The following is a 121,896-nucleotide window of genomic DNA, read 5'->3' as shown; positions in this document are numbered from 1 at the left end:
GATTTCCTTCTCCTTTGGCTGATTTTTTAATTTTCCTCTTGTTTTTGCAGTACTGGTCCTTTCCTTCAAGGTTGAGGGCAGCACTGAGAGAACAGTGCAAATCTGCTGACATCATCCCCTAAGATCCAGTCAGCGAGGTTGAGAGGGAAGGGAGCGAGAGAGAAATAGAGAGACAAGAAGGATAGGAGGGAGGGAGGGAGGGAGGTAAAATGGATGTGGGCATCAAGAGAATATACTGCAGCTCCTTCTCAGAATCTACATGCACACATACTGTATATATTCACATGAACTGGATTATGTGGCTCATAAACACACGCCCACAACTGCACCATCACTGTTGCACCACAGAGAGACACAAGCAAATACTCCCACCTCACACTCTTTCTCTTGCCTGTCCGTCTCTCTTCTGTCTCATACACAAACTCCGACACACACACACACACACACACACACACACACACACACACACACACACACACACACACATAGGCAGACACGTGCTGCAGAGGGGATGTGAGTGTTGGGTCGCTGAGCATTCAGGTCCCCCCTCCCCTTCTTCTTCTTTCTCACTCTCTCGCTCCCTCTCCCTGTTCACCTTGTCTCTTCCGGCTGCATGGTTTATTGTTGCGTCAGAGCCAAAGAGAGCCAGCGAGAAGCATGCCGGGGGAGAGCTCTCCCAGATCTGTACCCAGCGAAAAACATCCAGAGCAGGGAGCTGAGGAGACAGGGCTCCCTGGACCAGGTAGGACATCTGGGGTTTGGGATGGAGATGGGAGATAGAGTAAATTAAGCAGATAGATGCGGACATAATTAGTGGAGAGATGATAGTATAGAACAAGTGTTGAATAGATTGTAGCCGGGGGGGGTTGTTTTCAGGATTAAAGCCTGCTATATATATATATATATATATAAGGGCTACCGGACTAGTTGAAGTGTAATGGACTGCCATGTGGCTCTCATTTCTGTCTGTTGACATGTGCATTTTGAGTAAGATGTTATTCAGATGCATGTTAGCCTCAAGCTGGAGATATGATATAAACAGCCTCCTTAAAGCCTAAAGCCTGCATCCATATTAACTAACAATCTGTCGCCTAAATTACTGACTTCCAAAAGCTTTGTGCCATTTCTAATTCTCCAGCCCCCATCCTCATAGGAACCCTCGCCCAATCTCCCCTCCCTAACGCTCACTGTGCCTCATCCCGCTGCCCCATCTTTAGCTCTGGCGCCACCCCATCTGCATCCAGTAAGCTTAGAGTTGCTCCTCCCTCCGCCCAGCCACAGCAGCGACATGACACAGCATGTCATGTCCCTGTGTGTCTTAGTACAGCACTTTGTAGGAGAGCACAAGCACAAGAGCATCTGTCACAAATCGTGTCTTTTATCGCTTTTGCTGTTAAGGTTGTAACATAATGCAAATTGAGAATAGGGAGAGAGAGAGAGAGAGATAGAGAGAGAGAGAGAGAGAGAGAGATAGGAGAAGTTCATTTTGTGGAAGTGCAGATGAGGGATTGTGAGGGTGCATTTTTTATTTGTCTCTTTGATTAGAGTCAGGCAACAATGGTTGGGTGGGAGTCTTGGTTTTGAGATGGATTTATTTTTCATGAGAACAGTATACTCTTGAAAACAGTTAAAATTGATGACCTAAATGGCTAATATGGAAACTCCTTGCCTCTCTGCTAGATACAAGGGTTTGCTATTTTGGAAGTATTCCAGCTTTGACATCATTATTGCCCTGATCTTTTTTTAGGCTTGGAATTATTTTAAGGTTTCTTGGCCTGAATCTTTGGAGGAGAGGGAGGAGAGAGAATTGTCGGATGCTCTAGTTACAACTTGTTCTTTTGGCACATACTTGATGAAAGAGCAGAGATCAGTAGATTGATGACTCAAGAGGTGAGATCTTGTGGAGGAAACAAAGAGGGGCATATAGGACGATTCCTTAGGGCCAAATCTGAGCTGTAGATATGATGGAGGCAGCCCTTACCGAAAGGCCTGTGCCTGCGCTGCAGCCTCTGTGACGCAGCTTTGGTCTGCTCAGCTTGCTGCGGCCTACTCCTCTTACGGCAAGCCGGTTGCCCAATTATGCTGCATTCCTCCCAGAGAAGACTTGCAGGCTGGGCCAGGAAGGGGGCAGACATGTGCAGACTACGGCAGTGAATCTGCAGCTAGGAAATCAAGCCGGACAGTAATAATTGCAGAAAAAATGTAACCAGCTCATTTAGCATCCTAGCAAAACAGTAGCTCCAACGATGCGCAGTACTACATGCGACTCCAAACCCAAGCATATAAAGGAGAACGATGCAGTGTTTATGAATATGTCCAATATTTAGATATGTATATCCAATAAACCATGTGTACTGTACCCATTAAATATTAGACTTTGCTCCAGATGTAAGTGTAGAGCAGCAGCTTTTTGCATGCTTTTTACATGCTTAACTGTGCATCTTTGTGATTACTGGAATGTTTTAGTCTTTGTCGCTGTGTTGTCGACTCAGCTCACACACAAACACACCCTGAGCATATTATTGGCGAATGATCAGTCAGAACTGCTAAGTGCTGATGATTGCATCTGCCACCAAGCACAGGCAGGGCAGGAGAGCAGCGAGGGAGAAGATACACTGTGCAGGGGGAAAAAAGAACGTGGAGGCAAGAGAAAGGAGCTTAGTGTCACCACTAAAAGTGAAACATAGTAGAGGCAGAGACATATAGCAGGGCTACAGAGAGGATACAATAACAGTCAAGAGAGGAATAAGAAACCAGAGGGTGTGTACAACAGATAGTCAATTAGAATGTGATGTCTCGCTTCCTGTGTGTGTGTGTGTGAGGGAGTGCACTCCCTCACACACACACACACACAAACACTCGTGTTAGTGGCTGGCACCGAGCTGAGCCACTTGTGTGTTATAATGGCCAATCAGCATGTAGATTGAGGTCACCGTGGCAACGGCCCAGTTAATAGAGCAAATGAAGGTTCTGTTCCCTCTTGCGCTACAGAGAAAGTGGTTAACATGGCATTTATCCTATGTTTTATGGTAAACAATCCAAGATAGCAAATTAATTAAGTGGAACTAAAAAAGGGAATTCCAGTATTTAAATCCATTTTCATTATTAGTTTTCCCTTTCTTTCTCATGCTCAAGAGGCTCCACTCACCCCTGACCCCATTTCTATGGTTCCTCCTGTCAGTTTGTTTCAGTGGTCTCTCTCCCTGAGGACGGTTTTGAATACGATCACATGTTCAGATGGACAGGAGGATAGATCACACAGCAGTTCAATGAAAGTTCTCTTTGCTTCTGGCTAATTGTGCAAAGCTGCATGTTGACACAGAAAGAGAAAGAGAGACAGAAAAAGGTAGAGATGTAGCGTAAGATACTGAAGTATTTGTACAAAAGCCTTGATTTCCACCTTCATGTTTTGAGTCCAGCTTGATGGTGAAACAAAACAGGCTGGAACAATCGGTTTCAGGAAGAGAATGTTTTAAATCTTGGTAAATGTTTTGGTTTTCAAAGCTATATAATAGCTTAAATTATCTCACTTCTTTGTTAATTTCCTACTAAGGTTCAAATTTAGTACACAGCTACCAAAAAGAATGTTTCATTCAAATTCAAAATGTTTTTTTCTTCTTCTAATTTTCAGACATAACCAGAGATCGTTCTATTGACTCCAGCCCTAGTGACAGTGGCTCTTCCCCTAGTGACAGTGGTTCTAGCCCTTCTCCCAGTACTCCTCAGAGGCTACTCCCAGCATGCACCTCTCCATTTGGACCACGGCTATTTCATGCCACACCAAGCTCTTCTGGAACTCCAAGACCACAACCTGAAGGCTCTGACTATCGCAACACAACCAGACTGTCTGGAAAGTTAGGTGGTCATGGACCATGTGGCCGCCATGTTCCTGTTATGATGGAGAGAATCAAGGTGTGTTTTTTGAATGAGCATTTTTTCCATTTTCACAAAATTTATCGAATTAGTATTTCAAGATAACCTTTTGTATGTACATATGATGTGTTTATTTCTAGGTCCTGACTGGTTCTGAGGTGGAGAGTGATTATCAAGAGCCACATACCATTGATGCAAGGGTGGTGATGGGTCAAGAGATACTGCTCAAAGCAACAGAGATCCAGAAAAGGAAACCCCTGGTTGAGCCAAGTGGTCAGGCTATCCCTTTGCCAGCTATTCCATGTTTTTTAGGTACTCAGCCACATGCAAAAGAGACAGAGCTGGAAACCAGCAAAGAGGAACACCAGTTCAAAATATATCAAAAAAAGCAGGATCAGCAAAAATACCTTGTGCAGACCCCGACCACGCTCCCTTCCATTTTTCATAACCCTCCATTCCCTTCCTCCTCCTCCTCCTCCTCCCCAGAGGCAATCCCAGATGCGAGTTTGAAAGACATAAAGGAAGAGAGTCAACCCCTTTCACAAGATGAAGTGCCTTCCCTTTCTGAGCTGGCCTGTCCAATTGCTTTGTCCTTCTCGGAGCCAACCTATGCTGTTGACCCACTACGAGTGGGTGTGCCCACATCTCTTGACCCCGACCTATACTATACCGCTCCTTCCACCCCGATCAAGATGACCAACCGCTCTCTGCACCTTAAGCATCATTCATATCCGGGTTCTCCAGCCTGCCCGCTCTCCCCTGGCACTCCCTCAGATAGTGAGGATCTCTGCTCCCCTCTTACCTCTCCCTCTGGCTCTTATATCACAGCAGAAGGAGGCAGCTGGAACTCCTCTTACACATCGTCCACCTCCCCCTCCACTTCTCCCAACCTGCTCCTCCCAGAAGAAGCACAGGAAGCCCCTGCTTGCTTCGTGGGCTCCTTATCAGAGATTGGAGATGAAGTTGGGGAGGAAAAGGGGCGAGCAGGTGTAGAGGAGGAAAGAGTAGTAGACTTCTGCCTGTACCGGCCAGCGGATTTTGTCATGAATTCACGGATGGGTATAACAGGGACAGTGATCCTTGAGGAGGAAGAGGCTTTGAAAGAGGAAAAGATCAAGATTTCAAGAGAAAGTTGTCGTCCATGCTGGGTGACTGCCGATACATCCCCTCTCAGGAGCAGCAGCAGCCGTAGCAGTGACTCCCAGGAAGATGGGGGGGAGTCTGAGAGCTCACTCTGCCAACTGGAACAGGCTAATGCAGGAAGAGCAGAGTACTCTAGACCCATGCAGACGGGCCTAAAATTGCACCTGGAAGCATGCATGCCGGGGGAACATTATGGACAAATGGATGACCTCCCAGAACAACCCTCCACTGCTTTGACTCCTGACACAGAGAACATGACTATGGCCTCATCTAGCCTTAGCCCAGACTCACCTGTCAGCCCCATGGATGCCTTCTGTCCTCCAGTCTTTGGAAGGTTTGGCCCTGGTTCTTTCATGTTTACCCAGGCAGCCAGTGCTGATGATATACCAGATGAGGAGAGGATGATCCCTGCATCCCTCATCTCCTTTCCCCTACACACCAGCCTTATCTTTAAAGCAGATTCAATGGAAATCACCCTCTTCCCCACAGAAGACGAGAATGATATAGGAGAAGGTAATGACAGAACTGAAGGAAAGGATGTTAATGCTTATGCAGCAGGAGAGGAGGAGGCAGATGTCGAAGATGACGATGATGATGAAGAGGATGATTATGACTATGACGATGAAGGTGTTGAGAATAATGAAGATGATGTCAGTGACAACCATGGGGCTGATGAGGAAGCTAAGGTGGAGGTAAATGTGGTAGGAGAGGCGGAAGAAAAGAAAGAAAAAGATCAGGAAGAGAATGATGACAAGTGTAATCCTACAACAGTGGAAGATCCTGCAGAAGAGGACAACTCAGCATCGTTCCTTCATTCACTATCAGAGACATCTATCAATGACGGGTTGGACGAATCTTTCTGTTTCCAAGACGATACAGATGACTCGATAGATTCTGCCTCCTATAATGGGGAGGAGGACGAACGTCTGTACAGCACAGAGAGGCATGCCCAATCCCTAGAACCAATGGATCCACTTGATTTATCTGAAGTCCAAAGAGAAACGGAACAGGGGTCTACCACTGGAACAGGTCATATTGAACCTGTGCAAACACAGCTGAGCACAGACAAACATGTGGATATAGAACCCAAACCTCTGGAGGAACCTATACCCCTTGAACAGCGGTCTGCCACTGAACTGAAGTCTACCAGAACAGGTCAGACGACACCTTCGCACACATACAGCATAGAAAAACCACTGGATACCCAGAAAATGTCTGGCACTTCGGAAGCAATCTCTAGTCAAACAGAGTCATCCAGCAACCCAGATGAGAGTGGGAGAGAGAGTGAGACGATGGCTATCTCTGGTTCCTCCGATCCTTTCGAACAGCCTAAAAACCAACCTCCTTTTAACCCGTCCAACACCGCTGTTGCTCTCCTTGGACCACCTGACCCTGTTGCTGAGTTCCACACCTCTCCTCTTTTGAAGGCGTCAGACCTCAGCAATATAGTTCTTCAAAAAGAATTGGCTGAAGAAAATCCCCAAATGAAAGATGATTATTTGCAAGAGAGCAATGAATATTCAGGGGAGGAACCCACAGAAGAACCAGAAAGAGACTCTTTTAAATTGCTCATCAAGCCTCGTCATTATCACGCGGAAAGCCACAGGGCTGTGGGCGCAAGTAGGCTTGTATTATCAAAGTTTTTCTCCAATAAATCGGATGTGCCCGAAGGGGCTGAGGCAATATGTAGGAGCAGCTTACTCAGGGATTCTGAAATTGAACTTGACCGGAGGAATGGGAATGCCTCAGTTGATTCAATGAGTGTGGATTGTCAAAGCAATGATTCGGCCACCAATGACCTGAATAAAGGGGTTCTTTTCCTATCCTGCCCAAAAGACCCTAGTCCCAACCCCAGTAACATCCCTGTTTCTACTTCTGCAGAGGTCATCTCAGAACTTGTTGACAACATTGCCCTGACCCCTAGTGACTCTGCCCAGGAGAACTTGAGAGAAAATACCCTGAGTACAGATGAAGGGGTGCTGGGAGCTGTTGGATCTCCACACTCGCCCCTTGCAATCTCACCCAAAAGGGAAAACTCAGAAACAGACAGCATGGGTGGGAGCGGGGAGATGCGACCTGGACCTGGGACATGGTGCCATGACAGGATGGGTCTCGGTTTTAACCTAGCGTTAGGATCAGGGGCTGAGTTTGCTGTCTGGGGAGCAGGGGAGTCTCTCTCCCTGTCTCTCGGGAATAGATATGAGTTAGAGGCAGAGGGTCTGCTCATGTGTGACACAGAGGGCCAAAGCACACAGATGGCCGTAGTTTCCAACATGAGCAGTGAAGCGTGTGGAAATTATGAAAATGTTCTGCGTTCGGTTCTGGATGACGAAGACAACGACAGTCTGTGTGGAAAGAGGGACCAGATGGCGGATGAAGAATCGGTGGGTGAGGGAGCTTCTGAGTCCAACTTGGCTTGCTGGAAGTCAATTGAGGAGATCTCAGAAGCAGGCGGAGGCGAGGATGGAAGCTCTAGATTCCCAGAGGATGATGTCAGTAATCTAAATCCAGACACTGCTGGAGATAACGCCCATATGCAAATACAAAACACTTGGCAGAAGTCTAACAATAACAATGACTGTGGTTTTGACTCCTTCGAAGTAGCCATGTGTGGAGGTCTGAATGCTCTATCAGAGGAAGTACGACCCCAGAGTTTTGGTATCAGAGACTCTGTCTCCAATATTCCACTTGAGGAGATTCCCCCTCGGGTTTCAGACACAATTCCCGACCAAGGGAAACAAAAAGACAGCTTGATATACCTGGAACCAGACACAACACAGACTCCATCCTCAAAGAAAGGTGCCTCCAGCATCTCAGTGCCATTAGTTGAAACTCACCTGGAAAAAGATGTAACAAACAAGCACCTCAGTTCACCAGATAAAGCCAGCTTTATATATCATACTCCTCTTGAGTGTCAGACAATCACTCCAGATACAGCATTTTCTTTGCTAGATGGATCCTTTGGTTCATTTACTCCTAGATGCAGATCAAATGAATCCCGAGCAAGTAATGTTTGTCAAGGCAAGATCAAGAATTCTGGCTCTCAGTCAGAACTTGAGGTGGTGAAGTGTCAGAGCAAAGGCCAAAGAGAAGGTGATACCTGTCAGGTGACTCAAAGACTTGTTGATGAACCAAAGAGTAAAGATGCCTTTAGAGGAGAGGAATTTATTGGAAGTAACTCAGGGGAAGATGAGGAGGGCAAAAAAATGGAAGTGAAAGCAAAAAAAAGAGGAGCGGAGAAAGAAAAGAAAAAGAAAAAGGAGAGAAAAAATTCTCCTGCACAGAAATGCCAAGAGCACTATGTTTGTCAAATCCCAAAAGGGGAACTTTGCACAGATAAACCAATTGCTGCCAAGAAAGTGGGGAGAGGGAAACAGAATAAACACAGGGCATCCCAGACAGGAAGACATACTGACTGTAGCCCTGAAACTGTTGATGATTCAAAGAAACCTGTTTCAATAAATCCCACATCAGATGGATCGCCAAAAGGGGTCACAGAGAATTCTAGGAAGGCGGGTAGAAAGGCAAACCACAAAGCGCCATCATCGGACTGTGAGCAGAGGACACCTGGGACAGATAAGGCTGCATCTCAATCACTGATTCAGGGAGATAACAGTCCCAGCCTTGATGTCAAAGGTGATGGAAACGGCATATCTACAATGCGTAGCCCAGAAAACCTCAATGTTATGTTGGCAAAGAACCAAGAATTTCATCAGAAACAGGAAGTGCTTGATAACAGACCACTATCTGATAGTCAGAGAGGACTCACAGTGGATATCAACGATAACAACATAGATACAGGCCTCAGCCCTCCCTCTAACGATGCCATATCATACTCTCTGACTCCATTGTCTCCTTCACCACCTCCAATTTCCTCCTCCTCTCCTCTGCCATGTGCCTCAACAGAGCCAGATGATGATCTTCCTACACCTGTGCAGGAATCCCAACCTGTCCTATCAGCCCAGCAAAAGCCCTCTCTGTCCATATGCCGCAGCCACCCTACACTTTGCTCTACTTCCCCCACGGCACAAAAAGGCCCTGAATCCCAATTTCTCCCTAACAACAGCCTCCAGGAGATGAGTGTTGTCTTTTCTGCATCAACCGCATCTACCACAAGTGTCTCTTCACCCTCATTCTCCACTGCCACGTCGTTGAGCCTGTCTCAGCCTACCCAGGAGTCGTCTTCACCCGGGCCTGGGACTCTACATTCACCATGTTTTCCAGACTCTGTATCCCGTCCGCAGTCTCAGCAAAATCTCAACATCCAGCCTCACAAACAAATAAAGCAAGGTTGCACATGGAGCATACAAGATCGGTGCAGAGGTGAGTAAAGAAGCTATGGCTTGTTAGATTTAAAGAACAGCACAATACATATTGAGGATGAGCTTATCCTTTTTGTTACAGTCTGTTTGTTGAAGTTGTTTGTGTACTTCCTAAAACAAATATCATTTAATGCCCATGTGCTCTTAAAGGTCCCAGTCTGGCTGAGGAGGAGACAGATAGTGATGACGATGGTAAACGGCCTCGACGTGGTCACAGATACCAGGCCAGAGCAGTGGCAGGAAACAGAAATGGAGCACTGCACGGAGAGTGTGGTCCATCTAATCAGCAGGAAATACACCCTTTCTCTCCCCACCACATGTCCAACAGACAGTCAGGCTGTCCAATCAACCACAGCCACACGATGGCAGAAGAGATTGACCTTTCCTTCAAAAACAATTGTGAGTTGTTTCAGTACACTAAGACCTTCTGACTTCTTAAAGGGCAATTCATTTCCTGGGCAAAAAAGATAACACAGCCTTTCCTTACATGTGCTGTAATGTGTCTTGAATGTGTGCTTGTATAGGTCCCATTATGGCTTCCTGTAATGAGTCTGAAAGCGAGGGGTCAGTGCCTGAGCTCGAGGAGCCAGAGCGGAGACCATCAGAGCCCCAAGTGAGTCTGCTCCTGCTGCTTCATTGGAAACCATCCTTTTCTTTACCTATATCTTGTTAAAACACATAAAACCCATGATACTTTATGGCACATCGGATTTACATTGAGATTATATTGAGGATTGGGACTTTGATAAGTTAATAAGTTTTTAATAAGTTTTTACATTTTTGCATTCAAAAAAACTAAAAAGTGTGTTATGTGGAGGAATTCAAACTTTTTTGTACTGAAATACCACTGAAATGTTGACTGGATAAAAGATTGGATAAAAAAAATTGATGAATGGAAACGATTATTACAGTAAAGTAGCTGATATTTTCTTTTTTTCTTTCAGTCTATCTCCTTTGCAGATGACGGGCTAAACAGACCAAAACAGAGTCGCAGTGAGAAGAAGGCTCGCAAGGTCGGTTGAATGGTTAGATGGTTGAATAGAAATAAATAAATGAATCCAGTCGAGTGTAAATGACACCAGTGTTTATTTTTTGTCATTTTGTCTTCATTCCTGACCATCTCTGCTGCTGGATGGGTTGTGCAGGCCATGTCTAAACTTGGTTTGAAGCCGGTCCATGGTGTGACCAGAATCACAATTAGGAAGTCCAAGAGTATCTTGTTTGTCATCAGCAGACCAGATGTGTTCAAGAGCCCTGCATCGGACATTTACATCGTATTCGGAGAGGCAAAGGCAAGTCTTTCTTTCTTTAGGTATTCGAGCTTCAGCACATTATTGTATTGCCTCTCATTCTCTCCTCTCTTGCCAGATTGAAGACCTATCTCAGCAGGCTCACAAAGCGGCTGCAGAGAAATTCAAGGTGCCGGTGACCTCTTCTCCCTTGGCCCCACCTGTCCCGCCCAGCCTCACCATCAAGGAAGAGAGTGAAGAGGAGGAAGAAGAGGTGTCTATTGTGGGCACTATTCACCCTAACTACCTACATATACCTACCTATCACATAGCTCATAGCGATCTGTGAAATATTTTATTTCTATTGTTAACTTTATCCCCCCCCCCCCTCCGTCTTTTTTTCTATAAATCAGGTGGATGTGGGAGGCCTTGAGCAGAGGGACATCGAGCTGGTGATGGCTCAGGCCAACGTGTCACGAGCCAAGGCCGTCCGTGCACTGAAAAACAACAAGAATGACATTGTGAATGCTATCATGGTGAGTGGGAAGGAGGGGGGAGGAGGTAGTGAAAGAGAAAGAGAGTAGAAGGAGGGCAGATGGTGAACAAAATGATGAGTCATAGCCAGTGGGCAGGGGAGCTGGAGAGGGAGGGGGAGGGGTGGGGGGGGGGGGGGGTGCAAGAGATAAAGGACAAGTGACAAGTAGAGATTCACTCTAGTAACTGAGCAACCTTTGCATTTTTGGCTCCATCAATGCAAATTGATGGCCACCAGGTGGCGGCAACAACTCATACTTATTTCAGTGACGCAGTTGAATTTTTAGTTGATGGGGTGTAATGATGAAACTGCATTTAGATCCCTAGAAAAGATTGACAAGGTAAAAACAGATGCTCTCATATCCAGGTCAAAACGTTTTATTCATGTACATTCATCTCACATCTAAATCTTATTTTAAATATTTGAAGACTTAATTTCTTTCTCTTCTGTTGCTCTGTCCATCTTCCATTTAGGAGCTGACCATGTGAGCGGTGAGGATGATTTGACTCCAAACCCCTCGTCCAGCCTATAAAGCCTATATGCCACTGACTCTTCTGTATCGCTGCTACTGTATGTTGCATCCCCAATATCTGCTAAATAAAGTCTGTTTCATCGTGGGCTGTGACTGCATTGTAAGATACTGACAGATTGCAGATCCTTAAATGTGGTTCGTTTTAGGATACTTCCAATGTACCTCTGATTGGAACCTGCTATCACAACAATACAACAAATGAAAAACACTAAAAATGACTTATGTATTATATTTGGTGATTATCTATATGGTCTAAATATTCTTTTAATGTGAAAGGAATGGAATTTGAGAAAACGCTTTTTCTGGTAATGTCTTTTTAAACAGAAAACATTGCATTGTGACATTACATAACGATTGTGCTGATTTCAAAGAAATACATTACTCTGCCAAATAGTTTTAGTTTTAGCAAGTTTCACATTATTCTGATCTTTAGTACATCCCTGAAAAAACAGCTTGTTACTAAGCATTTACAGCTAACAGCTGTGTAAAATATTCCTATGAAATCCATGCTTTTTAGAATCACACATTTTCAGACAACTGGGTTTTCTCACAATGTAATGTCACACAATAAATATAACACAAGCATGCTCAGACAGATGCCAAATGCATTTTCTGACAATCTGTCAAACTTTATTGTACAAAACGGATTAGAACATAAAACACATATTCAGGCTACAGGGATCTGCTCTGACAAGTTTTGGCAAGAACACAAACCAATATCAAGAATGTTGATTCATCAGCTTTCACTTATATGCAAATACAAGTAAAGCCTGTCCCTTTAACTGACTTAACTCTCATTCTTCCATAAATACAGACTGAAGTATTTCAGTATGTAAAAATATATTAAAAAAAGGTATTGGCATTGATTAATTAAATATGGTCACAGGCAAAAGTAAATGACCAAATAAACTATTCAAATGGTCACTGAAAATGTTTTGTTAGCAACGTCAAACAATAGTGCTTCTTTTATGCTAAACTACAGCGCACACAGGTTCCTTTTGAAAAAAAACAAAAAAACATGACCTTTAAACCAGAGGGAATTTCATCATTCAAAAATCCATTCAAGATGGTAGAATGGATCTCTTCTATGGTGGTGCTCTCCTGAGTATTTGTAGCAGTGCTCACTCTGCAGTCGGGGTTGTGAATCTATACTTTGTTAGGTGGGGGTTTTAGCCGGGAGGACGTTGTTCTCAAAGTGTCCCTGGTTAGTAATATTTCCAGCGGGGAAGTATCGGGCCACCACGAAGGAAGAACCGTCTGATGCAGTGGCTTTGCCGACCCCCAGCTTGTTACTGCTCTTCCACACCATGGCTGTGAAATGGCCTGTTGCGAGGGAAATGAGAAAGAAGAATTAGGAAGAAATGAAAGGCAGAAAAGCAAGGTGAAGAAACAGACTGCATGACGCGCTCAAAGCTGAGTGCAGTTCTTCTAAATATTTACAGACCAAGGAATCGCAATTCCTGTCCCGTTCATCAGTCCGTAACCTCGATGTATACTTTATTCCTTTCTTTCTCTTAAAAGGATACTTGGTATTCTCTGTGTGAAATACAGCAATTATCTTCTAAGTGATTTGATGTGTGGTTAAGTCAAACAGAGACATGCACACTATTGTCTACTGGAGACTGGAAATGACTTGTGGACCGAGGAGTGATACATGGCTGACCGAGTCACACACAGGCCGAGGTGTGACATCGCCAGGGGAACAACGACGTTGCCCATGCCTACGTGAACGTGACACCGACACAGAGAAACAAAACGAGAAATGATGCAATCAATGCAATGCAGAAAAAACACGAGAAACTAATGAGAGCGATTGAGTGGTTAAAACTAAAGATTTTAGTTCTATCTATGGGGATACTCACTATGGGTGTTTTTTAATTATATCGCTGAGCTGAAAAGGTGATTTTGGAAGAAATAAAAATGGATATTCACGTTTCTTTTTTCTAAAAAAACGTACATCCTCTCATGTCTAAATCTCACCAGTGGCAGAGGAGAATCCAGGGCGGTTGAAGTTGTACTGTTTCACTTCGTCATACCAGCGGTCTGCAACATCCTTTCCTGCATGTGCACAGAACCAAGTGTAGCCTCAACTTCAAGAACATTCAAATCACTTTTGGGTTGTAAATGTCACGAAATAGGAACCGTTGAGCTACAAATCTTATCAGGACACATTTCCACGGCTTACAATGCTGAACTTTCTGTCACCCATTGCTGCACTTTAGTCCTTTGCTGACATATTTCCGGAGTGAGTCATGGTGTATGTGCTCTCAAACGCAGTGTGAAGTGAAGGGGAAATAGATCCCAGCTGTCCACTTTCCAGGGCAGGGACACTCTGCTTGAAGCCACAGAAACTTGTGTGCATGTATGGAGAGATGTGGATCTCAGGAGGATATGTACGCAAAATCGTTAAGTAATATGAATAGAATACACAGAACCAATCAACAGTTTGGACACACTTTCTCATTGTGTCCAAACTTTTGACTGTTTATATGTAGATACCTGATTGGTCATAGGAGGCCCACGCAAGGTTTTCTCCACAGCTCCCTCTACTGGACTCCACACTGTGTTTCAATATCCGGGTACTGGCCAGACTTTCAGCATAACTGTGAACACAAGTTAAGGTTAAGAAAAGTTAAGAAAACCTCCGCAGATTTTTTTTGAATCCTGGAACAAATTGCACGCATGTAATTGTGAGATTGCCACTGCAGGTGTTGTATACTTGAGATTTAGACTTTTGTGGTCTTTCCACACCACAAACAGTGAATGAAATGTAAAATCCTCACCTCACATGTTTTATTTAGTGTATACAGAAGGCTCACAAACCATTTCCTTTAAACACCCTCTTTTGGTAGTAGGGTTGATATTATTACTGTCCAGTGTAATATTTCCATCAATATCCATCTGTATATTTTGTATTAAAGCAGCAGTGGCGCAGTGACATTATTTACTCCTATTTCCAATCTACAGCAGGGACGTGGTTCAAAGCCAAGGCCCGTTGGGAGGTTACTCATGTCTCTATTTAAAAGACTGTATTGACTAACTATGCAAGTCCCATGAGAATCTTTAACTTCAGGACACACATGAAGATTAATATCCAAGTCAGCGGTTATTCCTGACTGCATTGATCAATTACCATTAACTCAAAACATCATATTTTCAATATAGCTTGAAAACCAACCAGGGTCCTGTTCTTTAATTCTTTAATTCTCAGGCTGGATTTGCCATGGTTATCCACAGCAGCGTGACAATGACTGGTTAATGTCTATCCTAACAAGCTTTTCTTATTTAATTTGTGTGTGAATCAACCCACCGGGTAGCTTCTCTGCTTAACTTGCTGCTCAGCTTCATTGGAGGAGCCTGGTGTTTCCTCCTGAACTCATTATGGCATTGCAGCACCTCCTCGGAAAACTGCTTCGAGGCTGACCAACAGGGAGGAGAGAGGCCGTGAGGGTTAGGCAGCAAGAAAGAGCAACACGACATAGGAGACAAGGCTGTATATAAAAACAGACTCAAACTCAACTGTGAGTTCAACACCTGAGCTCCAGGACAGATGATGAATCCGAAAACGTCATCCACATCACCCCACGCTGCCTGGTGCCAATCACTCACTGGCCTTTTCAGTCAGACAATCACTCGAGTGCTCAAAACAATAGGCCCATTGAAATAGACACACACACACACACACACACACACACACACGCACGTGCGTGCACGCACACACACTGCAAATACTACTGCTGCCTAGCAGCCGGCCTCCACTCAGCATGCTGAGCAAGACGGATGTAAACTAAGGATCACTAAAAGCCTTTTTCACATCTTAGGGCAAGTACCATCAAGATGAAAAAGTTAGTCATTTCTTTTGCGGTGCAGTATTTGGTCTCTCCTACTTTTCAAAGACGGCAGCTCACAAACGCAGGCAGTAAACAAGCAAGCCCACACACACGCACACGCACACACACACACACACACACACACACACACACACACACACACACACACACACACACACACACACACACGGTGGAGAAGGGGGAGGGGGGGGGTAACATTCTTACTCAGGCCAAACTGATACAATCCCAGTTAATATCCTCAGGGTGCAGTTTTCACTTACCTGATTTTCCCATGGTGCTGACGCAGGAAGCCTTCAGTAAGATAACTAACAGGCTTAACCCTGAACGAAAGACTTGCCTTCGGCTGCTGCTCTCCTCCCCACTGCCTCTTTCTCCTGTGCTTGCTCTTCGCTCTTCCTATTTTGACGTCTATTCTAATGCAGATACTTTGAAACAGCTGCCAATACCTTTACTTCAGGGCCTTCCGTGGATGGCGGTCTCATTCCACTTACAGACGTTGTGTTAAAGTTCCTCATCAGCTATTTTTCTGGGTGTGGAAAGTCATTACTTAAGATGCTTCCTCCTAGAGATTGGTTTCACTTCACGGAGCGTAACCTGCCTGTCTCTCTCGAACTCACAGACACACAAACACTTCTATCTGCATGCTCTGTGCTTATGGCTCAGAGCAACACACACCCACCTCATGTCTTCACATTATACCCACGAATGAAAGGAGAGGCCCAGTAGACATTGATGACATCATCACTGTGAGACACATGCCCATATATGGCTCTGACGTAGTAGAGAATGTAACTTTCCAGCAAAAGGGGCTTTCTTCAAACCAAGCTGTCATGCTGAAGATTTGAGCCGTGCATTAACTAATGATGATATCAAGGTGACCCAGTCTTAAAAGAACACTTTCCACCACCTTCCTTCTGTTTCAATGAGTCAATAAGTTATCCCTAACACACCCAATGGTAAAAGAAGTAACCTCCACCATAGATGAAAAAGCAATGCTTAAACAATTTGCCTTCTGTAGTTGACGCGGGAGGAGAGGGAATCCCCATTCATCATGTTGCAGAATAGGTTCTATGATCGGATCCCTCTGTGCCTTAAGGGTTTTTCTGAATTGAGATATCTTTAATTTAATGAATGAAAAAGAAGTCGCCTGGTCTAACAACATCAAGGATGGTGTGCAAACAAGTGGCGGTGGCGCATGGAGTAGTGTGGTCTGCTGGGGACTGCGAGGTTGGTGGTTTGAATCCTGGCTGCTCCATGTGACATGTTGAAGTGTCGCTGAGCAAGATGCCCAACCCCGAATTGCTCCGGCAAAATGTTAAATCCATGGATTGCAATGCAGTGTAAGACACTTTGAATAAAGGTGTCAGTTAAATGGCATGTAATGTTTTACTGTACACATCATATTACCCAGCTTTTGAAAAGATTTGACTGAAATTTCACCTTCTAAAATCAATAGTGCAACATTGTGTCGGAACCAAAATTATTCTCAGTGGTTCTTAGAAATGTGGCGCTTGATTGTTAATCTCCCAGGTGTAAATGTGAGTCTATCAAGACTTTGTCAGGCTTGATTAAATAAAGGTCAATTCATCACACAAACCAGCACGGTTAATACATTTGCATAGACAGCAGTGATCACCGGAGGATGAATACTTACTTTAATGATCCCTCGACTTTTCCTCTATGCCATCATTTGTTCAAAATCTCTATACTTTACGGTTTACGATAATATACCAGTCCCATTCCTAACATCCTTATCTTTACTGTAATGGCCCTGAAAGTCATGAAATCTCTATGCATGTGTTTTTGTGTGTGAGCTGCAGATAAATATTACCTCACATTGTGGTAATCCAACATAAAAGGTGGAACATAGATTCTTGCCTAATCAATATTGTCAAATGTGGGTGAGACATCTTTCCTTAAAGGCCAGTCATTAAGTTGTGATCCACTTTATTTCAACAAAGTAAACAATAGTTTAATTAGTTTTTTTCTTTTTTTAAGCAGGACTACTGTTTTGCATTGTAAGATGTTTCACTTTGTCCGTGATCTTTTTAAATGTATTTATTGAAAAAGCCACTAGGTGGTACTGTTAGCAAAGACACAGAACAAGGATGTACTTGCACTATTAGTCCCATAAATGCAAGTAATGACATCTTAGTTTCATAATATGAGCAGACATGATGGGATTCATGTGAAAAGTCAATCCACTTGATTTCTCATTAGCTGGATAGTGCTATCTTAACAAATTGATTTCCTCCTTGGTTCCTCCTACCATCTGCATAGTGATGGGACAGGACAGCTGGAAGAAGACATTTACGCCACTGAGACTTCACAACCATACATCTTAATTCATGCTAATTGAGATAGCTGTGGAGTGTCGCGTGTATTTGCGCTGTGAATGTGTCTATTTGAGTGTGCGCACATGCACATGCAGTAGAAGGGATAGTGATGTGATTTATAGGGAGAACCCCTTTTAGAGGGACAGCGCAGACATCGATCCATGCAGATATTACATAATTTATCTCTGAACATTGGCTATATCTGCCGTACTTATTGCTTGGCTACCCTCCCTGTAAGCATCGTTCCTCAGGTTCTCCTCCCCTCTCCATCAATTCACTTGTCTCTCAACTCCTCCCTACCTTTCCTCCAATCTGAAATTTTCATTTCTTGCTTTACCTGAAGCCCCGAATGAAAATCTTCCAGCACATGCCTTATACAGACAAAGGAGCACCCCATTTTGTCTGGACCAGAAATCATTTTCCACTCCTGTCATGACTGAACTGAATGTTGATTTATAACAACAGAAATGTGAAATAACTCCAACTGGGGCTGTAAGTGCACTTTGTTGCATATAATTCCTCTTTAGCGGTCCCAGGAGGAAGGTGAGGACTTTTTAATAACTCCTTCCATTCACCCTCATCCTCATTAAGAGGTTCTAGTTTAGTGAAAATGGAAAGATCTACTAAGGGGGTGTTGAGTGGATTGATCTCAACCGAGAGGAAGATAAGTGCGAGGCCTGCACTTTTTCGAAGGCGCTGTTGGAAGCTCTCTCTCCAGAGATCTGCTACAGAATTTCACAAATCAAGAAGCCTTTTATGGTGTCATTAGTGTAACTGTTCCACCGAGGACAAATGATTCTGCGGGTTAAGAGGAGTTAATCACCTGCCAATCAAACCTTGTCAAGACTCCTCTATGGATGAGGCTCTATACAAATCTCATCATATTTGCAGAGCCTTCAATTAAGCAGATACAGGGGAAGGAGTCACATGCAGAGAGGAACAGGGTGAGCTTAGGGCAACAGGAAGAAACACAGAGATAGATGGAGAAAGAGACAGTAAACAGAGCCGGACGACTCCTGTCTGACACTGAGCAGCAGAAATGTAAGGTCTTAAAAGGCCAACGCAGTCAATAAAGTTTGTAATGTGCTTAAAGCAATTACTGTGTCCAGAGAGGAGCAGAGTGCATGCAGGGTATTAACCTCAATAACCCGCTCTATCTGGTCCGTAATTAAATTATGCTCACATCCGTATTCTAATACAGACTCAGTCACACTCATGCAGCCATGCATTGATGCATGTTCACATAAAGTATGTAAACTGAAAAACAAAAGTGAGGGATTGATGATGATGCGGAACGACTGCACGACCGGTACAAATATTGTTTGACCGTGATAGTGATTGACATGTTATGTTTTAGCAGCTGTTTGTGTCTTTACATACTGTAGCTTTCCATCCATCAGTTTTTAAATATATATATGTTTAATCATCTAACCGTTTTTAAGTTGTCTCATTATTTCATTTTAGGATTCCATAGCTTCCTTTAAATTGTTATAAAATGAATGAATTGTGGGTATAATGTCTTAAAGAGAGCTATGGAAAAGACAGCAATTTGGTTAACAAAATCAACACAGATTGGTCTATTTACATTTTGAGTATAAAATAAACAATGAAGGCATCTTTATTTAGGTTCAGTGTTTGCTTAGAAATAACATAACATCATCATATAACATATTAACATATATTAATCACAGTTTTTTATCACATTCAAATTTAAGGATACTTCTAGGAAAATGGAAGCACTGTAGGCTTAGTAATCCAAACTGACATTTTGATCTCTGCTTCTCTAGCCCTACTTCCTTTTTTTTCACTTCGTTTCATGTATATTAGTCAAATTTAAATAGCTATGTCAAAGTAGTGTAACTAATAAGCTCTTTAAGTATATTGCGGTAGTTCTCTTACAAAACATTTGCCAGTGAGAGCAAGGCCAGAGAGTATTCTCGACATTAAGGATGGTAATTATTTTGTCTGAAAATAACTAACTGCCCTTAAGCATTATTCCATGAGCCTCCGAAGGAGCTTTTCCCAGCATCTGGGACTCCTACGTTAGAAAGGGGAAGCAAACATGTATTTCTGGATGGTGCCCTTTTGGCACATTTTTCCTGTACTGTTTGTGTTATAAAGTCATATTTTCTGACCTCCCTTTAGGAATTGTAAGCTTTGGGTGAACGTAAAACAAATTGGTCAGAAAATAATTGTGATCATGCATGTGCTTATGAATATGTGGTTGTGTGTGTGTGTGTGTGTGTGTGTGTGTGGGGGGGGGGGGGGGTTGTTGCTTTCCACACTGGAGAGGACTCTGCTGTGCTGTCAATTCTAGGACTTTTAGATGTGACTCGGAGAACGGATTAAGTTTAAAAGAATGGGTCGCTTTATTTCAAGCTTAACAAGAGCAATGAATCCCGGCAGTTAAACGTGCACGGTCCTAAGAATGAATGTCCAACCTAGGGTAAGAATATTCAGAAAAAGGCGCTTAGACAGAGTGCGCAGGGCTTTTTCATGGTTAGCTCGTATGGAGCCCCATTGGTTGAAGCAAAAGCTGCAGGCGGAGCGTTTTCTAGCTGTACGCGGCCTGGTTGGAGCACTGAGTATTCTCCACCCACACTGGCTCGTCCCTCCGACGGCGATACTGTTGAGCAACTGGTTATTGAGAGTTTTTCTGTTCATTTATTGAGAGTTATTCTGTTCAGTTGGGCGTGTGTGTGTGTGACCTTGAGATTCCTCATCCCTGTGTGTACTGATATCTACATGTCACGCGTGAATGCACTTGCCTCCGTGACCCCACTAACCCTCCCAGTAGTTTCCCACTTCTCTGGATCTCGGAGTGTATGTGTCAGCCCTGTGAGGCGGGGGACTTAAAAACTAATAAAAAATAAGATAAATTTATAAAAAAGGTACCAGCAACGCCACCTAGTTGCGAAGTCTAGGTCTCCATAAAAACAGGTTCTTGTTCATCAGAGGAAGAACAGCATGGATCACAAGACTTAAAAGCGTGGTTAAAAGGAGGATTTTATTAACTAAAAACCGATAAATAACTACAATTGTATTAAAAGTCCAGCTGAAATAAAATGCTAAAAAAAAGGGTTAAAATTCAACCAGCCACTGCTGCTGATCTGTCCGGCCCTTTCTTCTAGTTTCCGGTTGCCCAGTGAGGTGCCCAATCCGTCTCGTTCTTCTCGTTTGCACCCTGCCTGCTCGTCCGCTGCCTTGCCGTCCTCCACTGCTCGACTCCACTGCGGCTTCTGCTGTCCTGCGTCTTCTCCTTTCCGTGGCCTCTCTCATGCCTCTCATGCCGTGCTTGGTGTCCTTTATAGCAGCTGTGTTAATTGGAGAGGGGAGGTCCTTTCCTTGTGAAATGTGGTTGGCCAGGGCTCTGTAATTGATTAGTCCCTCCAGGTGCATGTAGTTTGGGTTTATAGGTAAAAAGGTATAGGTATAACATTTTTATAGGTAAAAAATGTAATAAAACAAACCATGCTAAAATGTTATAAAACAAAACATGCTAAAATGGCTTGCAGAATGTTAATACATCAGATAAAAGCATAAAACAAAAGTATAAAATTAAAAAAGTATAAAATACCCTACAACTCCAAGGCACTGGCGAGGTGATACGGGAGGATAGTCTGTCTGGATGGCCTATCAGCGGACTGTCAAACACTCTTTAGCACACACACACACACACTTTCAAGCACAAACGCACACACACACGCATACAAGAATAAAATACAGGCATCAATGACAGAGCTGGATATATGGGGAAAGATATCTATGCCACATGTTAGTAAGTAGCATAAAGAAGGATGCATTATGCACATTAATATACCTCACGTAAGCTTTGTCACATGATCAACAAAGGATCAACAATCATACAGTCTGTATGATGAAAAGAGTTTGAGTATTAGGAGCTACGTCAGTACGCTGAATTGAATCAATTGAATTGAATGAAATGAACTGGTTTAAACCCAGCAGAAATTACAGCTTAAACCACATTACAGCAAGTAAGCACATTTTGGAAATGGTATATTTTATACATAAGTCCCTGAGGTGTTGGAATATCAAGTGTTAATGAATATTTCATGATGAAAATAGTTAACTCTGAGCAGAGCTTGAAACACATTTAAGAAAATATCCCAGTATGTTAACTGGAAGAATATGATGATCTTAATCAGTATTGAAACCACATCTCCGCTGCAAAGTATCAGCCTCATGATCCTGAAGAGAACTAAGTAGGAATAGAAAGATTCTGCATTTACAGCTTGCCGGTGCCATGTACCCTATATGTAGCCGGGTGAAGTGGGGGCAGGAGGGTTTTCGCGCTGCTTAACGTGCGGGCGTACTGCCACTTTAAGTGCAGGGAACACAGTTCACGCGGGATTTGTAGAACGGGACCTGGCGGCTACTTACAACAACAGACTATTGCAAGCTAGCATCGGCACTGCTCTAGAAGTGTTTGTTCAGCGGGTCAGCGTAAGTGTTTGTCTAATAATAACCCTGACTTACCATGTAAATTGTGAGTAATTAACTGTTCACCGAGTGTTCCTGGGTTATGTGCTACTGTCTCGTTTAGAGGGGAGATACAAGCTGCCGTGGATTGGGGTTTGCACGTGTATGGAGCCGTGCACTCCGGCGCCAAGTGAGTTCAGTGTTTTCTTTTGAAGGAACGACAGTAGTTTGGTACGAGGCCGATGTACATGTTCTTTGTCTCTGTTTAAACAGGAGAGAGTCGCTACTGTTGTTTTGTATGTTTTGCTATATTATGCTGTTTAAAGAAAAGCACACTGTTATTTGTGGACACTGTTCCAAAGTATTTTCTTAATTTGACCCATTAAGGCTGTGCTCCAGGAGTGCAGTCGGGGGAAATAAAGAACCCACATTAAAGAAAAATAAATTTATCTTAGTGTCCTGTCTCATCCTTTTAATCAGGCAACACTAATTTTGGTGTCAGAAGTGGGATCCCCGTCAAATTTATAGATCATAGTTGGACAGGGATAATACATATAAAACAACAGTAGTGGCTAAGAGGCCTCCAGATTCAGGATCAGAGAGGGTGACTACTGCCGTGAGGTGTCCCAGAAGCAGCAGGGTGGCGTGTGGTCAGGGCCCCCGGACGAGGGCAGCTGCATTGTTGCTGTAGACTGCGTGAAGAGAGGACCACGGGAAGTTGCCTTCTGAGAAGCTGCTGGACTGAGAAGCATCACGACTGTCAACGTGCTGCAGAAGGGGACATTTTGAAATGTCAGACGAGGAAGGGTGGGCGGCTGCCCCAACGGCCGGCCCCAGCCATCATGAGGACAACCCAGCTGTCCCCATGGCTGATCAGGGAGGTAACCTTGCGGTACAACTGCAGGCACAGATTTTGGAACTGGGAAAAAAACATGATGCTGTAATGTCAAGTATTGCTAACCTCGGTGATGTTCAACCAAGGTCAATTGTTTACATTGCAAGAGAAAAACAAATTGCGCCTTTTAGTGGGGAACAAGGGAAAGACATTCACACCGTTGATGAGTTCATAGAAGAGGTAGAGCGTACGATGAGAGCACGGGGCCTACAGGGGGAGGAGCAGGTGGACTTCATCTTCTCGCAGTTAAAGGGGTCAGCTCTGGAGGAGGTTAAGTTACGAGTGGGTGGACAGGTCAAGCAACCCAGTGACCTATTTTCATACTTGAGGGAGGCATTCAGAGAGAGACGTACTACACCACAACTCTTACATGCTTTCTATGCGCGCAGGCAGTTAGATGGGGAAGACTTGCGGGATTTTTCACATGCGCTCTCACATCTGCTCAATTCTGCCCTTCAACAGTCCCCTAACGCTGTAGGTGATGTACAGCTAGCACTTAGAGACCAGTTAATTGAAGGAGTACGTGACTCCACCCTTCGACGTGAGTTGCGCAGGCTTATTAGGGAGAAGCCGGGTTTAAGCCTGTTTGATGTGCGAGAAGAGGCAATGATGTGGACACTGGAAGACCGGCCTCACAGTACTAATGTGGCGAGGAGCCGAAATCTTGTGTGCTGTGACCCAGACAAGGGTTCAGGAGAAACAGATTTGGCCGGTAATGCACAGACTGACTTGACCACCACTCTGCAGGACGTAGTTAAAATAATTGCGCAGCAGGGTAAAGCAATTAGTGAGCTAACCAACGCAGTCCGTGATCTCACAACCCACCACACTAGTTCAGAAAGGGAAACCAAGGAGGTTCGATTTAAAATCAAGCCGAAGTATACAGATGACGGACAGCCGATTTGTCTACGATGCGAGGGGGTTGGACACATGGCCAGACAATGCAATCGACCACGTGACGCAGGAGGATCTCCTATTGGTCAGCCTAATCCTGCGGTTCAGGGAAACAGGAACCCTCCATTGCTATGAGCTGGGCAATGCGAGGCAAGTCAAAAGGCTCAAAGGACGTCCTCACCAAAGAACGGTTTCTACGACATGCTGTAGGCAAATGCCCTGAGGTAGACATCCAGATTGGTGGAGTTCTGCTTAGGTGCCTACTGGACACAGGTAGTAACGTAAGCACGTTGACAGAAAGCTTCTTCAGAGATCACCTGCATGGGGAAGATGAAGATATGCATTGTACCGCTAAATGGCTTAAAATCACAGCAGCCAATCAGTTACCTCTTCCCTACTTAGGCTATGTTGAGCTAGATGTGCAGGTGATGGGATTCAACATTCCAGAGTGTGGATTCTTAATAATCCGAGACGATAATACCAAACGAGCAGATTCATCTCCACCTGGCATTATTGGGATGAATATTGCAAAAAGGTGTCGACAGATGGTAATGTCAGAGTTTGACACAGCTCTACAGGGAGTGCTGGATTCTGATTGGAGAGACGCTTTTCATCAAATGCAGGGGGCAGAACTTGCCGGAAAAGTGTCTACAGCCCATGTGGCAGGAAAACAGAAAGTGCATATACCTGCTTCAGCTATTGTTACAGTTCATGCAAGGGGGCTCAGGAAGTCGCTGCGTAGGGGCTCCAGCATGCTGCTTGAGCCAGGGCCTACGCCACTGCCTGGCGGGTTGATTGTGTTCCCCACAGTGGTTTCAGCCGACAGTCAGGTGTTCCCGGTCCAAGTGGTCAACTTCTCTCCGGAGGATGTGTGGTTATCCCCGAAGACGAGGTTAGGTGTCCTCAGTCAGTGTCAGTGTGTGGACGGCGACCCCTGCGAGGTAAAGTTTCAGCGTATCACCGCTGACCACGAGGAAGTGACGATTGACCGGAAGGATGATCATGGAGGTGACAGCGACATACAGAACCTATTAAAGCAGCTACACCTAGGAGGTACGCTAGAACAACAGGTGGAATTAGGAGAGCTTCTGATGAAGTATGCAGATGTGTTTGCAATTCATGATGAAGATCTTGGATACACTGATACGGTGAAACATGAAATCCCCGTGGTTGACGAGACGCCAGTTTCACAGCCGTACCGGCGCATTCCCCCTAATCAGTACAAGGAGGTCAGGGAACATATTTCTGAACTGCTGAGAAAAGGCGTGATTCAAGAAAGTTCAAGCTCCTATGCCTCGCCTATTGTGTTGGTGCGCAAGTCTGATGGAAGTTTAAGACTATGTGTGGATTACAGGAGGCTGAACCTGAAGACCAGGCGTGATGCATTTCCACTGCCCCGAATTGATGAAACTTTAGACGCCCTGAGTGGCGCAAAGTTCTTCTCGACAATCGACCTCGCCAGTGGATACCATCAGGTTGCTGTACACGAGAAGGATAGGAACAAAACTGCTTTCACTACACCATTCGGGCTCTATGAGTACCTGAGGATGCCTTTTGGGCTCTGTAACGCACCTGCAACCTTTCAACGCCTGATGCAGACTACAATGAGTGATCTTGTGTTGCAGATTGTATTGATCTACTTGGATGACTTGCTTGTGTTTTCATCAACATTTCAGGACCACTTGGTGAGGTTAGAGACAGTTTTCAAGAGGTTGAGAGAGACGGGGCTAAAAGTCAAAATGAAGAAGTGCCATTTCCTCCAACCTGAGGTCAGGTTTCTTGGCCACCAAGTTTCAGCTCAAGGTATTGGCACAGACCCTGACAAGATCGATGCAGTGAAGAAATGGCCCATCCCCAGTACTGTGAAAGAGCTGCGGTCATTTTTAGGGTTTTGCAGTTACTATAGGAGGTTCATTGGGGGTTTCTCCCAAATTGCAGGGCCCCTCCACGATGTTGTAAATGTTTGCATTAAAGAGAACAGTAATGCCAAGAAAAATGAGTTGTTCAAGTTAGCCTGGAAGCCACACTGCCTACAAGCTTTTGAACTCTTAAAAGAGAAGTTGACCAGCGCCCCCACACTGGGCTACGCAGACTTTAACTCCCCTTTTGTTCTAGAGACGGATGCTAGTATTCAAGGTCTAGGTGCAGTCCTGTACCAGGAGCAGGGGGGGAAGCGAAAAGTCATTGCTTATGCAAGCCGGAGGCTTAGAGGGGCTGAGAGGAATGACCAAAATTACAGCAGTATGAAATTGGAGCTCCTTGCTCTAAAGTGGGCAGTCACTGAAAAGTTTCGGAGTTATCTTCTGGGATCCAAATTCACAATCATTACAGACAATAACCCCTTGTGCCATCTCTCTACTGCCAATTTAGGGGCTATTCAACAGCGGTGGGTTGCTCAGCTTGCTGTATTTGATTTCGAAGTGAAGTATCGCCCGGGTAGGTGCAATTCTGCGGCTGATGCACTCTCCCGGAAACCAGCAGTCGATGAGCCAGAGCCTGAGAGTGAGGATGCAGAGTATGATGGGTGTGTGGCCATATGCAACTCACTTAGGACAGGGACAGCTCTGGGCCTGGATTTAATTGCGGCGGGGATTGAGTGTGGTAGGGTCAGGCGGCAATATGCATCTGAGGCAAGTGAGTTAGCAACATGTGAGCTAGCTCAGAATAACACACCAACCTTGCCAGGATATTCTAACACAGAACTACAGAAGTTTCAAGCTTCAGACCCGACACTAAGTGTAGTGAGAGTGTGTTGGAGCAGACGGAAGAAACCTACTTTCCATGAGAGAAAGGGTTTATCTAAGACGGTTCGCTCTTTGCTGAAACAGTGGTCACGGATCAGTGAAAAGGATGGACTCCTGTACCGTGTTATTGAAGATGTCCATGCTGGAAAGGTTGAACAGCTTTTGTTGCCGACCTCGCTCAAAGAGCAAGTTCTTAAAAGTGTGCACGACCAGATGGGGCATCAGGGCATTGAACGGACATTGGCTCTGCTGAGACAGAGATGTTTTTGGGTGGGCATGCATGGGGATGTAGAGCAGTGGGTGAAGAGATGTCAGAGGTGTGTTTTGACAAAAATGCCCCAGCCAAAAATTCAAGCACCCCACATTCCATTTTTGGCTACTCGTCCCCTGGAGGTTGTTGCAATGGACTACACCACACTGGAACGTGCCACAGACGGTCGGGAGAATGTACTTGTGATGACTGATGTGTTCACCAAATTCAGCCAGGCTTTTGCTACGCGAGACCAGAAAGCAGATACCACCGCTAAGGTAATTCTGAAAGAATGGTTCATGAAGTATGGTGTGCCTGAGCGGCTACACTCCGATCAGGGAAGAAACTTTGAAAGCGCAGTGATTGCTGAACTGTGCAAGTTGTACGGGGTGAAGAAAACACGAACAACACCTTACCATCCCCAAGGCAACCCACAGTGTGAGAGGTTTAATAGGACCCTGCACGACCTTCTGCGCTCACTTCCCCCTGAAAAGAAGCGACGTTGGCCTGAACACCTGCCCGAGCTTGTGTACGCATATAATGTCACCCCACACTCGACTACAGGTTACCCACCATATTTTTTACTGTTTGGTGTTCTCCCGCACCTTCCCGTTGACGCACTGTTAGGGCAAGTAGAGGTGAAGCACGACCAAACTGACTGGTTAGCTGTACACCAAGAGCGTCTCCGGGATGCATGTGAGAGAGCAAGGGAGTGTGCTGAGCGAAAGGCTGCAGAGAGGGTCGCTCACCAACAGGAGAAGGTGTACTGCCCACCGGTCGAGGTGGGACAACTGGTCTATCTCCGCCACCGACCACCAGGAAGGAATAAGATCCAGGACTCTTGGGGCCCCACTGTGTACAAAGTTGTGGATATCCAAGGTAGCACATATACGGTGGAGACACTGGAGGGAGGACCGGTGAAGAGGGTGCATAGGTCCAACTTGCAACCATGTGTGGCACCTCCACCAGCACCGAGACGTCGCCATCAGGCAGTGGCTCTGGGGGATGAACTCATTGCAAGTCCAGAGTCCGAGATTCCTGTTCCTGAGTTTGTAGTGGTAGAGAAGGTGTATTTTCCAGCATCTAAAGGTGCGGCAACTCCGGAAGGTGATAACCTGGGCCTGACCGAGGGATTGGAGAGTCAACTGGATAATGTGGCTGATGGTTGGGATCTGCTCCCACCGGAAAGGCGTGAACCAACTGATCACAATGTGGAGGAGAAATCAGGACCCTGTCCTGAACTCATGTTGGAGGAACCCAGTTCACAGGTTGAGGGTTTGGCGGTGAGGCCGGGGCCTACGCCAAGGAAAGGGAACGATGGAAATGTTGACGTTGACATGCTCACCCCTCAACTGCGCAGAAGTGAGAGGAAAACGGCCGGGTTACACCAAAACCCATTTAACTTGCCTAGATCATCTTGCCATGCGTTGTCTTTTAGTCCTGATACACTCTCCGAGCTCTTAGCTGGTATGGTCCTCTACACTTCAAAGCTTCAGGGAAGCATAGAGGGGCAGGAGGTCACCGGGGACGTTGACTCGTAGCAGGGGAGAATGTAGCCGGGTGAAGTGGGGGCAGGAGGGTTTTCGCGCTGCTTAACGTGCGGGCGTACTGCCACTTTAAGTGCAGGGAACACAGTTCACGCGGGATTTGTAGAACGGGACCTGGCGGCTACTTACAACAACAGACTATTGCAAGCTAGCATCGGCACTGCTCTAGAAGTGTTTGTTCAGCGGGTCAGCGTAAGTGTTTGTCTAATAATAACCCTGACTTACCATGTAAATTGTGAGTAATTAACTGTTCACCGAGTGTTCCTGGGTTATGTGCTACTGTCTCGTTTAGAGGGGAGATACAAGCTGCCGTGGATTGGGGTTTGCACGTGTATGGAGCCGTGCACTCCGGCGCCAAGTGAGTTCAGTGTTTTCTTTTGAAGGAACGACAGTAGTTTGGTACGAGGCCGATGTACATGTTCTTTGTCTCTGTTTAAACAGGAGAGAGTCGCTACTGTTGTTTTGTATGTTTTGCTATATTATGCTGTTTAAAGAAAAGCACACTGTTATTTGTGGACACTGTTCCAAAGTATTTTCTTAATTTGACCCATTAAGGCTGTGCTCCAGGAGTGCAGTCGGGGGAAATAAAGAACCCACATTAAAGAAAAATAAATTTATCTTAGTGTCCTGTCTCATCCTTTTAATCAGGCAACACATAATTGCAGTCATATCTGGGAGAACGTGATCTTTGAAATGATCCTACCACTTATCAGTAATTATAAAGACTTGTTTATCGGAGAGGGCTCTAACTGATAACTGGAGCTCATGACATTTTGTCAATGAGGCCATGTTTTATGGAGATGTTTTCAATGTATAAATCCAATAAAGTATTGCAAACTAATTCAGCCTCAGAATTCTGTATAGAGGGAGATGTGAAGTCGATGAAATTGACTGCATTATATTTACATGAAGGACACAAACATGGCTCGAGCGTGAATGTGCCTGTCTCAATGTGTCCTTGGGTGTACTCTGTTCATACAATTAGGTATAAGTGGAAGTCCAAGATGTTATAGAGCAACCACAAAAAAGCAGAAATTATAGAATGATTGTTTTGTGTTTTGCCTTGAGAATGTACTGCTAGAGTTTCATTTATCACATCACCGGACAGCTCACTACTGTTCATCTGTTCATTTTATTTGCTCCCACTTCTCTGTCTTTTTGTGGAACATAAAAGGCTAGTGAGAGCAAACAAAGATGATTAATATGAAGTGAAAATGCATGACCACAGCCTTGGAGAGTAGAAGGACAACTCCGCAGGGACAATTTGTGTGTGTGTGTGTGTGTGTGTGTGTGTACACGTGTGAGAGACCAAGAAAGGGAGCATTTCTCTCACAGCCAAAATGAGGTCGGGGAATTGTATAGAAGACTTTAGTTCCCCCCAATAAAAGTGCCTCCCTCATATTCGCAGGAGAACATATGGGGTGTGAAGGAAAGCCATCGGATAACGACAGGGGGGAGAGGAATGCTCGCAAGCCTGAAAAGATGACAGGCGATGGGATGGGTGGGGGGCACACACCTAAAACCAAATTAAGGAGGAATCAGTCGAGGAGATTGCTCGAGAAACCTTGGGTCTGGCACCGCTCTGTAAACTTTAATGAAGAAACTTCCCGAGTCCCTCCAGTGACTGAGGGCCACGTGTCGCAACCTAAACAAAACAGAGGGACTCTGTCAAACACTGATGGGCTGCCCAGTGTGTCCTAACACAAGAACACAACATACAGTGTCCACCGCACCTCACTCAATCACTGGGGATGTGCTGATACACTGAGGCGCGCACGTGCACACAAGCACCCACACAGCATCCAAGCGCCGTCATGCATGCATACATGTAGTAGCATCAAGCAAGCACACACACACATGCATGCGCGCGTGCACGCACGTGCATCCACATGCGTGCAGGCGAGACAAGGTGGGAGACAGGCAGTGAGGAGATAGATGGGGGAGGTAAATAGGGGTGTCACGGCAGTGTGATGGAATGAGGCAGGGGAGAATTCATCCTGTGCTTCCTCTAGCCTCTGTCCCCCTGCTGACAGCATCCTGAAATAGGGCCCACTGTGTCTGTATATATGCACCTATGTGTGTGAGGGAGGATGAGAGAGAGAGAGAGTGAGAAAGAATGACTTTTTGTGTGTGCTTGTTCCCTTTCTCTTTGTGTGTACTTTCTAACTTCTGTGTGTTATTGTGTGTTTCTCCCTCTGTCTGTTGTCTGTGTCCTCAGCCTCGAGAAGCAGGGTGAAAAGGAAAGATTGGGGAGAAATATAAAGATAACACCAGGGAATGCACAGAAAAAAGGGGAGAGAGCCCTCTGGGGAAAATGAAACATCCTTCCCGTTGTTTTTTTATGTTCAGGTCTGGTTGGAACTGGAATCCCAGCGGGCCAGTGGTCGGTAAAGTGTTATTAGATCCTGCTGAGCATCCGTCTGCGTTCTGCACAGGTCGGTACACTTGGGGGTAATCATTTAAATCCGTCGCTACTAGAAGAGACATTGCTATAAATGTGTTGGGTATTTAGCGTGTGTTTCTCCGGCACCAGGTCCTGTTTAGGTCCTTCAAAAGGAACCTTTGTGAAGAAGAAAAAGAAAATCAAGAAAACAGCATTGGTTTGTTGGAGAATGTTGCCAAAGTGACGATACGTAAATGCAAATCTACCTTCTGTAACTTTTCTTAAAATGACTGATTTAAATGTCCTCGGTTTTACTAATATTAATTGACAGATACATTTCACTATCGAGTAGTAGAAATAATGGTTTCTGTCGGGCAGACACGCCTTTTCCCCTTTGGAACATAGAAAGTAAGCCAAAAGATACTTTAACACCAGAGCCTTTTCAACAGGTGTCAATAGCAGTCGTCCACTGTTGTTTAGCACATTCGACTGTAATGACCTTGAGGAGAACCCACATGCAGACCTAGAGAAGCGCACACAATATTTTCATGAAAGCAGAGCAGTATTTGGACAAGGAAAAAGGGAATGCAGTGGCATTGAGGGAGTGAGGGATTCAAACCAAAGTGGATAAACATTTTTTTTTCCACAGTACAACCGCTCAGGGCTTTGAACGATTTGGCAGATGTTTACAACATGAATGCTATGTGAAGGAAAGCTGTGCTGGATGAACACGGGGTGACAGAAGTAGTTCAGGAAAGTGAGCTTGGACATCTTCACCCACACAACCTTTTCTTTAGCGGTTTGAACTCTCCAACCCAAATCGAAACAGAACTTTTTAAAGAGACACGATTGTGATTTTGCACCGAACGATGAAAGAAAATATTTGTCGAGTTCTATCTGCTTGTCTCACCAAAATAGTGTTCAGTAATGCAGCGCTGTTATCCTTGTTTATTTTCAGTACTTCCTTCCTTTTCAGCGCTATGTTTACATTCTGACTTTCTTTTTCTGTCAGTCTGCAATTGCTTCCTACAGTTTCTCCCCCTTTTTTCTCCCGAGGGATGAAAACCCTCCCGGTCTTTAGCTCACTGAAGCCTGTGTAGAGTAATTAGAATTAAAGTATTAACGTTTAAAAGGAGGATTTGAGTCTGATTATGATGAAGAAAAAAACTATAATCCAAATACTCCCTCATGGGCTTCCTAAAACGTTTCTACCCTTTGTAAACACACAAAACGGTGCAAACATGCAAACGTATTCACATTTTGAAGCTGTGAACAAGTGTGTGCATGTGTGAACATGTATGGTGTCCACAAGTATGACCGTGTTGTGGGTGCGTGCGCTGGTGGATGTAAGTGAATAGGCCTCATCTAGGTGTTTCTTTTCCTCTCGCTTAAATGTCTTCTATATCCTCTCTATTTTCTTGAAGCCGTCTCTATATATCAACCTGACCCCTCTGCTCTCACACGTGCACACAAGCCCCGATACTTGCTTCCCTCCCTCCTCCGTCCATCTTATTCTCTGCGACCCTGTCTCTTTCTGAACATATCTCATCAAAGGCCTCCTCACAGGTAACACTCAGCCTGATCTCATTATCTGCTGCTAAGCGCAGAAGACTTGAAAGAACACACTGTGGCACTGCACACACACACACAAACACACACACACACACACACACACACACACACACACCACACACACTGCTTGTAAAGGTAGCATTGGATGAAGCTCATATATAATTCTAAAAATGAGTGTTACGTATCAGGCTGGGGCAGGACACTTTCCCCCCGACTGTATTTGGTTCTCTCTCTCTCTCTCTCTCTCTCTCTCTCTCTCTTTGTGGTGGGAGGTTGAGGAGCAGGGGTCCGTTTCAAGAAGCGGGTTTAGTGAAAACTAAAATTTGTTTTAGATGAGGGAAACTCTCGGTTGTCTGTTTCAGAAAGCCTGGTTGGGAGAAGGTTTTGCTGCTGATGCGTATGCTGTTGATGAAGAAGTGGTTTTGCGGTGTTAAATGTTGGGAGAGAATATTGAGGCCCCCGATTAGATATATTGTCATTTCCAGATAACTGCTTGTTGATCGGTATCGTTTTTCTTCATAGTCCATCAAAGATGTACATAACCTCATTTTGCAAACGGCAGTTTCCTTTACATCATCGATGATGCGGAGAATATTAGTGAAGCTACTGTATGCAGAGCCATGAGGAAAATGTGAAACGTCTTTGAAACGTGTTTCTTCCCTGGACACAAACCAGTGAGAGCCATTAAAGAGCAGATCAACAGGATGCACCTTAATAAACATTATAGGTTCAATACATTGTACCAGTTTTGTGACTAAATATGAGCATGGTGTTATTTCAAGCTTGTTTGTAGTGTATTGTAACAGAGGGTAAAAAATGTAATTTTCCCACTGGGAATTAGTAAAACGTATGGAATATGATTAGTGTGTACATTAAATATGAACTGACAATACTATATTGGAACTTACGCGTTGACCCGAGCAGCAGTTTTCTCCCACACTGTTTCTCTGTCTTTTGTTGCTGTGTTTCTTTTTTTTTCCAATTACGGTTCATACTCGTCGTACGCTTGCATTCATGTTATATTAATAGGGGTGACGTATGCCGACCAATTGTTTGTGGTCGTTGCCATGGTAAAACATTGTATGATGGCTCAATTCATGCTGCCTTCAGCGCACGCCCTCCACTCCGAGTCAACCTTCTCCGAGCTGATTGAAGCAACTCTAAACAGCTGTTCTGAAACCCAAAACTCAGAGATGCCCATCTCAGGGTAAATCAGTTTAGGGTTTGACTCAGAGTTGGTTGAACCTCCTACTCCAAACGGACCCCAGGTGAGTCTGGGGTGGCCTAAACATTGCTATTCTCACGTAGTCAATTACTGTCTAGAAACACAGGTTATTGGTTGCCTTTTTTCCTTTCCCAAATAAGTTTAGAGAAGTGTTCATAGCCATTTTTCAGTTTATTCTGTTTTTAGAGATGGGTAGACAGGCCTAGTTTTCTTACTATATTACTTTCTTTTGTTTGGTTCATCCACAGGTCCCAGCCTCCTCCACTCAGAGTACAACCTTGTATTAAAAAGTATCTGACAAGGATAATAAAGTGTGTAAAATTGCCATCAGCGTAAGGGGCTTTCTTTACCTTACTGTCCTGTGTTCGTCCCCCACTCCTCCCCCAAGCAAACCCAGACAGGGGACATCACAATAAGCATAGTTTACATCTCCTAATGATTTTCGGCTACTGCACGAACACTGAGATAAGCTTTCATGTACGTGCGTGTGTGCATGTGAATATGTGTGTGTGTGTTCTGTCCCACCATCAATAAACACACACACTCAGTCTCTGTCCTGTTAGTAGCTGCATTAACCAGAGGTCTCTCTGCTCTCCGGATCCCAGTAACCCCATTAACTCCCATAATGTCTCATTACTAGCCTCGTGAGGATCGTAACCGCTTCCTTTATCTCATTTCCTAAACACCACAGTATTCTTTCTGTGAACGTGTGCTTGGTGAAACACAGTTTTTTACCGTAATTGTGAGTCATTATTTGATCCATTTGAGGTAGGACCATTTTGATTTGCCAGTCAACTGTTGACAGTAATGGAGCAATCCGCTGCCTCCGGAAGACGAATAGGCAGCCGACACCGCCGAGGAAACCATTGTTTGAGGCCTGAGGGGCTCGGGGGAGGCCTTCAAGAGAAGGGGCCAGCAGATTGGCAGCCCGAAACAGAGTCAGCTATAATTATACACGACCGTCACAGTGAAATATTCAGCAATGTGTGGTCACAGGGATGAATTATTAACTGCCGTTTGGACTTCTGTTTCAGGCTGGTATTTGAGGTGGTAAGATCGAGTGCTATTTGGAGGAAAATGGAAAGCGCAAACGCACAAAGAGGAAAGGGTGGGGTGAAGATGAAAAGGGAGGGCAGGTCAAGTTCAACATGGAGGAAGTCACATTTTACTTCTGAAGGTCACTGGTTTCTGTGACATCCTCAGGTGCTTGTAGATTTATCCCGTACATCATTTTTTATCATTTTAAATTAGTTTTTCGCTTAGTTAATATATTTAAATTCAAAAAGTTGTGACCCTGCGCAAATGAAAATGTGTGAAATGTGATGATTCAAGCACATCTTGTACAAATATGCTGAGGAGACTAATGCTGATTCCAGTTATTTTAGCTTCAGTTCTTGTTTAAGTATGTTGGGTAACATTTCAATTTTTTGTGAAGTAGAAAGTATTATTACAGGTCTTCAAATATAACCAGCGCTAACATAACTATAGTAAATAAAGGATGTATAGACATTGAGAGAGAGAGACAGACCATTGAGTGTACTACCACGCTCACATGTGACGCAATATACTAGCTGCACTAACCAGTAGAGTCTCAGCAATGAGTCAGTGTGGCCGCCCAAAGCCCTGCTTAAACTCATGGTCTGATAGTGGTGCTCCTTTATGGCGCCGTTTGCAACTAGTGCCCCAGTAACTGCTGCTGCGCTCCTCCATTTCATCAACAATTAGTGCCTGATCCACGAGTAGCAGGTTAAAGTCCTACTGCGTGGTTACTCACACATCGAACATCCCACATAATACACTGCTGCATATGTTTGGCTCTGAATCTAAAGGGGCTTTTGGAGTTAAAAGCATCATTATTTTAAAAGTTTGAAAATATTAGAAATATAGAATTTTTTAATTAAATGGCATTAAATAACTATTAACAGTAAAAATACAATTCCACTTGGAGTTTGTGTCTGCTTATTTGATTTGAACATATTTAATTAAGGGAAATCAACAACAGACATCAAGTTCTGTCTTGGTCTATAATTTATACGAATACGAAACCTTTTGCAAACCAAACCCTGCCCATTTAAAACCACCTGAGAAAAAAGATCAGGAAAAAACTGATCCCATTGCTTATTCCAAGAAGCTAAATGCCAAAATACAATATATATATTACTCTGCAATGGCTTTTTTTGCAGAGCAATGAGAATGGCTCAAAATATCATTGTGCAGTATTACACATATAAAAAAGCAGTCGTTAACAATTAAAACTTTTAGTTAACCACACCCACACAGGTTTTTTCTTTCAAGTGGTGGACATGTTGACACAGTACAATACCCCGGAGCATTTAACAGCCAGAGAACATTGTCAATGGATAAAAAATCAATGGGGCTTTTACTTGCGGGCACCCAAAATAGTTCCCCTCCAATCTGCAACTCTTTGGGAGGACTTAGGATCACTTCAGTATGTGGGCTAATAAGTACGGCATTGGGATGTATTGTCCTTCCTCAAAAACATTAACAGGAGAGTAAGGAAGATTTCATTCTAGCCTCCAGACACACACAAGAAAAAAAAGAAGTGTAATCAAACAGAATCACGCCGTGGGTAGATCACGCTGTGTACGCCAACTGGTGTCAAATAAATCCACACAATATCCAGAGTCTCAAATCTCCAGGGTCCTTGCAATATTGTGTACATCAGTGTTACCACAGGACTACAGCTCGCTAGGTCAGGTTTTATTACCACTGTCATTAGAGCCTCCATAAAGCTGAGGCCGCGTCCCGATGCTGCTCTGAACTGTAGAAGACAGAGAATAAGGAAGGTGTGCGTCTGAGGAAGCGAGGAAGTCAGGTTATGAATGTGTGTATGTGTGTGTGTGTGTATGTGTGTGTGTGTGTGTGTGTGTAGTGAAGCGTGTTACAAGGAAGGATTGGATCTAACCCATTAACTTTACAGGCCGCTCGTTGAGCACCGGTGCAGCAGGGGTCAGTAGGGAGATTTCACTGTAAATCTTTACAACGATCGCAACGGTAAACCGACGACACAGAGACAGCGAGATACAGAGAGACAGAGACACTGAGAGACAGAGAGACAGACAGACACAGACACAGAGAGACAGAGAGAGACAGACAGACACAGACACAGAGAGACAGAGACACAGAGAGACAGAGAGACACGGGTGGGGGCAGCGCAGCGTGCACAACAGTTCCTGAGTGAGTCCAAAGCCAAGAAAAGTTTCAGTAAGGACGTCTGCTGCCAACCAGCCAGCTGGACGTTATTTTCTTTTGCTACACATTTAAACACAAAAAAGGGTCTTTCCCAGCTTAGCTAGGTTTCAAGAAAATGGCGAGTACAAGTGGGTTTGTTTTTCAGCAGGCCTGTTTTTTTATGTGGCCTTTCTGGCTCTGTCAAGACACAGCCTGCGTAACCAAAACACAACCTCCGAAGTATGGCCCACAGGGGGCTCGTGTGAGGACACTATGTGCCTCGAGGAAAACACAAACAGCAGACGTGTCGTGCGGAGGAGGTGAGGTGAGATGAGATGAGGGAAAAGTCGATGTACCAAATATCCTCGGGATGATTCTCGCTCTCCCCGGTTGCCCTGCAGCACAGCAGCTCCTTGACTTGGTCGCACCTCAGATTCCAGCCAACTTAACCCGCAAAACCGGCTGCAGCCGTGTGCAAGCATTCCCTGGCAGGAGAGCCAGCCCTTGTTCGATGCCATCTCCCTGTTTCCTTTCGACATCAGATCACACTCTGAGACAAATCTTTCCTCTGTAGATTATTAATAATTCATGACTCCGGGCCATGCTCACCGCTGAATAATTGCTGTAGTTCTTCATGTATCTGATAGGCCATTACCTGGGAAGCATATGCTCCGATAACCCCTTCAGTGAAGAAAACCTCGACCACTTCTTCCTTCCCTCTCCCCCACTCAAAGTATACATTCCTTGACGGCCACAGTTATGGTGTATATTTGCTTAAGCCGCTTTAAAAATAGCACAGAATCCTTTACTAAATGAAACATGGTGCATTTTGATTTTATACAGTTTAATGATCTTGAAAGCGGCATGTTACTCTATGATCAATCCGCACACCAGATTTCATTAGCATAGACTTGCGGCATAATGCACACATTATGCTTAGACAATCAGATTTTGGGCAGAGTAAAGCTAATCATGGTAATGGTTGTATCCCGGGAGAACTGGACGGCCCAATCATCACACTCGCCTGAGAGTGCCTTTTTTCCGGGGATGACATTTGATATGTGATTGCTTCTTCCATTTAGTTTTGTTTTGATCATTAGAGCTACACCCACACTGTTCAGCTGCAGCATCTGTTGTTCTCACTGAGGTCGAGCTCTGTTTTTTTTCGTGCCTGGGCTGTTACTGGTTGATCTTTGAGCCTGGCTTTGGAGAGCAATGAACTCTTGGTCAGTTTTAACTGAAAAATGCACAGTATGTGTCAAAGATAAAAAAAATCCCTAACCCCATGTATAGCGGCAATCTTGATTCCGTCCTCGTGGATCGATATTACCACTACTTTTAACAGTCCGTGTTTTGGGGCGTGAGCTTGACGCGTAATGAAAGTAGGCAGCAACTTCGTTTTATAAAGATTTACTTGCATACAATGAACATTCAGTGCTCGACTTGGCACAACGGTCAAAAAACTGTATAGCTCCACAGACTGATAAACCTCGACTGGAGCTATGACGTCATCAGCTAAAAAACTTAAAGGAGCCTTGACACATTTTCATAAAAAACAATAAACACATCTTGTTAAGGCAAATATGGCTCTTACATTTCCAGCCCCTAATTGCTTATGCTGACTGCAAAACAATTATCAAATCTGAAATACTAAATAACAACATAAAACTTAATCATGTGCAAAACATATTTTACATTCTTTTATCCACCTAAGGTCTAATTGGTTACTCTGCTGGCTTCAGCAGGCAGAGTTTGTTAATGGGTCTGTCCAGTGTGTTTGTTTTGGTTTTCACACTAACTCGCCTGACTGTTCCACTGGAGTCTGGTAGTGTATTTACTACACGACCCATGATCCAAGAGTTGCGAGGGGCGGTTTCATCCATTATCAGGACGATATCTCCTGGTATCAAGTTCCTCTGTAGTGTGTGCCACTTCTGTCTGTCCTGAAGGAGTGGCAAGTATTCTCTGGTCCATTTTGACAGCAACAACGGCTGCTGTTAGTTCCAATCTTGGTATTGTGACGTGTTTGAGTGGTGTCACTCTCGACTTTCCCATTAGAAGGGAACAGTGTCTCTTGTTGTCCTGGCTGGTTAACACAACATAAGAGGCAGTGGCATAACCATCCTCACTAGCGTCAGCAAAATGGTGGAGCTCTGTTGACTGTGGCGTCCCAAATCCATCTGGCTTGATGCAACTAGGTATGCTGAATCCTGCTAACATCTCCAAATTTGACAACCACTCACGCCATCTTTTTGCGTGTTCATTTTCAATCTCTTCATCCCAACCGTGTTTCCTCTTGCACAGGTCTCGCAAGATGAGCTTCGCCGGCAACATAAGCAGCGCCAGAAAGCCAAGAGGGTCGTAGATAGAGCTGACGGTGGACAGGATTCCACGTCTTGGAACGGGCTTGTCTTGCACATTTATCTGAAACTTGAAGTTGTCAGTCTCAGTGCACCACTGAACTCCAAGGGCACGTTCCATGGGAAGTGTGTTGTGGCTGAGGTCCATGTCTTTTACTTTAGAAACTCTTTCTACATCAGGGATGGAACACAAAACTGTCCTGCTGTTGCTTACCCACTTGGTCAGATGAAATCCTCCTCTGGAGCACAAGTCCTGTAGGTCTTGTACTAGACTTATTGCCTGATCCTTTGTTGCCACTGATTTTAAGCAATCATCGACATAAAAGTTCTTTAGCACAGTCTTCACGGCTTCTGCGCTGGTCACTTCTTTTGCATCTTCTGCAGTTCTTCTTAGAGCATAGGAAGCACAACTAGGTGAAGATGTGGCACCAAAAAGGTGAACCTTCATCCTAAACTCCTCAATTTTGCCATCCAAATCACCCTCCGGCCACCACAGAAACCGTAGCAGATCTCCATCTTCTTCCGGGACCTTCACCTGGTAGAACATGGACTCTATATCTGCCATAAGTGCAACTGGGTGCTCCCTGAATCTTAACAGGACACCAACAAGCGTGTTAGTGAGATCAGGTCCTTGGAGTAATTGTTCATTTAGGGCCATTCCTTGATACTTAACAGTGCAATCAAAGACCACTCTTATTTTCTTTTTCTTCGGGTGGTACACCCCGTGGTGAGGAATGTACCACACCCTGCCATCCTGACGATTGATTTGCTCAGTGGGTATTTTCTCAGCGTACCCTTTTTCAATAATGCCTTTCATGAAGGCCTTGTAATCTTCGTGGAATTCTGGATTTCTTTTGAGTTTTCTCTTCAGAGTATCAACCCGCTGCTGAGCAATGCAGCGATTATTTGGCACTCTGAGGTTTTCATTTCTCAATGGCAACCTCATGCAGTAATGTCCATCTACCATCTTTGCTGAGCTCGTAACAAGGTGCATGAATTGGTGATCCTCTTGAGACAACTCATCCTTCTCTTCACAGCTTCTTTCTGGGAAATCTGTATTGTACTGCTTCACTAGCAATTCTTCTATTTCCACCACTGAGATGCGATTAGCGGTGTAGCTTTGCAGTTTACCACTGGCTGTCTTGAGGTTTTCATCCTTTTTAAGAGGCCCATTTATCAGCCATCCAAGGGCAGTTTTGACTGCATAAGGTCCCTCACCTTCACTGTTTATGACTTGCCATGGTTCAATGGCTTTTGGGATGTTGGCACCTATAAGTAGACCGACTTCTGCTTCAATGCGAGGAAGACGCACGTCTTTCAGATAAGGCCAGTGTGAAACGTCTTCCTGTTGTGGGATGTTTTCTTTCTTTACTGGGATGTGGCTGTGTGTAAACACCTTTGGCAGTTCAATGTACGTGTTTTCTTCAATACCACACACTTCTAAGTCTGAAAGGACATAACTATTCATCAATTTGTGACCGTTAGACTTGTCTTGACCCATTGTGTCGAGAAGAAACTGGGTGCGCTTTCCTTTAAGGTTTAGTGTTTTTTGTAGCTCTTCACTGCAAAACGTTGCAGTGCTCCCAGGATCTATGAAGGCGTATGTCTCTACATACTGCTCGCTCTTTCTGGATTTCAGCTTTACTGGTACCACAGCTAGAACACACTCTCCTTCTCCAGCCCCAGTGCTTCCACAAACCTCTTGATCCAGTGACACACAGGCACTTGAGATAACGTTGCTCTCTTCAACTCCTTCCGTTGCAGCATATTCTTTAATGACATGGAGTATGTCTGGGTGGCCCTGAGAACAGGTCTGACACGTCATTCTCCTTTTGCAATTTTTACTAAGGTGCCCCTTTGTAAGGCATCCAAAGCAAAGGCCTTTAGACCTCAGGAAGTCTATCCGTTCTTTGTTAGTCAGATCTTTAATCTTATTACAGACAGATAGGGCATGGTTCTTCTGACAGAATAAACATGGTTTTTGGAAAGCTGTAGAAACATCTTTTACTGGGCTGCTGGTACTTGAGGTTGTGTCCTGCACACCTGTAGCAAAGGTGCTTTCGTTTTGACCCATTTTCCTGATGTTTCTTTCTCTCATAGTTTTATCCTTTTCCTTAGTTACTTGGTAGCTCTCCACCACAACTCCGAAAAGAGGATCCAGAACCACCTTTGCTTGCCGATCAATGAAGTCCACTAGGTTAGAAAACCTTGCTCGTCCTCTTCCTCTCTCTTGGATGTCAAATGCCGTCGTTCTCCACTTCTCTCTAAATTTGTAGGGAAGCTTTGAAATGACAACTCGCATGTTAGTAGGATTATCCATTTCCTCCATGTATTCTATATCATCCATAGTGTTTTTACAACCAATCAGGAAAAGAGCATAGGCACCTAATGCTTTACCATCTTCTGGTTTGATCTGAGGCCATTTCAATGCCTTGTCCATATATGCATTGGCTATCTTCAGCTCATCTCCGTAATGTTTTTGTAGTAACTTTCTGGCCTCTGAGTAGCCTCTTTCTGCTGACATATGCTCACAACTGCGAACAAGCTCTTGTGGTTCCCCACTGGTATACTGCTCCAAGTAGTAAAGCTTGTCTTGATAGCCGTCAATTTTGCTATCCACAGCATGATCAAAAGCCCTAATGAAGGATTTGTAAGTAAGAGGGTCACCTTTAAACACTGGGATGTCCCTGCTAGGGAGGTAAGACATAGTCTGCTGCTTGACAAGCATTGCAGTGATCTCATTTTGCCTCTGCATAACTTGATACAGCCCGCCTTCATTGTTCTCTGGTAGATGGGGATCATGATCATGGTTTCCTTTCTTACTTTGAGAAGATTTCTTCGATGTATGACTGCTGGCTCTTTCCTTGGCATTGTCATGCTCTTCAAGCACCTTAAGCTTTGCACTGGATTCCGCAATAGCAGTATCAATGTTTAGTTGTTCCAATTTAGCCTTTATTTGCATTTCCTCAAATTCAAGTGATTGCTTCCTTTTTAACGCAGCTAAGCGTGCAATCAATGCTGCATGCTCTGCTTCTTCCTTAAGGCGCACTGAGCAGCCTGTGGTTACAGATGAAGCTACTGCGCTAGAGCTCACAGATGAGCCGTGTTTACTCTTACGACGTCTTTCTTTTCCAACTTGAGAGACGCTGTCCTCAACATTAACATCACATTGGTCAGATTCATTTGCTAAATTATTTCCAGTGTCACTGTTTTGCTTCGATACTTTTTTCCACATTGCAGAACACCAGTTTTCAGTATTTTCCACAAAGTCTCTTATGGGTGCTGATCTTGGTTCAAACCAATTATGTTGATCTGCTTGACCTTCATCTTCATCCAATAAAGCTACCACTTCAGCATTAACATCCTCAAACTCTGTGAACGTTTTGCAAAACTTCTGACTGAGCATCTCTTCCACTTTCGTAACATCTGTGCCATCAATTTTAAGGTTTTCAATAGTTTTCATCATGGCTGTAAGTTGAGATAGTTTACCTCTTCGGGCTCCAATAAGCCGGCTGATTCTGTCATCCGAAGCCTTTTCAGTGGGCTTTGGCGCCCTCTTGTGGTTAGAATCATCCATGGCAATTGCGCCGCTCTGCTACGTCACTTAGTGCACAAAATCGTCTGCATTTGCTTCAAAACGATCCGTTTTCTCATTAAAAGCCAGCGTCTTTCAGTGTGCACCAATTTCCCAGAGGTGGCGGTTCCAGTTATATTCACCGCCTCCACATCATACGAGCCACGTTAGCTAGCTTAAGCCGGGTTAGGTGGGACGCAGCATTTCCATGCCGAAGCATCTAAAATAAGCTAGCACCTCGTGCAGTTCAGCTTTCTGACTGTCAAGTTAGTGGCGAAATCCTCATCAATATCTTCCTCAGTAACTTACATCATTCTTTATGAAGGCTCTGACTTGGTCTTCATCCATGTAGAAGGGTTTATTCTGCATGATAATCCTTTCTTCTTTCCAGTGTGAGCGAAGTTTTTTGACTCGAATATAGCGGCAATCTTGATTCCGTCCTCGTGGATCGATATTACCACTACTTTTAACAGTCCGTGTTTTGGGGCGTGAGCTTGACGCGTAATGAAAGTAGGCAGCAACTTCGTTTTATAAAGATTTACTTGCATACAATGAACATTCAGTGCTCGACTTGGCACAACGGTCAAAAAACTGTATAGCTCCACAGACTGATAAACCTCGACTGGAGCTATGACGTCATCAGCTAAAAAACTTAAAGGAGCCTTGACACATTTTCATAAAAAACAATAAACACATCTTGTTAAGGCAAATATGGCTCTTACACCATGAATAACTTGGACCCGTCAGATGTACATTCAACTTGAAATCTTTTTTTATTCTATTTGCTGATAGTATTATTATTATATTTTTAATTCATCAAGACAGCCAGTTTCATAATTTTGTGTCTCATACAGACTCACACAAACGCGCACTGGCCACTTCGGGAGGTAGTGGAGCAGAGAGTAGTGACAGTGTAGGTCAGGTCACCAAGTTCACCTCAACCCTGAACACTGGAGCTATTCTGGGTGAATAAGAAGGGCTGCACTCAGACTTCAGTTATCTGGCCGAAAACCTGAACCACACACTGGATCAAAACAAGATTAGACTGTAAGCGGCGGTTTGCCTACTCACATGAATGAGGGAGGACCTCTACTGACCATGATACCAGTGACTGATTATAAGGATTATGTTCAAACACTGCAGGTGCACGAAAAATAGCCTCCCTCTCATAAGAAGAAGAATTTGTTTTGCACACATGTCAAAGTAATTATGACCTTGGTAGGGCACGTGAATTTCACGGTAATGTCTGGAGGTAATGTAGGGAAGAAGAGGAGGGGGTTGGGAGCATTCCAGCACACTGTGTGTGCATATTGTGACCTCAAAACTATCCCGCTAATGTGTTTGAGCTGGAATGAGTAAACTGTTAGATAATCCCATTGTTTTCTGAGTTACACTTAATCCAGGCCACAGGTCTCGGGGTTGATTCTTTTTAATATGTTTTTTTTAATTCTATCTAAATATGCCATACATTTGGTCTTTTGAAACTAACATTAAGATAAAATGAAATTAATCTGTTTTAAACTGTGCCAGTCAGAGCTTCTTATGCTATTTCATTTACTTGATGTCTCCAAATTAACTGGGAATTCCGCTGTCCTCTCTACGTGTTTCTTTTGGCACACTGAAATGAACATGTGTTTCCACTGTTGCATAATCTTAGAGTTGATCCAATAATTTCCCAGAATAAGGCTATCGTTATAACTTTTCCGAAATATTACCTAACTAAACTCTCCCTCACACCATAGGAAAGATGGGCCTCCCTCCTTAATGGAATTTCCCAGTTAGGCAGCGCCCTGGGGGGGTTGGGCCAATACAAAAACAAACTCTAGCCTGACAGATCTGTCAGTGAAAAGAGTTCTGAGTTAGAAGCGGAGACACGCGGGCTCGAGGGGCAGACAGTCGATTTGCTGAGACCTTTTTTTCCTACCGGAGCGACCATCGTTGTTTGTGTGAGACTGTGGCCATGTCGGCTGACGGACAGGGCAACGCGTCAAAGGAAGTGAAGACTGAGAGCGTGTCGCTGCATCCTCTGGGCACAGCAGCTGCCCCTGAGCCGGAGCTGCTGTGTATCTTGGGGACGGGGGACTTGGGGCGCTCTCTGGGCCTGCGCCTGCTGCAGTCGGGCTACAGGGTGGTGTACGGCAGCCGCAGACCTCACAGCTGTGGCCCCTTGCCTCAGGGAGCTCAGGTACTAACCAGTCCATGACGTCTTCTTAATCTCAAGGGTTCAACCTGTCCAACCCGTTTGATTGTTCAGATGTGTGTCAAGTGCAAAGCAAAAGACTGTTGGTAAAAGGGACTAATGTTATCAGGTTTTAGAAGTTGACCGATAATGTGTTCTCATTGGTGTCTTCACATGTTGTTCTCATCTTGTTTTCATCTGTCCAATATGTGCTTCACTCAACACACTTTGATTGCCCCGTGTGATGTTCTCCCAATGTGGTTTGTGTATGTTGTGCAGGCAAAGGGCCACGAGGAAGCAGCTCAGTCAGCTGCTGTGGTTTTTATTTGTATTCACAGAGAACACTATGACTTCCTGGAGAAACTTGCACCTCAACTCAGGAATAAGGTACCTCATTGTCAGATGCCTAAAAATAGCGTAGCAGTTGGTTGATGTCTTCTTTTTCATTCGCTCCGTTAATTGATTGATTGCAAGGTGCTCGTGGATGTCAGCAACAACCTCAAGAAGAATTTATACCCAGAGGCCAATGCTGAGTATTTGCAGAGGTAAGAGGAAATCAGGGACCACTATAATGTGATTTCCCCAAAATATTGAGAAATCTCGAACATTAAATTTGTATGTTGTTTATCAGGCTGGTTCCTGGAGCTCATGTGGTGAAAGCATTTAACACCTTGTCCGCCTGGGCCTTGCAGAATGGACCCTCAGATGCCAATAGACAGGTGCTGAATGTGCTTTTTATTAAACAGATCTGTTGAGAAAATGTTTTGGTTGCATATTGGTAGTATATATATATATATATATATTTGACACTGTAAATTGCAAAAAAAGATGTTCTTCTTTTGCAATTGAGGAATGCATTATTTTCCAATAACAATGTTCTCAATTTCACAATTCTCTAATGTGTAAAACACAGCAGGGCATTTACCAATACAATAAAATAATAGTCTCCTTCAAACAGAAAAGCATTTCAGTCCAAATTATATTAAAATTATTAACATTATGAAGTTTTGAACAAACAAAATTGAAGTAAAAAGAAGCCCAATCTGAAGAGTCGGCCATGTGTCTTTGCTGTGAATGCCCTCTCTGATGTATCCTTGAATCAATTAACTCCACAGTGTCTTTTAGAGCTAAGCTTGCCATATCATGCTTTGTGCGATTGCTTTGCACCGCAACGCTGCACCAGTATGTGGGCTTTTCATTCAATTTATTTAGATCCGGTTGCGCAATCCTTGAGGGAGGTGAAAAACACATAATACTGTAGGTGTGAGTTGTTTTATTAGGAACACTTCCAACACCATCCATTTGGTGTTTACTGAGCATTGGTGTTTTTACATGCTTTATTACAATTAAATTGAGTATTTCATACAGAAAGGCTTTAGAGGTACTTGAGTGTTCCTCTAGAGTGAAAACAATCATGCATTAACATACTGTAAATGCATAAATATGAAATGATGAAGACATCTTCCTCTAACAAGGAGCATCTTGAGTGCTTTAAATACCATGATTTCATGTGTTTTCATGCTCCAGGTGTACCTGTGTGGAAACAGTGATGAGGGGAAGCAGGCAGTAGCAGAGGTGGCCACCAAACTGGGCTTCACGGTTCTGGATAGAGGGTCTCTGTCAGCAGCCAGAGAGCTGGAGGACTTTCCCCTGCAGCTTTTCCCAGAGTGGAGGCTGCCGCTACGCGTGGCCGTCGGCCTCACCGCCTCGTTCTTCTTCTATGTGCTCATCAGAGAGGTCGTCTACACATACATTGACCAGGGAAAGGACATGTCCTTCAGGATCATGGTGTCCCTAGCCAACAGGGTATACTAGTCTGTCTAGTAAATTAGCATCACTTCCACTTAGAAAGTAACTAACTTTAATACGTTTTCCTCTCAGTAATCACGTCTGTGTTCATCCCCCATCCTTCAGGTGTTCCCCATCGTGTCTCTCATCATGTTGTCTTTGTGTTACGTGCCTGGTGTCATAGCTGCCCTTCTTCAGCTCTACAGAGGAACCAAATACAGGTCAGACTTCAAAAATGGATCTACCGATAGTCATTGCCTGTAGAGAACACATGCGAAAGTAATTTATGGAGCCCTACAAATCAAAGAATGTTTTGTTTAAGGCGTTTTCCTGACTGGTTGGATCGCTGGATGCTGTGCAGAAAACAGCTTGGGCTGGTAGCTCTGGGCTTTGCTTTTCTACATGTGATTTACACCCTCATCATCCCCATAAGGTATGCAACATTTGCACACATCCTCATTCCGCTTCCCCGAATGAATTTTCCTTTTATTGTTGTCAACAAATACAAATTATGACAGCTTTGAGCTTGAAATTATCACTGCAATTTCAACTGCAGTCCTTTGCCACTTTATCAGGAACACATAGCTAAAGCTAATCCAATTTAAAGACTTGCATTACTTCTACGTTCATGGCGGTTTTAATGTTTAGCTTGTACATAAATATATGCATCATTTTGGAAACTATTATTTGTGCTGAGAGGTTTTCTAATATGTTGCATACCCTCATTAATCTGTAATGTGCTTACAGACTGCACGAATAAAGGACAGAAAGAAAAGGAAAGTTCTTTGCAGTAGGTTGTTTATTGCTGCGGTGGAATGGAAGAGGATGGCAGGATTTCCATTGACCTTAGTTTAGACCCTCCCATCTTTATTCATACTTGTATTTTTGATCAACAGTCAGTTCAGTGATGTTGATAGTTGGCTCCAAATAGTTGATAAGTTACTTTCTGCGGTGTTACAGGCAGTAGCTTCTTAAGAATTAGGTAATTGCTGTTGCGAGTCTTTTAGAAGCACTTTAAACTAAGATGTAAGGCTACAGTTTAAATTGAATGTGGTTGGGTTTTTAAAATCTAGAGTGTTAAATAACACATAAAGATAAAATTAAGGAATTGTGGAAAACAATTTGTGAAAGAAAGAGCGATATGACTCTGACTCATAAATTGTAGCACACAGACTGAAAATGACCTGGAGGAAAATGCAGCCCAATTACCAATTAGTTGGTAGTTATAATGCTAAACCACAAACGATGTCATGGTAACTCCGACCACAGATAATTAGGCCTGATGACGGTTTCTTTTTGTCCTTTTCTTCCCTAGATATTATGTGAGATTCAGGTTATCTGCAAGTACCATCTCTCAGGTTAGAAAAAAATGCACTTATTCATATACAACCAAATCAATTAACATACTTTTGCCTAATTCAGTACTCTTCAAATAAAGTTGGTCTCGTTTACTGTTACTTTAAGATCAAGGAGAACAGAACGTCAGTGTTTGACACCACCATGGCCTGGCGTGCTGACTCGTACTACTCTATGGGGGTTCTGGGATTTGGCCTGTTTCTCCTGTTGGGAATAACTTCTCTCCCTTCCGTCAGCAATGCTCTCAGCTGGAGAGAGTTCAGCTTCGTACAGGTAGATAGCGACATGTTTGTCTGTGACATTTGATCTGTGATGTATGTGATAGAGTGTGTGAGCCTCAGTGTGTCTACTGATTCAAAGGGAACCATTATAGACACACATGACAGAACTCCTCTTGTGCTGCATCTTGTTTACCTTGAAAATCATTGGCAGTTGCAGCTGGAGGAATGTGAGATTTCTTATTACAGTTCCCAAGCAAGCTTTTCCATTAAACACGTGTGTGTGTGTGAGTGTTTGTACAACATAGTTTTACAACTTTTTAAAGCCAGAAAAACACACACAAAGAAGGAAGATGGAATGGCAGACAAACCCGTTGGTCATTCTCCAGACATTTCTATCATATTCCACGAGCAACCCCCTGAGAAAATAAATACAACGACAAAATTAAATGTAAAATAGTTATTCAGGACATCTGATTATCTCACTACACTGTGGCCTTGGAAAGCTGCACATAACAGGAAAAACATATTTGTAACGGTATTCCCATGATGTCCATTCTCCAAGATTCCATCTACGACCTATGAGGTCACAGTCTGTGTGCAAACACTGCCTCGGGCTAGATAGCTGCTTCCAACTTCCCATTGGCTAATCTAATCAAAATGTGTTCTACGATAGTTTTGCCAATCGAAAAGGAAATCCTAAAATAATTAAATTCAATAATTGGATCTTGTCAATCTTAATTTCCCATTGCACACACTTCCCCTTTTTCAAGCCAGAGTTAGAGCAAAGCTTTAAATGTTAAGTTATTCATATAGTAATTTGGGGAGGGGGGGGAGGGGGGGGTTAATATTAGCACCACAGTCCTGAGATGTAGTTATAATGTGTATGGAATGGACATACTTGCCTGTTAATTTGCAAGTGTGAATGTGCATGTTCTCTTGTCAGAAGTGGAAACACCTGTGTGTGTGCACATGTTTAGGTGAAAAAAATGTCCCTGTAAATGTCCATCAGCGTCTTTCAGTCAATAAGCCTTTCACACAGTTTTTTCTCTCTTTCAGTCCAAGCTGGGATACCTTACCGTGTTCTTCTGTACCTTTCACACCTACCTGTACGGTTGGGACAAGTTCCTTCAGTCCTATGCCTACAAATGGCACACCCCTCCAGCCTACTTACTCTCTTTGGTGGTGCCCTCCGTGTTGATTGTGCTGAAGCTGCTGCTCCTCCTGCCCTGCGTCGACCGCAGCCTCACCCGCATTCGACAGGGCTGGGAGAGGAGAGATCCAGAGGACGCGAGTGCGAGAGCACTGCTCACATGAAGACTGAAATGACACACACAAAACAACGGGGCAAGAAAACGCAGACACAATGGCCATTGGCTTTTCAAAGTCCACAGGTAACCCAGGCTCACTGTTTAAGAGGTCAAAGATCCAAGAACCTGCACTGGCAAAGAGAAAGGATTGAAACTCCTTGCCGGCTCTCATTGGGTAATCTTCTTGCAGTTGTTTAATTTTGTGAATAGTGTATGACACAATGACACCGTGTAGGCTAATTAAGTACCCTCGAAATACATATATACTCAATAGTATTGCAGGCACACAGCATTCCAATACCAGTCATTCATAATTTCACAAATACAAATGTACATCCAGAATATTTACAGTCCTTAACTGACTTTGTTGCATTTCACGAAACATCAGAAGCAACAGTTAGACATTATTACTCAAGAGTTTCTCTTCAACCTTCCTCTACAGTATATGGATTTATATTCTTTATATTGTTTTTTAAATCGTTATTATTGGATCTTTCTTATTAATGTTGCTGTATGGCAAATTGAACAATTGTTAAATAAACGCAAGCGCGACTAAACACAAATGTCATGCCTCCCTTTTCTCTCTCCCGTATATACCGTATGTCATTCCAGTCTGAAAGCTCACTCAATCGGAGTGTCTCCCCGCAGAGCTGCGTGTGCTCTGTCTAGTCGTCCCGGTCTGATCCCTCTCCAGGGTTCATTCCTCTCAAACATTTGCTCTGATCTTCAGGCTTCTCCCCAGTCACTACAGGGTCTCATCGCTTCATTGAGGAGAGGACACGTAGAGGGAGGGGCTTGTCAGGTGATTTATACGAGTGGATACTGAGAAAGAGAGAGGGGGGGGGGGGGTTCCAAGTTTGAGTGGAGCGATTTCTGAGAAAGACGCACACAGTATCATGTTTAGTTAAGAAAGAAGGAACTTAATACAATTAGTTAGTTGATAAGCCTCTTTGGCAAAGCAGGAAGACAAATTGTGTTGCTACTTTATTTGTACAGTATTATACTTTAAATGTGATCTTATCTTCTGTTTTTAAGTTTATTTTGTAACATCTGCAACATGGGACTAGAGATAAAAACAGCCTGGTGGCCCATTTACAGCAATGCTTTTATTACCTTATCAAATAAACCAATAAATAAACTTCAGCTTCACGGAGTGAACTCACAATAATGTGACTCTTTCAACATAAGATTGACTTTCATTTTAAATTCTGTTGATTCAGTGGAAAGCAAAAAGCAGCTTGTTACAAAACAGGAATCTGGAGGCCAAAGAATATTTCAGATGAGGAAGGAAACACAGAGACACTCAGATAGAAATGAGGAAGCTGTGATTGTACATATCTCGCAATCCTGTTCATGCTGCTCACAAGATCCAGACACTGACTTCACGGTAAGATCTACAGATGACAAACTGCAAAATATTGGAATATAAAGTTGTTGTATTATTTGAAAATATTTTGTTTATATTTTTCCAACAGCTTTTTTCATTCTAGGAGTACAGGGAACAAAAGAGTTCACTATAGAGTAATACTAGCAAATTTAAGTGACGACGTCAATAGGAAAGATGATAAAATAAGTTCATTTGTTGTATCTTTTACTTTTCAGATGATGTTTTTGTTGCTGTTGGTGATGTTGACAGCATGTGCTGCAATTCCTCAAGGTAAATAAAACACAGTTCTATAAAATTACATGAACTTTGGGTAACACATTTAACAGAACAGAAGTAAAAAACTCTGCTTGTTTTAATATCAAACTTGAATGCAGTGATCCTTTGTTTCGTTAGTAATCTGTTTTGACTCGACACAACCAAAACTCTGGATGTTCTTTTCTCTTTCAATCATTTATGTGTTTGAAAAGGAAATGCACGTCGAAAACCTTTATGAACAAAAAACATACAGACCGGTCGAAACAGCAAACGAAGAAAAAAGCGTTGTAACAAAAACATTTGTGTCATGTAGTGTCTCTCTTTATACAAGACATAATATCAAGTGTTTTACTCCCTCAAAATGTGCAAGCTCAGCAGACACTAGTTTATATGTTACTGTTTTAATACCATGATGGATGACTTTAATCCCAAAAATCATCCCATGTGTTATCACAATTTTTTTATAATGTTGATAACAAAGATAATGTATAATGTAGTTAATCAACAGCTCACCTTTACACCTTATGGCTGGAAATAATAATCCATACTGAAAACAACAAGATCTTTCTTCTCTTTTCAGATCTGTCAGGTAAAATGTTCACCTTCCCACAACAAAGCACCACAGCTCTAGTGAAGCTGACGGCGTCAGGAGAGCGCTTTGGTGCTGTGACCGTCTGTCACAGGTAAAACTGAATGTCCAAAATGTACAGAACAACCCATTGTATATCTGACTGTGGAAAGTATCACGCCTGATAATGTATTTTTGATGCCTACAGGTCCTTTACAGACCTTAAGAGAGACCATGCCCTTTTTTCTTTGGCCACACCCAGCATTGCCAATGAGTACCTGATTTTCTGGGATGAGACAAACAAAGAGATGGAGCCCCATATCAAGAATACAAAGACAGAATATGGAGGCTGGGACTACAAGCCGAACATGTGGCACTCAATCTGTACAACATGGGACTCTGAGTCTGGACTGGTGCAGATGTGGTTTGATGGACAACCTTCAATTAGGAAATTCATCACCTCTGGATCAGCCATCACTGGATCCAATATAATTGTCTTAGGCCAGGTACAGTTTTATTAATACGCACCATAATAAATGGTGTAAATAAACACATTCATCCTTGGTTTATTTTGTGTATCTAGAGATTAGATTTCAGTGTGATTTAGGTTTCATTAATTGTTTCTCAAACCATATTTGTGATCTACAGGAGCAGGATGCCTATGGAGGAGGGTATGACGTGAAGCAGAGTTTTGTTGGCATGATGACTGATGTCCACATGTGGGACCACACTCTTTCTGCCTGTGAGATACATAAGTACGTGGACGGACTGAACTTCACTCCAGGGAACGTGCTCAACTGGGGCGCGCTGGAGTTCGCGATCTCAGGCAAAGTGATTGTGGAAGATAAACTAAATGCCTGTTACTAAACTTTACAACAAAACTACAACAATTTCAACAGTGCAAATCAAGTAGGGTTGAAATAATGTTCAGTAAAGTGCTTCAAAAGCGTCTCATAAGAGTCATCTTTATTGCTTGGTTGAACACAAGATGTTTTTATATGCATGAAGACAATAAATCAATACATACATGTGCAGAGTGGGGCTTGTCAAGTGATTTATGCAAGTGGTTTCTGAGAGAGATGCACACAGTTAAATGTTTAGTTAAGAAGGATGGATCATAATACAATTAGTTAGTTGATGAGCCTCTTTAGCAAAGCAGGAAGACAAATGTCGTCATCTCAGCAACAATTTGACGGGAGCACAAGGTCAGTTGTGTATTGTGTCCCTTCACTCAACATGGGTCATATGACAGTGGTACAGTGATCACTTTTCGTCTACAATACATCCCTCTCTATTTTTAACAATAAACGTCTGAAATATTATAGGGTATTTCACGTGCATCTTTACATGGTGGGATAAATGATTGGCTTTTGATGTTATAAAGTATCAAGTGATTTTATCCATTCAAAAGTGGTACAGAAAACATGGAACATCTGAGATGTTATGTGGTGGTCATGAGAGGTCAACCTTTAATGTACGTGAGCAGCTTCATTTGAAATAAAGACGTGTTATTTAACAAAACACAACTCATACTTGTTATGGAACTATGTAAGTCATTATTATACCCTTGCAGCTATAAATCAGTAATTCAAACCAATATGTGAACAGATTCATTTTTACAAATAGTAAAAACAAGAAAAAAAATTAAATTCTATAGTGATTCATTCTTTCTTACTTACTACTTCACACTTTACTTTTTTTCTTCTCTTCCGTCTAACAACTGCAGCATAGTATTGTTTTTGGTCCACATTTCTGTTTTAACATAGTCATCCCTGATTTTAATTTGCATTGTGTGTGTTAACTTTGAAAGCCTCTGTTGCAAGTCGTGTTTGTACATGACAATGTATAGCAGTTTTATTCTCAATTTTTTCATTGTCTGTGCATGCATTGTAAAGCGTTATTATTGTTTTACATTTTAAATATAATCTTATCTTCTGTTTTCAAGTTTATTTAGTCACATCTGCCTCATGGGACTACAGGTAAAAAACAGCCTGGAGGCTAACTCTGGCATATTTACAGCAATGCTTTTATTACCTTATCAAATAAACCAATAAATAAACTTCAGCTTCACGGAGTGAACTCACAATAATGTGACTCTTTCAACATAGGATTGACTTTCATTTGAAATTCTGTTAATTCAGTGGAAAGCAAAAAGCAGCTTGTTACACAACAGGAATCTGGAGGCAAAAGTATATTTCAGATAAGGAAGGAAACACAGAGACACTCAGATAGAAATGAGGAAGCTGTGATTGTACATATCTCGCAATCCTGTTCATGCTGCTCACAAGATCCAGACACTGACTTCACGGTAAGATCTGCAGATGACAAACTGCAAAATATTGGAATATAAAGTTGCTGTATTGTTTGAAAATATTTTGTCTATATTTTTACAACGGCTTTTTGCAGTCTAACAGAACAGGGAACAAAAGTTAATTCAAATATTGACCATAGATAAATAGTAGTAAAACAAAAGTGTTGACGTTAATAGGAAAGATGATAAAATAAGTTCATTTGTGGTATCATTTCCTCTTCAGATGATGTTTTTGTTGCTGTTGGTGATGTTGACAGCATGTGCTGCAATTCCTCAAGGTAAATAAAACACAGTTCTATAAAATGACATAAACTTTGGGTAACACATCTTACAGAACAGAAGTAAAAAACTGCTATTTTTCAATATCAAACTTGAATGCTGTGATAATTTCATAACTGGTTAGGAATTTGTTTTAACTCGACACAACCAAAGCTCTGGATGTTCTTTTCTCTTTCAATCATTTATGTGTTTCAAAAGAAAATGCATGTCGACAACTTACATGAACAAAAAAATATAAGCCTAGATCAGCCGTAACAAAAACGTTTGTGATAACGTTAAGTAGTGTCTCTCTTTGTACAGACATCACAGTTGCTTATCTTGTTTGTATATTTTTTATCTTGTTTTATTTCATCATATTTAATTCACCATATCAAATCTCTCCACATGTGTAACACATCTGGCAAAACATGTCTGATTCTGATTCTGAGCTGATTCTGATTGCAAGTGTTTTACTTCTTTAAAATGGTCTTACAATCCTGAATGATGGCGTGCTGAGCTATGCTTAAATGTGCAAGCTCAGCAGACACTGGTTTATATGTTACTGTTTTTATACTATGATGGATGACTTTAATCCCAAATATCCTTCCATTTCATTTTAATGTTGATAACAAAGATAATGTATAATGTAGTTAATCAACAGCTCACCGTTACACCTTATGGCTGGAAATCAGGGGCGGATGGTGTATAGGGGCGATTTGGGCAACGCCCCACCAACTGGGAGAAAGAGGGGGGGGTTCAACAAATTCTATCACAGCAAAAGTAGTTTTCAGTGATTTAGACATATTATCTGTCATTGTCCAATCAGATTCGTCAGATTCAGGTCACGTTTCAAATGGTCGCGCGCCCGCCGCGAGTCCCGCCTCTCTCGGGAAGAATTCATTGACGTGGAAAATTGCCCAAGAATTCTCCCGTTGACTCTCATGTTAAAACTTTTTTTTTCAAAAATCGAGCCTTCATTGCATTTTCAATGAGGATTTGGGGCTCGCACTTACGCGCTTGCGTCATACGTAACTGAGCAAAGAGAGCGAGGGGGGTGGGGATTTTCGATCTTGCTAAATTCTACAAGGCAAAAACTTTTTCCTTGGCCCCATTTGCCTTTGTAAGAAAATGTTTTATTTTGTCTTTATTATTTTGTCAGAATGCACCAGAATGCTTCGTTTGTATGTTTATTTAGCCCCCGCAACCATAAAATTCACCAGCCGCCACTGCTGGAAATAATAATCCATACTGAAAACAACAAGATCTTTCTTCTCTTTTCAGATCTGTCTGGTAAAATGTTCACCTTCCCACAACAAAGCGCCACAGCTCTAGTGAACCTGACGGCGTCAGGAGAGCGCTTTGGTGCTGTGACCGTCTGTCACAGGTAAAACTGAATGTCCAAAATGTACAGAACAACCCATTGTATATCTGACTGTGGAAAGTATCACGCCTGATAATGTATCTTTGATGAATACAGGTCCTTTACAGACCTTAAGAGGACCCATGGCCTTTTTTCTTTGGCCACACGCAGCATTGCCAATGATTTCATGATTGCCTGGGATAATGTAAACAAAGAGCTGCAGCCCCATATTAGGAATGCAAGGGTAGAATATGGAGGCTGGGACTACAAGCCGAACATGTGGCACTCAATCTGTACAACATGGGACTCTGAGTCTGGACTGGTGCAGATGTGGTTTGATGGACAACCTTCAATTAGGAAATTCATCATCTCTGGATCAGCCATCACTGGATCCAAAATGATTGTCTTAGGCCAGGTACAGTTTTGTTAATAAGCACCATAATAAATGGTTTAAATAAACACATTCATCCTTGGTTTATGTTGTGTATCTAGAGTTTCGATTTCAGTACAGATATTGTGTGATTTAGGTTTCATTAATTGTTTCTCAAACCATATTTGTGATCTACAGGAGCAGGATACCTATGGAGGAGGGTATGATGTGAAGCAGAGTTTTGTTGGCATGATGACTGATGTCCACATGTGGGACCACACTCTTTCCGCCTGTGAGATACATAAGTACGTGGACGAACTGAACTTCACCCCAGGGAACGTGCTCAACTGGGGCGCGCTGGAGTTCGCGATCTCAGGCAAAGTTGTTGTAGAAGATAAACTAAATGCCTGTTACTAAACTTTACAACAAATCTTCAACAATTTCAACTGTGCAAATCAAGTGGGGTTGAAATAATGTTCAATAAAGTGCTTCAAAAGTGTCTCATAAGATTCATCTTTATTGCTTGGTTGAAGACAAAATTTTTGTCAAGAGGCAGAAATTGTCACGGTTTGGGTTTTCTTCCTGTTTTATTTTGTAGTCTCATGTCTCTTGTGTTCTTGGGTAACTTCACTTCCTGCCTAGTCCTGTCTTCCCCTGTGATTGTCTGCCGTGCCTGATTGTTTCCACCTGTGTCCAATCACCTGCACCTCTCTTGTGTATTTAAGCCCTGTGAGTCTTGTGTCCCTTGTCGCATCATTGTTTCCATGTCGTGTTTCGTTGGTCGGTGTTCCTGGCCATGTTTGTTTGGAATTTTGATTGATTGATTGATTGAAGGATTGATTAATTAAAAATAGCTCTTTGTTGGAAGTTCGCGTCCGAGTCCTGCCTCCACCTGCACCTGCCAGCCTCTAACAGAAATGTTGAATTTTAATGCTCCACAAGAAAGACAACATTTTGCTTTGAAGTAGCTCAAAAATAAATTAGACTTACACCATTATTCATTAAATGTAATTCTGTATTAAGTGTGAATTTGTTCCCAAATATTATTTCTTTCATTTTTTCAATTCTTTGCTCGTTAGAATCAGATAAGTATTCCAACAAGAAAACAAATAGTGATTCAGTCGACCACGTGTACGGCTTGTTGTGCGACAGATACTTATCACTCGGCATCCCCACACTGCACACACACACTCTTTTTAGACTTCAACCGCCTGCTGACTATTTGAGTAGATAATTATTTAATTTATTTCAACATGTGAGGCTTAACCCCTTCATGAAGATAATGTTGGAATGTGGATCTTTCAACTTGTTTCCAATGTTTTTCGGGCAGTATTGGTCAGAAATTCCGAATCGCAACTTAATTCATTTTTTCATTCATTTTGATATCTATATCCATTGCGCTGATCTCTTTTTTTAAAGAGACTTAAACAAATCTTCATGGGTAAGCAATACTACGTAGACACCCCCTTCATGTGAATGGGCCTATACTCAAAATATTGGCACAAGGGCAAAATTTCTCCACGTTTCATCACTTTCCCAGTAAATCACACCCACTCTGACACAGACTTTTGATTGCTCATGCAAGTCATTCTTTGCAATGTGTCTCTCAATCAGTAAAACTACTAGCCTGTCCTATGAATCCACATTTATCATGAACAGGTTTCAGAGGCTAGTAACTATGGAATGCCGTGTTATTCACAATTAAATAAATGAATAAATACATAAATACATGAAATATGCATTTGAAATACATCGTGAAATAAATAAATGAGGCAATATAAACATAAATATTAAATAAATTTAATTATTTCATGGTACTTTTATTTCGTCCATATTTATTTATTTCAAGAGACTTTTATTTCATATTGCCACGTTTATTTCATAATGCCACTTTATTTCACATTCTTATATGCAAATCAGGGGGCGTGGCTATCTCTCACATTCAGAACAGACAACAGAGCCATGTGCAAAAAAAGGCTCGAAGTGAAAGGGCTATTAATAGGCTAGGTTAGTTGTAGCCTTCTTATATAGCTACTGTCTATGGTTGTAGTAGCAGATACGGTACTGGTTCATTCATTACAATGTCTGAGAAAAGTATCTCCGACTTATTGAGAGCGGCTGCCAACCGCCTCGATTGGATGGAAACCACCACCACCACCAGCACCTACAACCAAACACCACCTAGAGCTGCCGAAGTGGGAACCGCAAGCCCTAGTATTTAAAAAAAATAGTATCAGTATAGTATAGTATGTGTCAAAATAGTATCTGCAGATAAGCCATGTTGATCGATTTGATCTGCTAATGCTAGCATGCTATCTCGGAGCCCACCGATGTCAACACTCTCACGTCCCTTAGCCAGCTTTTTTTTGAAGATGGCTTTGTTGTCTGTTCTAAATGTGAGAGATAGCCACGCCCCCTGATTTCCATGTAAGAACGTGAAATAAAGTGGCATTATGAAATAAAAGTCTCTTGAAATAAATAAATGTGTACTTATGAAATAAAAGTCTCTTGACATAAATAAATGTGTACTTATGAAAAGAATGTACCTTTAAAATGTACATTTATTTAATATTGATGTATTTATTGCCTCATTTATTTTTTTCACAATGTATTTCAAATGCCTATTTCATTAATTTATGTATTTATTAATGTATTTAACCCTCCTGTCATGTTGCGGGTCAAATTGACCCGTTTCAAAATTTAAAAATCTAGGAAAAATATTTGAAAGTACTTTTTTTGTATGAAACTTCTTCTGCTTGGCTTAATTAGTGTAACCAACGTAAAAAAATAAATAAATATATATATCATGCATTTGAAACCCCCCCATGCAGGTTTATATTACAGAGATGATGTTCGGGTCAATTTGACCCGGCAGTGAACGTGGAGGCTATAGGGGGTCAGAAGTGTCAAGTTTAGACCATTTCTTTCTTTGAAAATGTGAGACTGTCTTTCTTATTCACTCTTCACCACATTTCTCTCTCTAACACCACACACACACACACACACACACACACACACACACACACACACACACACACACACACACACACACACACAGCTCCACATATAAAGTTGTCCACATTTCAAACTTCAAACAAAGAAATCAAGTGTTTGTTATTGGAACCGATCTCTGTCCTGCACTTATGTGCCCATCCCCCCACGTGAACCAGACGTGCGTCTCAGATGCACTCTCTTTCTAACGGCCCCCACCTGTACAAGAAATAAATATACTATTTTGGTGGGAAAACCCCGGCCACATACAAAAGGGTTGCTGTGGAATCTTACAAACATTACACTCTGAAGAGCATGCATACAACTCAGCAGCTCAGTAAAAAACTATGAGCAAAAAAAGAATGACGGCCCTGGAGGCTCTGGAGCTCATCTTTGATCGCAACAGCGAAATAGAGGAGGATGTGTCCGAAGATGAAGACCATCTTGAGATGAAATTCGGATTCTAAAACATCGGATGAGGAAAGTATAATATCTGTTCCAAGCGAAACATTCCTTTCAAAAAATCGGGAAATACAGTGGTCATCCTCACCTAACGCAAGTCTGTCACGGTTTGGGTCTGCTCTGTCTTATTTTGTAGTTTTCATGTCTCTGGTGTTCCTGGGTAACTTCACTTCCTGCCTTGTCCTGTCTTCCCTTGTGATTGTCTGTCGTGCCTGATCGTTTCCACCTGTGTCCAATCACCTGCACCTCCCTTGAGTATTTAAGCCCTGTGAGTCTCTTGTCTTGTGTGGCGTCATTACATGTCGACCGTTCATGTGTCACGTAAGTCAGGTTTGTGTTTTCAAGTCCAGGTCCCTGTTTTGTTTGTTGGTTTTGTTTTCTCCTCCTTCCTCCCCTTTTTGGTGGGAGCGATTTTGATTTTGAGTTTTGACTATTAAAGCCCTTTTATTTTTCATCAACTCTGCGTTTGAGTCCTCCCTCCTTGCCCTCGACCGCGTCCCCCCCTGAGAGAATGACGCCACCCCCTAAGGACTCAGCAGGGTTTGACCCAAGAAACCCATTTTTGGGAACTCGCCTGGCGTTTGGGGACCCACACGGCACGCAGCTGGCTGCCCGGCGCAACGCCAACCCTGGCTCGAAAGCAGGCTCCAGGCAGCGCCCCGGTCACCGCCCTCGCCGCTCTCCAGACCCAGGTTGGGCCTCGCCGATGGAGGCCAGCGTCCAGCCCCCAGTCCTCAGCGCACGCTGGAAACAGGTGCTGGAGCTGGCCGCCCGCCTCCAGGCCAGGTACGACCCCCACGCCCTGGACCTCCGCATTCGGCGGCAGCGACGGCGCCAACCACGCCCGTCTCCGCCCGAACCGGCCCCAAGACCCACGCCCCCAGCTCCAAGACCCACGCCCCCAGCTCCAAGACCCACGCCCCCAGCTCCAAGACCCACGCCCCCAGCTCCAAGACCCACGCCCCCAGCTCCAAGACCCACGCCCCCAGCTCCAAGACCCACGCCCCCAGCTCCAAGACCCACGCCCCCAGCTCCAAGACCCACGCCCCCAGCTCCAAGACCCACGCCCCCAGCTCCAAGACCCACGCCCCCAGCTCCAAGACCCACGCCCCCAGCCCCAAGACCCCCGCCCGTTCCGGCCCCCAGAGCCTCGCCTCCTCCCGTTCCGGCCCCCAGAGCCTCGCCTCCTCCCGTTCCGGCCCCCAGAGCCTCGCCTCCTCCCGTTCCGGCCCCCAGAGCCTCGCCTCCTCCCGTTCCGGCCCCCAGAGCCTCGCCTCCTCCCGTTCCGGCCCCCAGAGCCTCGCCTCCTCCCGTTCCGGCCCCCAGACTCCAGTCTCCGCCCGTTCCGGCCCCCAGACTCCAGTCTCCGCCCGTTCCGGCCCCCAGACTCCAGTCTCCGCCCGTTCCGGCCCCCAGACTCCAGTCTCCGCCCGTTCCGGCCCCCAGACTCCAGTCTCCGCCCGTTCCGGCCCCAAGACTCCAGTCTCCAGCCCCGTCCCCACGGCCCCCGACCATGACCCCTCCAGGCCCGTCCCCACGGCCCCCGACCATGACCCCTCCAGGCCCGTCCCCACGGCCCCCGACCATGACCCCTCCAGGCCCGTCCCCACGGCCCCCGACCATGACCCCTCCAGCCCCGTCCCCACGGCCCCCGACCATGACCCCTCCAGCCCCGTCCCCACGGCCCCCGACCATGACCCCTCCAGCCCCGTCCCCACGGCCCCCGACCATGACCCCTCCCTCCCACCCTCTTGGGACCGCCTGGAAGTCGGTCCTTGAAGGGGGGGTGGGGTCAGGGGTTGGGTCGGCGCCCCCGGCCACGACGACGCCGGAGCCGCACAGCTCGGCGCCCCACGCCACGACGACGCCGGAGCCGCACAGCTCGGCGCCCCACGCCACGACGACGCCGGAGCCGCACAGCTCGGCGCCCCACGCCACGACGACGCCGGAGCCGCACAGCTCGGCGCCCCACGCCACGACGACGCCGGAGCCGCACAGCTCGGCGCCCCACGCCACGACGACGCCGGAGCCGCACAGCTCGGCGCCGCACAGCTCGGCGCCCCACGCCACGACGACGCCGGAGCCGCACAGCTCGGCGCTCCCCGAGACCCTGAGGTCCGGCCGCCGACCCGGCAGACCCCCCGAGACCCTGAGGCCCGGCCGCCGACCCGGCAGACCCCCCGAGACCCTGAGGCCCGGCCGCCGACCCGGCAGACCCCCCGAGACCCTGAGGCCCGGCCGCCGACCCGGCAGACCCCCCGAGACCCTGAGGCCCGGCCGCCGACCTGGCCGACCCGGCAGACCCGGCAGAACCCCCGAGACCCTGAGACCCGGCAGACCCCCAGAGAACCCCACGCCCGGCCGCCGCCCCGGCAGGCCGCCGGACCATAGCTGTCGGGTCCCCACCCTCCCGCCCCTTGTCTGATTTTCATGGTTCTGCCCCCCTTTAGGACCGTCTGGAATTCGGTCCTTGAGGGGGGGGTTCTGTCACGGTTTGGGTCTGCTCTGTCTTATTTTGTAGTTTTCATGTCTCTGGTGTTCCTGGGTAACTTCACTTCCTGCCTTGTCCTGTCTTCCCTTGTGATTGTCTGTCGTGCCTGATCGTTTCCACCTGTGTCCAATCACCTGCACCTCCCTTGAGTATTTAAGCCCTGTGAGTCTCTTGTCTTGTGTGGCGTCATTACATGTCGACCGTTCATGTGTCACGTAAGTCAGGTTTGTGTTTTCAAGTCCAGGTCCCTGTTTTGTTTGTTGGTTTTGTTTTCTCCTCCTTCCTCCCCTTTTTGGTGGGAGCGATTTTGATTTTGAGTTTTGACTATTAAAGCCCTTTTATTTTTCATCAACTCTGCGTTTGAGTCCTCCCTCCTTGCCCTCGACCGCGTCCCCCCCTGACAAAGTCAGCTGAGACTGACTGCCAAAAATATTATAAAGACTGTGCCAGGCCCACCAGGATGGCAGTGACTCGTGTCACAGACATCAAGTCAGCTTTTGAGCTGGTCCTCCCAAAGTCATTACAAAAAGTAATTCTCAAGATGACTAATCTAGAAGGGAGACGTGTTTTGGGGGAGGATTGGAAGGAGCTGGACGAAATGCATTTTCATGCATATTTGCGGCTTCTCGTCCTTGCTGGGGTCTATAGGTCAAAAGATGAATCGGTAGCCAGCCTGTGGGATGCAGAGACAGGCAGGGCGATATGACAACAAGACAAGCACAACATGTGTGACATGTGCAAAATTTATTTGCACAAAGCACACCGTGACGACATGTCACTCATGTGCTGTGTAGACACACACACACACACACCCACGCATACACGCGCATACACACACCTCGTTAATTTTGCTCATCTCTTGTTCATTTTTGTAAATGTCTGTTTCTTAACACTATGAATGAAGTTTACTTTCAATAGAAATTCTTATTTACTCATTTGGCTTGATTTTGAGTAAGCGGGTCAATATGACCCTGAACAGCATAGGTGTCTCATCTCTATTTATCTACATCACCCCATGACATTTTTTTTTCTTCAAAAAAATAATAAAATATAGCAAAAAATACATGTTATGGTAGACTAATGCAAATTATGTCTAGGTTTTTCAAATGTACCTAAAATAATGTCTGAGCAGACTTTTTTTCATTAAAACGAGTGAGTTATTCTAATTTAACTATGAATTATGGAGGAGCAAATAATTTCATTCCATTAAAAACTGATTGAATTGTTAGTTAAGGTGTTGATGATGAGGTAAAAACTATATTTCATAGGTTTTTTTGGTTTCTGACAACATTTGGAAGATTTAACGTGCCCCGGGTCAAATTGACCCGGGAACATCATTGCTGCACCTAAGAAACGAACATAGCAGGAGGGTTAATTGTGAATAAAATGGCATTCCATAAGTAACTAACAATGACAAGCACATTTATTATCAAACATTTTTCCACTGAAGATGCTGCCCAAGAAATTCATTGCTGTGGAAGCTTCTTGTGATGCCCATCAGAGGAAACCAACAAAATCTGGACCTTTATGTATTTCTTAAAATCAAAAAAGTTGAACAACATTTTTTTCCACAAAAAACTACACTGCAGACCAGTTGCTATAGCAGCAACAACAGTACTCACCATGAACACCTCTCTTTTGCAACTCCTGTTCAACCAATTGAGAAGTTGTGCTGGGTGAGAACTCAAAGACGTCTGTTGTGTTACACTAGCTTACTTTGATGCTGATGAAATGTTGGCAACAATCAGCTTTAAGTTTATTTACTTACTTTATGTCCTTCGCTAACAATAATGATGTCCTACTTTTGCCTCGCAAGAGGGTAACTTTAATAATATCAATTGTGAACATTCATTGGACCATTAATTGGGGAAAAATGAGGGATGGCTGTTACCCCGTGAGTTTAAGTTGCACTAATGCCAGCGATCCAGATTGGCCACAGTATGAACTGTACTCTACATGTCTCCAACTCTTCATTTTGGTTCCATCTCCCAGTGATGTGACAAGGTCTAACAAGTTTTCCATCTAATGTTAAGTTGTAAAAGTTGCATTGTGATTAATCATTTATACACCCCGATAACTAGCTGCGCTTAAGAATGAACTGCCTTGAGGAAATTGTAAATAATTAATTGGGTGTCATTTAACGCCTTCACTTAATCTGTTTCTTGAATGATTCAAGAAACAAATTTACTTAGTATTCATTCATTATTACTGAAAAAAGCAGAAGTTGAGTGTCTGTAAGGAGTCCTCCTGTATTAATAGTTTGGTAAAACTGGGCATTAAAAAGTGTCTTTACAAAGAAAGGGAGGATTTCTACCACAAATATCTGCATAATAAATGTCAAGTTATGATCTGGACACAATGCGAGGCCACTATGACTTTGATTCTAGTTAAATTCTCGAATCTAAGATTATCTATTATCCATGAATCTAAGATTCTGTGTTATTAGTTTGTGCGAGGAAATGATTGCGCCATCATAGCTGGACATATATAATCATATTATAGATTTCACGGTTGCCCAGTTGTGTGAAATTAATCATGAGTGAGCAAATGACAAATATAAGCTAGCTTGTTTTGCAGTTGTTCTGTATGTAGCTACATCTTAATTTTTTTCCATGGCAATATTGGAAAGCTCTATCTAACTTCAACATCAGCACACACGCGCACAGCAGGAAATTGGCTAAACTCAACAGCAAGTTTTGGGGTAATAGGAGAACAAAACAACATGAGAGGCTGTAAATGAGTTGTAGATTGTGTGTGCAGATAATGATGTTAGATGTTAGATAAGAGGATGCCTCTGACTAAATGTTCTGCTTTGGGCAAAAAGAACGCTGCACATTACTCTTGTATCACCAGGCTCTGTCATGGCAACACCTGCTCCATCGTCCTCACTTCCCCCCTCTGCATCTTGATCATCTGACAAAGTTCTGTTTTGAACATACTAAGGTCTCGTGTCCTTTCCACCTGATTAGCGACTAAGTCCACATGTTGTTTTTGCAGAGTCGGAGTCGCATGTGTACCCAGCTGCTCTGCTTGAACACACTAGATTGTGGCGCCCATTAACTCATGTGAGTCAATATCCAATGTTATATCCAAAAAACACTAGGTCAAAAGTTTAATTAGCGGTTTCTTCAGTTTATCATACAACAGTTGAAAAACATGTCACATCGACACATTAAATGTATCTGCTTTTTGTAATAATCAAGTGCATACATACTGTAATCACAATTGTATATAACTAGGATCCAACTCAACAGGGGAGAAAGACACATATCTGACCCAAAATCTTAAGATAGCATATTACCCAAAATATAACAAATATTATGCTTACATTATCATCAAGGGTTGTCAATTTTGTTAGTTTCTGATTTTATATAATTTGCTTTACCGAACAGAGCTGTTAAGTCTCCAGATCTGTGCCGGGAGAAATTTAGTGAATAAAGTATGTGTTGGGATAATAGCTGAATGTGATGGGTGCGATTAAATTCACACATTCGGTTTTCATTCTGTGTGAAATAGTACTGATTGTAGAGTGTTTCTCTCGCTCGTCCACCAACTTCATCTTATCGAAACTGTGGAAGCCGAGAGTTTTATTTCAATATTTTCTTAAATATTTGACTAGTGCTGGGCAACAATTGAAATTTTAAAAAATGGAACAATGATGTGATTTTTGTAATATATTTTGGGTCTGCCTTGTCAATTGCTTTTTGGGTGATGTTCACAGTTCATTAAAAATTGGCACATTTTACAGTCCCGTCCATCCTTTGACATAAATCAGTTGATAAAATGTAGCTCAAAGTGGGAAGGGTTGGGGTCCCCTGGAAATTCTGGGCCCCTTGAAATCAACTCGACAAGGCTTGATGCAACACATTTCTTTTCAATCTGTAGCATGTTTCAGAGACCCGCTCCTGTCCTGTCTCCCCGTGGTGCTATGAGAGCATGACGTCCAAGGTTACATCCGCCGTCTTTGTCCTATGGCCAATTACGATGTCAGCACATGCTTGTGTTGCTGCATCAGCATCTGCAGGGGAATCCTTTTCCCTGGGGATATGGACACATGCGTGAATTAAAAAAAGAATTCCAGGATATGCTGTATAATTTGATGGTATGCATCAAAACCGATGTGACCAGGGAAGTTCAGCATCTTCAGTGTAGTGACTTGTGATTTTCTGTATATTTACATTGCATGACTCATTGTTTGTTCCTATAGACATGTTTAATAAATATAACATTTACTCAGCCAGAGTAGCAACACTATAAACTTGTTGTAAATGAACTACTTGGGTATACTTAGCAAAAGTCAGCACTTAACAAACTAAAATCTGAATAATATATTAGAAATTTAAGAACAATAAACCGTTCTTTTGGGGACCTGTATGTTACTGAGCTGACCAGTTCAGTATTTTCAATGCATGTTCCTGTTGTGTGTGAAACAAGATACAACGATACACACGTCAGCAGGTCTGGTTGACTCGGCTGCGTCTTACCAGCCATTAAGAAGTGTGATGTATTCTATTGAGCAAGAAGAACCATCCTTCCTACATTTCCTCACTTTCTTGACCACATGTTCATCTCTGAATGGCTGTCAGAATTTGTCCAAGGGATATGGCATTAGTGATGCTGCACGTTGCTTGCAAACATCCAGGGACTTCCACCACAAATTAGGCTGCAGGATATGTGCTAAGTAACACACTATTCACCTTAAACGCCTGTCTTTGACATTCCTGCTGAACCAATCAAGCATTATGTGATGTGTGAGAACTCACAAAAGACTCTTGAAATATGCTAGCTGCTCACTGATGTAATGGAGAGCAACTTTTACATCAACAGACTGAGAGATGGAGGGTTTGGAACGTATTGGACAAGTTTAAGGGGCGACTGTGGGTGAGTGGGGAGCGCGGCCGTCCTCCAATCAGAGGGTTGGCGGTTTGGTGCCAGGCTCGGCCAACCCGCATGTCAATGTGTCCTTGGGAAAGACACTTAACCCCAGCATTGCTCCTCTAGCTGTGACTACAGTGTGTGAATGTTAGTTACTGATGGGCAGGTTCCACTGTGGATGGTAGGTCCTGCCATCAGTGCATGAATGGGTGTGAATAGGTGAATGATGTCATGTAGTGTTAAAGTCCTTTGAGTGGTCGGAAAACTAGAAAAGCACTGTACAAGTCCATTTACCAATTCAACGGATGGTTAGGGGCACTCACTCAGGTTGCTGGATCATGGTGCTGCTTCTTCTTGTTGTGATGATTTATGCATTCCTTAATGCAAAACTGAGGCATTTCAGACTTGGGCCTTCTTATCTGTATTCAAAACTTGTAACTTTTGCCAGAGGGGTTATGACATAAGACAAGTCTGACATTTATCTTTGAACATGGAGCGCTCACAATTCATGGTTCATAGAGATTTTGGGAAAGAGTCAATAGAAGCTTCCCGTTCAAAGCAGTGCGTTAATGTTTTATGAATGCAACAGATTGACGAACACTTCTTTAATTGTTGAATGTTCACACAGCGTTGGATTCCTATGAACACCACTATTACAAAACATAAAGTTTCTATTAAGGTAAACTTCCATTTTAGTAATTTAATATCAAGATCATGTTGTTCCATCCTTTGGCGTAGCACATTTTATTTTAAACCATAATTTGATATCCAAGTGTAAATGTCACAGATGACTCCTGGTTGAACTTTTCAATCGTCTGGTTCTTTCCCCATGGATTTGGCAGTCTATCTTTGTCCATAGAGTTGAAACTCAGAGCTTGAAGCACAGGTTTCCAAACCTGTATGTTACTGTTTTTATACAACGAAACACACGTCAGCAGGTCTGGTTGACTCGGCTGCGTCTTACCAGTTATCAAAAAGTGTGATGTATTGTTCTATTGAGCAAGAAGAACCATCCTTCCTACATTTCTTCTCTTTGTTGACCACACGTTCATCAGTGAATGGCTGTCAGAATTTGTCCAAGTGATTAGTTAGGCATTAGGCATTAGTGATGCTGCACGTTGCTTAATTTGCAGTCATAATTTGATATCCAAGTGTAAATGTCACAGATGACTCCCGGTTTAACTTTTCAATTGTCTGTTTCTTTCAGCTTTTCTTTTCAAAACTCAAAGGAAATACACATTAAAAACAAGACCAGTCCATTAGAAATGAACCTATTTTGGGGTTTTTTGTTTGACTATTGAGAGTATGCATTGTCGATTGATCACAAAAATTAACCAAATGAAAATGGACAAAAAATATCTATGTATATGCTTTTACTTTTACTCACTCTACATCCCAACCTGAATATGAAGAGATTCATTTGCAAAATAATGACTGAAATAATCTCAGATGAAATCAGAGGTCACAGTTGGTGACCTTTTCTATCTCCTCGTTTGGCTGCGTCCTTTCCCAGCCTTGTCGGATACGGGTCAGGGTTCGATCCACGCAGGGGAGGAGGACCAGTGCCTTCAGCACGAGCACCACAGAAGGCACAATCAGACAGAGCAAGTAGCCAGGAGGGGTGTACCATTTGTAGGTAGAGGGCTGAAGAAACTTGTTCCAGCCGTAGATGTAGCCGTGCGTCGTGCATATGAACAGGGTCAGGTGGCCCAGCTTAGACTGGGGAAAAATTCACATGGAATGGAAATGTTGAGTTGTGAGTAAGTACGCTTACTACCGAAGCTAACAAGATCAAGCCACAAGCACCTCATAAGCTGACTGAATCGTGTGCTTCTATCTCAGAAAAGATACCATTTGGAGGAAAGGTAATCCAGCACACAAACCCCCCCCCATACACTTTGGTTTTCATAGAGATGTGTGAATTACAACAGCAGCTTTAGGAGGGCCTGTAGGAGGACTATGTTGCATATGTATTCATTAAACTAACTAGGTGCTGGTGTTATTTAGCAGACAAAGGGCCAACTCTTGGCAAAAAAAAAAAAAAAAGCAAATCAGCATTTTACATGCCTTTGAGGCTCGGATGTTATTAATTGCATGGATAATTTAACATTTGGATGATGATGTTCTCATCCACAGTGACTCAAAGTTATCATTCAATCATTTACAATCGTTGGAGAGAAAATCTGTTTAAATTGACACCAGTTACTGTTTTTCACAATTGTTCTCACCGGATCTCAATCTTTGAGTCACATTCCCTATCGGAGGTCTACTTATGGACCTGACCTTTACAGAAATGGACCTGTGACCTGTATTAACAAACTCCTCCTTGAGGATTATACCAGTTGTCATAAATCTGTTTAATGAATAACTTAACATTTAAGATCCTGGGCTAAAGTCATCCAGGCTTCCACTCTTAGGCAGATGGTTAACTGGCCTTTGGGGATGTGAGTGCCGGAGACATATTGCTTTTACAACACTTTTTTTTAACGTATCCTGGAAACTGCAAATACAGATTATCACAGTGCTAAAACATCTTTTTTTCTAATAAAAAGCACACGACTTACATAATGTCTGAGGCCTTAAATTGATCGCACGCACATCCGCCCCCACACTCGACCACTAACACATATGTGAAGGACTCTACCTTTCGAATTGCGCTCTGACCTGTATGAAGTTGAACTCTCTCCAGCTGAGAGAGCCTCCCACCGAGGGCAGGGATGTTAGTCCGAGCAGGACATAAAGAAAGAAGCCCAGGATACCCAGCGCATAGAATGAGTCTTGACCCCAAGCCTTAGTGTTATCAAAGGAAGACAGGGCGCTTTTGTTGTTCTTCATCTGAGGGAGATAGAGACAGACAGTGCTGTAAGTGTGGTTTGCTTAATGTCATACTTCTCCATGTTTTGGATCGTAAAAACACTGCAAGGTTTGATCTAGCCTGCTGCACCTCATCCACCACTAGCGAGATGAGTTCGTGTCTGACAGAATAGCGATTAGAAGTGACGAATGTATAGATGGCATGGAGAAAAGCGAAGCCCAGTGCAATCAGACCCATCTGCTTCCTACACAGCATCCAGCGGTCCAGCCAATCAGGGAAGTGCCTAGAACACGCAAAACAGAGCTGAGACCTCAAAAATGAATCTTTTTTTTTTAACCATAAATTGCACGTAAGTAGTAGGAAATTTGTGATGTTCTGTTGTCTGACCTGTATTTGGTTCCTCTGTAGAGCTGAAGGAAGGCAGCTATGACACCAGGCAGGTAACACAGAGACAACATGATGAGAGACACGATGGGGAACACCTGAAGGATGGGGGATGAACAGAATACATCCTGCAAAGGGGGACGACATAACACCATCGACAGAGGATTTAACCAGACGTCGGCACATCTTCACCTTATTGCCGAGGGACACTGTGATCCGGAAGGAGATGTCTTTCCCCTCTTCAACATATGCGTAGATGACATCTCTGATGAGCAGATAGAAGAAGAAGAAGGCGGCGAGGCCAACGGCCACGCGTAGCGGCAGCCTCCACTCTGGGAAAAGCTCCAGGGGAAAGTCCTCCAGCTCTCTGGCTGCTGACAGAGACCCTTTATCCAGAACTGAGAGGCCCAGCTTAGTGGACATCTCTGCTACTGCCCACTTTGCTTCCTCACTGTTCCCACACAGGTACACCTGGAGCATAGTGTGGGGGATTCAAGAAAAAGGTTAGTGATGGACTGTACAAACATATATATGTGGCACATGGAAACATGTTTTTCATCTATTTCATGCTGATTTAATATGAATCAAATTGCATTATTATTGAAAATAGTTAAGATGTACTTATTTGTATTCTTACTTACTGTAAAGGGGAAAAATGTATTGTATTAACCCTTTAAGAAAGCGTCACAATGATGTTCACTTTTCAACAAATGCCTTAACGTGCCCTAAACCAGCAGTTTCCCTTATCACTTTTCAACTTCCAAGCCCAAAGTAGACTAAAGTGGATTTTTTATTTTCTATTTTCAGCCTCTGATTTTGAGCACTAGTGCCTGATTACTGCAGCAAAATGGTGTTTGTGGGACTAATTAAAAATAAACTGTGCCCATGTGCATTTTTCATTGAAGGAAAGATGTCCCCCACGTCCTAATAGAAGTAGAAGCGGTTCTCATTTCATCTTCATCTGCAATTTTACAACTCAAAAAATATATTAATATAAACATGTTCCTTTCTCTTTAAGCTGCTAATAATACAGTAGTAATATTAGATAACTAATCAACTGTGTTTGGAATATACAGCCCATGACTTACAAGAATTACCCATCTTCTGTTCATGCTGTTTTAGTCTTTTTTAAGACATATGCACACAGTGTATATGTATACTGCTCAATATGTAATCCTGTTTCCAGATCTTCCCCACGCTGAAGGTTATCAACACACTCACAGCTCTGTGATAAGACGATCAACTTGTTGGTAAAGGTGGGAAATAAAGCGTATTATCCCAAGGCGAATGACAGCAAGAGAGAGAGAGAGAGAGAGAGAGAGAGAGAGAGAGAGAGAGAGAGAGAGAGAGAGCAGTTTGACGGGCGTAGAGTGGAGTCAGTGGGATGGAGCAGTTTTCCCCCAGGTGTGTGTATAAGTGGACCGGGCAGCCAGCCATGACTCCCTCCATTACTGCACCAGTAACAGCAGGGGAAGGCCGACAGACTAAATCTTCATCTGAATGTAAATGTGACAGAGGCGCAACCCCGCTGTGGATCTGTTCAAATCGCTGGCCAACCAATGGCACACACTTAAAAGCAGGTGTGTGTACTGTACCTACACATGCACCTCTAAGGACACACTTTCAGAGGCGCCTTCTCACAATGCCTGTTTAAAAAAAATAGAGCACTGCTGCGGTGTGTGTGTGTGTGTGTGTGTGTGTGTAGGTGTGTGTTTGTATGATTCAAGGCAGATTCAGGTTTGGTCCCCAGAGGTTTCATCTTGTTTGTGTTTTTCTCTTTGTAGCTGCGAAACTGAAGCTGCAATAAACAATGGTCTTTATGCTGTGTAACATTATGAAGTGTGTTTGTTTATTTGTTAGCTTGTGCGTTCATACCAGCGCTGCCCTAGTTTTCTCTCAATCAATCACCTTCCTCCACTAAAATGAAATCAATTTCCTTCCTAAATTCTGTGTGGTTTAGTGGATAATTCATCTCCTATTATCAAGGAGCCTAAGAGATACATCTTCAATTTTCTTGGAGAAAATGTTGAAAGCAGTAATAATGAAAAGAATAAGTTGATAATCTCTGTCTTTTTATCTTATCTACAGCCAACACAAGCCTTCCTTAAGGCTCGGGAGCATCTTTGCTTTTTCACACTGATATAACAGCTCCCCTACTTCTTCTCTCACCTGTTTTCCTGCCAGAAGTCCATTCTGCAAGGCCCAGGCAGACAGTGTGTTGAGCCCTTTCACCACAGCAGCTCCAGGGACCAGTCTGAGGAACACACAGCAAGGACTTTGGCTGCAATTGTTTCATAAATTCCGAATAAACAAACATAGGAAAACAGGGCCTGAAATGGTGGGGAATAATGTTTCCACTTAAAATGAACATAAACACTGTAGGTGGGCCTGACAAGGGAGCTGCAACCCCGCTATTGTTTCATTTCTTTTCAATTCACTTCAGAGTTTTGATGTCTGAAGTTTCTTTTAGGATTTTAGCATGTTCACAAAAAAATAGCTAGCTCTCTTAATAAAACAATTACTTTCCTGATGTTTGAAGCCTTTATCTTTCTGATTGAGATGTCCTTTGTTTGCTTTTCACAGGAGTCTGTTACCTCTGCAGGTAGGCGGCGTTGGCCTCTGGGTACATTTCTTTCTTCAGGTTGTTACTGAGGTCCACCAGCACCTTGAGTGCAGGAGACAAAAGGAAAAAAAATGTTCAATCAATTCAATTAACTCTTATCTTGCCTCATACATATTACTATTACAATCAAGTGAGACTGTTGAGCTAATCAGAAAGTATGATAAAAGTGTGAACAGGAATTAAATCAATGCAGATTAAGCCGTGTCAGCGGTATTGTGATTATTTATTCACATTACTACTTATGCTACAGACAAGTCGAGTACAATCTGTTCCACCCTCATTCAATGGAATTTCTGATTTGATGCTGATTTAAATTTATTTTCAAAAATAACATAACATTTCATATCTTCATATTGTTTTATTTTCCCGAAAACAAATGCCTTATCTGCATTATTTTTATTGAGGTACATACAGTTTTATTTTATTTGTATTAAAATATAATAAAATTATGTATTATTCAATTTTGTATTTATTATTATCTTGTGCAGCGATTAAATGTTGACCTCTGTCTTAAACTGATCTGTGTATTTGTGACTGTTTATGGATATGTATTAATAATTACAAGATGTTTGAGGAGCTACATTCTTTATCTGTGATCTCTTCGCCCTGTTATCATAACGACAAGTGAACACTGTAGCACAACTATTTATGTATTATTATAATATCACTTCCCGATCCTTTCCCTACAATAACTACTAAGGATTGTCAGTTCTTCTATACTGCTCACCCTGAGAGGGTCCAGGGAGGCTAAAGTCCTACTTAGGATTTCGTAAAACGTATTGTTGATTGATTGATAGATTCGAACATCAAACAATGATTCACCTTCCCTTCAAGATGATGTGCTATCGTCTCCAGGAAGCCGTAGTGTTCTCTGTGAACGCAAATAAAGATCAAACTGGCAGATTGGGCTGCTGCTGCGTGGCTCGTCACCTGTACAAAACACATTAGGATTGAGAGATATGAACATGTTTGAGCTGCGCAAATACAGACATACAATTTAACAGACTAAAAGTGCTATGTTAAGCCATGAGTGCTACCTGAGCTCCCTGAGGCAAGGGGCCACAGCTGTGAGGTCTGCGGCTGCCGTACACCACCCTGTAGCCCGACTGCAGCAGGCGCAGGCCCAGAGAGCGCCCCAAGTCCCCCGTCCCCAAGATACACAGCAGCTCCGGCTCAGGGGCAGCTGCTGTGCCCAGAGGATGCAGCGACACGCTCTCAGTCTTCATCATCTCCAACAGACTACTCACCACTGATGTGATCTCACTCCGAGTTTGGATGGTCAATGTTCCCTGCTGTGTAGTTTGCTGTGTATATTGCCCCTGGAATCTGACCTGTGCACTGCCTCTCCCTCTTTGAGTGTCCATAACAACATGTTTAACCCCTCTATGCCCGCTGAAATGTGTGTGTGTGTGTGTGTGTGTGAGATGTGGTTGTTTTTAACACCTGCAGCAAAGAGTTTGATTGAACAGGACTGAAAAATGAAAATCAGTTGCATCGACAGATTTATTTAAATCTCAGTTTTTTCAAATATTTCTCAGAAACACAGACCGTTTTACAGGGCATATCTGCTTCAGCCAGAATTTGACTTTTACATGAAATTGAAGAACAAAAAATCGTATTCTACTGCTTTCCAGGCGTACCTTATTCTATGTCTTTCCACACCAGACATGGAAGACGTCTCCTGGCCAACAGATTCATTATCATTTCAAAAACCCACTGTTCCAAGAAAACGACTGGGAAAAGAATCTGTGCAAATAGCGTTCATGTCCCCATGGCTGAAACATCAAAGTTGTGACACGAACAAACTCAGCAGAGCAGAAAGAAGCTTGGCACACATGACGGTGTTTTGTGTGGCTGCTTTACTTTATATGAATGCAAGGCTTTGTTTGCCCATGTTTGTCGGTCCGTGTGTGTGTGTCTGTGTGTGTGTGTGTGTGTGTGTGTGTGTGTGTGTGTGTGTGTGTGTGTGTGTGTCTGTGTGTGTGCTCATGCACGCGTGTGTGCACACTGAAACGGGTCAGGACGCTCAGAGCGAACTAGAGTCTCATCTGTGATCCGCAGCACCATGGGGAGTCGGCTCTGCAGGCGGGGTGACTACCTGGCTGTAGAAATGACACACAGCGTCACATCCACTTTACTGACTATTTGAACAAAAACACTCTTCTCATCATAAAAGCAGCGTCATTGAAACTTCAATGTGCATAAATAGAGGCGGCGGTATTTATGGAAGACAAGCAGCGCGTTACCTCAGGAGCTTTTACAGGCAAGTCCATAACTAAAGCATTAATGTCTACCTTGGGGGATACCGCAGCAAAATGAGAAATCATTTTATGCCTAACCTTTAAGGCATCTATTCACTTGCAGCACTGTTAGAATAGAGCTGATAGCAGATCCAGCCCGATGACTCATTTACTCTCTGAGCCTCCGGGGCATCTTTTCTTCTCCTCTTCCCTCCCTCTCTGCCCAAAAGTCACACTTTCTCTCTCCCTGTCTGCCTCTCTTTCTCCCCTTTGCCCTCCACACTCTCTCCCTCGTCCCCTAGTGCTGCCCGGCCACTCCTTCCCTATCCGTCTCTAAATGAACAAGTATTAAAATCGTTGAGTAAATTCAATAACAGCTGACTGTTATTTTTTCCAACGTCTTTCCCTCCAACAAAACAGGGTTATGCTAAAAACCCCTGTTCTGCTCTCAAGGTTATCAACCCCCTTCGACGTACACATAAACATACAGGTCAAACATTTAAAGGACACTTCCCCGGAAGCTTACTCCAACGAAAACCTTGAAAGTTGTAGTTAATTTGGCGACCCCTGTGGCTACTGGCATAACAAAAAGTGTCAACCGCTGGGGTCATCACCAATGCATGAAAATGCAATTTGCAAGACTTTGCTTACCTTGCACATCAGCTGGATTGTCACAATGTCTCAAGATCACATAGAAATCCATCTTATAATTCTTTAAGTATTGAGTTTGTGTTTGCCGATCGGTGTCCTTTGAGGAGCCACTCACAGCTCTGGGTGGGGTTTGAAAATGTCAGAGACGACACAGAGAGGGAAGAACGACCTCTCCAGAAGGGTTTTCTCAAAAGGAAGGATTTTTTTTCCCATTTCTTCTAATTTGCTTTGGGAAGATTTTGATTTACAGTAATACCCATCAACTCCTTTTTTTAAGCGCCTGGACTTTCTGAAACAGATTTGAATAATTAATTATTGTGCTGCTAGTAGTAACTGACTGTCACAAATTAAAACTGTTTTTCATTTAATTATATTTCAAATCAGTTTTTTTGGCCATTTATCGGACGCACAACGGCAAGCTTAAATACAAAATGTACTCATTCATGCACACACCATCACACACACAATGACACACGTACCTCCTCAAGACCTGATTCCTTAAAGGTTTCAATAGAAGTCCGGAGAGGATTTAAAGGCATGCAAGTGTTTTGTGCTTATCTGAAAACATCTCGCGACATTTAACGGGGATACGCTGAGGGACACGTTTACATCAAACACACGCTGAACCAACGCTTTATAAATGTCAGGGCTGAGTACGGATTACAGCTCATGTGAGAAACTGAGCTTGAATTGTGTTGGATCAGCCTGCGGTGCATTGCTGAAAGAACATGCAATCTTGCAATAGTGATTAAAAAAAATGTTGCCGGTTAAACAGACAAAAAACTAATTTGCCACTCTTGCCAACAACACTGCACCGCATGCACTGCAAGCAAGAATGAACTGGATGAGGTTTTATTCCCAAGGGCAATTATTTGGAGGTTTCCAGCTGCTTCCAGCTCATAAAATGGCACAAAGAATGATAAGAGCCACAGAGTATTAAAGACAGTTTTGAGTCACAGCATGCATATGTAGTGCCATGCTGCTACAGTGGACAGGATGAAGGGGTTCTGTGGAATTGATTGATTGATTGATTAGGTATGAGGTTAAGATCGAGGTTCTGACTGAGAGAAGACTATGAGGTTGTTGGAAAAAGCGGACAGAGAGAAAGGTATCACGGCACAGAGCGAGGTCCCGTATGTACCATCAGGCACGATAGAAACATAGAGAGAATAGCAGAGGGAGTGGAACACAGGAAAAGAGACAAAGGGAGAGATGCAACTTAGGAGAGCGGAAATTCTGCCTCAGTAGAACAAAGACCCTCGTTAGAACCAGAGTTTCCCAAAAGTATTGCCAGAAATATTCTATAAATATTCCATTACTCTCTTTCCAGACAGACACGCCTGGGCTGTTCATTAGGAAACACTTAGAATAGGTTTATGAGAATCCGAGTATGAATGAAAAGTGCAACCCGTTTCTGCAGATGTTTACCTTTGATGAAAATTATGAATTCGGGCTGAGGAGATTCTGTACATTAATAGATCATATGCCTATGCACATGGAACATACTGTGTTTGTGTTTATGTGTTTCTGCGCGTTTCCATTTGTGTCATTCTGTATGCTCGGTGAGAAGAAACTCCATGTGTGTGTGTGTGTGTGTGTGTGTGTGTGTGTGTAAGTTAATACTCACTGTCCCATTATTGCCATCTCCACAGCCGGCTCACATGCCACATAGAAACATGTCCCAACTCAGAGGGCCTCGTCCTCTATCTCTGCTTTAACAGGATGAGCATTAGCTGCATGTTTGAAGTTAGGAATCTTATCTGGCACGCCAAGCGGAAGAAATCAGAGGTGGGGAGGAGCTGCATGGAACTGCAGATTTAGAGATTTACTCTCTTTCGTCGGACACACACATGAATTATAATGCTCATTTCAGAATTCAGCCTTCGACACCGCGGATTGTGACGCTTTAAAAATATCTCGACAATGATAGTGCTTGCATGGGACTGTCTTATCCTCCCCTTGGAAAGCAAGCGTTGACAATCTTTTGGCCTCATCTGACTTCTTTCTTCCCTCTTGCACTTCCCGTCGCTCTTTGTGTGATCTGAGATGGATGAAACCGAACCGAACCGATTCGCTCGCCGTGCTGTGAGAGTTGAAATGAAAATCTCTGATGGATCCGTGTCACTCTATATAATCATATCTTTGACAAACAGCTGTGGTCTACAAATAGCATGCATCCACACAGCTCCTCCCTCATGGCTGCCGGGAAATCGGCAGCCCATTATAGGGCTGAAATGGGCCTGAAGAATTTTTCGCCTCATCTCCTCATCCTTCCCTCCAGTCAAGTGAAAGAGCTGACAAGGTGGGAAAAATCTGACATAGAAGTCTAATTCTATAAGGATGAAAACCTCAGACTCATCAGAGATGTAATTTTCCTGCTCTATAATTTTACAGCAGTAAGGGTGAATGAAGAAGAGAGTGGGGTAGGCAGCAGGCAATTTGCACGAATTTAATGAGCAGTATGTTGATTAATGTTGATTAGGTAAATTGTTGTTTCTATCTCGGCTCCATTTTCACACCAAATCTATAGTTAACAAGGAGGAGAAATATTCCTAACAAGGGAGGATGCCATTTGTTCTCATTCCCCTGCAAAATAGGCCTTCTGGGATACAATGCCACAATGAGGCAACTCAGACAGACCCATGATTGGTGAAAAATAATGACGAGCCTGCAGCAGGCCAGTGCGATTAGTTGCATGGTTAGTAAAAGTACGTGAGGCCCTGCCTGTCGTTCGAGTCCATCCTCTCCTAACTACCTCTTTCATGTTTATCCGTTCCTTGTTTACTGGTGTACTCTGCTATTCCAATGTTGGATTTAATGACCTTCACACATAGCACACACACACACACAAAGCTCCGCTGTTCCATTACAGTGTGCCCATGAGGAAGAACCGTATCCCCAGCTTGATCAAATAGGCGCTGTATGAATGGGTATAACTGTTCGATACATCTGATAGGTGCCTTGTATGTCAGCCCCCGGCCGTCGGTTTTATGAATGAAGATGTTGTCAGTGAAAACCCGCCAACCTGCTGCTGCTGGTTCACCATAAAAGAGTCCAATGGGAATGCAGCTGGGGTTTTATTGTGAAGCGGCTACAGGGAATCAAATCAGTTTGCTTCAGCACTGATCCCCGTAACCACGTGAGCAAGGGCCATTAAATCAACCAGTGCTTGAATCAGTAGGGTGCCTTGAAAAGGAGTCAGAATCAGAATCTTAAATGCTTTTAGCTACAACATTGAACTACTCAACCTTATAAAGGCTGTTTTGTTAGAATGTGGTAGCTTAATCTTTTTTGTGTGCCTCCTTTGCTGAAATTCTGCAATTGAACTTTGTTAAGTTTTGTGAGGAATTCTCACAGATTACATGAAGGTTAACGTTAAAGATGTTTGTAACCTGCAGTGCCTGCTTGTGATGTCGTTATTTGATGCCATCTCAGTTTCTCAACACAAATGGGACAGAACTTAACTGCACTATATCCCGTCAACATGACAACCTTAAAAAATGATAATGTACAACTGAGGGTGTATCTCTTATATTTTTCACTCCCTGATTTGAACATCTTTCCTCACAATATGGGAGGTCATTTTTAGTATTTTTTCACACAACCGCTTCAATGACAAAATTGGAGATTTGATAAATGATTTAAATTAAACATCATCTGATTGATGCAAGTTTTTTGCTCATTTTGTCTTTAATCTTGAATGTTTCTGCACATTTCCTAGAACAGGCTTATCACACCTGTGCCTTTCTTTAGCTCTCCATAATTTCACTGGTTTTCTCCTGTTTAACGTCACATTGCAATGACTTGTGGGTAATTCCCACAGCACTTAAAGCTGATTCACGGAAAGGGTTCATAAAGGACTCAAAATGCCTGCCAGAGAGCCCTCAAACACTCAACGACTTGACAGTGGCACAGCCCTCCACCCTCACAGAGTCAGCGGCAGAAACACGATTTCCAGGGATTTGCTTGCAATTGAGGTGTAAAACCTTTGTTACATAAATTGCTCCATTACTGCAAAAAAAGAGCAATATTCTCATTATTCACAACCATCCAGCACGTCTGATGCTTTCCTGGAGAAATTACAACAATACATATTGTGAGCGCTGATAAGACACGCCAGTTTCTTGTGCTTTTCGCTGTCTCGTGAGGAAGAAAAAGAGAATTATTCATTGTCAGCCAATCTTTAGGGTCCACACTTCTGTTTGCCACATTCCATTATGTTCTATTGTGCTGAGCATTCCTGAGTTTTCCTTCAACATTGTGTTTCGAAACAGCAGATGGTTTGCAAACAGCGATAAGAAACAAGACATTGAGCATAAGTTATTTTATAAATTAAAAATGATGATTGGTTTTAATATTTGATATTCATACATGCCAAGCTGCCTCAAAAGAACCCCCATTTTTGTTCATTGTGAATGTGAGTTTGATTCTTCACCTATAATACATATAGTATATCATTCTTTGAGTGATTGGTGGTTCGATGTGTGTGTGGTATTACATTTTTGCCCAATTTTAGACATTGTTTTTTAATTTTCTTTTGTAAACAGAGACTTACAATTTGTTTGTCTAACAATGGATTATAAACAGCTAATTTAAATTAAGTTGTGTGTGAAGTGTGTGTGTGTGTGTGACGTGTAGATCTGCAAATGGCAGCGAGACAGAGAGAGAGAGAGAGAGAGAGAGGGAGAGAGAGAAACTATGGCACGACATGTCCTGGTCTTTGGGGAAAATAGATTTTGATAGAAATGTAAATAATGAATGACTCTGGAATTAAATATTAGACAATTCAAACAGGAATGATGTTTGTGTGTGTGTATGTGTGTGTGTGTGTGTGTGCGTGAGTGCATGTTTGTGTGTGTGTGTGTGTGTGTGTGTGTGTGTGTGTGTGTGTGTGTGTGTGTGTGTGTGCGTGCGTGAGTGCATGTTTGTGTGTGTGTGTGTGTGTGTGTGTGTGTGTGTGTTTGTTTGTTTGTTTGACAAAAGACAATTGGGTAAAAAGGCAGGTGTCTAGGTGGAAATCAGTACAGGTGGAAATCAGACAGTCACTGATGTATTGAGCCTTGTGAGATAGAGAGGGTAAGACAAAAGGAGAGGATATAAAGGATGCAGGAACAATGTTTGACAAAGGTTGGCATGAAACTTGCTGCACACGCTATAGTTTACATTAGATTCTATTCCCTCCTGTCTCTGCTAAAATATTCCATTTGATCAAATTGACCCTATTTAGAAGGTTACAGATGGAAAAGCAGCTTAGAGGAGCTTAAATTTGCATCGCATGCAGTTTATGCATGTGCAATAATATGTGTGTGTGTGTGTGTGTGTGTGTGTGTGTGTGTGTGTGTGTGTGTGTGTGTGTGTGTGTGTGTGTGTGTGTGTTTCGTAAGAGAGAGAGAGAGGCCGTGAGTAAGGAGGAAAGACCATTTGTACAGTATAGAAAGGTTAATTGCTGTGTGACAATGCTGAGAGCATTGAACTCTGACATGTCAAAAAGGTCAGGCATGGCCTTCTCTTGCAGTAGAGAAAATGTATAATTACTCAGAACGCCCTTGCTGATGACCTTCATACCCAGAGGGGTAAATTCAAGGCGCACATACCGCCAGCACAGACACACACACACACTACCTTACGACAGACTTCCCTAGTGTTGTTTCAATCCTGCAAACACAGAATTTGGCAGTTCTTACACACAATACTGATCTTTAAAGCTGTAAACAAGATGCCAAAATTTGGCCCAATGTGGCGACGAGCTTAACGTGTGAATGAACACGTGTGTGACAGGGATTCCTTTGTAAATTGTTTGGTTCTCCCTGAATGGGTTTGTCAATTTGTGTGTGTGTGTGTGTGTGTGTGTGTGAGGTAGTAGTCCCATTGGCTTTTCCCGTGTCACGTACCCTGTCAGGTAGCTGTGGAGATCCAAAGAAAGAGCCAAAAGAATGTTTTTGTGTCAGCAAAGCAGTATAATTAGTCTCTGACTTGCCGAGCTATAGATTGACATTTCAGTCTCATTCACACTTTTTTGTCTTAGTGTGTGTCACAGCACGATGTCTGTTCTGTGTGTGTGTGTGTGTGTGTGTTATGCCTCTGCCAAATCTCTCTGCCAGAGCTATCAGTCGTATTCACAGATGATGTGCGCGCACAAACATACACTCTGTATAAAAGCCTCGGGACGAGATCCTCTCAAGCCCCCCCAGCCCCTTCATGTCACGTCTTAAACTGGCCATAATCTTACATGACAAGTTATGACTGAAAACATGACTTGATATCATATCATCATGGCTAGCAGACCCCTAAGAGAGACCGCCTCACTACACCCAATACTAAATGAATGAGGAAATGCACACAATACAGTCCTTCTTAGTGTATTGTGTAGAATCACATTCTATTAGATGGTAATGTTACGTATTGTGTGTGGTAATGCACTGCGCCTTTTAGAAGATCATTTTGTATTGTGTTGTATTTCATTGTGTGTCCCGAGGCAAATTTACCCAAGTGCAGCTAACGTGTCCCGAGGACTGTCTGTAAATAACAATGTTAGAAAGACTCAATATTCCTTCATTTGTGTGTGTGCGCGCGCGCGTGTGTGTGCCTCGCTCAACATTAATGCCATGGAGGAATGTGTGAAAGCTGTCAGAGAACATCAGGTTCCTAAAATAGGCATTACCCATGGGAAAGAAAAGGGAATAGAAAGAGAGAGAGCCAGAGAGAGCCAGAGACAGAGATTGCGGGGTAGCTTTACACATTCGCCAGACAAAAAATCCCTGATTTTAGCACAGTGACAATGATTAATTATAGATTAGAGAACAGACAAGCGCATGCAAACACGCACATGCAAACATATATTCTCACACAAACACGATGCCTTGTGGAGTTCATGAAAAGCTTTTTGTAGTGGTACGCTAGAGGAGGGCTAAGTGCAAGAGACAATAGCATCTGCAAAACATCCATGTAAGAAAGTGTGAAAAAAGTATCTTTACAAAGTAGGCAAAACATTCAAAATACAGAGTAGAGAAAGATAACCTCCCTGTGTTAGAAGTCTGAGATGTCTAAGAGTTTAGTTAAGTGTCAGTATTTACCAAAGTTAAATCCAATTTCATTTTAACCAGGACAATAAGACAATAATGAGTCAACAGCATACCTCTTCCAGTAAGATGTGTGGAATGATGAAGATGAGTACCAATAAATCAGTTATTTAAAAACGTTCAACCTTAAACATGAATGGGTGAAACCTTCGGTAAAAATGAATTTAATGGTAAATTGAATTGACTCTTGAGAACATTGCAATGTTTTTTCCCAAACAAAACATTGCAGTATATCTGATGATTCTCAAATGTGTGATTTTTTCTACCATTCCAAGCATGTAATAGTTTCCATTTTAAGGCACTCAATTAGCAGGCGTGTGAAAGATGCCTGAGTCGTGTGGATATCATTTGAAACAGGTCTTCATTATTTTCCCATCGATCTGGCTCATCAGATGAGGAGGAAATCAATTTCTACATAAGCTAAAGGTGGCAAAATGAAATATTCAGCGCGTGATTGGCCCATTCACTAACATATCGCGAGAGAAGTTGAATTGTCATTATCAGCAATTATCCACACAATTTCATGCGAGCCCGTAATCAGCTTTAACCCAACACCCACCTCCTAGGTTCTGCGCGGTAACATCCAAACCAACGTGTTGTTGCTTGAAAGTAATAAATGATGGTAGCCATAATTATAGCAGTACAATAGACAACTGCAGTAACTACTCCCCCGAGGACTTTACTTTGATTATATTGAGACCACGACAACACGGTGAACCTCTCTATTCTCAGGCGGAAGCAATTAAATGGCTCCCATGATTGCTTCCATAAAACTTCCCATGTCTTTAACAGGTCCTCTTTTCTGTGCTCTTAAGCAGAGTCATTACGGCTGGAAATGTTTTTGGTTGATGGAGTGAGTGCGGTCGAAAATAACAGGGAAAAAAAATCTAAAGTAGGATGAATCATGTAAATTGTTTTCCATAAAGTTTCTATTTTAATTATGTCAGAGTGGGAAGAACAGCGATGAGGTCACAATGGCCCTCTTGCGCTCCCATACTATCGGTATATCTTTTAATTATCCATTTCTCCTGTGTGGAAGGCATAAGGTTGGTATGGCAAAGAAGAGATAGCAGGGGCTTACATTCCCCCATCAACTGCCTGCCAGGTGTGTACGATGATGTGATGATTGATTCACCTCTATTTCTCTCCCCTCTCTCTTTCTGTCTAATACCGCAACAAAGGTTTCATCTCCACGTCATCTTAGAAGAGTCTCTCAAACACTTGTCTCTCCACCATCTCTACTTTCACAATCCCTCTTTTGCATACTACGCAATCACTGGAGGGTATTGGAATTGATTCTAGAAAGAGATGCTGTCATGACCTGAAACTTTAAGGTAGGTTTTAGTCAGATGTGAGAATAAAGGAAAATACCAACACAAAGAAGAGAAGAAATCAAGCAGCGGTACGATCAATAGACTGAATCTCTGCTGCGAGGGAAAGTTGAAGGAATGTGTCGCCATAACATGAATCACTGTAGATGGTTTGATATTTACCTTGAACCATGAGACACTGCAGCCTATTCATCGGCCACGGTAAAAGAAGACCTGCATTGCTGCTCAGGTCTGTGGAAGCAGGTTGTCGTAGAGGACCAGTTTTATTGGCCCATAACAAATCATGTGACCTCTGGGAAAGCTTTTTTTCCTTTTTTCTATAATGCAAAAACCAATAGCAGACATATATAACTTTTTATGTGTTTACATCCATCAGATAGAACATCAAGTTTAAAAGTTGTGTTGTTGTTGTTGTTGTTTGCTATGCAGTTTATCTGCAGCTTAAAATGCAATGGATTACCACACATGTTGCATTTCCAAAGCAGTGATGCATACCAACCAAATAAGAAGTTGGTGATGTTTAGCATGTTGCGTGACTGAGAGGTCCAGAACAGCTGGTGGGTACTGAGATAAGTGTACTGGTTTCTAAACAATACAAAGTCGTCAAAGTTTTAAATCTGTGAAATGAATAAAAGTTTCGAACAGCTACAAAATGGACCTTGGGTTGAGACTCATTTACTTGTATAGCTGTGAGGGTTGTACAATCATTTGTGGAGAAAGACACTTAAAGCATTTAATTGATTCATGTTTTGAGAGAAATAAGTGCAGTTACCATGAGAACAGATTGAGTTCTTGGTTGCCCCGTTGACTACCTCTGATAACCTCACCCACCTCTCCTCAGCTGCCTCAGAGATTGACAGATCAATTCTGTCTAAAAACTCAGCTCTCCCTAGTCTTTCTGAGTACCCTCATAGCTTCTCTTCCTCTTCCTGTCATCCTGCTACCATTCCCAGTTTAACCGTTGTAATCCCTCACTGCCGCTCCGCCGCTCTTTTTTTTCACTCTTTCTCGCTCTTTCAATGTATAGCCTTTGCTGGCCTCAGTGTGTATGTGTGTGTGAGAGAGAGAGAGAGAGAGAGAGATTTTCTAAATCCCAGGTAAGAGCAGAGCTTTTCGGTGGGAGAATTTCATTTTAACACCTCTTACACAGAGAGCAGGAGGATAGGAGTATCCCAGTTATGAATCCAATAACTATTGTCCGTGTGCATATATAGGTGTGTGAATGTGTGTGTGTGTGTGTGGGGGGGGGGGGGGGGGGGGGGGGCTAGACGGACGGCTTGTTTATGGGATTGGAGGTGACTCTCGTAAACTCAAACTGAAGGTCGAACAGAGAGAGAAAAAATGTGGGGAATATGTGAGTGGCTTTTGCATGAACATGTGTGTGTGTGTGTGTGTGTGTTTCTTTGTGTGTGTGGAGGTAAAGGGGTTAGAGTGTGTGTGCGCGAATCGGTGGCAAAGTCAAGGTGGTGCCGCGGCACACACTCACTGTCTATATGTAAATAGGCCTGTATGACATACAAGCAAGCAATGCTCTTTCACACGTTCATGCGAGCGTGCGCCAGCTGTGTGGGAAAGAGTTTACTGAGTTAGAGAGCCGAGGTCAGCTCTAAATCATTACAGGTCACCGGGGGAGGCCTGGCTACCAGATTAAATTACATTCTAGTTGATAGACCCTACCAAACACATTAAAACACAAATACACACACACACACACAAACACTTGTGCATGATATAAACCCAAAACTGGACGGTACATTAATCACATTGAGCCTGGATGTAATTTACTGTGATATAGCTCTAGTTTCGCTCAGGGAAAGGGAAGCTGTTTCCTGACCCTTGAACAGTAAACGGACACACAGATAAAAACAGATAAAAGCCCCAGTGGAGCAGACTGGTGGGAAATCAGCCTATTAGGACGTTGAGTACACTGATTAGATTAAAGCAGCCGGAGATGGGTCACTTTGGCTGCAGAAACAGGACTACATGGCTGTGGATAATTCACTGGGAAATACACATCTCTTGTTTAGACCATAAGGCGTTAGTGTGCTCGTGCACGTGCAGTTGGATGAAAGGAGGGGGGATCAAACGGAAAAGAGCAGCTGCTGCTGTTTATCTGCATGACATCGCTGCTTTTAAGCACAAAACAACACAATAAAGCTCCCTGGGTGAGCTAAATGTTACTGTGAGCAAAGGCAGGCCCCATGTCCTGCTCGCAGAGTAAAAGATTAAAGATCCACCCCCCACTCACCACCCTCCTCCCCACCACCCTCTGTGCCTTTCTGCCCCAGATGCAGCATGCCTATCTCTCTCTGATAGGTGATGGATGTCTGACCTTCAGTGGTGAATTTGCCATTTGCTGCCAAGTGGATCTTTAACTGCATCCATGATACACATGACCTCACTTCCTTTGACCCAGCTAGGCACTGCTCGACGTGCAGGGCAGCCAGGGGGTGGGGGCACAGACCTGATAAGGGGCTTCTCCAAATAAGCTTGGACCACTCTCCTCTCCACTCTTCTCCTCTCCTCTCCTCTCCTCTCCTCTTCACTCCTCTCCTCTCCTCTCCTCTCCTCTCCTCTTCTCTCCACTCCTCTCCTCTCCTCTCCTCTCCTCTCCTCTCCACTCCTCTCCTCTTCTTTGCACCGACTGGTGTAGGGCAGTGGAGCCGGTGATCAGTCTACCACCGTATTTAATCTTAACTGTCATGGCTTTGAAGTACAATAACTGTAGATGAGAGGACACTTGAGTGTGCTCCCGTGTGTTTGACTAAAATTGGCTCAGCACAGTGTGTTTCCATTGTCCTCTGGGACAAACCGAACCCCAGCAACAGACCGTATCTATTATTTACAAAGCTCCACTGATATTTGATATTTCAATAAATGGGATAGCCGCTATTCCAGACAACTTCCTACTGTCACAAACAAGAGGAAAAGCCTTCATACGCTTTCAGACACAGCGGTATCATTTGATCCAATCGATAGCGTTTGAAATCTGGCGTGACAAGGCCAAACAAGTATGGGGTCAATACTGGCATAAGTTCACGGCAGATAAAAGGAGAGAAATCCACAAAATAGGCCATGCACGCATGTATCACACATTTCAGAATTATGTCATTCATTCTGGACAGGGGGTTGTGTATTTCTGGATTGGTGCTTGCTTTTAGGGCCATTACTTTCATCCGCAGCAGAATATATGCTGATTATCTTCCAGGGAGTTTGCCAAGGGAGGGGAGGGGGCTGCGGAGTGGTAGAGGGGGCAAACAAGGAAGGATCAGGGGGGAAGGATTTTGAGATGTGTGAAATGACTTGCTAGAAGTGCATTCAAACTCTTGAATTCGAGCTCTATTGCAATGTAGCACAGGGATTTCTTAGCAAACATGCAAATACACAACACAACACAACACAAACGTACACACACAAACTAAAAGTGAAATACATACACACTTAACTCAATACACACTTAGCATAGATATGAGGCAGAATTGTAGTGCCATTAATAGTGTGAGCGGAGCAGCACACCATTATGATCTATATCTTTTTTGGTGCAACTGCCTCTGAGACCATTTCACTTTAACTGCATGGCCAGCAGGGTTCAGGTCGGGACAGAGCATAACTCACACAGTGTCCATATATCAGAGACATATCAGAACCCCATACCAGAGAGTGACTAATTGACTGCCACCCAGGAGATCAAGTTCAAATCCAAAGCTAAGTTGTCAACTCTGACATGCTCAAGTCTGACCCTCATCCCATATTTTACACTCCTCTCCTCTCTGTTGTGTGCTCAACTGAGTCCTATTCAGAGCAGAGGCCACTACACATTCTTTAGTTTAAACAGACCCTTCTGACCAGACTTGACTAGCCTCTTATTTCCAATTTCCCATGCAGTGTGCCTGCACATATACAGTATTGCTCAACCATGAAACCATAACATAATATAAATCATCCCTTCTCTTACTCTTTCATTCTGATGGCCCTTCCACACTCACTTTATTCCCCCTCAATCCCTCTTCTCGCTCCCTTTCATACTCTCTTTCTTGGTCACCACCGTGCACAAACACAACTCTAATAAATTGTGGCACTGGTAATTACATAGAACCCACCGGTAAATTTCACTTCCATTTACATTTAGATTACAGAATATTTCATTTCTATCAATCTGCAGTGCAAGACAAAATGCATGGCCTTGCCCATATGCAGACACAACTGTTCATGGCATTTTTATATTCTCACTGGTGCATGTGCGGACACACATGAGATGAAGACACAGATGCTGGCACTACACGTGCAGGTGAGTAGACACACACGCATACTCGCACACGCTGAGCAATAAATCTCAATGTCCACAGGCGCATATGGACAAAGGCAGATATTAGTGTGGTAAATCCTAATTTCAGCGTACACATATGTGCAAACATATGTGCTTACACACCTGCTCACAGCTGATGGTACCATACAGTCAAATGATAGTGCTGCTATGCTGTTCACAAATTGAATGCTCTTTTAAAAAAGGGCCACAGTTTACCTTGAACAGTGCAGTATTTATGTGATAAAAGGAATCACCCACCCCACACTCTTTGCTCTGCGAGCTAATCGATAAAGACATTTCTTGAACAGATGTTTATCTGCATCCACACATAGAAATCCCATGCATACACTTTCACATAGACACTATACTAGATAATATACTGGAGAGTTTTTGCAGGGACCATACTGATGTCCCACACAAACACACAAACTTGCCCACTTCTGGATCATATCACATTCAGATGCAATCTCATCGACTGCGCATGAAGGACAGCAATATGTGCCAAATCCCTAAATGTAATATTTCAATGTTTTATAAGGAGGGAGGAGAGGGGAAAAGAGCCACAGGCGGCCACTGGGGAAAACAGATACTGCTGGGATTTTGCCTTCTCCCTTCTTCTTTCTATCAGTATCCCCTTCTGTCTCTCACCCTGACTCTGCCTCGCACCCACCCTTGTCCTCTCGGTATTACTGCATCATTTCCAGCAGTAATAAGCAGAGGTGTGGACTCGAGTCATGTGACTTGGACTCGAGTCAGACTCGAGTCATGAATTTGATGACTTGAGACTCGACTCGACAAAACTTACAAAGACTTGCAACTCGACTTGGACTTGAACACCGATGACTCGTGACTTGACTTGGACTCGAGCCTTTTGACTCGAGAAGACTTGCTACTTCCCATGAAAACTGGGGGATAACATTTTCACACCACCGCGCCGCTCTGTTTATCTGCATCTGTCAAAAAATGTGCGCCACCTGTATGCAGAGAGCGCGCGCTGCCTGAACAACATCCAATCACTGCAGTCCATTTGACCGTATCAACGAGACAGCTCGTTCATGGTTACAAAAATCGGGATTTTTGAACCCGGATTCAGACTCCGATGGAAATCCTCGCCAACATTATGTCAACGTCCGTTTTAAAGTAGTGTAATGAGCTGAGTTAAAGTTATTAGTTAATCAGTTATGCAGATGTTGCATGTGTTCACGTTATGCTTTGTTACCAGCTGTAGTTACGCGAGACAACACGAGTTTTGGGGGGCCGTGTATGCGGAAGTGTTCGTTCGGCGTGGTGACGGCCAACAGTGACCGAAGTTGAGTTGTTTTATATAAATAAATGCAGCGGAGTTGCAAGCCAGTCATCGCCTCCTTATTTACGCTGCAGCATTGGGGTGAGCGTTACAGTACTATAACACAGTCACAGTCGATCCACCATTACCCTTCCCTTCGTAGTCTAGGTCTGTGAGGCAGCGCACCATCACCCAGGGTTCCCCGTCCCCACTATAATAAAAGGACTCGAAATGACTCGAAACTAAAATGGCACGACTTGTGACTCGACTTGAGACTTGTTAGTGGTGACTCGTGACTCGACTTGGGACTTGCTTCGTCTTTGACTCGACTTGACTCGGGACTCGAGGGCAATGACTTGAGACTTGCTTGTGACTTGCATAACAATGACTTGTTCCCACCTCTGGTAATAAGTGCACCAGGAGCAGGGAGGTAGCGGGGTGGAGGAGGGGGTTAAAATATACACAACGGTGTGCCACTTGTGAAGCCAGCCCGCAACCACACGCCTCCCGCACAAGCACCCAGTATAATATGAAGGTACAAAATCACACACCTGTACCATACTGTGTGCTTTCTTATCCCTGGCATTTTAGAACATTATTAACTCATACCTTATCAATGACCTTTAGGTGTTGGTGCCATTGTTTTTCTGCAGGATCTGATTATTTAGGATGTACTCATTACTGGCTCTGCTCTGGTTTCTCACACATTCCAATACACAGCAAATACATTGCTTAAGTGTATGAGACAATAACCGAAGCTTTTGATAGAAGAGAGCATGGGAGGTCATTTTCTGCTTAAAACTGATTTCCCTTTTCACACGAGAGAAATATTTCCAGGCGGTAAGAAAACAACAACAAGACAACAATGTCTTCACTGGTGTTAATTTAGCGTGTAGGTGTATATGTGTCCAAATACAGACATGGGGGGGATGCTTTTCTCCACCCAGGGGACTTGATTGTCATTAGAGAGTTGCGCTAATATGATCCTCCGTGGTTCAGGCTGCAGGAGGAAATTGGAGAGCAGCGTGGGTTATGTTAGAGTTCAGACTGCTGAGCCTTACAACAAACCAACAATGCAGGCCTTTGGGAAGGATCACTATCAGTAAATAGCCTCTCACCAATACACACGTGGTTACGTTTTACCCTCAGGGTTACATTGAACTGGCAGAAGATACTAGACGGCTTAGCAGATAGCAACTCACTGGAGAGATTATGAGCAAAGGAAAACTGCTGTACTTACCCACTGACTCATGCACAACCACATGATAAGAACTACAGGGGAGCAGCTGGCATATTAGAAATACTGAAATTAGGAATCCTAGGCATTTAATAGGGACTTTTATCTGTCTATCTTCGTCTGTCTTTTATATTTTATATGTATTTATTGGCCTAAAAAAAGCCCAAATTTTAAACTAAAAACCTATGGTTCCTAAAACATACAAATTCCCCAGAAAGATATCAAGAACAAGACCACTAGTAGTGTCGCTAGTAGCTATGGTTCTTAACACAGAAAATACAGTGTACAACTAATATTTCTAACAGTTCCCCTTTATAAATTCCCCTTTCGGAAATAGACATTACACAACGATGTAATATACACAAGAAGCTTCTAATATCTAAAAAAATAAACAGGAGTCATAGCCCAACATCTGGCTCAAAAGGGGAATTTAAAAGTGAACTCAGAGCATCACACACATGAGAGCAGAAATCCATCACTGACGGACCTGTCTCCTGAGAAACCACAGAGGCTCAGCAGATAAACCAAGATGCCTCTGCAATACAATCATCTGCTTGGGCATAAAGAGAGAAAGGGTGTATAAGACCTTTAAGAGGCGCATACCTAAGGCGTATTTTTTAGACTGCCACTCCTGTGATTCATTCAATCTGCGTTTACTGTAACAGGTGTACAGAGGAACATACTTCAAATGACATCACTCTCACAGTCAGAAGTGATAAAAACTAAAACAACATTGCTCCCAGGTTTGCTCATGAAGTGATGCTGGCAGCTACAAAAAGTGGTGGTTTGAGAGGGCTGAGAAGTGGTAGTGCCTGCAGGACGGGACACTGAATGCTATAGAATGAGAGAATGAGTGGTTGCACAGGATTTTGATGAAGAGTAGGCTGTGGCCGAGAATAACATTTTGGCAAATGCTGCAGTACAAGTCAGCTATATTTGTATTACAAGTGTTTGGAAGTCTACAACGGTAACAGAAACCGATGAAATAAGCAAAAGCATTGTTGAGGTTCCATTTTTCTGTGAATCCGAACAACGGCGGGACCTGTTTTTGTTGAATCATAACTCTACACTGTCTCTACATTTGGCCTCAAATAACGCCAAAAATGTGAAAACAACACAAAAGTTGGGCCAACCTGACAGATACATTTGTTTCCGGTGCACATGTCGGGTTAAAGAGGGCCGAAGGTGGAGGCTGTGACTTGTGTCCCTGTGTGTCCGGCTACCTTCCGTTCACCTCTAAAACGCAGCGCTGTCTGCAGCGTTCAGTGTCGACGTGGAGCACAAAGGGCACCCTAATCCCGGCCTGAATATGCATGAACGTGCTGTGGCTGCTCGCAGCTTAAATAGTTCCTGCATCACGTTGGGGAACAGCGCCATGCACCGCTCAGACACACTGAGGCTCAGCTGCAGCCAGTTCCCAGCTCCTCTTTGAGTTTGACAGGCCGAGCCCGGAGAAAGACCCTTTTATCTGTAATCACATTGGCTCTGAAGGCTGCAACTGAGGGAGGTTTCATTTCCCCTTGACGATAGCGACAACCTGGTGAACGCGTGGCGCTTCTACTTTGATGCCATCCAAAAGGGAAAGAAAACAAAGGGGGAGAGGCGTGAGGATGGACCAGATCATATGAGAGAGAGAGAGAGATTGACACGTTGCCAGTGGCTCAATTACAAATATTCTTCAATCACACCCAATGACACACAGCGTGTACAGATAGATGTCATTGCCACCTCTACTGTCCCAGACCCACAAATGGGCACAGGTTGCATAGTACAGGCTACAGCAGACAGGAGTCTGCCCCAGTGCAGCCACCAGAGAGAGAGAGAGAGAGAGAGAGAGAGGGAGGGAGGGAGAGTTTCTTCCTTGAGAGGGATTCTGAACCACTTCAGACAGCCTGCGCTGGAGCCTGATAATAACTCCACACCCACACACACACACACACACACACACACACACACACACACACACACACACACCACGCTCTGGGTGAATGTTGCGTCTCTCACGCACCTCACAGAGTCGGCTTTTCATTCACAAGACGGCTGATTTTCACCAGTGGTGATCCGAGGTAAAGACAAAGGGTCAGCTGTTTGCTCCTTCTTTCTCCTTCGGCGTGCACGAAGAGGACGCGCACCTGCGAGAGTGCCTGTGCTCCCCATCGTTCTTTATACTGAAAACTCCCATCTGGGCTGCTGCCGCTCCAGCTGAGGCTGCACACACTTTGCAGAGCGGACCGGTGCACTGGGAAGGAGACGCGAGGGGGAGAGGAGGGCTGCAAAAGAGATTTTGGATGCATTCATCTCCTCCTGTGACGCTCCACAGGCGCTCTCTCCTTTCTTAAAGTCCGATCGGCGAAGGCATGCCAAGCGCAGACTCCCGCGGCGGATCCCGGTCAGTACAACAGCCGTGTCTCTCACTCGCTCTCTCTCTCTCTCTCTCTGTCTCCTTGTTCGTTTCTGTGAATAGTTGTCTCAAATATCACATTCTCATCTTTTCTACCACAGACTTTCCGTCACAGGACCGGAGTGAGACGCCGCGCTCTCAACTGCACAGCCTCTTTTTTTGTTGTTGTTGTTGTTTTTGCGCGGGGACAGACTTTGGCGACCTTCTTTCGGGACGCTGCTGACACCCAGGACCCGACGGAGGGAAGTGAGGCACCCGCCGTATTCCGGGCCCTGAGCCCCGTGAGGCCCCCGAGATGGCGTGCAGCGCGTGTTACTACCTTGTGATCAGCTCCACACACCTGAGCAACGGACACTTCCGTCGCGTCAAGGGGGTCTTTAGAGGACCACTGTGTCCAACTGCAACCAGTGATTCACCGGTAGGAGAACAAGTCCCTTAAACGGGTGTGCGTAAATGTGCGAGCGTGTGTGTGTGTGTCTGGAGGGAGGGAAAACTTGTAAAAAAAAAAACTTAATTTCAGCTACTTATTCCACTTTCTAGTGACTGTTTCATCACAAGGGTGAGAGCAAGTCCTCATAACTATAGGAAAGTGTATATATATAGATAGATATATAGATATATATATAAGATACAAATTGTGTGCAAGGTGTGAGATAAAAGGAGACGTGTGTTTGCCAGGGTGGGTCGTCTTCTTTTGGGAAGCCATGAAAAAGCGATTTTTGTTCGTAGAGGACAGACATGTGAATATTTGGAACAGAGCAGAAATGAGTTATCCAACCATGAAGCCATTGTGCCTCCATGCTTCCATCTCGCTAACGGCTATGGGAATTAAACGAATCAAATTACATTAGTGCTTTCAGGAGGAGATGAGTTGCCCAGCTGAAAATAGCACTAATTACCTGGGGAGTATTTGTTAGGTGTGTGAGTGTGTGTGTGTCTGAGAGTGTATTTATGTGTGCGATCTGCCAACAACTTCCTGACCTTTTGCCGTCGCCTTTAGTCCCTCTGAGCCACCACACTGGCCTTTAGTTGCAAACCGGGTCTCAGTTTGTGTGCACTTGGTGGGTTTTTATTTGTTGGAGTTGTACACTTGCAGAGAAAAGAAAGAGAGTGGGACAGGTGGGGGGGGGTGACAAAAAGGGAGAGACAAGGATAGAAAATAACAATACACGTAAATATGTACGTTATATTTTGGACTGTGTGTGTGTGTGTGTGTTCTAGATTTAGGAGCTGCTCGGAGGGTCTGTGGTAATCACACATTATTCATGAGCTCTTAATGTGAGACGAGACAAACTGGCGGAGCTGATGACAAGTTTGATGAGAAAGGAGGAAAGGAGCAGCTGGTATGTGTGTATGAGCGTGTCTACGAGTGCGTGTGTGTGCGCATGTTCATACTCAAGTCATTACCGGTCTGTCATGTTCGGCCCGCGCCCACTGTGTGATGGGAATGAGCGAACAGTGTTGAGCACACACAGTCAGTCTGGCAGAGAGTCGTGTTAACAAAGTACAAACTTTTGCACACACACACACACACACACACATACGTGTAGAGATGAGCTAAGAAATAGTGAAATGTGTTGTCACTGCACACACCTGATACAGTATGTGTACATCTTTATATCTAGATTTTTAATTTTGTCATTTTAATTTTCTGTCTCAGAGCCCATTCATCTCCTTGTCGAATCATCAAAAATCTCACTTTTTATTGCACACGCAACGGAGAATGTCTCAGGACCGATTCCTCACAAGAAGTCTAATTTAGATGATCTTGCAGCGCACTGACGATATCCGACAGATCTACAAATTTGGAAGAATGAATGCATTCGCATATTTAAGCAGTTGCTAACTTTTGGTTCCGCGCTGTGAACATTCGTTAGAAGAGACCCAACAATAGATGAGATGTGTTACGCATTGCAATGTGCCACATCTTTTCCTTTTTCTGTCAATAACAAAATCAATCAAGAGCTGCTCTAGAATTATTGAATGGTGTCGTCTATCATCACATGTGGACTTGAAACAGTTTGTCCATTAATCAATATTTAGATTGACAGACAGTAAATCGGCAACTGTTTAGATTACAATTTTGATTAGTTGAAATCCTTGGGAACTCCAAATGAAATCCTTGATTCAATATTTCCTGAATGCAATCTATAAACTACAGCGCACAATGTAGCATATTTTGTCTAATGAGAAAAACATGTCTGTATTGCCTGAGCGATAATGGTTGGGTTTGTATCCGCACAAAAACTCACGAGTTGTATTGATCTCATTTTCAGATGGTACTGTGTCATAAGACCCTTTGAAAAGCACTCTTGTTACTGCACTTAAGTGTTTGTGAAAGACTCTGAAACTGGATTTGCAAATCAAAATCTGTTTTATCTAAATCAATTGAAGCGAAACCACACGAGTAGCAGGTACTAAGAAGATTGCCTCTCAACAAGAATAATCCTGATCAAACCTTTTAATCCGTACTCCAGGTCGGACAGACTTAAGCATAGGAGACCTCTGTTTGGACAAAGGGAAGTCCAAATAGAAATGTTGAGTCCATGTTCGTGCCTTCAAGCTGGAGACTAGAAGGGATATTTTTCACCTCCATGTCCAAACTAATGTAGATAAGTGCGTGGAAAGTTTTCTGTGTCGGGAAAATGCTGCGTAAGTGGGAAAAGGAAGGTCGAAAAAAAGGAAGAGACGTGCCATTCGGATTTATCCACATTAGTTTAGACGTGTTGAATTGCTGCGCCTGTCAGCATGATAAACAGTGAGCGCTTGTGGTCAAATATCGTTCAAAAGTGACCTCTTGTGTTAGGCGGAAAGACAAGTCCTTCGGCGCGGAGCAGGTGAGTCTAACACGCCTCTCTGAGACGTGCCCATCCACATCTTTTGCACCTGTCCGTTTCCGTTGTCGAGGATGCCGGCACCACAGCGGGCTGCTCTTTGATTCAGCTTGGATCAGTGGAGTACAAAGGAGATCTCAACTGGGATTTGTCAGAGGTAACTTTCTGTGTCTTCCCTTTGATAAGGCGTTGCAGCATTAACAAAATACTGAGCGCCTATGAATCGTAAGGAGAATCCGTCTAGACACACAGGCCCTTTTTTTTCCCCCTTCATAACAAATCCTCTGGTGTTTTTCTAGATTTCTGTGCTTTGTTGTTTGGGGAGGTTCCCAGTGGATTGCGGCGTTATGTCTACATTAGGATTTTGCTCATTACTCGTTTACCATCACTAATTAATCATTGTGATAGGTATCTCGGACGCGTCTAAAGTTTGGTTCCCGTATGTATATTAGTGCTTCATCATCATCGGTGAGTCATTCTTCAAACTCTCATTAACACTTCAAAGGCTTTTCTTTCTCATTGTCAGCATGGAGGGAGGACTGGAGGTGAGATGTAGAACGGTGTGTGTAAAGAGGAGAGAGGGTGCCCTCATGTATCCTTTCATTCAAAGTGATTCTCTTACTTATTATCATATATTCAGCTTTCTCCTGTCCAAATATCCTCAATCCCGTCTCCCCGTTTCCCTTTAGAAACACCTCCCTGTGTAGAACATTGTTGCCTTGCGTGTGTGTGTGTGTGCATACTTCCACTGAAGAGTACTTTGCTGCATGCGAGGTGGACGCTTGTGCGTGTGCATGTGACTCCGCGTTCGCATCCTCGTGTTGACATTGATTCCGCGGGGAGCTGAACAGTGTTTCATGTAAATGAGGTGGCATTTAAACATATGCCCTGAACAATTATCTTGAAACAAGTATTTAGCTGCACACAAAAAAAAAAACATCACATTCAGGGGGAGTCAAGTACTTAGCTACAAATATTAAGCCATCAGGGGACAGAGGTGAAATGAGCCAACTGGCTCGCCATTTGCTCTGCCAGTTTATTCTTGGGTGTGGGCATCTCAGTGCACGGTTAATGATGATCATAATAATACGTGATACAGGCTCAGTATCAAAGAACTCCCTGGGGATGATGACGCTGGTAATAGCATCTCCACAATTTATGAAATTCAGCACATTTCAGTAAGGAGGATTCAAGTTAAATGTGAGTTAGAAGTGATTTAAAATTTAAAAAAAGGTGTTTTTGATCCAAGAGTAGAGCCACTACACGGGTCTTACGCTTACTATTGTCAGAGAATTTTAGCTGCTACGGTCACTCATTCATACAGTGTAATGGTATGCACACACACACACACACACGCATGGAGTCATCAGACCCTGGTGGAGCACTTTGCGACGGAGCAAGTGAGTGCTTCTGAATGCTTAAGTCCTGCATGACTGGCCCGTTCCTGCTGACCACTGCAGTGTGCGCCCGCTGATCACTGCTAATGTCCTCCATCACAGCTTGGAAAGAGAGTGTGTGTTGGGGAGCAAGGTGTATAATTGGGACAGATGGGTGAGATAGGGTGAAAAGAAAGAGCAGGGTAAGGGGTTAGTAAGACGGTTGGCATCAATTTCAAATTTCTCTCAAGCCTTTATTGACATTTCATTTAGCTAATGAATTCAATAGTGCTGCGTAGCATAATAACTTCTAATTGATAACCAGCACGGTTCCCCAGAGGATGTCTCCCACACACAAACACACCTTGTTTCTGTTTTTACTAGTTCCTGTCTGTTTGTGCCGCACTGTGTAACTTTTAAATGAACTGTAGTTGGAGGTGAAATAACCTGCCAGTCTCTCAACACCAGCGCAGCGCTTCCTGGGGATGAGAGGAGCGTGAGATGTACAGTGCGAGCACATTCATCTCTGTGGACGTATACATGTATCCGTGCTTATGCCCCTGTGTGCTTGCCAGCTTTCTACTGCCTGTTCACCTCTGGGATGGAAATGCTTTTTCATTCAATTTACTGGGTCTTTTTTTGTGTGTCTTTGACCCGCCGCTCATTCAAAACGCAAAGATGCACACAAACACAAACACACACACACACACAAACACATACAAACATCCACAAGTTTATTCAGATAAAGGATGATGCTTCACCATTTCAACCAGAACTCTTCTATTTGCCCCCATTTAAAGCCTTTCATTTGAACTGAAAGTTATGTCAGAAGATAGTGAATGAATTGGAAGCGTTTTTTTTTTACGTTTGGACTCGTGACTGAGAGGTAAATACCGGCTGGGTAGAAGTCAGTGGTGCCAAACAGAACTGTTTGGGTGTGAGCCTGTTTGGAGGGTATTGTTTTTCTTAATAATTTGTCTGCTTCTGGCGATATAACATTTTCATTTTGAGGTTTACAAACATGTGCACATTCTGGTATTCGATGTACACGATGTCATGATTGACACACAACTTATCACACGAGTTATTGTACATGCATGAACGCGGACACACAGACGCCACAGATGGCCAACCTCTCATTTGGTATATTACCATGGGACAGCTGTTTGACTGTGTGGTCATTAGTGATCGCAGCATCAGATAATTATCTGGAGACACACCAGCACATAAACACACATAAACCCTCCCCCTCCCCCCTACACACACACACACACAGACACTCGCACACTCACATACAATTAGTGAGTGTTTGATAATTAAAAGATGTTTGATGAACCATCTGGAACACCAGTACAGGTAGAAACTGACAGACACGCTCAAAACAAAATAAAACGGGAGCCGGAAAGTGAGAGATAAAAGGGATTTTATTTCATCATCATTAGGACGGCACGGCTCATTCATGGTTTTGTCTTAAAGCATTTTATTTTACTTGACTGTATGCTTTCTCTCTGCGCTTTTTGTCTTTTTTTCTCCAAAATATATTTTTTCCACCTCTCTTTCTTGTCTCCATTCCATTTCTCAAGGTGATACCTTTGCTCCAATCGCCCCACTACCTCCTTTCTTTATCTCCCTCTCCTATTGCTTTTCTTCTCATCTCTCCAGCCCATTCATTTTTTAGCAGGTCAACAGTTCAACCGTTTAGGCCTTTAAATCTTGGGGTGGTGTCTGTGTGTGTGTGTGTGTGTGTGTGTGTGTGTGTGTGTGTGTGTGTGTGTGTGTGTGTGTATGTGTGTGTGTGTGTGTGTGCAGTATGCCCTATATGGGATGGCAAGGGGAGTAATATTGAAGTAGCAATATTGCTGAAAACTCCTTGAAGGAATGAAAGAAAAGAGAAGGTGTGTTTTATTTTGCCGGTCAGTATTTCTGTTCATAGGTAACCCTTACTTCACTCTGCTTTTCTAATCTATTTTCATGTAGTGTATGAGCATATTCGGGAAACAATTATAGCTCCATTAACTAAAAATCTGCATATTTCTGCACACATATGAGTTTGCACGTTGCACATAGTTTCACCTGTGTGCTTGAATGCTTTCATGTGTCTCCAAGACTGACAGACCGGGCCGGGGTTAAGAGCAGCTCAGACAAATTCATTATTCCCTCTCGATAGGAGAGATGACTCACTTAAATAAAGGCTGCAAACCAGCTCCTCATGGCTGAGCAGAAGGAGTGACTCCCAGCCCAGCAGAGAGCATGGGGCTTCCTTCTGAGAAAAGAAACTTGGATTTCCTCCTCAGCTTGATGTTCAGATCATATTTTTCCCTCTTTTCATGTGCATGAGGCCAATTTATAAAAATAACTGCGACTGAAAGAAGTCGAGCAGGCACGTCGCATTTTTCCTTCAAAGTGGCAGTGGGATTTTAATGCATATGAACAATTTTCACTTCCTTAAATTGTTGACATAAGATCAAAGCTTCACGCTTTGCCTAAAACAGAATAGTCTGTACTGAATGGTGCTCTTCTGAGTACACCAATACACTATTACGACAGCTTCAATTCATACGCTGAATTAGGACAACCGAGAGATTGTCATAATCATTTAAAACCTACTATATAACTAATCTAAAATAAACACTATTCAATACAATACGTTAGGTATCATTAGTTCCTGCACAATGAGCATATATCTAAAATGAAATGATTAATATTCCTCTAATTCAAATTAACTAATACAAACAATGTAAGTATACCATAAATTAATTGTATTGTTGATAGTTTAAAGTTTAATGCTGTTTTTGTATTTAAAGTATACTTTAATCTGGGAATATACTGCTTGTATATGTGCACATAAAGCAGAATATCATAGAATTGAACGCCATTGTAAATACCCAAATGCAGGAAGGTTAACAAAAAACAAGAGCATAAGCGGGTCACAAATACATTGTAAAATAATAACACTATGTGTTCCTTCTGGTGAGCTCTCATGTTTATTTATGAAAGCACATAGGACCTACTAGGACATTCTAGTAGCGCGGGGTGATGTGACGCATCAGTAACAATGCATCACATTATATCAGAGTTACCTCCACCAGCAGCGCGAGCCGTGACGCAGACACTAATAATTCATGCCGTTTGCTTCAACCAGCCTTCACATCAGCCGCGATGCTGAGAACAACCCACCACAATCACCACGAGCAGCATTCCTGCTCATAGCAGATTGGAGATGCCGGGCGCTCGGCTTAGCACTGTGCAGAAATGTCCTGGCTGCGCGCTGCCAGGATGGCAGGATCACAGTGGTCTGCAAGTGTGGGTATTCATCAATTTCCCTAACATCCACTACTTTTCCTCCACCATATAACCCAGAGGCAAGAAGCAAACACAAACTCTATGAGATCTCCCCTCTGCTTCTGTTAGTTTCTCTCTCCGTCATTCCTCCTGCTTTACTCTCTTCTTTCCAAATATGAAGGTATGTATGTGTTTGATTGATTGATATGTGATGTCTGTTGTCTTGTCAGAAACTCAATTATTGTGAAGTCCTGAGGATGTGGAACATATCGTCTGCTTGGTGCTTGTCGCGAACAGCATAATCCCCGTCCTAAATTCTTCATCGCAGCGTGAGGTATGACAGACATGTGTGTTTTTGGAAACGAGAAAAAAAAAAGAAAAAATGCATGAGTCATGCCTCACATCGCAAACCAAAATCAATACATTTTGTGAGTTTGGCTGCCTTTGGGTTTGTGTTTGTGTTTATGCGTGAGCGTGCGAAAAAAATAGCAGCGTGTGATTTATGTAAATGAGTGTCATCGGCCAAGGAGGAGGCAGAATTCACAGGCCTGACGAGTGGCTTAATGATTCATCAGCCTGGCTGAGGCAGGCATCAATAATGGATGACAGAGTGGGTCTTGCAGGATTGCTTGCCCCTTGATTAAAGTGCTCCAAAGCTAAACGCCTCACTTCCTCCCTCTTTTCCCCCTACCTTCTGGGAGGATAAATACAGAAACACGGCCTACTCACACCCCCCCCCCCCCCCCCCCACCCCTCTCTCTCTCTCTCACACACATACAAACACACACATTTGCACACATCGGCACACACACCTTCTACTCAAAGTCTTCCTGCACGGCCTAATGTCATCTCACCTCTCACATGCTTAATAAGGTCTCATCCCGTCTTCATCTACTCACTCTACTTCTTTGGTCTTAATCCCATCACAGCGAGAGAGAGGAAGAGAAAAGGGGAGAGAGAGGCAGCAAGAGGGAGTACAGAAGAGGATGGAAAACGTGGGAGAAAAAAAAGAGAAAGCTACAATTTCATGATTTATAATTTGTCTGCACAGAAATGGAATCTTTGTCTCTGGAGATAAAACGGCAACACAGATGTTCCTTCTCTCCCCCTACACACACGGAGCAGAGGGAGTCGTCTTCCCTCTGTCTCTCTCTTTAATCTGTATGGGGGTGTTGGTGTGACAGGACAAATCTCTGTCTATTAGGAGACATAAACCTCTAAACCCAAAGCTACACGGCCATACATACTAATGCAACTATACAGAGGGCTGGATAGAAGTTTGGGAACGATAGTGAGAACACACTGAGCAAGGAGGAGAGATGGAAGGAGGGCGGTCGTGATGCTGAAAGCAGAAAGAGTCCTGGTGGGATTTCAATCCCCGGCCAGCAACAGGGTCTTAACTGGTACACAATCTTTTAGCACAGCAAAACCAGCTTTAACAAAGTCGGCCTGAGTTTGTGTGATGAGTTGGTACCGAACACTTCATCCCGGCCTTCTCGTCTGTAGCACCATTCCTTTTCCATCCGTGCGTTCATACGCTAATGTGCCAGAGAAAAGCTCACTCACTCTTATTTGCCACACTCGTGTTATCCCCTGACAGCCCCTGTGGACCACACACAGGGAACATGCACACACACACACACACACACACACAAATGTTCAGCCAATCATGAATGCCTGAAAGACAGTAATCATTCCTCAATTCAGGGACAGCAGAAACCAAACGCTCTTGCTCAGCCATCCTCGCTGCACTCATCTGTGAGTTTGGCGAGATTTAGTCGAGCGCTAAGTGTGCAGTGTGTAATCTGCGATTGCATTAATCCTGTTCTTTAAATCTGTCTCTTCCCAAACTGATTACCTTCATCTTCTTAAGTTGTATTTCACTCTAATCTGTATTATCACACTCACACAGATTACAGTCACAGTTTGATCACTTAGATAAAGACGCAATCCTCTTTGAAGCAGTCAATCAGCTGTTACAGACGGAGTTCTGTGCATCATGTGTGTGTGCATGTGTGTGCATGTGTGCCAATTCAGCTACACTGTACATCCATTTATCCATGCTGGGTTATCAATTGTGTCTGCAATTTAAATGTCAAGAGTGTATGGTCCATATAATTCCATTTTTCTGCCAGCTGGGAGAGAAACACCTTAAACATCGGAGGTGACATTTAGCAAGCGGGAGCGAGCCCGTTAGTCACACAGATGGATGACACAACGTTGCTTTACAATCTTTTAGTGATCTTTATTAAGTTTATTTGGCTTTGATTTTATACTTTCACTCTTTATTTAGAGCTTTGTTTTGGGTATTCTGGTTGTTATTTTTGTACCTGTCTAATGGTGCTCTAAGATGTTTGGTCTATTTCCTGTTTTATTTTTGTTGGTTCTCTCCTCATGTGTTGTGCCTTGTGTTTTTGCAGCCGCAAATGATAAGGGATTATATAAGGGCTGTTGATGCTTGGAAGAGGAAAGCATGTATGAGAGATGAACGATTATATAATGCAATGAAATGATTTAAAACCACTGTAGAAAAATACCTGAGATTAATGGAATGAGAAGAGAAGAGCGGTGTAACAATAGGTCAGCTTTACTCCAATTGTGTCACCCGAGGCTATTATCAAATAGTCGCATACATACATGGCATATTTACAGTATATTTATTATGACTGAGACTGGGCCTGAAGTTTACCTCTTTATCCTTGATAACTACCGCCCTTTGTCCCCTTTGTGATTGGTTCATGATGTTTTCCTTAATGTGCGCTCAGAGAAAGAGGAAGGAAATCTTTGCCTTTTAGTGGAACAAATGCGAGTCCCTGAGGAGCACTGTGAGAGAGTGGTATGATCATGAAAATACATTTAAATTCACTAAGGGGACCAAAGTTTGTAGAACACCAGGGTACTTTAGGAATTTGCATGCATGCTTTCATGCATTTGTGCTACTTCCTTGATCCCACTCATCACAAAATGTATCCACAAAGCTGCTGGAAAGAAACTACGGGTCACATTCGTTCAAGTGAAGAAAATGTCTTAAGATGTCCTCTGCTTTTCTTTTTTTTTTCTATGTCTGCCCCCGTGAATCAGTTTAACTTGTCCTTCATGAGCCAAAGGCTGAACTCACATTGTATCCAGGAGGAAATGAACACAATGAGATTGAGAAAGGAGGGGGAGGATGTTGAGAAGTGGGTAGGTTTTAAATGTGGCACCGAATAGCATTGATCAATGACACGGCACATGAATAACTCCTGCGATAATAAGGAATCCATGTTGAGCAAGGAGGAGATAGAGGGAGGCAGAGAGAACGAGGGCAGTGAAGGTGTACAGATCTTTGGCATCCGCAATTTGATGGACGCAGAATTTATTTTGGCAGCTCGCTGGTGATCGTTTTCAGGCTTTGTGACAAATCCTAGATTTACGACTCAAAAAGGAGAGCAAAGAGACTTCTTTTTCTTTTCATACCACAAGCTTCCTGCTGTTGCCCCAGACGAAAGCAGTGTGCTACAGTTATGCCTTTGTGTTGGTCTTTTGAACACGCGTCACATGAAGTGTTGTGCTGGCCGTTGTCCATGGGAACATCTTCAGTTGCAATGCTTGCAACATTGGCACACATTATATCAGGCCTTTTCATAATGAACTATTTTTCCCTTTATTCCATTGAGAGTATGACCCTGAGGTGACGCATCATTAAGTTGGTCGTGGCTTAAACAGCCGCCTTATCTCTATACCGACTCTTTTTCTTTATTGATTTCTGAAAGCAGGACCAAATTCTTTAAACTTGTAAAGTTATTTTTTTATTCTTTGGTGTCACGTTCATTAATAAACACTTTTGGACATATAGACTTTATATATTATGGGGCTTTCATGATGGTATTCTATGGTTCTCAAGTTCTCATAAATATACATATATTTAAATATACAAAAACTTTGTATGTAATTGATAGATAGATCTAGGATCAGATCTGGGGAGAAGTACTAATCATTATAACAAAACAACAAAAGGGCACAGGGCAAATTTGCAAATATAATCCCTTCATCATTTATTCATTCAGTTGGTTTGTCTTGCATGTTGCTCAACCTAAAAGGTCAGATGGAGATGGAACATTTGGATATATTTTGAGCAAGACACAATGGAGAGACAAAGGCTGGTGATTCATGGTGTATCGAGGCCGTTGCTTAAGATAGCACACGTTTCATGAGTCACCACACTGCTGACCTGTGGACATTGCACTTCACATTTTACTAGTCTGTGCATGTGGTGGTAATTTTGTCTCCTTTACAGAGTTGGTTGCTGGGTGTGTGAGACGACGTTGCTCACTGGTAGATACACATCTGTCCTTTTTTTGGCTAAGGGTTCTCTTTGTGCTAGTTATAGCTATAGTCCCAACTGGCTTTAATGAGCTGGAGCAAACATAAATACACAAACACATCATATGGATTCACAAAAAAACTGCCTGTGACGTACATGCAGATGCATGCACATTCGTCCGATTAATACATGTGTGGGTACAGGCCATAGAGGCATACTGAAGGCCGTCGTGGAAGATGCATGATCAGTGCGTCTTTGGGGGTGGGGGTGACATGTCTGTCACCCAGATCTACAGGTCACCATAGTAACAAGCAACTTAGCCCTGAGATCATTTGTCGTTAGATACAGAAGTATGGTCCGAAATCAACACAGCAGTGCCAGACTCACGCACTGCCAGACTGCCTCCACTTGTCCATGTGTGTCAGACGGAGATAATCACAGGAACACTTTAGAGAAAGGGAAGGGATCAAAACAGAGAGGCATTTCGACTGTGAGAGGGGGGCAGAGCAAACTGATTTGCTGAATAATTTTTTTTAACACTAATGGAATTGTTTCTATTCATTACAGTGGCCAAATTAGGGTGATAATTATAGCCAAAGCTAATTACATCCTTAATTGGGCTTAATAAACCGTTATGAATTGTTTATTGAATTGTCCTCACAAGGAACAGTAGCAATTAGAAGTTCTCTGAATTCATATATGCGACTATTAGTCTGAGGATACGCTTACACAATATTTAACATTTGGTATAATGAATACAGGTGATGTGCAGGATTATGCTAATACAGACCGCAGCTTCACAAGAGTCATCTTTGTTCATTACGTTTTGTGCATGATTAATCAATAACTTTGTGGACACCAATACCCTCATGCCTAGATGAGCACAGCTGGAAAAAAAAGCATAATCTTTAGTTTATGTCACAAGGGTAAGGGTCGGGCTGGAGCAGGTTGAAGTGAGGACTCAAACGCAGAGTTTTTCAATCAAAAGGTGCTCTTTATTCTCCTAGACCATACGTGCTCCCACGACGAACGACAGTAGACAATGACGCGACAGGGGACAACAGGCACACTGGGCTTAAATACACGAGGGAGGTGCAGGTGATTGGACACAGGTGGAAACACTCAGGCAATCACGGGACAAGGCAGGAAGTGAAGTTAACCCAGGACCACAAGAAACCTGAAACTTCAAACTAAAACAGGAAGGGAGACCAAACCGTGACAGAACCCCCCCCTCAAGGACCGAATTCCAGACGGTCCTAAAGGGGAGCAGAACCGGAAAAAATCAGACAAGGGGAGGGAGGGTGGGGACCCGATGATCCTGGGCCGCGCGGGGAACTCCGGGTGATGGCGGCCATGTGTCGGGTCCATCGGGGGGCCTGCCGGGTCGGCGACCGGGCCTCAGGGTCTCGGGGGGCCTGCCGGGTCGGCGACCGGGCCTCAGGGTCTCGGGGGGCCTGCCGGGTCGGCGACCGGGCCTCAGGGTCTCGGGGGGCCTGCCGGGTCGGCGACCGGGCCTCAGGGTCTCGGGGGGCCTGCCGGGTCGGCGACCGGGCCTCAGGGTCTCGGGGGGCCTGCCGGGTCGGCGACCGGGCCTCAGGGTCTTGGGGGGCGCCGAGCAGTGCGGCTGCGGCGTCGTCGTGGCGGGGGGCGCCGAGCAGTGCGGCTGCGGCGTCGTCGTGGCGGGGGGCGCCGAGCAGTGCGGCTGCGGCGTCGTCGTGGCGGGGGGCGCCGAGCAGTGCGGCTGCGGCGTCGTCGTGGCGGGGGGCGCCGAGCAGTGCGGCTGCGGCGTCGTCGTGGCGGGGGGCGCCGAGCAGTGCGGCTCCGGCGTCGTCGTGGCGGGGGGCGCCGAGCAGTGCGGCTGCGGCGTCGTCGTGGCGGGGGGCGCCGAGCAGTGCGGCTGCGGCGTCCCAACCCCTGACCCCACCCCCCCCTTAAGGGCCGGATCCCAGACGGCCCCCAGGGGTGGGGGGGAGAGGACCAAGGGATGGGAGGGAGGGGGCACGATCAGGGGCTGTGGGGACGGGGCTGGAGACGGGAGTCTGGGGGCCGGAACGGGCGGAGACTGGAGTCCGGGGGCCGGAACGGGCGGAGACTGGAGTCCGGGGGCAGGAACGGGCGCTGACGGGCGTCTCGGCGCAGGAACGGGCGCTGACGGGCGTCTCGGCGCCGGAACGGGCGCTGACGGTCGTCTCGGCGCCGGAACGGGCGCTGACGGGCGTCTCGGCGCCGGAACGGGCGCTGACGGGCGTCTCGGCGCAGGAACGGGCGCTGACGGGCGTCTCGGCGCAGGAACGGGCGCTGACGGGCGTCTGGGGGCCGGAAAATGCCCGCTGGTGACCTCCCCTGAGGTCAGCGTAGGGCGGCGAGGGCGGCGAGGGCGGTGACCGGAACGCTGCCCGGCGCCTGCTGGCGAGCCGGGGTTGGCGTTGCGCCGGGCAGCCTGCTGAACGCTGCGGGGCCCACCAAAGGCCAGACGGGTTCCCAAAAACAGGTTCACAAAATTGAATCCTGCTGAGTCCTTTTGTGGTCGCGTCATTCTGTCACAAGGGTAAGGGTCGGGCTGGAGCAGGTTGAAGTGAGGACTCAAACGCAGAGTTTTTCAATCAAAAGGTGCTCTTTATTCTCCTAGACCATACGTGCTCCCACGACGAACGACAGTAGACAATGACGCGACAGGGGACAACAGGCACACGGGGCTTAAATACACGAGGGAGGTGCAGGTGATTGGACACAGGTGGAAACACTCAGGCAATCACGGGACAAGGCAGGAAGTGAAGTTAACCCAGGACCACAAGAAACATGAAACTTCAAACTAAAACAGGAAGGGAGACCAAACCGTGACAGTTTATTTTTAAGCGACAATAGTTTCCTCAAAGTAAGCCATGTTCGTAAAAGTTTGTATGTCCCTCCTGCAGTCCAAGTACTCTTCAGTTAATATATTTGATGTTGCTACTGTGCTCTCTTTCCCTCTGATTTATTATGCATGTTGAGGCATAGTTTTTGCTAGTTTGGATTATTAAAACCTGTATTGCCATGTTTTTAACAATTCATCAAATCATATTTGAACCGTTTTGTGTGTCCAAGCCCATGAGTTCAAAAGAAGCACATATTAAAATCCTTCAACTCATATTCAAGAACTCATCAGCACATGTCGTCATAGTCTCCATGGCGATAAAAGCATTAAGAAAGAGTGACATAAGAGGAAATACTAAGTCTCTTAATGTATGTATAGTTAGTTCACTGCTGTTCAATTGTTCATTTTTTTCATAACAACCACGAGAACGTGTGTAGTAGCTTTCTCTTTCTATTCATTTGAATGTAGTTTAATGAAATCATACAAGTACTGCAAAAATGAATCACGCTGAGGATTAAAGTAAGTTAATATCCAGTGTTTTATACTGTCTCTTTTATGATGTTTCTTTTATTTACTTCCAACAAATGGGTTCTGTTGAAAGAAAATGTTTTATTTCTAACCAAAGTGAATCCAGAATATGTACTGCATTTTCTTATTCATTTTTAAGGACATTTGATTGTTTAGTAGATGGCTGAAGAGAAGCTGAGAGCAGCATAGGTGTTAAAAATATTCCAATTTCAGACTTGCCTTCAACAGCCAGCCTCTCTCTGACCTTGAGGTTCCACCTGCAGTCAGCTTACTGTCAAGATGTTATTAAGACTTAAGTTATGACAGTGATAAGCAAATTATCTAAGGGGCCTTTGAATTTCTGTGTATATCAGCAGTCTTGAAGGTCATGATCACTAGACAAAGAATTCTGAAGCTTTTCATTATGCTCAATTGAAATCACGATAAGTATTTCAATAGCATCCTTACAACTAATGAGGGTGTAAATTATTTTATAACCCATAAACGTCAGACATCCCAAAAACCAAGAGGGTAGTTTGACAGGGTACACGTTAAGCGTGACCTGTTACCACAGAAGCCTGGGACATTGAATTAAATGTGTGTGTGTGTGTGTGTGTGTGTGTGTGTGTGTGTGTGTGTGTGTGTGTGTGTGTGTGTGTGTGTGTGTGTGTGTGTGTGTGTGTGCTTTAAAGTCCAGTTATGTATCACAATGACTCCTATTTGTGGCATCATTTTGACTATGAAGAGGAATAACATGGCCCCTCTCCCACAAATTGCACTCACTAAACGAAAGGAAAGAAAAAAATCATTCCCATTCAGAGCCCCACAGATCACTCTGCATATAATCCTGCACAATCACTGTCCGTTTAGGTCTGCGGGGATCAGCTATGCTTTCTCCGCAAACAGATTTATACTATTCAGGTAAATTGATGTCTATGTTAATTTACCTCTGCTGTATCAGGCTGACAAACTATGTGCGACTTTGCTTGCATTAGTGTGTTAGGCTTTGTGTGGAAATGTGTCTATGAGTTCAGAGTTTGAAAAAAAAGGATAAGGGAATAGAAATCAAATAAGGTGTGGTTATTTAAGGCAAAGGAAAGCTCTCATGTATGACGTTATACGGATGTTCCATAAATAAATGGCTCCTGAGATCCCCCCACTACGCCCCCACACACACATACACATACTGTATAAATTTCTCCTGCTCCAAAATAATTACCTTGTTTGAATTCAGAGAGATGAGAAGAAAAAAACATACACATGTACACACATGAAATGGTTATGTGAAGGCGTGCACTTACGCAGCTTCTATGTATTCGCGCACAGGCCCATATGTTGACAAATAAACAGATTTCAGTATCTCAATCTCTTCACCCTGGCACAGCTCAGAGAAAGGCCGCTCTAGGTGATTGGATAGTTTCCTGGTCGTGACTTAAGCCTTGAAGGCAGATCAATAAGACGGCACACACACACACACACACACACACACACACACACAGTAACACAGAATCAATGTATATTACTTACCTTTCTGCAGATATCAGTGAAGGATAGTCCTGCCCGCCTGGTCCGTACTTCAGCCTCCTTTCCTCTTTACCCAATTAACACAAACCAGATGGAAATATAACAAAGACAAAGTTTTTTTTCTCTGTATTTGTGTTTAAATGTGTTTGCGTGTGTAGTTATATTCATTAAAATGGTCATTTATCTGTTTGTAAAGTAATGCCATGAACAGGAATAGATAGTATGTGGTAATAATAAGGCCAGGCGTGTGTATATCTGCGAGGGCAGGAAGGGGTCACTTCACCTCTCGTTCCTATCCTCCTTCTCTTTTGCTCTCACCTCTGTTCCTCCGTGCAGACACATTACTGAAGCAAATTGGGGCCGATAGACTCTGTCACTGCATGACCTAGGGCTCACCAAACAGAGAAGAAACAAGCTATACAGAGAGAAAAAGGCAAATAGGGGCAATAAAATGGGAGATAAAAGGAAAGGAGAAAAGAGTGAGTTAGTGGAGGAAAAAGAGATTGGGAAATCAGGAGAGCCAGCAAAGAGAGGGAGAAAGAGCCAAGAGATGGACGGAGGGAAGGAAAGAAGCAGAGAGTGAGAGAAAGAAGTGACAACCTCAAATTAAATTCCCATCATGTCAGTGTAGAACAGAATTCAATAGTGTTTATTGGCAGCCCCCAGCCTCAGGGAAATTACATTCTGAAGCAGAGCATGGCATGAATGCACACACAACCCTGGAAAAAGTCCATGCGCACACACGCGCATGTACACGCACAAGCACACGCATCTATTCTACACGACACTGTGCATGTCCTCGTACCCCTCCCGCCCTCCCCCCCAAAAAACCCTCTGGCTGATGTAGACAAGCGATTCATCCCCTGAGGTCCATATGCCATTTGTCCAGCATTTGAATCTATGACCGTGCACTATTTGTGTGTGTGTGTGTGTGTGTGTGTCTGAAAGTTCTTCACGTGCACGGTTTTACCAGTCCACAAAAGTACAAATGGTTGATTTAAGAAGTTCGGTTTTTCCATCAGTTGCCTGCAATTGCCACTTTCCCTGCAGTCAGACCCAGACTATTTGGCATTAAAGTACATACACAGGTTTATATTACAGTGGCTGTATTAAATGTGTCCTTGGGCTCAAGTTGCCATGAACACAGAGCTTTGGTTTCTTTTGTCCAACCTCCTGGAACGGCAGCAAGAGCAGCACACTTTAATGGGAAGCCGTTTAACAGTTTTATGCAGAGCACATGTAGAGGCTATTACTGCTGATGTCTCTGGGATGCAGATTTGGTCTAAATGGCTAACAATCTGCCATTCTTTCAAACCCCCCCCTTCGCTCTCTATCTCAATCTCCGCCCCTCTAACCCTTTATGTCTTTGTCCGTTTATGCCTCTATCTTGTCTCTTTTTGCTTTCTCTCCCTCGACCCCGCCAACGCACTCATTCGTGTTATCCCCGTCTCTCTCTCTCTCTCTCTCTCTCTCTCTCTCTCTCTCTCTCCAGGAGCATGCAGAGAGGGCTTTGGGCTGCTCAGTGGAGGATCTGAAAGCTCCCTTCTACTGTGAGCTCTGTCACAAGCAGTACCTCAGACACCAGGAGTTTGACAACCACATCAACTCCTACGACCATGCACACAAACAGGTACGTGGAATGCACCGGCAGAGAAGTGACACACACACACACACACACACACACACACACACAGGCTATGTAACATGCGGACATGTTTAAGGATCTCTTGTCATGGAGTCTGGGTGTGGTCGCTTGAGGGAAAGCTACTTTGTATGTCCATGTCAGTTTGCTCAGTGGGTACAGTTTCCCAGCAGGTAACAGTGTAAGTGTGACAGCCGCATCAACTCTTACAAGCTCGCACACTTGGAACTTGAGGCAGATACTTGTGTATATAATGTTGACACACTTGTAGAAACGGAAAAATTAAGATTATTAATAACCAGAAGTTGCACAGTATACATTTTTCTCTTTATGATAAAAGGTGCAGTGGCCATTCAAAACTCCCAAATAACTTCTGCACTTCACTGCCTTTGTTTCCTTGGTACACCTACCAGAGACAGTTAAATCTTAGAGCCCAACAAAATGTTAGAATGTTAGAATTCTCGAGTTTGAGCATCGTTCATTTTCGAAAGCTCAAGTAACCAAAGATGGAGAGGGAGCTGTACCAAGCATCTCATTAGTTAAAACTCACATTGCCCTTTAATGGTTACTCAACAATATCTCCACCAACTGTTGGATGAACAGTTGTCAACTCAATCAAAGGACATACATACATACATACATACATACATACATACATACATACATACATACATACATACATACATACATACATACATACATACATACATACATACATACATACATACATACATACATACATACATACATGCATGAATGCATTCATGCATGTATGCAGCAGCTTTTCTCCTGCTTTCTGCTTTCACATCCATTCTCATACACAACCTCTACTTTGGACTAACAAGCCGGATGGTTTTGCTGATAGCAGATTGTTCTACAGTTGTATGTAACTCCCGTACGACAACACAAGACATGCCCTTCCCTGTCTACACACATCTGTCAGAACAAGGCTCTAAACTAAAACAAATCACTTCCCAATTTTGAACTCCCACACTGTGCAACATGGAATATACATTAAATAAGACTGTTCTTTCACTGTCATTGTTCTTTGAAAATGAACCGAAGCAACTGCAGGCCGATGTTAATGCTTTGTTTTAGCCAGCGGCAGGCACATGAAACGAGCTGCATGAGGCACTGAGCTGACAGTAGCCACTGGCACTGTAGGAACACGCACACATACAGGCGTGCGTGGACACTCTGCCTACCGAGCTGACAACAGATGAAATTTTAGATGAAGCGAGGTTCCCTGCAGGAGTATTGGCTTTGGAGAATGGCAGCTGATTGCGTTTGTTCTGTCTCTTCTCCTTGTCATCGATTCAGGGATAAACATGTCTAAATGCAGCGCTTTATCAGCATTTACTGCTGATTACAGAAATTGCTCATTACGAGAGAATTATGCTCCCTTTTAAATAAAAGAGCAATCAGCCTATTAGCGTGGCCCCTCACATGGTACCTAAGAATACCCCTGATTCTAAAGCCCTTGTGGATTGAAATGAATCAACTCTGACTCATCCATAGTTGCCTCAGCCTGAGCACTCCTTAACACATCCAAAGGAATATTGATCGAGGCTTTGACAGATCGGATTGATCTTCACAGCGCATAGCTAGACTGGCATATTGGAGAGTAGCATTGCTTCAAGCTGTTGGGGACATGACATCATCTTTGAAGACAAAAGTATCCACTTTAAAGTGTGAAACGGAAATATCTCTGCACTGTGTGCTCGGGAAAATGGTTCTGTGTGCAACATTTTGTTGGGCTCTAAATATAGCTACAGGTTTCTACGCAGTGGGATCTGTTCTTATGAGAGAACAATAACCTGGCAGACTGCAAATGCAAGTGGGGGAGAATACATCCTTCCATCTTCCATACGCCGCGCTCTCTCTCTCACTCATTGCCATGGACAGCGACTCTGATCTTTCCTTCCTCCTTTTTCCTGGCTCCGTCCGCGTCCTCGTTCATTATGTATCCCTCGGCTTGAACACGATTAGTATTTCCCATAGAATGAGTTTGGCATCAAAGCCATTCAAAGCTCCTTACCACACAAGAACAGACACCTGATTTATCGTGCATCTTATAATGCACAAGTACCGACAAACCCACCAGTGCTTCTCCATTGGCACAAAGTTAAGACTTGCTGTCTTCGCTGAGCTGACAGTGGGATGTTAAGCAACAAGTGTTAATGCTAAAAGACACCCGATTGTGTAAGACTCAGCAGAGATTAACCTGACAACTGTCAGCTCCGGCATGAGATCTTGGGTGTGAAAGAGAGTAGGTGTATAAATAAATCTGAGGGGCTAATCTGATGAGCGCATGTGCATGTGTGTGTGCTCTTGTGCAATGTACACTTTATGGATGCTAAATCAAGGAACATAATCTAAAATTGAGAGCTGTGTACTCTACAGGACTACAGGATCAATTCTATAACTATATCAAATAAACAATGTATCTTGAAACTTATAAGCCAGGGGTGGATTGCACGTTGAGCTATAGATAAAATATACTGGGAAGTGAGACGGGAGATAAGAAGCAGGGGGATGTGCAATACGGCAGCTATTCCCAAACTCCTTAGTCCCCCTTTAGCCTTTAGACACACAAATAGAAACATACCACTATTCACACACATATACACACACACACACACCTGCCAAGCACGGATAAAGGAGGGATTAAAGTGTGTAAAAAAGGGAAACTGGAGAGAATGGCATGAATCAGTGTTTCCCTTAGAGAACTGGGACACCTATGGCTATAGACACATATGTACAAATACACACACTTGAACCCAGCTAATTTTTTATGCACTATGATGGTAATAAAGACCCACCAGTTTGCTCTAAAATTAAATCATTCACTACCCACTACAAATGTGCCAATTTTATTTTTAATTTGTATTTGTAGACACACACACAAAAATGCACCCTCAGCTACACTCCAGCTAAAGATCAGTCATTGGAGGAGATTGTCTCTCTAGTCAAGCTGTCCCAACTGATAGAGGGCTGAACATTTTCAAAATGTCAGTGTCAAAATCGTCAATAAATCAGGCATGCCACTCACTGTGTCTTTAGACTGCTATTTAACAGTTGGGTTGTGTTTGCTTTCAAGCTGGGTTTTGTAAAAAAGATGCTTTCTTTCAGGCTGAATGGAGTTAATTGGACATGAGCTTAGAAGGAGGACATCTGCAAACACTCCTGACTGATGTGTAGGTTTGAAAAGGCAGCTGCCCGCAGAGAGCTTCCTAAAACTCATCTCTCACTCTCTCTCTCTCTTCTCTTGTCCAACACGTGTCATTCTCGCTACCCTGTGCCCTCTAAAATATTTTTTTTCTGGCCCTCCCTCTGTTTCCCCTCTAATTTTTTACCTCCTGCAGAGGCTGAAGGAACTCAAGCACAGGGAGTTTGCTCGCAACGTGGCCTCAAAATCGTGGAAGGACCAGCGCAAACAGGAGAAAGCTCTCAGACGACTGCACCACCTCGCACAGATGCAGCAGGAAACCAAGGGGTGAGTGAGAGGAGAGTGTGTTTGTGTGTGCCTGTGGCAGTGTGTTAGTGTAATGAGACCCAGGGCAGGAGTCCAGAGGGGTTAGAGTGTGTCACATCGAGTCAACGTTTATTCCATTTGATGGATGTTTCCACAAACGTTGGAGCGCCATGCTGTCCTGGATAGGCCACAGGTGGAGTAAATACCAGATGAAGACGCATCCATTTTGGTGCTCTTTATACGAGGAGAAGAAGATGTGTGTTATAATGAAGTTAAGAAATGATCTTTTTAAGAAGTAACTGAAATGAGTGAAACAAGTTGAATGAGTGTACTTCCAGCAATCAAAACAACGGATAAAGAAACAATACATCATACATATTAAAATCATCCTTATTACAATGATTCCCTGGACAATTCAATTGGTTTTCCTTTAATCAGGCTGTGATATGTTAACAGCATTACTTTGAATAGCAACTGTTCATTTCTATGCACTGCTATCTATGTATATATCTGTATGCTAGTCAGGCCTTTTTTGTCTTGATTTAAATTCATCATTATTGATTTAAACATTCAGGGTTTCATTTAGATGAAATAAGCCAAGCTTAAGATATGTAAAGTTAAATTGATTCAAACCAAGAACACTTTTATCTCTCTCTGTTTCAGAGTCCCAGGAATGACCTCTGGACTAAGAAGAGCAGTCAGGGCTATGACACAGCAGCAAGATAAGGACAGGGACCAATGTGACCGCATCCCCGAGGACAAACCTGAACCCTTCAACCACATCCGTGGACTCCCTCCCACACAGCCCAGGAAAGCACGTCTCAGCCACCGGCCAGAAAATCCATGTCAATCTCCTTCTCAAATCCCGCTGGCCGCTGCTCTAGCTGAGTCCCCACTACTCACACATCTGGCATCCGATGCGGACTCTCCCGCGGCGTATCCTCACTCCTGCCTTGGCTCGCATCCCCAGCTGCCTCTCCCTGGGCGGGGGAGAGCAGCAGGCAGACTTGGCGTGTCCTTCTGCTTCTCACGCAGGGGGCCCAGGCTTGAGCCTTCTGCCTCCGTCTTCTCAGACCTGGAAGAGGAGGAGAGAGAGAAGAGAGAACAAATGAGGGAAAGGCTAAAGGGGATGATGGAAGACACTGACAGGAACATTGGGCCAGCGGAGGAAGGGAAACACAGTGATTGTGAAAAGCACAAGTCCAGATCTGACAGTGTTAGTCCTAACGACACAGGGCCAATCCCCAGAGAGGCTGCCGGAGAAAAGGGAGAGATTGGAATTGCAGTAAAAGCACACTCAACTATTTCCCCAGCAGCACCTGATAATCAGAGCCACCATTCACTGTGCTTGCTACCACAGACCCAGGTGGCCCTACGGGGCACAGCACTAGCAGGGTCACACATGGACACTGAACACACAGATAGTGAGACAGACAGAAAGCTGGGAATAGAAGGGGGGGTGGAGGAGAGTCAGTATATGTGTGTGCTGGGGAAAGATGGCTCTAGTCGTCTAAGATGGCCTGTCAATTTGCTCATGCTCACCAAGTCTCAACCGCACATCTCCTACAGCTGCAACCCACTCTGCTTGAACCCATTAAAGCCGGAACAACTCGTAGAGGATCTGCAGGAGTCACAAAAAAATCTGTCTACTCTCTCAGATGAATCCGATCTACTTGTGCCAGCGATTCTTCTATCAGATGCTCCTTCCTGTTTAGAAAGAGAGACAAGAATAGAGCTGGAAGGACACAGACAGGAAGCTGAGGAACATATCGATGTGGAGACAAAAGCACACCTGTTGCTGAAGAACAAAAACATCACATCATCAGAAACAAGACCAGAAAGAGGACAAAGCCCGCTAAAGATAGATGATTGTGTGAGGGCAGCCTCCCATCCATTCGACCGCGCTCACATTGACAGCTTCGACACAAACTCCCAGAATCCACTGGGAGGCAGATTAGGGGGTGCGAGAGGGATCAGGGACAGAGCGATCAGAGATCTGAGCTGTAAATTAGAGTCTGTCACCGAGCCTGGCACACAGAGGATGTGCACCAGCCTGTCCAGGTGTGACTGTGGGAGCGAGACAATGTGCAAGTGTGCCAGCGCTCAACAGTTGTACGCGGGCGCCTTAGAAGTGTCACTCAAAAAGAGGAAAGCCAGCACAAAGAAACACAAGCTGGGAAAGAGGAAGAGGGGTGAGACGGAAAAAGCTAAGTGCAAAGTGAGGAGTGTTGTCTCTGCAGTCTCCACTGGCAAAGAGAGGGTTGGAGAAGTTGGAGGAAGCTGGGCGAAAAAAAGGTGGCAAAGGGAGACGAGGGAAACGAGGATGAGGGGGGTGCAGGGAGCCGGGAGCCACTGCCACCGCCAGCCTGAGCCAGTATCGGTCCCTGTCAGGAAGAGGAGGCCTAACAGGAGCCACAGCACTCAATCCCAGGCACAGCGAGACAGGGAGCAGGCAGACCACTGCGGCGCTTTCTCCCAGCCCGCCAGACACGCGGCAGACAGACGCAACGATGGGGAGGGGAGGCGAGACGGAGATGCAGTAACTTTTCCCTCGCGCTCTCACTTCTACTTACACTCCTACCCACCAGGATGTAACCCGGAGCTGTTTTGGGAAAGGGGTCACCATAGCAACCCCAGGAGTTTCATTGACTGCTGTTACCCTGACAACGGCTGCGGATGCAGCCCGGCGAGAAAAAGAATAGTTCTCCACGGGGACAGGAAATTCATTCAGGGTAAGAGCCATCGTGACGTCTGGGAGGAGACTGAGAGGGGCAGGAAAATCGGCGGGTATTTAGGTTGCAGAGACAGGGACCCGACCTCAGATACAGATCAATGGGAGTGGTTGGGAAGGGACTACCCTCAAGGTAGTGAGGAGGGCAGGTCAAGGAGTGAGTGGAGACCAAGAAACAGAGCAGTGGAGTGGGATCGGGGGGCAAAGTTCAGCCCCGCTCCTGGCAGCTGGGGCAGGAGAGGCCAACGTCTAAGCACAGAAGATGCAGACTGGGACAGATGCAGCGTGGACAGATGGACATGGGGCAGCACTGACAGCTGGGAAGACAGGAGGACACACAGATCCACATCAGGCTCCTGGACAGGAGCAGACAGCAGAGACAGCCCAGCCTGTGGATGGAAATGTGCAGGCACCAGACGCTCGAGCTCCAGACACTTCTCTAGCCCTGAGTGGTGGACAAGTAGGGAGACATACAGCCCCCAGAGTGTGGACAACACGCAGTCCAGCAGATGCCACAGCCCACGCTCCTGCAGCCCGTGCAGCAGCACCAGCATGTCCGAGCTCAGCTGGGAGTGGAGTCGGAGCAGTACCTGTTCAGGGGTCACAGTTGATGGGTTGACAGTTAGATCCAACGGGACGTCCGAGGCCCCTCAGGAGGCAATAAATCAGAGCAACCCTCTGACCGCCTCACCAGGCCTTACCTCTGGTCCCTTCGCTCATTCCTCACAACACAGACCCTGTTTTGCTCCTAGAGTCCAGGGCCTCAACACACACCATTGCACCATGAGTCTGCCTCAGCTTAAGGAGCCCAGTGCCCAGTCTGTCCTCGTCGATAGCACCTCTGTCCCTGTCGACACAAGCGGCTCAGCCACAACTCCTCCAGGACCGTCTCCCAGTAAGCCTCTGCCGCATAAACCAGCCAGGACGTTGCTTCTCCCTCTCATAGGGAAACTACCTGCCATTCAGAGAAAAGCCAGAAGGAACAAAAGGTTGCAGGAGAAGAATCGGGAGAAGGAGGGGGAGGAGGAAGACGAGACCAGGGGCAGTGGAACGGATGCTGGAGCAGTCGTCAACAATCAAAAATGTCCTCTGGACACGGTTGTGCCAAACCCCAGCAACACTCCAACTCTCTGCCTGGTGCGGATTAGGCCTGAAGACAAGCAGGCAGGTAAAGAGACAGCTCCGCCAATCAGCTTTACTGCTGAGGAGATGGACAAATATCGCCTCCTGCAAGAGCAGGCGAGAGAACACATGCAGAGAGTCCTGGAGCGAATGCAAGAGAGCGGCGATGTACACACAGAGACAAACTACACACACACTGCACACACAGACAACTGTGGGACTTCAGAGGAGCAGTACACAACTGCAGCCTTGCACAACCCGTCACAGCCTCACACACAGACACTTCACACAGACATGATGCAAACACAGGGACAGCACACCCTGCAGGTCAGTCACCCATTTCCACATGTGACCCCACAAGAGAACTTCCCTCCACCCATGGCTCTGAGAGTCCCCAGCCTCCCCCCTCTCTCCAGCCTCCAACATATCATTTTACAACACGCAGCCCTCTCCTTGCCCCCCTCCTCCTCGTCCTCTTCGCCCTCATCCAACTCTCCCTCCATCCACCCACACCCAGTTCAGCTCCCTCACGCCTTGCACCCTCTCCACCCCTCCCTCCCTCATCACCTTCACTTGACTCCCTTTTCCTTATCTACCCTGTTTCCCTCCATCTTGCTGTCCCATCATCCCATCCCTCTCCTCCCCCAGTCCCCGGCTTTTCACCCGACCCCACTCGCTCCACTCTCCCACGTAGCCTTGCAACCCTTGGACCCACAGTCCTTCCTGGAGAGAGCTTGGCCAGTGAGGTTTCAACAGAAGGCGTTGTGACTTTCCATGTTTATTCCTCTTCTAAGTAAAACAGAACCGTGAGTGAAAGAACATTGTTGGTTTGGACAAAATGCTGCTATCAGAAATGGGTTTGTGTCAGTACTTTTGGAAAAAAAACTCAATCACACAAACACGCTTACACACAAACAGCGCGCACAATTATATACACACTACTATTCACCGGTTTCGAATGAAAATTTGATTCTCCGTCTAGTCTCTTCTGTGTCAAAGCGGAAATAGTGAAAACAGACTTTGATCCTTCGGTTTTGTCATCATTCCTCATTCAGGCCCAGAATAAAAGGAAAGGTGCACCTGCAATTCAAAGACAAGCTGTGCTTGTGTCACCCTCTCTTTTCCTTCTGAACCACAGACGGACCAACTGCCTTTTGAAGTGTCCTTCATGCCAGGGACAAAGGGGCAAGGAAGAGTGACAATACTATCCCCTTATCTCCATTTCATTCAGGTTATCTGAGTTAGAGTGTGACTCTCAACAAACATAAATGATGTTCCAGGGTCCGGTAGGCTAGCACAGCCAGTTTAACCTTGGTGAATGCTGTATTTTTGTATTTGCAACAGAGCATGTATAAGAGGGACTTCTCACTGACATTTCCATATCTGACACACGTAAAGACCTGGTTTGTCTCTATAGTGTAAATTTTCTGGCAGTGAGCAATGCCGTTAGAATCCTGGGATGCAGTAAAACAAAAGGTGGATTTAACCTTGACCAGTGGCACAATGCTTATTCCACACTCAATGGCTTGAATTGATCCAAACACTCTCATTCATCTCAGTCTCATATGTGAATGAAATATTTTTTTTCTCTCCACGTTTTCATAACTGTTGTTGACAGTAATGAATGAATCAGATCTGTGACTGTGATTAAAATGTGGGTGAGAAAGAACTGTCTTTAGTTGTTTTTTTTCTTGTTATGTCTGAGTCATATTGATTGTGCAACGTGTTGCAACGTGTTCATAAATAGTAATGAATACTGTGTGGTTAACTCTGCAGAGGTCTTTAAATAGAACTGTGGCTCCAAACCTTTCTTAGTCTTACAACCTCATTCTTGTGTTCGGGTGCATGTCTACGAACTGTGAGCATGTTATTTGGGAAGGGAACTTCCATGTTCTTGCTGTTTTATTGAAATAAGTTAGAAATGTGACGGTAGGCAGACACAAATGGTATTTCACAAACTAAAACAAGTTCAGACGCAAAAACAAAATGTTCTGTTGATGAATGTAACATTTCTTAAACTGGTTATCATCTCGAAAGGTTAAACACACTACTCTAAAATGTTTGAACAAAAGATAATGAGGGCCTTTCTAAATTATAGAAGGATTGGTCTAAAAAAAATGTTTTTATTGTGTCAGTGACAGACTCAAATACTGCCCTTTAAAAAGTACCACACTCATTTAATTGAGTGCTATGATGGGCCTTTTCAATGCAAATAATGTAACCAAAGAAGCACAATTCTTTGGCCACATTTCAGTCTGACCTTTGGTTCACAGCACTGGGCCTGACTTCCGCTCTGCACAAGACAGCTGTACTTTGATGTTATATACATGTGAGGGGGAAAATAGCAGAGGTTCATCCTGGTGGTTAGTAACTGTTACTATACGTCCATGGATGGGCTACTGGTGAAGGCGCAGATGTATTACAGCGGGTTGCCAAACAGTTGATCACCACAGCGGTCGTCACTCAGGCAGCAGAACACGGAGCAGAACAGAGCGCCTTCCAGATGGTCTATGGACTGGGACTACCCACAGTGCTTTGAAAGATCGGATCGATTTGTCCTCCATGATATCAGTGAACACAGCCCAGCACTCAGCAAGCAGTGACACGAATACAGAAACTAAAGACACAAAATGCACACTCCCACTCCTGAAGTGTTGGATTGAAATATAAGTCAACCCCTGCAGAGCTTTGGTAATTAGAACACAATTCCTCTTTCTCCTCCTTGTGACCCCTGAGCTTGCTTGTGTGTGTGCATTCGGGTCTACAAATGTGTAAGTTGGCGAGAAACCGAAACAGAGAATCCCACTCTCCACAGGAC

General features: G+C 44.0%; 8 protein-coding genes and 2 long non-coding RNA genes across 18 annotated transcripts; 8 read left to right on the top strand and 2 right to left on the bottom strand.

Moving 5' to 3' along the window:
• Nucleotides 1-481: 481 nt before the first annotated feature.
• Nucleotides 482-11,720, top strand: nacad (NAC alpha domain containing). Of its 2 annotated transcripts, none has more exons than XM_037453163.2 (10): nucleotides 482-742; nucleotides 3,632-3,912; nucleotides 4,014-9,339; nucleotides 9,489-9,737; nucleotides 9,863-9,951; nucleotides 10,283-10,351; nucleotides 10,484-10,630; nucleotides 10,707-10,841; nucleotides 10,981-11,103; nucleotides 11,576-11,720. In XM_037453163.2, exons 1-10 carry the CDS (start codon nucleotides 658-660, stop codon nucleotides 11,588-11,590), a joined length of 6,519 nt encoding a protein of 2,172 aa, XP_037309060.2. In that variant the 5' UTR covers nucleotides 482-657; the 3' UTR covers nucleotides 11,591-11,720. The 2 variants fall into 2 exon arrangements, with proteins under 2 accessions (XP_037309060.2, XP_037309059.2); XM_037453162.2 differs by having other exon boundaries at nucleotides 10,707-10,850.
• Nucleotides 11,721-12,217: 497 nt separating this feature from the next.
• Nucleotides 12,218-16,202, bottom strand: glipr2l (GLI pathogenesis-related 2, like). Of its 2 annotated transcripts, none has more exons than XM_037453164.2 (5): nucleotides 15,746-16,202; nucleotides 14,945-15,053; nucleotides 14,134-14,237; nucleotides 13,615-13,692; nucleotides 12,218-12,957 (listed from the first exon to the last, which is right to left on the bottom strand). In XM_037453164.2, exons 1-5 carry the CDS (start codon nucleotides 15,756-15,758, stop codon nucleotides 12,791-12,793), a joined length of 471 nt encoding a protein of 156 aa, XP_037309061.1. In that variant the 5' UTR covers nucleotides 15,759-16,202; the 3' UTR covers nucleotides 12,218-12,790. The 2 variants fall into 2 exon arrangements, with proteins under 2 accessions (XP_037309061.1, XP_037309062.1); XM_037453165.2 differs by lacking the exon at nucleotides 15,746-16,202 and adding an exon at nucleotides 15,155-15,240.
• A 5,984-nt stretch (nucleotides 16,203-22,186) lies between these two features.
• On the top strand, nucleotides 22,187-23,034 carry LOC134132898 (uncharacterized). Its single transcript, XR_009957097.1, has 3 exons — nucleotides 22,187-22,285; nucleotides 22,386-22,451; nucleotides 22,535-23,034. It is a non-coding gene; the product is annotated as an uncharacterized LOC134132898 (long non-coding RNA).
• A 214-nt stretch (nucleotides 23,035-23,248) lies between these two features.
• On the top strand, nucleotides 23,249-28,585 carry LOC134132871 (uncharacterized). The gene is made up of 4 exons (XM_062565528.1): nucleotides 23,249-26,291; nucleotides 26,491-26,552; nucleotides 27,188-28,406; nucleotides 28,509-28,585. Exons 1-4 carry the CDS (start codon nucleotides 24,182-24,184, stop codon nucleotides 28,583-28,585), a joined length of 3,468 nt encoding a protein of 1,155 aa, XP_062421512.1. The 5' UTR covers nucleotides 23,249-24,181.
• A 99-nt stretch (nucleotides 28,586-28,684) lies between these two features.
• LOC134132850 (uncharacterized) lies at nucleotides 28,685-29,235 on the top strand. Its single transcript, XR_009957048.1, has 3 exons — nucleotides 28,685-28,783; nucleotides 28,884-28,949; nucleotides 29,033-29,235. It is a non-coding gene; the product is annotated as an uncharacterized LOC134132850 (long non-coding RNA).
• Nucleotides 29,236-44,718: 15,483 nt separating this feature from the next.
• steap4 (STEAP family member 4) lies at nucleotides 44,719-50,332 on the top strand. The gene is made up of 10 exons (XM_037454602.2): nucleotides 44,719-45,082; nucleotides 45,356-45,463; nucleotides 45,551-45,621; nucleotides 45,708-45,795; nucleotides 46,604-46,882; nucleotides 46,991-47,085; nucleotides 47,187-47,297; nucleotides 48,180-48,222; nucleotides 48,329-48,493; nucleotides 49,498-50,332. The coding sequence occupies exons 1-10, from the start codon at nucleotides 44,858-44,860 to the stop codon at nucleotides 49,753-49,755; spliced, it is 1,443 nt and encodes a 480-aa protein (XP_037310499.2). The 5' UTR covers nucleotides 44,719-44,857; the 3' UTR covers nucleotides 49,756-50,332.
• Nucleotides 50,333-51,012: 680 nt separating this feature from the next.
• LOC119198044 (C-reactive protein-like) lies at nucleotides 51,013-52,992 on the top strand. Of its 2 annotated transcripts, none has more exons than XM_037454869.2 (5): nucleotides 51,013-51,135; nucleotides 51,351-51,405; nucleotides 51,971-52,073; nucleotides 52,167-52,464; nucleotides 52,607-52,992. In XM_037454869.2, exons 1-5 carry the CDS (start codon nucleotides 51,028-51,030, stop codon nucleotides 52,823-52,825), a joined length of 783 nt encoding a protein of 260 aa, XP_037310766.1. In that variant the 5' UTR covers nucleotides 51,013-51,027; the 3' UTR covers nucleotides 52,826-52,992. The 2 variants fall into 2 exon arrangements, with proteins under 2 accessions (XP_037310766.1, XP_062421618.1); XM_062565634.1 differs by lacking the exon at nucleotides 51,013-51,135 and adding an exon at nucleotides 51,182-51,269.
• A 1,225-nt stretch (nucleotides 52,993-54,217) lies between these two features.
• LOC119198045 (serum amyloid P-component-like) lies at nucleotides 54,218-56,935 on the top strand. The gene is made up of 5 exons (XM_037454872.2): nucleotides 54,218-54,266; nucleotides 54,493-54,547; nucleotides 55,809-55,911; nucleotides 56,005-56,302; nucleotides 56,456-56,935. The coding sequence occupies exons 2-5, from the start codon at nucleotides 54,493-54,495 to the stop codon at nucleotides 56,672-56,674; spliced, it is 675 nt and encodes a 224-aa protein (XP_037310769.2). The 5' UTR covers nucleotides 54,218-54,266; the 3' UTR covers nucleotides 56,675-56,935.
• An 8,333-nt stretch (nucleotides 56,936-65,268) lies between these two features.
• LOC119197303 (metalloreductase STEAP4-like) lies at nucleotides 65,269-77,388 on the bottom strand. Of its 5 annotated transcripts, none has more exons than XM_037453498.2 (10): nucleotides 73,936-77,388; nucleotides 73,721-73,828; nucleotides 72,870-72,940; nucleotides 72,445-72,529; nucleotides 70,468-70,746; nucleotides 70,279-70,373; nucleotides 70,021-70,174; nucleotides 69,741-69,911; nucleotides 68,704-68,795; nucleotides 65,269-66,239 (listed from the first exon to the last, which is right to left on the bottom strand). In XM_037453498.2, exons 1-10 carry the CDS (start codon nucleotides 74,260-74,262, stop codon nucleotides 66,128-66,130), a joined length of 1,494 nt encoding a protein of 497 aa, XP_037309395.1. In that variant the 5' UTR covers nucleotides 74,263-77,388; the 3' UTR covers nucleotides 65,269-66,127. The 5 variants fall into 5 exon arrangements, 4 of the variants coding, with proteins under 4 accessions (XP_037309395.1, XP_037309393.1, XP_062421659.1 ...); XM_037453496.2 differs by having other exon boundaries at nucleotides 66,110-68,795; nucleotides 73,936-75,000; nucleotides 75,790-77,388; XR_009957083.1 differs by having other exon boundaries at nucleotides 66,117-66,239; nucleotides 67,400-68,795.
• A 15,592-nt stretch (nucleotides 77,389-92,980) lies between these two features.
• LOC119197302 (uncharacterized) lies at nucleotides 92,981-120,733 on the top strand. Of its 2 annotated transcripts, XM_037453494.2 has the most exons (5): nucleotides 92,981-93,416; nucleotides 93,530-93,846; nucleotides 111,601-111,738; nucleotides 115,116-115,246; nucleotides 115,889-120,733. In XM_037453494.2, exons 2-5 carry the CDS (start codon nucleotides 93,724-93,726, stop codon nucleotides 119,844-119,846), a joined length of 4,350 nt encoding a protein of 1,449 aa, XP_037309391.2. In that variant the 5' UTR covers nucleotides 92,981-93,416; nucleotides 93,530-93,723; the 3' UTR covers nucleotides 119,847-120,733. The 2 variants fall into 2 exon arrangements, with proteins under 2 accessions (XP_037309391.2, XP_037309392.2); XM_037453495.2 differs by lacking the exons at nucleotides 92,981-93,416; nucleotides 93,530-93,846 and adding an exon at nucleotides 114,883-114,947 and having other exon boundaries at nucleotides 111,671-111,738.
• Nucleotides 120,734-121,896: the final 1,163 nt, after the last annotated feature.

The sequence above is a fragment of the Pungitius pungitius genome, chromosome 11 (genome assembly GCF_949316345.1).
Source record: "Pungitius pungitius chromosome 11, fPunPun2.1, whole genome shotgun sequence".
Taxonomy (NCBI): domain Eukaryota; kingdom Metazoa; phylum Chordata; class Actinopteri; order Perciformes; family Gasterosteidae; genus Pungitius; species Pungitius pungitius.
The sequence above is the reverse complement of the archived record's forward strand: the minus strand, read 5'-3'. Positions and strand labels throughout refer to the sequence as shown.

Coding starts and splice junctions, on each gene's coding strand:
- nacad (XM_037453162.2), top strand. CDS start 658: ATGCCGGGGGAGAGCTCTCCCAGATCTGTACCCAGCGAAAAACATCCA. Junction 743..3,631: donor GACAGGGCTCCCTGGACCAG/GTAGGACATCTG, acceptor TCTAATTTTCAG/ACATAACCAGAGATCGTTCT. Junction 9,738..9,862: donor CCTTTCCTTCAAAAACAATT/GTGAGTTGTTTC, acceptor GTGCTTGTATAG/GTCCCATTATGGCTTCCTGT.
- glipr2l (XM_037453164.2), bottom strand. Junction 14,238..14,944: donor TTAAGCAGAGAAGCTACCCG/GTGGGTTGATTC, acceptor TTGTGTTCACAG/TTATGCTGAAAGTCTGGCCA. Junction 12,958..13,614: donor TGGATTCTCCTCTGCCACTG/GTGAGATTTAGA, acceptor CCCTCGCAACAG/GCCATTTCACAGCCATGGTG.
- LOC134132871 (XM_062565528.1), top strand. CDS start 24,182: ATGAGCTGGGCAATGCGAGGCAAGTCAAAAGGCTCAAAGGACGTCCTC. Junction 26,292..26,490: donor GAATGACCAAAATTACAGCA/GTATGAAATTGG, acceptor TCGCCCGGGTAG/GTGCAATTCTGCGGCTGATG. Junction 26,553..27,187: donor CGATGAGCCAGAGCCTGAGA/GTGAGGATGCAG, acceptor CGTCCCCTGGAG/GTTGTTGCAATGGACTACAC.
- steap4 (XM_037454602.2), top strand. CDS start 44,858: ATGTCGGCTGACGGACAGGGCAACGCGTCAAAGGAAGTGAAGACTGAG. Junction 45,464..45,550: donor CACCTCAACTCAGGAATAAG/GTACCTCATTGT, acceptor ATTGATTGCAAG/GTGCTCGTGGATGTCAGCAA. Junction 46,883..46,990: donor TGGTGTCCCTAGCCAACAGG/GTATACTAGTCT, acceptor CCCATCCTTCAG/GTGTTCCCCATCGTGTCTCT.
- LOC119198044 (XM_037454869.2), top strand. CDS start 51,028: ATGAGGAAGGAAACACAGAGACACTCAGATAGAAATGAGGAAGCTGTG. Junction 51,406..51,970: donor ATGTGCTGCAATTCCTCAAG/GTAAATAAAACA, acceptor TTCTCTTTTCAG/ATCTGTCAGGTAAAATGTTC. Junction 52,074..52,166: donor GCTGTGACCGTCTGTCACAG/GTAAAACTGAAT, acceptor TGATGCCTACAG/GTCCTTTACAGACCTTAAGA.
- LOC119198045 (XM_037454872.2), top strand. CDS start 54,493: ATGATGTTTTTGTTGCTGTTGGTGATGTTGACAGCATGTGCTGCAATT. Junction 55,912..56,004: donor GCTGTGACCGTCTGTCACAG/GTAAAACTGAAT, acceptor TGATGAATACAG/GTCCTTTACAGACCTTAAGA. Junction 56,303..56,455: donor AAATGATTGTCTTAGGCCAG/GTACAGTTTTGT, acceptor TGTGATCTACAG/GAGCAGGATACCTATGGAGG.
- LOC119197303 (XM_062565675.1), bottom strand. CDS start 74,262: ATGGACACTCAAAGAGGGAGAGGCAGTGCACAGGTCAGATTCCAGGGG. Junction 70,747..72,444: donor GACTTCTGGCAGGAAAACAG/GTGAGAGAAGAA, acceptor ACTATGCTCCAG/GTGTACCTGTGTGGGAACAG. Junction 68,796..69,740: donor GAGAGTTCAACTTCATACAG/GTCAGAGCGCAA, acceptor ATTTTTCCCCAG/TCTAAGCTGGGCCACCTGAC.
- LOC119197302 (XM_037453494.2), top strand. CDS start 93,724: ATGGCGTGCAGCGCGTGTTACTACCTTGTGATCAGCTCCACACACCTG. Junction 111,739..115,115: donor ACGACCATGCACACAAACAG/GTACGTGGAATG, acceptor TACCTCCTGCAG/AGGCTGAAGGAACTCAAGCA. Junction 115,247..115,888: donor ATGCAGCAGGAAACCAAGGG/GTGAGTGAGAGG, acceptor TCTCTGTTTCAG/AGTCCCAGGAATGACCTCTG.